The sequence below is a fragment of the Bos taurus genome, chromosome 3 (genome assembly GCF_002263795.3).
Source record: "Bos taurus isolate L1 Dominette 01449 registration number 42190680 breed Hereford chromosome 3, ARS-UCD2.0, whole genome shotgun sequence".
NCBI classification, from domain to species: domain Eukaryota; kingdom Metazoa; phylum Chordata; class Mammalia; order Artiodactyla; family Bovidae; genus Bos; species Bos taurus.
In genome coordinates this window covers 32,997,074-33,141,252 of record NC_037330.1, presented here as the reverse complement: position 1 = coordinate 33,141,252, position 144,179 = coordinate 32,997,074, and the positions used below count along the sequence as shown (strand labels likewise).

The 144,179-nt window shown below is 43.0% G+C and overlaps 3 protein-coding genes and 1 long non-coding RNA gene across 12 annotated transcripts; 1 reads left to right on the top strand and 3 right to left on the bottom strand.

The window, feature by feature from the left end:
• Positions 1–34,280: 34,280 nt before the first annotated feature.
• LOC132344862 (uncharacterized) lies at positions 34,281–44,809 on the bottom strand. Its single transcript, XR_009493901.1, has 3 exons — positions 44,722–44,809; positions 35,849–35,922; positions 34,281–34,388 (listed from the first exon to the last, which is right to left on the bottom strand). It is a non-coding gene; the product is annotated as an uncharacterized lncRNA (long non-coding RNA).
• Positions 44,810–45,150: 341 nt separating this feature from the next.
• RBM15 (RNA binding motif protein 15) lies at positions 45,151–73,936 on the top strand. 5 transcript variants are annotated; one of them, XM_024990028.2, is made up of 4 exons: positions 45,151–48,670; positions 52,708–54,265; positions 61,087–61,246; positions 73,079–73,936. In XM_024990028.2, the coding sequence occupies exons 1-2, from the start codon at positions 45,805–45,807 to the stop codon at positions 52,728–52,730; spliced, it is 2,889 nt and encodes a 962-aa protein (XP_024845796.1). In that variant the 5' UTR covers positions 45,151–45,804; the 3' UTR covers positions 52,731–54,265; positions 61,087–61,246; positions 73,079–73,936. The 5 variants fall into 5 exon arrangements, with proteins under 5 accessions (XP_024845796.1, XP_010801558.1, XP_059741028.1 ...); XM_010803256.4 differs by having other exon boundaries at positions 61,714–73,936; XM_059885045.1 differs by having other exon boundaries at positions 61,087–61,806.
• SLC16A4 (solute carrier family 16 member 4) lies at positions 66,316–96,948 on the bottom strand. 5 transcript variants are annotated; one of them, XM_010803171.4, is made up of 9 exons: positions 96,701–96,932; positions 94,560–94,672; positions 82,730–82,970; positions 82,060–82,203; positions 81,719–81,880; positions 80,244–80,465; positions 76,967–77,178; positions 75,526–75,619; positions 66,316–66,762 (listed from the first exon to the last, which is right to left on the bottom strand). In XM_010803171.4, the coding sequence occupies exons 2-9, from the start codon at positions 94,638–94,640 to the stop codon at positions 66,602–66,604; spliced, it is 1,317 nt and encodes a 438-aa protein (XP_010801473.1). In that variant the 5' UTR covers positions 94,641–94,672; positions 96,701–96,932; the 3' UTR covers positions 66,316–66,601. The 5 variants fall into 5 exon arrangements, with proteins under 5 accessions (XP_010801473.1, XP_010801471.1, XP_010801474.1 ...); XM_010803169.4 differs by having other exon boundaries at positions 79,950–80,465; positions 96,701–96,928; NM_001101123.2 differs by having other exon boundaries at positions 66,349–66,762; positions 79,950–80,465; positions 82,838–82,970; positions 96,701–96,858.
• Positions 96,949–110,126: 13,178 nt separating this feature from the next.
• On the bottom strand, positions 110,127–114,453 carry LAMTOR5 (late endosomal/lysosomal adaptor, MAPK and MTOR activator 5). The gene is made up of 4 exons (NM_001034517.2): positions 114,345–114,453; positions 113,429–113,490; positions 111,117–111,234; positions 110,127–110,451 (listed from the first exon to the last, which is right to left on the bottom strand). The coding sequence occupies exons 1-4, from the start codon at positions 114,377–114,379 to the stop codon at positions 110,391–110,393; spliced, it is 276 nt and encodes a 91-aa protein (NP_001029689.1). The 5' UTR covers positions 114,380–114,453; the 3' UTR covers positions 110,127–110,390.
• Positions 114,454–144,179: the final 29,726 nt, after the last annotated feature.

Sequence of the window (144,179 nt, the reverse complement as noted above, 5' to 3'; positions counted from 1 at the left end):
CAGACCAGAACTCAGAAGACAGACCCTAGGTCTATGCAAAGGGAATTCCCCCATCTGGACACTGGGGCGGTAGGGGTAAGGGTGGGCTCCAGGAAGGTAGGTGTGAAGATGGCATCCACCATTTTGAAGTATCTGAGAACTAGGAAATGGGGTAGTGAACCCGGAAAACTTACTATCTACCTTAATACAATTTTAGACCTTCAAAGCTAGTAGTAAGGAGGCCAGACCTCACTGCATCTGACCCCAGGGTTGTTCAAATAATTACTGCTACTTCTACTTTTGAGATTTCCCTGGTGGCTTGCCTGCCAATACAGGAGATGTGGGTTCAATCCCTGGCTCAGGAAGATCCCCTGAAGAAGGAAATGGCAAACTACTCCAGTATTCTTGCCTGGGAAATTTATGGACAGAGGAGTCTGGCAGGCTACAGCCCATGGGGTCACAAAGATTTGGACATGACTTAGTGACTGAGCACACTTCTACTTTTACCTTTGGGCTTTTACTTCCAAAGGTCCAGCTAGAGAGAAGACACAAAGCCCTGTCTTTGAACGCCATCCCCGAGTGGGCAGGGTATCCTAAAGTCATTTTCCATGGTCCTGTTTCGCTTCATTTATTTTTCATTTGTTATTCCTTGAGATCAAATTGCCAACATCTGTTGAATCATAGAAAAAGCAAGAGAATACCAGAAAAACATCTGCTTCATCGACTATGCTAAAGCCTTTGATTGTGTGGACCACAACAACTGTGGAAAATTTATAAAGAGATGGGAATATCAGACTACCTTACCAGCCTCCTGAGAAACCTGTATGAGGTCAAGAAGAAACAGTTGGAACCGGACATGAAACAACAGACTCATGCAAAATTGGAAAAGGAGTACATCAAGGCTCTATATTGTCACTCTGCTTATTTAACTTATATGCAGAATACATCATGAGAAACGCTGGGCTGGAAGAAGCACAAGCTGGAATCATGATTGCTGGGAAAAATATCAATAACCTCAGATATGCAGATGATACCACCCTTATGGCCGAAAGCAAAGAGGAACTAAAGAGCTTCTTGATGAAGGTGAAAGAGGAGAGTGAAAAGGCTGGCTTAAAACTCAACATTCAAAAGACTAAAATCATGGCATCTGGTCCCATCACTTCATGGCAAATAGATGGGGAAACAATGGAAACAGTCACAGACTTTATTTTTTTGGTCTCCAAAATCACTGCAAATGGTGATTGCAGCCATGAAATTAAAAAAAAAAAAAAACAAAAAAACTTGCTCCTTGGAAAAAAGCTATGACAAACCTAGACAGCATATTAAAAAGCAGAGACATTATATTGCTGACAAATGTCCATATAGTCAAAGCTATGGTTTTTCCAGTAGTCATGTATGGATGTGAGAGTTGGACCATCAAGAAGGCTGAATGCTGAAGAATCGATGCTTTTGAACTATGGTGTTGGAGAAGACTCTCGAGAGGAGACCAAGGAGACCAAACCAGTCAATCCTAAAGGAAATCCTGAATGTTTGTTGGAAGGACTGATGCTGAAGCTGAAACTCCAATACTTTGGCCACCTGATGCAAAGAACTGACTGATTGGAAAAGACCCTGATGCTGGGAAAGACTGAAGGCAGAAGAAGGGGATGACAGAAGACGAGATGGTTGGATGGCATCACTGACTCAATGGACATAAGTTTGAGCAAGCTTCTGGGTGTTGGTGAAGGACAAGAAGCCTGATGTGCTGCAGTCCATGGGGTCGCAAAGAGTCAGACACAAATGAGCAGCTGAACAACAAAAAAATCCAAAACTGTATTCTCTTTCTAGTCCAACCCCTATTCTCAGGATTAAGGAGTATCAAAGAAAAGGAGGGATTGAAACTGAGCAGGATCCTGTGGGGCCTTCCTGGGTACAAGGCCCTCCATTTCTGTCCCCTGTTTCTTGCTTGACCTTCCCCAAGTTCCAAAGAGCAGACTCAAGTAGCTAATGATTGGAGCAATAGAGTCACAGGACTCCTAGTTCCTCCTCAACAAATATATATAATAACCTGCTGGTGGCCCTAGGGGTACAGAATCCACCTGCCAATGCAGGAGATGCAGGAGACAGGTTCAGTCCCTCGGTCAGAAAGATGCCCTGGAGGAGGGCATGGCAACTCACTCCAATATTCTTGCCTGGAAATCCCATGGACAGAGGAACCTGGTAGACTGCAGTCCATAGGGTCATACAGATTCAGACATGACTGAAGCGACTTAGCATGCAAGCACACCTATCTTCTGGATTTTCTGCAGAAACTAAGACTCCCACCTGGAGGACCATGGTGACTACATGCTGACCACCAGCACGGAGACCTCACACTAGTTGGAACCAGAAAGTTGACGATTAAGATTCCCAAAGCATCACCCTGTTACCTCACCACCAACCAATCAGAACAGTGTTCATGAGCTGATCATACACCCTATAATCCTCACACTTAAGTGTAAGTCGCTCAGTCGTGTCCTACTCTTTGCGACCCCATGGACTATACAGTCCATGGAATTCTCCAGGCCAGAATACTGGAGTGGGTAGCCTTTCCCTTCTCCAGGGGATCTTCCCAACCCAGGGATCGAACCCAGGTCTCCCGCATTGCAGGTGGATTCTTTACCAGCTGAGCCACAGGGAAGCCCAAGAATACTGCTGTGGGTAGCCTATCCCTTCTCCAGGGGATCTTCCTGACCCAGGATTCAAACCAGGATCTCCTGCATTGCAGGTGGATTCTTTACCAACTGAGCTATCAGGGAAGCCTCACACCTAATATTGCCTTTAAAAACTCTTGCCTGAAACTCATCTGGGAGTTCAGGTCTTTGAGCACCAGCTGCCTGTTCTCCTTGCTCAGTTCAGTTCAGTTCAGTTCAGTCGCTCAGTCATGTCCAGCTATTTGGGACCCCATGAATCGCAGCACGCCAGGCCTCCCTGTCCATCATCAACTCCCAGAGTTCACTCAAACTCATGTCCATTGAGTCAGTGATGTCATCCAGCCATCTCATCCTCTGTCGTCCCCTTCTCCTCCTGCCCTCAATCCCTCCCAGCATCGGGGTCTTTTCCAATGAGTCAACTCGTCGCATGAGGTGGCCAAAGTACTGGAGTTTCAGCTTTAGCATCATTCCTTCCAATGAACACCCAGGACTGATCTCCTTTAGAATGGACTGGTTGGATCTCCTTGCAGTCCAAGGGACTCTCAAGAGTCTTCTCCAACACCACAGTTCAAAAGCATCAATTCTTCGGTGCTCAGCTTTCTTTACAGTCCAACTCTCACATCCATACATGACCACAGGAAAAACCATAGCCTTGACTAGATGGATCTTTGTTGGCAAAGTAATGTCTCTGCTTTAGAATGTGCTATCTAGGTTGGTCATAACTTTCCTTCCAAGGAGTAAGCGTCTTTTAATTTCATGGCTGCAGTCACCATCTGCAGTAATTTTGGAGCCCCAAAAAATGAAGTCAGCCACTGTTTCCATTGTTTCCCCATCTATTTCCCATGAAGAGATGGGACCAGATGCCATGATCTTAGTTTTCTGAATGTTGAGCTTTAAGCCAACTTTTTCACTCTCCTCTTTCACTTTCATCAAGAGGCTTTTTAGTTCCTCTTCACTTTCTGCCATAAGGGTGGTGTCATCTGCATATCTGAGGTTATTGATATTTCTCCTGGCAATCTTGATTCCAGCTTGTGCTTCTTCCAGTCCAGTGTTTCTCATGATGTACTCTGAATGTAAGTTAAATAAGCAGGGTGACAATATACAGCCTTGACGTACTCCTTTTCCTATTTGGAACCAGTGTGTTGTTCCATGTCCAGTTCTAACTGTTGCTTCCTGACCTGCATGTAGGTTTCTCAAGAGGCAGGTCAGGTGGTCTGGTATTCCCATCTCCTTGCTCAGGGTCCAGTAATAAGTAAACACTGCACTTTCCTTCCCCACAGCTGTGGGGTAAATAGATTGGCTTTGCTGTGTGGCCAGTGAGTGGGTTTGCATCCGACTTGGTAATAAAAAAGGAAGGAGCCACTGAGCACTAAACTCTCAAGGATGAGAGTAGGTGGTGGAACCTTTAAAAAGAAAATCCCAGGACTTCCCTGGTGGGTCCAGTGGTTAAGACTCTGCCTGCCAATGCAGGGAACATGGGTTTGATCCCTGGTCTGAGAAGATTTCACGTGCCACGGGGCACCTGGGCCTGTTCAGTACAATTATTCAGCCCTCATGCCCTAGAGCCCATGCTTTGCACCAAAAGAAGCCACTGCAATGAGAAGCCCATGCGCCATAATGAAGAGTAGCCCCACCCCCACTCACTGCAACTAGAGAAAGCCCATGCACATCAGTGAAGACCCAGCACAGCCCAAAATAAATAAATCTTTAAAAAAAAATTATGTTATTTTGTAAAAAAAGATGCAATCCCATTGGTGGAGGGTCACTGGGCCTGAGGCAATGATTGGGGGGTGTCTGGATGAGATGTGATCCTGAGGCATAAAAGCAGGCCTGGGCTGGTCCCCAGAACTCCTTTGTCAGAAGAGAGAAATGGCCAAACTTCGGGGACGCTCCTTGGCCAGGGTGGAGACAGCAAGAGTGGCCTGGGTGAGTGTCTTTCCCAGGTCCTCAGCTTGGGGCAGGGTGGGCACCTAGTGGTTCTAGGTGCTCAGATGGCCCAATGGTCCCCTGCTCTTGGGGGCCTTGAAAGGGGTCCTATAGGACCCACAGAGCTGGGTGAGAACAACATGCTTTAGTTTCAAAGGCAGGACTCTCCTGGAGAAGACTAACCACAGGTTGTTATTCGTGAATAATGCTAACAACTTCACAAACCACATAATATTTTGGACATTTCAAAGCTGCCTTAAGGCAGCCTGATGTAGTAGTGGAAAGAGACGAAAACTGAAGTCTGTAAAAAAAAAAAAAAGGCAAGAAAAAAACAGGGAAAACTAAAAGCCAAATGACTTTGCCCTTCTTGAGCTTCAGTTTTTGTTTTTTCACCTGAAGATGGGGAGAATAATAACCAAGGAGACCCCTGCTCACTGGTTTAGGGGGGATTAAATGGTACCTAGGTATGAAAGATGAAGGGCTTTGCTATGGAAATGAAAAGCTGTTTTCTCTGAGCATTTTTATCTCCTGTGTTAGTTCCCTAGGTCTGGGGTAACAAAATGCAATAAACAGAGTCGCTTGAAGAACAGAATTTTTTTAGACAATAGAAATGTATCTTCTCACAGTTCTGGAGGCTAGACGTCCCAGATCAGGGCCACCTCTGTGTTGGTTCCTTCTGAAGCTGGGAGGAGAGTCTCTTCCATGCCCCTGACTGAGCTCCTGGCAGTTTTCCAGCAGTCTTTGGTGTGGCATGGCATGAACAAGCTTCACATTGATCTCTGCCTTCAACTTCGCAAGGCATCCCCCCCGCCCCATCCCATGTGTGCATTTGTGTCCAGATGTTTCCCTTTTGTAGAGTCTCCTGTTGTCTGGGATTAGGGACACACCCTGCTCCAGAATGACCTCATCTTAACTAATTACATCTTCAAAGATTCTATTTCTAAATAAAGTCATATTCTAGCTACCAAGAGTCCTTCAATGTACGAATTTGGAGGGAGCACAATTCAACTCCTAACACATGTGAGCCTCCATGGCAGTGGGCAGCCCAGGAGAATGCACAGTGGGGTCAGGTGCAGGGGATGGGGTGAGGCGGGTGAGGTTCTAACTCTTTTAGGTAGGTTCAGTGCTCAGCTGAATTGAGATTTCCACCATCTCTTTTATGAAAAACTTAAACATTTATTAAAATATATTCTGGATACAGAGGATATAAAAATGGATATAGAAATGAATAGATAAAAATGAGTGAATGTAGTCCTTGACTACAAGGGAAAAGAGAAACAGACATGTAAACAAATCATTGAAAGGCAATATAATTCATGCAGTAAGAATTCTATATGACAAGAAAAAGGGGGTCTGGGACAGGATTGTCCTGGAAGTTTCCTGGGAGGCGGTAGCATTAGCATGGAATCTTTGAAGATGGCTAGTGTTCCAGGCAGACAGGAGGCAGGGGCATATCAGTCAGAGGACAAGCACCACAGCATACAAGTGTGTGCCCAGCTTGATCCGGCTAGATGTGTAAGCTAGGGAGACAGAGGTCAAAGGTAAGTTGGGTCACATTATTAAGGGGGTTATCCACAACCTAAGAAATTGCACTTTTTATCCTATAGCTAAGCCATGGGAAGCTCTTTCTCTACTATTAACCTCTGACCAGACAATGATTTCACTGGTGTAGAAAATGAGGCCAGAGGGGTGGCAGGAGCTAGTATAATGGCTGGCAGATATCAGGCGCTTGATAAATACGTGAATGAATGAATGGCTTTTAAGAAGCAGAGTGGAATGAGAGGAGAGACAAGAGTAGGATGAATGAGAAAGCAGAAAAACACAGTCGGGATAATTTACCATAGACCAGGTATAGAGTTGTGAAAGTCTGAATGAACCTCAAAGAAGAGGAGGAATATCTAGGGCCTTAAATGGGTTGAAGGAAGGTGGGAAAGGTGAAAGATGGCCCTAGGGCTGGAAGTCAAGGGAGTTCCTGCCCACTGAGCTCCACTGTCTCTCTGCAGTCTGGCTCCTGAGGGAAAGGAGAGACGAGGCTGTGGAAGCAAGCAGTGAGGTGTGGGAGGAGCTAAGAGCTGGGCATAGCAGCCTCAAGGTCAAAGGGAGATGCTGAGGTCATGAGCCAAGCATGGGGATTTGGAAGGCAGGTATAGAAGGAAAAGGGGGTCTGTAGTAGGTATAGTAGTGTCCTCCCCAAATTCATGTCCACCAAGAACCTAAGAATGTGAACTTGTTTGGATATAGGGTCTTTGTAGATGTAATTAGGTAAGGATTGAGATGAAGTCATACTAGATTGAAAAGTGAAAGGAGGTGTTCGTTGCTCAGTTGTGTCCTTCTCTTTGTGACCCCATGGATTGTAGCCCACCAGGATCTTCAGTCCATGGAATTCTCCAGGCAAAGAATACTGGATTAGGTAGCCATTCCCTTCTCCAGAGGATCTTATCAGCCCAGAGATCAAACCTGGGTCTCCTGCATTGCAGGCAGATTCTTTACTATCTGAGCCACCACAGAAGCCCATTCACTCTAATGGGCCTTAGATTCAATGACTGGTGTTGTAAGAGACAGAAATGGACCCACAGGGACAAAAGCCATGTGAAGATGAGGCAGAGATTGGAGTGATGCTGCCACAAGCCAAGAGATGCCAGGAACCACCAAGAGTTGGAAGAGGCAAGCATTTTCCCCTAGAGCTTTCAGAGGGAGCGCAGCACTGCCAACACTTGGATTTTGGACTTCTAGCCACTAGAACTGTGAGACAATAAATTTCCCATTCTTTTAAGACCCCATCCCCACCCCCAGCTCATGGTACTTTGTTACAGCAGCCATAGGACACTAACACAGAGCCAGATCACAAGAGGCTGGGCCAAACAGTCAACCAAGAAAAGGACACCTAGTCAGGGAAGGGGTGAGTTCAGGAGGGGCTGACACACTTAGCGGGGTTGAGAGCTGAAGGTCTCGAGGAAGAATGAGGGGTATGGGGAAAAGCTGAAAGGACAAGATTTGCAGCCAGAGGGTGGCATATTTGAAATTAAGGGTTCAGAGGAATGAAGCGGCTCCAGGTACTGTCAGATCAATCTCTCTCAGAGAATGAAAACTCCCTGGTAAACAAACTCACCCTAAACAGGCAAGGTGGTTTTATCCTACCTTGACTTGCATTTTATTTTATTTTTATTAGTGTTACTTTGAATTTCAATTTTATTTATTTTTGGCCGCGTTGGGTCTTAGTTGCTGCATGCAGGATGTTTTGTTGCAGGGCATGCGGGCACAAATGGTTGTGTTGCGAGAGTTGCCCTGCTGCATGTGTGATCTTAGTTCCCCAATTAGGGATCCAACCCATGTCCCCTGCATTGGAAGCTGAATTCTTAACCACTGGACCACTGGGGAAGTCCCTCAAGTCTGCATTTTTAAATCCAAGCCAAAAGAGGAGCCTACAATTTCTTCCGAAGAATTACTATCAGCCGTCTCCATTTTGTGACATTTCAGACACTGTCTGAGAGTCTGTGCTCTAGGAAGGAGGGTATGTGGATGGGGGAGGGGGCAAGGTACCCGAATCACAACCCATGCATGGGTGTCCCCAGACTTTCAGAGGGAGGCTCACCCTGGGACTTACAGAAAGGTGTGCAGCTCCTGGGGACTGCTGGGACACTAAGTTGCAGAGAAAACAAAACGCACTAAGATGGCAGTCAGGGTAAACCTAGACTATTTGGAGAAATTCAGAAGGAAAAACCCCAAGCAGAATCTGAAGGCAATTAAGTGACATCTCTAGTGCGTGCTAGAGAAGAGCTGTGTTGCTCTGGGGCCAGGAATCACTCAATTAAATAGCAAAAGCCCAAAGGGAAACAGAGGCCCAGTGCCTCCCCTTCTCAGAAATGAAGCGCAGCTCCCCCGCCTGTCCCCGCCGTGTGCCCTCTGCCCCCAGCTCTGGCACCACCAGCTGCCTGCAGTGCAGCCCTCCTCTCCCTCCTCACCCTAGGCCCCAACATGGATGGGTCCTCTCTCCTCTGCTGCTCTCTGGCCCTGCTCCAGGCTGCTCCCTGTCGCTCCCCTCCAGGACTTCCTAGCCAAGATGCAAGGGGCTCCCTTCTCCACCTCCTCCCGACATGACCCTAATGTGTGAACAACGGGAAGGAGCCTTTGTTGAGTGGGAAGTGCAGAGGCAGTGCTGGAGCATCAGTGTCTTTCGTGGACAGCAGCTGGGCTGAGAGGGCTCTGATCTTGGGCCCAGCTCCTAAGTCCCTGCTCAGTCCTGCGTGGGCCCTTCTATTTGCCCCCAGAAGTGCCAGGGACATAGCCCCACACCACCATGTCTTCACATGCTCTATCTCCAGCCCACCCTTCGTTCCCTGCCACATACTGGGCCCCCTTCCTCCTCAACCTCTCCCCAGCTCTTTCTCCAAATGCTCCATGTGGGAGGAATGAGTTGGGGCAGAAGTAATTTAGTTTTCATAGCCCAGTGCCAGAATCAGCCAAGCACTATTCCAAGGCCATGTTTTCCAGATGGGAATATACTAAATGGAGACATCTCTTGCTCAGGAGACAGCAGATCTCCTAGAGCATCACATTCATCTTCTCTTGGTACTCATAGCAGTGGGGAGAGAGCAGGCTTCTTCCCCTCTCACTGGGCTTCTCCCCTTTCGGATCTGGTTTTCAGCCAGCTCTCCCATGTGAGAAGAGCCAGAGGCTGGGGACCTGGTAGGGCAAAGTGGAAGAATACGTCAAAGAGCAGTGAATTTCTAGGTCATAAGCTGTCTGGATGGCATGGAGGGGTGATTATTTTGAGTCACCATTAGTGAAATATTTATTGAGCTGTGAAGGGAAATGCTGCAGAGTAAAGCAGAGAACTAACAACTGAATTAAAAGCCAGGAATTCTTGTCCTCACACCATTGCCTCGCTGTAAGGGATGGGTAAGTCCTTTGCCCTCCAGTTAAGACAGAACCTGTAGTTGAACCTCACATCCTGAAGAGGAGGAAGTGGAAAGTCTGCACTACCCCCCATCTGCAGTTCCAGACAGACTGAGGCAAGGATGACATCAGGGACCTGCCCAGGGCCTGCCCACTGTCTTGCCCAGCACTAATTGGTTTGGGAAACCTTGGACCTGTTGGCCCACAGAGAAGCCACTGGCTTTCCTTCCAAGTAGCCCTAAGAGGGGCAGCCTCAGGTGGACATTAGGAGACTTGGTCAACCCCGAGCAGGAAACAGAAAGACAGCTGAGATGATTAAGGGACCATCTGCAGGGGTGGGACAAGAAGTACTGAGGCAGCTAGAGCAACAGCAGAAAGCTGTTCCCACCACAGGCCTGAGAGGGTGTTCTCAGGACCCAGGGAGAGTGAGTGGAACAAATACCCCATACTCTCTCTGAAGGCTTCTGATCTCCTCCTGAAGCTTCCTGTTCATCCAACCCAAACTGAAAGGCAGAGGACAAGGAGCCTTGTGATAGAGGTGAGTCTCCTGAAGCACAGAGGGAGCCTTGGGTTGGGAACAAAGTGAAGTCACAAGCCAGCGGAGGGGGCATTGTGGACTGTACACTCCAGCAAAAAGAGCAAGCCCTCCAGAGCCAGTAGTGAAGATGGTTCCTTATTTTCTTGCTTATAGCTCTGTGATCTTGGGCAAGTCACTGCATTGTCTGGGCTTGATTTTCTCCTTGGGACTAAGTATACCTTCTTATTAGAGTGTTTGTGGGGATTAAATGAGGTGCTGATGTAAAAGCATCAGCAATATACTGGGTGTTTATTGTTTATCAAGGTCAGTTTCCCTTCTCAGAGTCCCCCTTCCAAGCTTTGATGAACAAGAGGCACTGGGGTAGAATGGGATGGAGAAAATATATAAACTTCAGATTTGGACACTGGCTCCACAGCTCTTAGCTGTATGACCTTGGGCAAATCATATATCCTCTCTAATTTGTTTTCTTAGTAGTTAAAAAGAAATATCCAGCTCATAAAGTTGTTGTGAGGATTAGAAATTATTTAAGGCATCTAGTAAGGTATTGGGTTCATCATGGTACATGGGCCCTTAAGTCAGATTAACTCAAATCCAAAGTTCCTACTTGTTAACTATGTGACCGTGCACAAGTTTTTGGATCTGTCTGAGCCTCAGTTTCTTTATCTATAAAACCGGGATAATAGAGCACCTTTCTCTTAGAGTCATAATAATGAAATGAAGTAACGGGCATACAATCTACCAGGCAAACAGTCCACCCTCAAAAGTTTGCTACTGTTATTGATTGTTATTGATATCACTTTTGCAATATTTCTTTCCCCAATCAACCATCCAACCTATCTGTCTGTTCAGATACCAGTGTCTTCACTGGAGAAAAGCAAGTAGGGCTTGGGAGGAGGTTAGACAGACAGCTCAGCTAGAGGTTTCAGGGCAGGAAATGGCTCAGTCTAATTGATAAATGCCTTGTCCAGCACACATATACAGACAAGAGGTTCGGTTCAGCCTGCAATTCTCCTTGACAGGTCACCCAGGCAACAGGAAGGACTGTCCTGCTATCCCATCCTCACCCCCCACCCCCGCCCCAGATTGCCTGATTCCTTGATGTGACTCTGATTGGCTTTAAGCTAGATGAAAACAGAGGGAAAGGGGTTGTATGGTACAATGAACCTGGAACTGTATTACCCCAATAAAAATTTGCTGAACAGTTATCTGGTACAAGGCACCATTGGAGACTTAACATAACTAGCCCTCATCAATTTCAACAATTTTATGAAATTAGTGTTGTTGGAATAGTAACATTAGTAATATTGGAAGTTGGAGCCCAGAGAGGTTAGGGAACTTGGCCAGCATCACACCAATGATAATTGATGAAGTCCTCCTTTGAAATCAGGTCTGATTGTTCCCAAAGCATGACCCATGTGTTGAACATCAGTGGAGGGGGATGGAAAGACAGGGGTAAGGAATAATCCTGAAACAGATGTGAGCAGTGTGGTCTGCCTACCCTGGTCATTTCCCTAGGAGGGCTGGATACAGAGGACCTCTGGGGTCCTTCCCCTCTGATACCTTGTGAACCAGACCCTCACTCCCTGGACTGTGGAGGGGAGAGAGAACCATCCTCTGTTTCCCAGGCTCCAGAAATTCACCTTCTTTCCTCTTCCCCTTCTCAGTCCCTTGAGCCCTTGATCGCTTTTCCTACCCTGAGTCTCAGAAAGCCTCATAGCTAATAATTTCATATGCTAATTATCTTCAAGCTGTGTCCCAGAGGATGCCTGGAGAGCAAGGGTGGGCTTTCAGACAGAACCGAGGGGAAACTTTCTTTCATCACGCACCCACATTCTTTGGGCACTTAATCTGCCAGCCTATCAGGCTGGTTTGTGGTCTCGGGTGCTGGCTGAAGGATAAAGTGTTGTGAGGAGGGGTAACCAGACCCCTACAACCCCAGTCAACCTCTTCAGAGCAAGGGTGCTCTTCTTGGAATCTCTGTAGCCAGGACAAAACCGGAGGAGCAGGGGGCCCCGCATGGAGTTGCATGGGAGGGGAAGTATATGGCCCTGTGCCCCTCAGAACTGGACCCCAAGGCTGTGTTCTAAGTTTTTTCACTGATTCCACAATCACCTATGGAGAACTTCTTCTGTGTAAGGGCCAAATCTGACAGCGTCCTGCCTTCAAATTGCTTCAGTCTAGTAGGAGTGATAAAACATGTATATGCCCCAAAATGCCGAGGCATGAAAGTTATCCAGACCTGTCTGTGGCATTCATGAGAGTTACAAAGGATCAGAGGAGGGAGAGATGGCTGGTTGGCAGTGGGAGGAGGGGGCTGCTCACGTAGTGCTCACCCTGGGCCAGCCAGTGTTCTCAGTGCTTTGCATACAGTCACTCTTTTAATCCGCACAACTGCGCTGCCATTTTACAGAAGAGAAAACAGGCAGGGAGAGGCTGATGACTTTCCCAAGGGCCCAAAACTGGTAAGTGGATTTGATCAGGTTGGGTGGTGCTCTTAACCCCTAGGTTATTCTGCCTGCTTCTGCCCTGTCCTCATGTTTCACTGCCTAATTGTCAACACGCAGTTATAGAAATGAGCACTAATGTCTTCACTGCCGCTCTTATATTCAGTGTTAAAAAAAAAACCACTGTATCTGCAGGCATGTTCCTATGTGTTATTGCTGGATTATAAGCTACAAAGAATCTCATTCAGCTACACTTATTGAGTGTCTGCCAAGAGCCAGACACTGTTGTAGCTGCTTTTGCATATTCTAGGTCAATTTACTTCTTGCAACAGCCGTGGGAAATAATGCCAATTTCCCCTATTTTTGAGAGGAGGAAAATGGAAGACAGACAGGAAAGAGACTTGCTACACCAATACTTGTGGAACTAAGCTTTGGACACCCTTCTTCTAACACCAACTTACTACTTTAAATTTTAAAGATTAACATTAATACTGTTGATCTTTACACTATGGAACCCCATTCAGCACAGCCTAGAATGAGTATCCTTTTCATCGGCTTTTGTTTGTTTGTTTTTGCATGTAAGACAGGCTTTTTTTTTTAGAACTAGCATCTTAACTCAATATTAAAGAGCATGGAACATGAGCATCTTAACTTAACATTAAAGAACATGAAACATTTGGCTCTGAGTTTAAGTTTTCTATTACTGTAGATATGTAAACTTGGGAGACTCTCCTCAAATCTTTGAACCTCAGTGTCCTCATCTAGTAAATGGAGATTATAATAACAGACCCCATAATGGTACTGTGAGGCTTACATTCAACAGCATACAGAAAGTGCCAAGAACTGTGCATGGCATCCAGCGAATGGTAGCTATTCTTTATGGAGAGCCGCAGAGCGTGGATGCAGTAAACACATATTGGGGTAAGGGCTTTTACACAGTAACCTAACACATATCATTTCATCCCATCAGTAAACCTGTGAGATAGATGTTCCCATTTAGGAGATAGATTGCTCACAAATAGTAACTGACACAGCAAACTTTCACATGCATGACTCAGGACTGTCCATCCTAGGGCCCTTCCATCACCTATACCAAGGGCCATGTTGGTCCTACCATCCAGGGAAAGGTTGGGAGATTCCTATGATGGGACAGATGCCTAGAGGTGCTTTATAAACAAAAGGACCACAAAACACCAGTGGTGATCGTGTGGAGCTTCCTGCCTGTTGTGAAGACAGAGTAATCCCTCTAAGACACACTTACCAAGGTGTTCCCAGACACATCAACCCCATGAGATGTTTTAGGAAAAAAAAAAGAGGGAGTCAGCTCTTGACCAAATTTATTTGGCTGTAGCCTGTCCAGCCTCATAGAAAGCCACTTGTTTTGCTTATAAGTTCTGGCTTAGAAAACTCCTAGATCTTCAGCTTCGGATAAGACAATGGCAACCCACTCCAGTACTCTTGCCTGGAAAATCCCAGGGACGGCGGAGCCTGGTGGGCTGCCGTCCATGGGGTTGCACAGAGTCAGACACGACTGAAACGACATAGCAGCAGCAGCAGCAGATCTTCAGCTTGGTTAGAAATTCTCTATCTGGAATCTAGCCATTGGGTTCAGGTGTATGGTGGTTTTGAGTGAGGGTTTATTGGTTAAGCTATTGATGACAGCCTACCCACCCCACCCGCCGGAGGGGCTGGGGGGAGATAAGACCATGAAGTGAGGAGGTTCCTGCTTCACCTAATGGGAGCTGTATCTGGCATTAACTGTGTGAGCCCTGTGGTCCAGAGTGCATCTTTGTGAGGTTGGCTTTACTTGCTGACCTTCTCCTAGTCAGTGCCCTTACCAGTTGCCTTCTATCCTTTACCTGGTATAGTAGATGTTCTCTGCCATCCTGAGTACCTGTCTTGGGGTCCTAGGTCCATGGGGATCCTCATGCATGGAGATCCTAGACTCCCACATCCTTTAACTTGGAGAATTACAATGTACATAATATTTTAGTTGATCATGCATCTCTTTATCCTATAATACCTATAAATATCCTAAAACTCACCTTGGGAAACATTGTCTTCGTGAAAGAAATCCCAAGTACCATTGTCTTAATGGAAGAGATCCCAAGTTTCAAAAACCTCTTAATGAGCCTCCATTTCTGAGTAATCAATAAAAAGGCATTAAGGCTTACCATGGGCAAGGTCCCATGGGAGAACGTGGAGCGTGTGGGAGGCTGCAGAGCTGTACTTAGCCCCAGAGCCTGCCCTCAAGGAATCCACAGCCTGATGGAGGGAGAGAACGCACCACTGAGGCTCAAGGAGGACAAGTGTGGTGTGGTGCCAAAGGTCAGGTCAGAAGGGCCCTGGCGGTGTTCTAGGAGATGTACCCAGGGGAAGGCCAGAAGAGAAAAGTAGTTGGGTGGCAGACTGGTGGTGAAGGTCCAGGCACCAAGGGTGTTCCTTCAAAGAAGAAGAGGAAAGGCAACCCAGTTTGGAACCAAAGAAAGCAATCCCAAGTGAGGCTGAGAACTCAGCCAGGTATGCCATCAGGTGTGGAGGAGGAAACTTGGCAGGGTCCTGCTGAGCGAGTGGCAGAGTGGTGGAAGAGCAGCCACCACCAAAGCCCCGCACAGAAGGAGCATCCATGAATAAGACGTCTTGGCTGCTCCCAGGGACGGGGGAGGCTGTGGGAAGCTGGTCCCAAGAGAGCAGTCTGGGGGAGAGCTGGCTAGGCCCAGCTCAGAAAGCTCTGACTCTAGAATCATAAAGCAGTGGGTAGGAAGAAGTGGCTTACATTGGTTGTCCCTAACACTGTCCTGTGCACTTCCCTGTGGACCAGAAAACAAAACAAAACAAAACTCAATCTGAACTTCGCTTCATTCTGAGAGTTAAACACTGGAGTTAGTCATCCAATAAATATTTATGAAGCACCTGCTCTGTGAAAGACAGTACACCGGCCTCCCCTGGGTCTCCATCCTTCAGAGGAGAGAAGGCTGGGGTCAAGGCCATGCATGGGTCACAACAGCTTTTAGTGCTGGTCAATGCTTGAGGAGCACTGGATGAACTGTATCAGCTACAGGGCCTGAATTCATCTTCTCATTTGTCCATTCCAAGCCAGGAGCTGCAATCTGACTTCAGGCAGGGAGAAAGTCTCTCTGGTGGTCAGGGTGGGCTTCATTCCATTCTGCCAGCTGATACGAAGGTGCATGATGGACAAGGAAATTAAAACTATAAAACCTCATGTATGTGCTTTTGACAGAACCGAGGACCACTGCCACCTGTCGGGTGTTAGGAGACAGAGAATACGTTACAGAGGTGGTGTGCGGAGCAGATGTGAATGGTGATGGAGAGGGAGGGTGTTTCTTGAGTAGAAGAGAAATGAGTGGGTTTAGCGCTAGCTCACAGAGCACTGTGAATAATCTTGGCTATATGCAGAGGTACAAGCCTTTCATAGGCCCATCACATGTCATATGTGAGCTAGAGGGAAAAAAGGTGAGTAGCCTGGGCTTGAGAAGCCTGGGCTGGAGAAGAGGAAGAGGTTGTAACACACCCAAGTCCTGCTAAGGAGTCTGGCCCTTACTGGGGAGTCATTGAGGGTCCACTAGAAGATGCTACCCAGAGCAGGATACCTGACCTTTGCCCTTTAGGAAGAGCTTGCTGGTGTCCATTCTAAGAAGGCCTGGGAGGCCTAGTGAGACCAGAGGCAGGGACTCAGGCTGGGCTCAAACCAAGACTTGAGGATGGCTTAGTTCAGGCCTATGGAGACTGGGGCATCCTTCAGGGGTGGAAGAAAAATTTGGTTTTGATGAAAAAGTGACTTTGTGTTTGGGGGCCAAAAATAGACCAGGCCCACCTGGACTCCAGTCTCTGGGACCCTAGCCACACAGTACTCCATCTCTTTCCTATAAACTCTCTCTCAGTACTTTCAAATACTATTTTGGGGAGCAGCCAATCTTGGATCCTGTAAAGAGGAGGAAAAGCAGCCCTTCCAGAGGGGAGGAGAATAAAGGAAAAGAGAGGAGAAAAAGCTGCTGAGAGAGGAGGAGGAGGAATCAGTGGAGTCTGCCCCTCCAGATTTGCTCCTGGGCCAAGAGCAGGGTGTGGCTCAGTATAAATTGTAGAACAGACTCTGGGACTGGAGCGTTGTCCAGAGCACTTTGCCAGTGCTCAGGCAGCCCTGAGCCTGGGGGTCCCTCGGGCTCAGAGACAGACAGTCACGTCTGTTGATCGTGTTTGGAGTGATGGGAGGATGGCAGACAGTGACAATAGCCTTGGAAGCAGAGCTAGTTCAGCTGGACTGGGAACCAGGGGAGGGATGTGCTAGAAAAGAATGAAGTACTGATGATTCAAAATGAAGTTAGGGGGATGGTTGGGGGAGTGAGCAGGGGTGGCGGGTGGATAGCTGGCTTCAAAGCACTTACCGCGCAGACAGTCTGGGCACGGACCAGATGAGTGGCAGATGCAATTACATTTCCCATCCTCGAGCTGTGAGCTTCCCCGCGGAGCGCCTTGCAGATGCATCACTGGGACTCAATGGGTCAGACCCTTCTGTTGACAAACAAGCTAGGATCAAAGCCCAGTGCTTTGAAATCGAGGGTGGAGAATGCAGGTTTCAAGCCCCTTCTGCTCAGGCACGAGGACCATGTAAATTCGGCAGTGCTTCCCAGCTGCTCAGCACTTAGACTGATCTCTCTTCCCAGACCCACAGGGATGAGAGCAAATGAGAATTTCAGAAGCCCCCAGTCCGCCCAGACCTGAGGGTAGAACTAGACCCACCATCTACCCAGAGCTCTTCATAAGCCAAAGCTGGGACGGATCGAGGGCCTGGGAGCAGTGACAGGCAGGGCTTGAGGAGCCTCAGCCACAGTTTCCCACGCCCTACTTGCCCTGGGCTGCAACTCTGCTCCTGCAGCCCAACTAGTAGCTGCTAGCTGCATGTGGTTATTTCCACTTAAATTAATTAAAATTGAATACTGCCATTCAAAATTTAGTTCCTCGGTCAGGCTAGCCATGTTTCAGGTGCCCAATAACCACATGGTTACCATGTTGGACAACCAGCTAGAGAACACTTTCACCATGGCAGAAAGTTCCATTGGATAAGCTGGTGACATCTAAAAGTAACGACATCAGCATAAGAATGAACGCCACATCTCTTATACCCTGCACAGAATGGCTCATGTGGTCCCCTTTCTCCAGTAGAACCCTTCCTCCTCACTCTGGGCCCCTTCTCCTCAGACTCTGGGCACCCTCCTTTCCCATTCTCGCCAATGGTTCCTGAGCAGTGATAAGATACCGCTTGCCTGCTGACCTCCAGGTGGCCCCCCGCCCCTCCTTGGCCCTGGCCCTGAGGCTCTTCTTCCATGAAAGTGGGGCACAGGAGAATTGTGTGTAACAATAATTGTAACAAGTATGGTTTCCCGGTGGCTCAGCTGTAAAGAACCCACCTGCCAATGCAGGAGACCCAGGTTTGAGCCCTAGGTCAGGAAGATCCTCTGGAGGAGGAAATGGCAACCCACTCCAGTATTCTTGCCTGGAGAATCCCATGAACAGAGGAGCCTGGTGGGCTACAGTCCATGAGGTCTCAAAAAAGTCAAACACGACTGAGCAACTAAACAACAAATCGCAATGTAGGGTGTATGTCCTGGGCGTCTGCCTTTGTTCTTACCCTGGTGACCTGGGCTGGACCTAAGGCTCCCTGTACCCACCTCATCTGAGCCCAGACCTTGTCCTGAGTGACCAGACCCTTGTCCTCTCCTCAGAGCATTCCCCAGGCCCCTGGAGCACCTCTCCCCTAGGCCAAGAGCTTCCACAGTTCTCCTAGCGCTCCAAGTCAGACCTTATTTGACTCCCCCTTCCAGATGTCTTCCCCACACAGCCCCCTGCTCCTAAGGCTAAGGAAGGGGCAGGTATGAAGGCTAAACCAAGGTGGGATGTTGTCCTAAGCCTTTCAGTTCTCATCAGTTGGTTTATTTCTCAGGTGGCTCTTTCCCATCCTCTATCAAATGTTCTGGGTGACTGGGGGCACATGGCCTAGATTGTTGATGGATCACCAAATCCATTTCACCTCCTTCCTAGACACACAGCTACGCTTCACTTTCCAGCTTCCCTTGCAGTTTAGCTCATCCTTGGGAATGAGTTCTGGACAATGGTATGTGAGGCAGTGTGCATCACCTCCAACCCTGACCACAGAGATGTCCCAGGTCGGTTTCTGTCTGTGTTCTCTCCCTACCAGCAGATGCTGGGACACAGGACAACCTTGTGCTGAACATGGCAAAGCCAGGGCCACCTGGACCCTTGAGTAACTGTGTAGAACAGAACCCCTCCCCCACAACCTGGGCCTGTGTTAGAGTGAGAGGGACGTTCACACATGCACACATTTGTCCACGGGGGTGCTTCACATCTGACTAGAGGTGTTCCTCTGGGCTCCCAGCTCCCTGTGCTATTTCCGGTTAACTGGCAGGGCATGTCTGCCTCGAGGCTCTGTGGATGAAGGAATTTTTCAGTCCCCAGCCATTTCCCTGCCCATGTCACCTTTCAAGTGCGCCTATAAATTGCTTTGGACAATCTCTGTCCGGTCCTCAGGCTAGAAAGACCATTTCTGCTCCTGCAGGCTGGTTAATGACTTGGCTCCTGCCAATTGGCAAGCTTCTTCCTCTCTCACTGTTGAAAAATGAGCTGAGTGATGGGCAGGGGAGGGAGCAAGGACCTCAGTTGAGAGCAGCCCCCTGTCTCTAAAGTATGGAAAGAGGTCCCTAAATTCCTCCCTCCCAGCAATCCTTGCAGGTAGAAGCCTCTGGGTCAGCGATCTTTGATTTAAATTGCAGATTAGATTTGAAGCTCAGAAGGACCCTGTTTGATTTGACAAAGAAGCCCAATGCACTGCCAACAGAAGGCCTTCCTCCTACTGTCTGGCAACTTTCAGCTGCCCCACCCCAGGGCTGACAGCTGGTGACAGTCTCCATAGACCGTGTCATGGGTCTGGGGTTTCCCCACTTCCACTGCTCTCTGCTTCCTCCTAGATGGGGTCTTCATCGAGGCATATGTTCCAACTAAAGACAGCTCAGTCCAAACGGCATTCAAAGGAGTTTCTTTAACTAAAAGGGCTTTAGTCAAGTGTTCATCAAGACATAAATGAACAGCTGCCTCCTGCCTTGAGCCTGATGCCTAGATTATTCATTCCTTTTGGCTTTCAGATCCTCCTTTTGGATCCAGTGGAAGCTGCTCCTTCCACAGCCACCTTAGACTGTAATGTCCTCCTAGCGGCATGCCCCCCAGCCTGGTCTCCCCAGTATTTTCCTTGTTTTGGCTGGGTAGGCGTGTCTCTCTCTTCTCCAGTCCCTTTCTTTCCTGTCTTCTGGACAGAGTCTCTGGAACATTACTTCAGGCTTCTCTCACTTCTAGTCAATTCCTTTCCCCTTCTTGTCCCAGCATCCTTAAACTCATTGTGTTGGCTCCTCTCCATTTTACTGAACTTTCCTTAAAATATCTCCTTCCTGTTTATCTCTCTCTATTCCACCATGCTCTAAAAAGTAAGCAGATTTTGTCTTTAGCAGCATCCCTGTTTCTGCGTGGCACCCAGGGCTACCTCTTTCTTTCCTTGCCACAGCATCCACCTTGTCCAGTCTCCAGCCCTCAGGAGTTATTGTACACATGATTTACTGACTGTGTAACACGTGCCAGGCACTGTGTTAATGCATCACCAGCATTTTTTCACTTCATCCTCACAACGCCTCATGATAGTAGCTACTTTTATCCCATTTTAGAGGTGAGGACACTGAGGGAGGCCCAGGGAGATTGAGTCACTCGCCTAGGGTCACACACTTTCAGTGGGAATAGGGATTCCGATTAAACTCTGTCATGCTCTCTACTCAACTCCTCCTAACACACATCTCAAATCAACAAACATTTAGCAAAAGCTAGGTTTGGAGAGGGTGCTTGGAGAGGAAACAAAGAGAAATATAACAAGATTTTGTCCATGCCCTACAAGGGGTCCACTTAATGCCAGAAACAGATGTGTAAATACATGTAATGCTTGGAACCTGAAATGGATAAACATAACTGCAGTGTCCTGAGAACACAGGAGAAGGAGTAATTATTGTCATGACCCATATGAAGCCCTTTCAGGAAGGTCTTGTTTATCTAAACAAAAATCTAAAGATAGATGAGAGTATATTTCAGGGAAGGATCCTTCAGTCACAGCAGGAAAGTGGGAATTGTTGCAGAGCATCTTAGATGTTTAACTCTTGGGTTCTGGGTCAGATTCTTGATTTTGACCTTGGGTAAGTAACCTAATGTCTTGGAGCCTCAGTTTCTTTATTTGCAAAGTGAGGAGATACTCCCTGCTTCATAGGAGTGTTGGAAGGCTTAATTGTTCAAGTGAAGTATTGAACACAGTATCTGGAATGTTTTAAGTGTTCAAGGATTATAATTTCCACAATCTTTCTTCTTGCCAAAAGTCCCCCAATTCTGTCTCTTGATGAATATTATTTATTGAATATCTTCTTAGAGTCAGGTGGCTTCACAAGGTTAACTCATTTGGTTCTCAGAACTAGGCTATACATTTTGTCTGGCATGGTTGGTTGTCATTGTCTTAACAGACGAGGGAGCCCAGGCTCAGAAGGTCTGAAATTTGCTCAAGGTCATCAGAGAGACCTTCACCAGGACTCCAATGGGCTCTGCCAGGCTCTGCAAAGACCTTGCTTTTTCCTTTGCATGAGTCACCAAGAAGTCCTGGAATGGAGTTGCTGAGTGGAAGTGGAGGCATCAAGATCCCGGGGGACCTTGGATGACATTGGGTGCCAAGCTGAGGTATCTGTGGAAGGTGAAGGCCACTAGGCATTCTACTGGTAGCCCCACAAATACTGAACTGTCTTGCTGCTTACAGTGGGGACAGGCAAGCAGAGCAGCTGATTTTCCTTGGAAATGTCTATGATTCTGGCAAAAACTGCCCTGCAGGTATTATCTATCCTTGCAATAAGGCAATGGGAAGGCAGTGGGAGTCAACATCTTATTGGAATGAATACAGAATTCAAAGATAGTCGGACACGCATTCAAATCCCAGCTCCAGGGACTCTCTTGGTGGCCCAGTGGCTAAGACTCTGCACTCCCAATGGAGGGGGCCTGGGTTCGACCCCTAGTCAGGGATCTAGAGCCCACATGCTACAACTAAGAGCTCTCATGCTTCAGTTAAAGATCCCACATGCCATAACTAAGACCTGGCGCAACCAAATGAAAAAAAAGAAAAGAAAAACCCCAGCTCCAAGTCTCAAGCTGGGTAGCCTGGGTAAAGTACTTCCCAGTGGCCCTTGGTTTCTTGTCTGAAGACAAGGATGATCATAATCACCCAGCCTCCGGTGACTCCAGAGAGTGGTCACTAGAGCCAGTCAGTCAATGCATGGGGCTCAATTCAGAGTCAGGTAGACTTGGCATTTGTAGTTGTTGAACTGAACAAGGGGGTATTTGGATGATTCACTGCCCAAAGGAGGAAAACCAACCTAACATCCGCCTAACAGAGGACAGCAGCCTGCTCTGGGCCACTACTGGGGAGTTCTTCAGCTCCCCATCCCCTTCCCCTTCATCACTTGTTTGTGGTCTACACCACATACAATTTTCATGGATCATAAAATCCTCCAAGCTGGCCCCACGTGAGCCCTTTGATGACATCCTCACAGCTGTCACCCAGCACCACACACAGAGAACACATTAAGTCCCTGCTTATTGACTGAGTCAGTGTTGGGGTACCTGCTTTAGTCCCTGCTTTCTGGCCTTTACAGAGCTTCCACCTACTAATACTTGTCTTCTCACATGGAATCCACTGCTTACCCAGGCCTTTTCAAACACGGAACTTCTCCTGGGCCCCTGGCCATTATTTCTTTTCAGGCCTTCATCACTTCCCAGGTGGTTCAGGTTGTGGATTTCAAAGCAAGGCCACAGAATGTGAGCTCTAGACTGTTTTTTTCATGGCTTCTGCCAGCGCTGCTCTTTCTCATCCATCCCTGAAAAGCTCTGGCTGGAACCAGATGCCAATAGGCCAAAGTCCCTGTTGCCTGGCCCTTCACAGCATCCAAACCAGGAAACCAGGGGCTTCCCTGGGCCTGAAGGACCTCCTCTGGGCAGGGGACCAGAGCCCAGCAAAGCGCTGCTTCTTTAGCTGCTGTGGCTGCGTGAGGCCTGGGCTGCATCCCAGAGAATGAGGGCTCAACTCTGCTGATGGGAATCTCAGGGGTGCAGGGCTACACAGACCTTAAGAGGTCACCAAGCTCAACCCTTCTGTTGTCCAGAGCAGGACAGTAAGTGCCGAAGAGGCACAGCAACCAGAATAGAGTCACTCTGCAATCTAGGGACAAAAGTATGCTGGGCCACAGCCCTGTTCCCCAGCCCTGGGTTATTTTCTCCCCAGAGTTCCCAGTAACTAGACTAGAAGATTCCAAAGTCTGGCTCCCACCTCTTTCTTTCAGGGTCCTGCTCTTTGGCTTTTTCAGGGGAAAAGAAAGCTATTTAGTTTGTTCTTGTTTCCAATTTCATATTAAGAGACTGGAAAGAATAGTATCTATAAGGAAAACACTATTATGGTGCCCATTTGATAGATGAGGAAACGGACGCTCCGAGATAGGAAGTGTCTTGCCCCAGGTCTCCCAGCTAGTGCTGGGATTCCAACTCAGGCAACTGCTTTATCACATCACATCCCTAAACCGCAGATGCACTGGCTGCTCCTTGGAGCCCCAGAAGCCAGGGTAGGGCTAGGAGAAGTCAGCCTGTCTCACACCTGAGATTGGGTAATATAAGCATGGCCAGAGGTGAAGCTGGGAGGATGTGGGCAAAGAGAAATCCCCAAGGAGGGGGGATACTCCTAGGTTTGGGCAGCTCACTGTAGGGATCCAATCACTGTCTTCAACAGTCATGGATGAAGATTCTAGAAGCAACTGAAAAGGACAGGAAACTTCCTTTCTCTGGTCCCACTGTTCTCTGAGCCTCAGTTTTTATGTTTTTGTTGTTTTTAATCAGTAAAACTGGGGGCTCAGATTAGTTCTCCAAGATTCCTCCCTTACTAACAGCCAACAAGGAAAACACGACAAGGAGCACTGTGCTAAATCCTCATGCAGAAGCATCAGTGACCACCATCCCTCTCCTGGAGATGAGGGCCTGCATGGTCCCGGCTTCAAGGGCTTAAATGAGTGGAGAAAACACACAGTCTGGAAGAATACATAAGCAGGTTCTTGACTTCCCATGCAGGTTAGAAGGGCCCTTCTAACCTTTATAGGGTCCATGGGAGGAACTGGAGTTTCAGGAGTGGCTTTTTCCCCATTCCATCCTCCAGATCCCCTCTCATTCCAGGTCTGTTCCACCTCCCTGATTTCTCAGCCCTCAAAGACTTCAAGGAACCACTGTTTGAAGGTGGAGAGACCCGCTTTCCCCAGATCCTGGTGCCAAGGGATGGAGAAGGGTGTGAGGAGACGCCCCCTCCCCCACCTTCCATGGCAGCGTCCCTGCGGGACCGGTTCACAGAGCCCAGACTAACAGCACAGTGGACCTCCCCTCCTCACTGCCATGTGCAGAAGGCCTCTCTTCCACTGCTGTGCCGGGAGGATGTGCCCACCAGGTTGGGAGGAGCTGAGAAGGGCAATGCTCTGACTCCCCTCATCCCTCCACTTCATCTGTATAACCGCACCACCAGTTTACAGAAAAGGAAGCCAAGAGGGAAAATGACTCACCCAAGATCTTATAAGATACAGGCAGCAAAACCAGGACACAAAAGCAAATCAGACTCCAGACTTGCCACCTCTCCACTGAGCGACCAGGTTTAGCATCTGCTGACTCGTGGCCAGCCACGGAGCCCTTCCCCCTCCCCGGAGGGAGGTTTCCACCGGCCCTGAGAGCCTCAGCCCCTACTGAGGTCACAGTTCTCTCTGAAACAAAGCACCGCACTAGGCCCTGCCGTGGCCAGCCTTCTTCTCTAATACACGGCCTGGGATGTGTCCAGCTGGAGGACACCTTTTGATGGAACGAGTTCCCTTCAGCTTTCCGCCAGCCCCAGCTATTATCCCGGGTTATCAATCTCATCCCTCCTTCTGCCAGTCCAGAAGATCTGGGGACTTCGATGACACTGCCAGGTAGCATCTGGAATCTCACAGCCCTTGCTGGGAGGCCCAAGGTGCCACTCCTCCCTTCCCCACCCCCAACCCCACCCCCCCGGAATGCTTGCGGCTTGAAAGGACCGAGTGACCCAGTTTACTCAGCAGCGAAGCTTTGCTAGCGAGCTGCGCAGTTCGGCATCTGTACGTCTCTCCTGCCCCCTGCCGGTCGTCGGGCAGGAGGTTAGCAAGCGCTGGCGATCCCACTTGGGGCCGTGGTGAGGACTGAGTCTCAGGCCTGCAAATGTTTGCTGAATTGACTGAGTGAGTGGATTGTTTACAGTTCCAGGCTCTGGGGTCTAAACTGACCAAAGAGACGGGGACTGCCCTTGGCAAACAGTGAACTCACGGAGCTGAGCCTGGGCTCCTTGGCGGTCCTTTTCTTCCTTTCTGCCTGCCCCTCCTGTCACCTCCCTCACCTCCAGGCTGCATTCCTAGGAAGAACTAGAATGCCCCAGGCTCAGGCCCACTGGATTCTCTCCTCCTACCTCATTACAATTTCCTCTACCCCTTTGAGGGGTCCCTGTTCTCTATTTGAATGCCTCCACTGCCAGCACACTCACTACGAGAGTACCCTTCCCCACATTCTGAGAGGAATAATCAAAAGAATTGTTTTCCTTTCTTCTAGACACTAAATCTGAGTCTTGTTACTTCCACTCAGAGACCCAGTTGTTATTGTTGCCTCTTGGGTGAGCCAATCCCAAGTCTGACCTGTCCAGCCTATGACAACCATTTGGCTTCTTGAAGACGGCAGTCACATCCCTGAGACTCTTCCTCTCTCCTTCCAAACACACTGGGTCTTCACTTCCTGAGACTTCTTAAAAAAGGGGAGTCTTGAAAATCAGAAAGCCTGGGACACTGACAGTGACTCTCCAGCAGTGGAAGTCTAGTTTTTTAGTCTAAAGACCTCGTGAAAGGTACCTATCTGCTGATCCTAGGAGAAGCCCTAAATAACAAAGTGGGATGATTCTTTAGTCACTACTTCACTGTGTTTTAGAGTCAGAATTCACAAAGCTCTTTTACAAGCATGCTATGTCAGTTGAGAGAAATTATTTTCATACCCATTTTGGGGATGAGAAAAGTGAGGACTCAGAGAGGAAAAATGTTGTACTCATGATCATACAGTAAACAGAACATAGCTGACACTCACACTTGATCTTCTGATTCCAAGTCTAACATTCTTTCTATAAAAGCATTTGTTGTAGCTTCTGCCTCCTGAGAATGTAAAAAGATCAAAAAAGGCAGAAAAAAAGGATTGAGTACTTACCGTTTGTCATATACTGTTCTAAGTGCTTGTGTGTGTGCATGCTTAGTCACGTCTAACTCTCTGCCTCCCCATGGACTGTAGCCCGCCAGGAGCCTCTGACCATGGAATTCTCTGGGCAAGAATACTAGAATGGGTTGCCAGTTCCTACTCCAGGGCATCTTCCCAATCCAGGGATCAAACTTGCGTCGCTTGAGTCTCCTGTGTTGGCAGGAGGATTCTTTACCACTGCACCACCTGGGAAGCCCTATTCTAAGTGTTTAATGTGTGTTAATGTTCAAAACAACTATATAAGACATGTATTATTGTTACTCCCATTTTACTTACCAGGGTTAGTAAATTGAAAACCAAGCATTCTAATCCACACAGTCCAGCTGTAGCGCTGGCTCTTTCAACCACCCCCCTCACAGCTCCACACTTGCCTGGGTTTCTGCTCATACCTTTGTTTCTCTCCATGCCTCTTAGCTGGTGAATGACACTGAGGAGAAAGTTTGAGGAGCATTCTCCAGGGGCAGGGTGGGGAGCCCTTCCTCCAGAGGCAGGGTAGTATTTGGGAATCCAGAGGCTCATTCAGACCCCAGCTCTGCACTCTCCAGCTGAGTGTCCTTGGGCAAGGCAGTCAACCTCTCCTCCCCTCAGTTTCATCATCTGTAAAATGGCAGTAACTCCAAGCACCTACCCCACTGGGTTTCTGTGGGTTGTAAGTTAACTTTTTTGTGAGGTGCTTAGAGCAGTGCATTTTTATTATTAAATTGGAAACTGGCTATTTGAGCTGACTGGGGCAAAGCCCGGAGGATGGGTTAAAGCAGGGGACAAACTGTGGGGGCATAGGGAGAAGGGTGAGGGAGAGGAGGAAGGAATGATGGAGGATTTTAATAACTTTTGGTGGGAGCTGACCTTTTCAGGAAATCACCAGTTCTTTGAATTAAGAGGATCTTTCTTCAGCATCTAACCCAACTAGGCAGTATAGCAGGCAGGAGTCTCAGCCAAAAACCTCAGAAGACCAGGAATTCCCCATTTCCTGAGACCACAGGACATCGGCAATAAAATGAATGACACTCACGGAGGCTGGGATTGGGAGAGGTTCCCTTTGCCCCCTTAGAGGATCTTGACAGCAGGGATATTGAGTCCAGATGCCTTTACACCTGGCTTTAATTTGGTTTCATATCCTGGGAATTCTTAGAAATGACTCAAATCTGCTGCAGAATTGTATGAGTTCTAGGCTGATAGCTATGTTGATAATAAGAGCCAACATTTATGGATTCCCATGTACCAGGCACAATTCCGAACACTTGCTTGAGAACTCTTTTAATCTGTACATCATTGCTCTGACACTGGTTTCGCCCCACCTCACCTAGGAGGAAATGGACACACTGAGAAGTTTAAAATATTGGGCCATCATCAAGCAATGAGTAGTGATCAGAGAATGAGAACCAGACCTTCTGACTTGAGAACCAGTATTCTCAACACAAGGGAAAGCCACTCATTTCAAAAATTATTGAAACTGTGTATTGAAAAATTCTTTATTCTGTCTGAAAATGGAAGTGGGTCTTGAAAGATTTTAGAGAAGCTGGTTCCTCTTACAGTTTGTGGCAGCATTTTTTCAGAACCAAATGGTGCCATGGATAACATCCCTTACTCCTCCAGCAGGATCTGGGTGCCTGTTTCACGCCAGGCATTGCACCAGACCCTGGGGATGTTGCATGGAGCAACACAGACTCAGCCACTGCCTCGTGGTGTTTACAGTCTGGTGAGGCAGAGACACTGGACACGTAGTTGTGCCAGCATATAATCCTGTACCATGATGGGTGTTCTGAAGGAAAAGTTCAGCATACCCTGAGAGTACATGACGGGCATGGGCACTGCCCTAGACTGCTGGGGAAAGGGCACACGGCAGGGAAAATTTTGCATCTACGTGTGTAAATGTAAACGTGTATCACATGGAAAAACATCTTTTTCTAAGATTATTTCTCAGTAAGCGTAAATAATGGACACGGACTCAAATTTCACTCAGAGAAAAGACGTTCAATATTTACTTCCAACCTCTTTTAAGAGGCTCAGAGTTCTAGACTCAAGAAGGCTTCTGAAACTGCATAGCCCCTGAATGGGTAAAGAGGGTGAGAAATGATTCTTGGGTGTCCAGTGAGCTCGCGTGGGAGTACCTTCATGATCCCAGGACCTTATAGTGTCCTGGTTTTCCTTTAGAAAATGACAGTTCATACACACTGACGATGTGCCTTAGCTTTTAGTAATGGAGTCATCTTGTTAGGAGCCCTAGCTTTGGTGTCAGACTGACATGGGATAAGTTACTTCTTTCCTGTAGGCCTTAGTTTCCACTCTATAAAGTGGATCAATAACAGCATCTACTCGCAGGGTTAATACGAGAAGTAAATGAGTTAACACCTAAGAAACACCTTAGAATCAAGCTGGACACATGGCAACGGTTCAACCAGTGTGAACTAGTATTTGCCTAAGACTTCAACTAGCAAGGTTAGGATATTGGGATGAACCTGTTTTTATCTCAAGACATGACATAATTGAATTTCTTTTCTTTTTTTGGCTACACTGTACGGCAGGTGGGATCTTAGTTCTCTGACCAGGGATCAAACCCAGGCCCCTTCTTTGGGAGAATGGAGTCTTAACCACTGGACTTCCAGGGAAGTCCCTTGAATTTCTTTAAATAAATACTTTCCTTAAGTTGTCTCCATATAGTCTTTTCTCTTTTCTTCCTTTCATATTTACCTTTTTATGTGCATTATCTAATTTTATGGACTTTCAGAGAGAAAGGTGACAAGAAAGAAACTTGCTTGGAGTTTCTTATGTGAAAAGAGAAGCAGATATGGAAATTCTCTCCAGCATTCCCTGGTTATTTATAAAATCTACCCAGAGGGAGAAACAGAACTCTATATATAAAAACCATGTGAAAAACTTCCATTTAGGGAGCTCCAAAGTGCTTTATTTTTAATTTATTGTTATGATTGTGGAAGCTATTGTTAGATTTCAGACACTGTGGGGTGATGGGAAATTCCCAAGTGAATTTTGCCTACGGCCTTTCTGGGTCCACGGGTGGAGGGGTTGCTGTGAGTGGCCTTCAGAGCCCAAGCCCACACAAAGCTGCTTGAGTGGGGCTTCCGGTGGTGCACTTGCCAGGGGTGGAGGAGTGGAGTGGGGAGGAGAATGTCCTTCCCACTGCCCAAAGCAGTAATGAATCTACAAACAGAAAGATGCTCCTCTGGGGGATTCCTGCCCAGGTGTGCCCTGGGTGTAAGAAAGCTATATCTGGGTTCCTGATCCTCTGAGGGCAGGAAAATAGCTCATGTTCCCACAGGATCTCAGAGGACACAGACATTTATCTCCCTCCCTTGACAGTGGCTGGAATGCTGCCTCTTCAGGCAAAAATAATTGCTCACTATAATTACACTTGGCATTTGGGCAACACTTGATGGCCACTCATTAGTTAAATGTACACAGCACCCCATGAGACCAAAGGATCTCTGGCTCTGCTTTGTGGGTGGGAAGAAAGGGATTAGGAGTAACTTCCAACTGTGTCTCAACTTGGAGTGAGCTCCTGCCCAGCGCCTGCTCCCACACAAGACCCAGCTCAGTAACTGCACAATCAGTAAGGGTTAGTTTTCGTATTCCCCAGAAGGACCAGGAGGTGGTGGTTTCCTACACCATTCATTCTGCTATGGTATTGGATATTGGAAACAGTACCCTCTGAGCAATCTCAGCAGTAACCAGGGGCTCTGGTTAATCTATCTGCAAGTGTTTCTTGAGCTCCAGCTGTATGTATGTGGAATACTTATCTCTGTGCTGAATTTAAGCCGTGCTGATGTCGTGGGGAAAAGGCACACCTCCTTTCCTCTCTCGAACAGTGCATACCCTAACCTGGGGGCATCTGTGCAAGCTCGATTGCTTCAGTCATTTTCGAAGGTTTGTGACCCTGTGGACTGTAGCTGGCCAGGCTCCTCTGTCCATGGGATTTTTCAGGAAAGAATACTGAAGTTGGTTGCCATGCCCTCCTCCAAGGGATCTTTCTGACCCAGGAATCTAACCTGCGTCTCTTTACTGCTGAGCCACCAGGGAAGCCCAACTCAGGTGGAATGAGGCAAAATAACCTACAGGAAATAATCAGCACGAAAGCCAAAGTAGAGAGAGTGATATGGAATGGAGCTTGCTGAAGATTAGATGGAAAAGGGACTTCAAGTTGAGCCTGGGAGCACCAAGGATAAGGTGAGCTGTGGTGAGCTATGTGATTGAAAGGACAGGGCACCGGGGAATGCGGAGAGTGTGGGGAACTCTGCTGCCCCAGCCCCTGGGAAGGGACACCGGGAGCTGTCAGCCACTTCAGGCTTTCTTCACCTGCAGAGGGCTGCCTTACCCAAGGTCATGATCCTTTCCACAGTGGCCATGACTGAACAATGCAGAAATATAAAAGGCCCTGCCATCTCAGCTCATTGTGGGACAACTCTGAAGGCCACAATTAGTGGAACTTTCTAACTCCACCACTCACCGTGGGGTCAGCTGGAGCTGTGGTTGGGTCTGACTACAAGTCCACTTTTTCTTCCTCCCAATCCAAGTTCTTTCCCTTTCCTTCCATGGGTGTCAGTCTCAAAGTCACTATTTAAGAAACACCCTGCATGCTAAACTCTTTTCCGGGAACCCACTATCAGAGTTTGGTAAATGGACCATTGGTAAACTTTCCATTAGGAGCCCACCCCAGAATGTTGATCAGGAAAATGGGAAGTGCGCTTTGGGGAAGACTAGCCAGGCTACAGCATGTAAAATGGTGACAGCAAGGGACAGGGTTGGAGGCGTGATCAGCTAGGGGACCAAAGGGTGAGGAGGAGCTGGCCTGACCAAAGGCAATGAGGAGAGTCCAAGAATCAGTAATGAAGAAGAAGAAGAAAGTTCAGGATTTGGTAGCAGATTATTTTTCAGAGAAAGAAAAGTCGGGACCTCCTGGTGGTCCAGTGGTTAAGAACTGCCTGCCAATGCAGGGAACACAGGTTCGATCCCTGGTCCAGGAAGATCCCATATGCTGTGGGACAACTAAGCACCACAACTACTGAAGCCCATGCACACTAGAGCCTGTGCTTTGCAACAAGAGAAGCCACCACAATGAGAAGCCCATGCACCGCGGGCTTAGAGAGTAGCTTCTAGAGAGCATCCCCTGCTCACCACAGCTAGACAAAGTCCACACGCAGCAATGAAGACCCAGCACAGCCATATATAAATAAATAATTGATTTTTTTAAAAAAGAGAGAGAAAAGTCAGAGAAAAAAGGGTTAGTCTATTTTTTTTTTAAGTTTTAAGTATTACCGAAATAATAAGATTATGGGATGAAGGATTGTTGTCATAAATTCTGTTTTAGACTTGAGTTTGAGTTGACAACAAGACTTCCCAATAAGATATCTTGTGGGCAATTGTGTATCTAAAACAGGAGAGTAGATAAGAGGTCAGGATTGGAAATCTTGATTTGAGAGCTATATAAGTCGATATCTTTCAAAGATGTCAGAACAATATCTCCCATTGCACAGGCTGTTCTACTTTGCGACCGGGCTACTGGCCCCATTGAGAAGTGGAGTCTAATTCCCTTGTCCTTGAACCTGGGCAGGCTAGTGGAAGCTTTGATTCATAGAGTAGAGTGGAAGTTCTGCTGGTCAGAAAAGGCCATGCAGCTTCTGCCTGGTTGTCTTGAAATGAAGCCAGATGCCTTGTGAAAAGTCTGACTACCCGAGACTACTCTGCCAAGGAGGTCGTGTGTAGCAGATGACGGCCAATGTCAACCGCCAACCAAGTGAATGACTCATCTTGGACATCCAGCCCAGATGAGATGACTAAAGCCCCAGCCAGCATCTGACTGCAACAACATGGGACATCTCAAGCTTGAACTGTGCAGTGGAGCCCTTCTCAAATTCCTGATCCAAGACTCTTTTTAGCTGCTAAATGAAGTGAAAGTCACTCAGGCGTGTTGGACACTTTGCAACCCCAGGGACCATACAGTCTGTGGAATTCTCCAGGCCAGAATACTGGAGTGGGTAGAGCTGTTCCCTTCTCCAGGGGATCCTCCCAACCCAGGGATCAAATCCAGGTCTCCCAAATTGCAGGTGGATTCATTACCAGCTGAGCCACAAGGTAAGCCCAAGCTATGGGTTAATTTGTTACATAGCAATGAAACAGGGGTCATTAGCATAGGGGAGAGCAGGACCTCATCACTGTGTCCTGTGTAATAAGCTCCCTATCTGTTACATGACACTGCATCCTGCCTCATCTTCCCTACCCCACAAGCATTCACCGTCCATGGAACTGCCAGGGTTCCTTCTTAAGTGGTTCCCAGATAATCTGATCAAATTGCCTCTCTTCTTGAAAACCTTCCACTGTTTCGAATGGCCTGCAAAGGTCCTCAAAATTCAGCATGCACTTAAAGTGGTAGGATGATCAACTGTAATGACCATGGGGGTGACAGACATTTGGTCAAATGTATTCTGGATGTGTCTGTGAGGGTGTTTCTGGATGAGATTAACATTTGAATTGGCAGACTGAATAAAGTCAATAGACTTTACTGGCCCCTCAATTGGGGGTCAGCCTCATCCAATCCAAGATCTAAACAGAATAAAAAGGCTGTGTAAAAAGCAACTCCTGCTGCCTGATTGAACTGGGACTATGGGCTTCCCTGGTTGCTCAGATGGTAAAGAATCCACCTGTAATGAGGGAGAACTGGGTTCGATCCCTGGGTTGGGAAGATCCCCTGGAGAAGGGCATGGCAACCCACTCCAGTATTCTTGCCTGGAGAATTCCATGGACAGAGGAGCCTGGCAAGCTACAGTCCATGGGGTTGCAAGAGTCAGACACAATTGAGCAACTTTCACTAAGGAGATGGTCTTTTCCTGCCTTTGGACTCAAAACTGAAAAATTCTCTTCTTGGGTCTTGAAAGCCTGTTGGCTTTTGGACTAGAACTTACACCATTGGCTCTCCCGGTTCTCAGACATTTGGATTCGAACTGAAATTTATACTGTCACCTCTTCTGGGTCCCCAGCTTGCCACCTGCAGGTCATAGGACATAGCTGTATCTATCTGTATTTATATCTATCTTTACATCCTCCTGGATCTGTTTCTCTGGAGCTGCTGCTGTTGCTGCTAAGTTGCTTCAGTCGTGTCCGACTCTGTGCAACCCCATAGACGGTAGCCCACCAGGCTCCCCCATCCCTGGGATTCTCTAGGCAAGAACACTGGAGTGTGTTGCCATTTCCTTCTCCAATGCATGAAAGTGAAAAGTGAAAGTGAAGTCACTCAGTCGTGTCCGACTCTTAGCGACCCCCATGGACTTCAGCCTACCAGGATCCTCCGCCCATGGGATTTTCCAGGCAAGAGTACTGGAGTGGGTTGCCATTGCCTTCTCCAGTTTCTCTGGAGAACCCTAATACAGGTGGAACCTGGAAATTTGCTTTATAAAAGGAGATCTCCCAGGTGATTTTGATTCTGACACCATTTGACAAACCCTCACTTACAGGATACAGTCCTTTCAGCCCAATATTCTGCTCCCACTTTTGTTAAATATCTCACCACTACCCTCAAGAAGACAATGGCTTTGCTGTAGAACCTCTGTATTCTCTATTTATATACCAGCTTTTATAGTTTGAGCTTTAATTTCTGTCATTTGTATTGTGAAAACAATAATTGTATTCTTATTCTTGGTATAAAATATATTAAAAATCTATAAATTAATAATTTATGTAATGTGCTTTTAATATGCATGTGCATAAAATTTATAAATTAAATAGCAACAGTAGGAAAAAACATTTCTTTCAGATCAACATCCCCATCACCACCCCTGCCATGCTTCCAGAGAAGCTGGTCCTCTGTCCCAGGCTGGGCTCCCTGAAGATGCCCTAATCATGCTAGTCTCTCTGCCTGGAAGGCTTTTTGTTCTTTTAACGTGTATTTATTGACGATTCAGCCTGTGCCAGGCACTGTGCTATGCAACGTATCCCTCCCTCCCAGAGAAAAGCAATTGATTCTTTCTCTGAGGGCCACAGCCCCTGAGTCTGTATTTGTATCATAGCCTCCTGCCATGATGTGCTAGTTGTCTACTTTCCTAGGCTGTGAAGCTTCTCAGATCCAGGATTGTATCTTGTTCATCTTTGTATCTCAATCACTGGCACAGTGCCTGATATCCAGTAGGAACTCAATGAATGTTGATGAATGAGTTCATAAATGAATGATGATAGTCCAGTGTCTGGTACATCACAGGTGATCAATAAATATTGGTTGAAATGCCATTGAATTGAAAGTGCAGGTCACAAAACAAGTGCAGGAAGAATTTCAAGAAGGGTTTCTTGAAAACAGTCAAAAAGATGCCAAATGATCAAGGAGGATGAACACTGAGGGGAAAAATAAAACATTGGATTTGACAAAAAAGGAAGTTAATGTTAAATCCCAGAAAAAAATAACAATTGACAAAATGTTTATCACAAAACCAAGAAGCAAAAATCAGTATTTACTTGCCTTCAGTGTCAGCGTTGCCTCTTTAAATCCTGTGACTGGGTAAGTTCCTGTGTTAAAGTAAGTACCAGTTAAAATGCCCGTACATTAACCATCATAGCTTCAAAAGCTTTCACAGCTTTTGAACCATCATAGTGGTTCAAAACCATCATAGTGGTTCAGTGGTGGAAGCTCACACTTGAACTTAACTATAGTTATCTTTCCTAAGATGGGACCACTCACTAGCTGCAGGATTATCACCACAGTTATTTTCTCTCTCCATTCATTCTTTGAACACATATTTATTCTGCTACAAACTGTGCTGAGGAGAGTCCATCCTTCAGCTCATGAAGCAGATTGTATTCATAGAGCTTGTTTGTACTTGTGGCTCCATTTTTCAAATTCTAAATCCTACATCTGCCTGGATTCCCAGAGCAATTTAACTACTGGGAAATTCCTCTCAGGAAACAAAACACTTCTTACCATTTGCTGAACCAAAAACATCAGCACGGGCAGCTAGGTTACCTCCCTTGAGTGGAAACACTAGGGAACTCTGGTTTACATTCTGTGGTCGAATTAAGATGAATCCTTCTTTACTGTAGGATTTGCTACAGTCTTTTTTTTTTTTTCTTGTTTGCTAGAGTATTTTATATGCAAAGATACATGGGGGCAGGGGTGGAGCCTTGGACGATACAGTATAAAGTGTTTTCTAAACTCATTTGACTCTTTATCTCGGGACCATTTTATAGGATATTGGGAAATACTGATATAGATTATGTTCATTCATTCATTCATCAAACAAAAACTTAGTCAATTGTGTGCCTGATGGTATGCTAACAACTGCGGATAAAATGGTAAGTAACCAGACACACACAGTGCTGTCCTTATGAAAACTTGGGGGAAGAAAGACATAAATCAAATGCACTAAATTGTAAATAAAATAATTACAACAAATGTAAAATTGCAACTGTGACAGGTGCAATGAAGGAGAGGCACGTCACATGGTAAATGAGAGCCTGTAATAGGGGACTTCAGTCTAGTCAGGGAAGGCTGCCCTGAGGAGGTAACCTGGAAATGATCCCTGAAGTATGAATAGTTCACATGGTGATGAGGGTAGAGAAGAGCATACGCCCTGGGAAGGGAGGGAGTTCAATGAGTGTGTGGGACAGAAAGAAGGCCAGGGGAAATGCAGAGCAAGAAGAGGCAAGAATGGTAGAAAGGCCAAACCATATAGGGCCTTGTAGGGCGTATTAAGAATTCTTATCTTTATCTGCGGAGCAATGGAAACTCTCAGATTTGTATTTTGGAAAGATCGTTCAGGAAATTCAGTAAGGAAATTTAGGGTCAGAACCGTTATAAAACATTGCTTGGACTTAGAATTCTACCCTGTGCATTCTTTATGGTCTGGAATCTACATAACTCCCCTGACTACCCCAGCCCACACTGAGTTCTCTTATCACTAAACTTCTCTACTTGACTTAATTAAATTTTTTTTTCATTTTAATAATTCAGTGACAAATTTTAAATGTACCTGATTTTTGTTCTCATCCAAGCAAATTCTTGGTAAGGTTCATGTCATACAATTTCTCTCTGTACTTTACTATGCTGGGTACATAGAACATAGTTTGAAAAAGATTGATTAGTTAAAGGCACTCATAATTTTTAAAATGTCACAGAAATACTGTCCATGGTCATGGACAAACATATGCAAACATTTGTAGAAGTCTTCTTTTGTTTCCAGTAGGCTGTGTCGAGGGGCTGGGTTTCCCCAAAGCTGGTTTCTTCTTGCTAATAGTGGGCTCACAGAGATGGCTCATGAGATCTCAGAACTTTATTGCATTTCTGTAAGAAAATTTATGTACTAAACACCCCAGGAAATATAGAATCTACAACTTTTTGTCCAATTGAAACACAGTTGGTGACAGAAGCACTCACACTCTATCAGCTTTATAACCTCAGTGTTTATAGGTGGATGGAATTTGACATGAAAGATATAGGAAGACACACAGGATACACCATCCAGAGCTCTTTAAACTGGAATCTCCACCTGACATAGGAGCAGCAAGAGGATTTTGCCTAATACTCAAAAAGGAGCAGCAAATAAAGCTTTTATTGCCTCTGACTTTAGAAGTTTCGTCCAATAACTGAGAATCTGTGAATTCCCATCTCCATTGCAAGACAGCTAATTTTCACCTCTAAACTGCCTACAATCAAATGAAATACTTTCTTCCTGTTGTTATAAACGACTGAGGTTAAAGTACCATTCTTCAAGTAGGCAGATACTAACACAGTTACTATATATATTCTATGTTAGTGACTAAAAGAATTGTTTATATCATTTGTTATAATTTTTTGTTATAAAATGTTCCCTGTCAGAGTATTGTATCTGTTCATAACACAGAAAGGGAGAATAGATATGGGGGGCAATCTGCAGTGTCACCCTTAATACATAAGAATGACTTCAAATCAAATGCTTTCACAGACTTGGGAAAAAAACCAAACCTACACATATTATTCTTCTTAAATATTTGTAAAATAAATTGGATCTCTAAGCCTCAGTTTCCTTTACCTGATAAAGAAGCTGGGGTGGGGGGGTGGGCGGTGTACTTCCCTGGTGGCCCAGTGGTTGAAAAGCCACCTGCCAGTGCAGGGGAAATGGGCTTAATCCCTGGTCCAGGAAGATCCCACATGCTGTGGGGCAACTAAACTTGTGGGCCACAGCTACTAAGCCTGTGCCCTAGAGCCTGTGATTCACAGCAAGAGAAGCCATTGCAATAAGTCCACTTGCCACCAAAAGTTGTTTAAAAAAGGCATTAAAATAAAAGGGAGGATTATAAGCCTGCCTATCTCCTTGGGTTGTTGTGAGAGTGAAGCAAGCCAATGGGAGAAAAGTTTGAGCAGAATACCTGGTATGTAGTATGTGCTCAAAAAAGTCTGGCTTTGATTTTTATTATCTATTTGTCAATTATGTAATCTGATTTGTTTGTTCAGGCTTCACCCTGCTGGAGAGCCATTTCATTTCCAACAACCTGGTTCATACGGGATTCAGTGGAAAGTGTCCCACAGAGGGGACTTAGTAGATTTAAGTTCCATCCCACACCTTGCAGATTTACATGCCAAGTTCAGTAAATCAGAGAACATAGAATTACAAGGTTTTTATGAAAGGTAGAGTTTTTCCAGAGAAGCCAGGACTCCAGAATTGGCCTATGGTTCCTTTCCCTTGGACTCTTTCTTTAAAATGAAATAAACAAACACTACCACCACCACCAGCAACTGCAATTAGCCTCTCGAACCTGTCTCCCAACCTGCAATTAAGATAATCACATTTACCCTAACTCATATAATTACTATGAGGATCAAATTGGATAATATAAGTGAAATCATGAAATGACAGTTTTCATTGAAGCTTGCTAAGTACCTTGAGCTTTCCATGCATTGTGTCATGTAATTCACCCAGTACATAGTTGTGGAAGAGACTGTTGGTGGCCCCAATGCCTGTTCTCCCTCTTTCTCCTTAGAAATAAGACCCCTGATTCTTATCTGGCCTAAAGTATACAGAGTATACTTCCCAGTCTTCTTTTCTAAGTGTGGCCAGAGGTTTATGTTTTGGCAGATGAGATAGAAGCAGAATTTTAGTGAGTTACTTCCAGGTGGTCTTAAGAGGAGGACATGCAGTTGTTCCTCCCATCATCTGCCCTTCTGGGTGCCTGCAATGCTTATTTGATGGCTGGAATTTGCAAAGCCATATTATTAATATAATACATCCTGTGGTAGCATAAGGATTGCAGGACATCAAAATAGAAGAAAATAATCCATTCCTCGAAAGTTTTCTGATAACATGGAAGAGTCATAGTAACATTATGAATGAAAAATGCAAGCCTCAGGAAGATTACAGATACAAATTAGTATAAAGTTACAAAACAAGGCAAACTAAAATAATATACTTTTAAGGTGATATATGTGCATGTGCATGAGTGCATGCACATGCACATATATTAATGAATTTTTAAAAATCCACTTTTATATATATTTTCCCCAAACTTCATGATAGGGACTTTAAAATTCCTTAAAAAATTTTTTTAAGTTCTCAAAACAAGTGGTAGCTAAATACCAGATTCAGGATAGTAGCTATCTATGAGGGTAGGCAATGGATAAGGGAGGAACATTTATATAAGGAGTATGCCTATATAAGGAGTATATAAGGAGTAGACATATGTCTACATAAGTAGTCTACATAAGTAGACTCCTTATGTCTATATAAAGAGTAGACATAAAATACTGGTAACTCTCTATTTCTTGGATTGAGTGATAGGTTCATGGGTATGTACTATGTTTTGATAAGTAAATTAAAAGTTTAAAGACCCATGAATGGACCATTAATGATTATGTCTCAGGAACTGAGGATTATGATAAATCCAATTCTATATACTAAAGTTCAAAGAGAAAATATACTAGTTAACAGCAATGCATGCTTACTGTGTGCCACGTACTCTTCTAAGCTCTTTATACAATCAGATGAGCCATGGTTGGTTGAATCCAAGGACACAGAACCCGTGGATACTGAGGGTCAAACTGTATGTTTTAACCCATTTAATCCTCCTGGTAAAGAGGTTTTATGATTATTCTCATCTTATAGATGAGAAAATAAAGGCCCAGAGAAATTAATAGTAATTCTTTTGAGACCTACAGCAAAGCTGGCATTTAATCCAGGCTGGCTGGTTCCAAAGTTCATGCTCTTAGCCAATGCCCTATAAAATGTCTAAATAAATGAAAGAGATAATTATATTAGGGCTTAGTCATGTAGAAAAAAATTATAGCAGAGTCTTTCTGTAACAGTGTTAAAGGGTGAACCACATGCATAGCTTATGTATGCTAAAACCCACTGAATTGTATGCTTTAAGTGGGTGAACTTTATGGTATGTAAATTATATCTTAATAAAGCTGTTTTTAAAAAACCATACAAACCACAAACAAGTGACTTTATAGTGCAAACTGTGTCCTAAACGATTATTTGCTATTTTAGGGATTTCATATATGTCTATGGGTAAAACACACACTTTTTCTGCAGAGCAAACAAAACAAATCTTACTGTCAGGCCACTCATTTCACAAAAGAAAATGAAACAGAGAAATTTAATTCACAACTGTGAGTGGGAAATTTTAAAAAAAATTTCCAGCTTCAGGCCTCTTTGCATCTGCCAGGAAATCAAAGGGCTCTCAGCTCCCAAGGTAAATTTCATATTGCAGTCATAATTGTCTCTGTGTGTATTTAGGATACACAAACAATAAAACCTAGGAAGGAAGAGGGTGGAAAGAACACATTTGACAGGAAACATACTGATATCTTTTAATTGCCCAGCTTTCTTCCTTGAATGTAACTTTCATTTTTGCTTTTCCTTTTTAATCCAAAACTGATTCTAAAGGAGATGGAGAAAGCACTTTATTTAGACAGCTAGGGGCTTTGAGTTGTACAGCTGCAAGGGGTCAACACTGAAGCCACAATGGGCAATGGCAGCTTTTCCTCAACACTATTTTTTGGTTTTTGACAAGGCACTAAAAGGAGAGATCATCCTGCTGCTATGATGCTCAGGGAATCTGTTGGTAGCTTAACTCTGTTTCCATGACCGCTGAAAGATCCTCCTCACCCAGGTCAGTTATCCTCACAAATCTGGCCATAGACCACAAGGAGAGCAGATGAAAGCCTGGACTGGACCTCAACAACTCCATCACCAACAGTAGAAAAAGTGTTCAAAGTCTTGCCCCTCTAAACCGTGGGTCACTTTTATCCTCTCAGCCCTCTCAAAAGCACATGTGTGAACACAGGCTGGTATAACTTCAATAAGCCACTTCATACTTTAAAGAACACAAAGGAAATGAAACCAGAATAAATCACTTAACTACAGCTTGGATCAACATGTCATGTCATTCATTATTCAGTTCTGTCATACACACACACATACACACACACACACACACACAGGTGGTATTTTGGCTCTGTTACTGATAATGGAATCCAGGCCTTTTCATACCTATCCATTAAACTTACCAGTCCTCTTTATATCAGACAGGCTATCACCTCCCCTCTGGTGCCCCCCACCCCCACCCCAGATGAGCCTTCCTACCATAGCCACCTGTAGGCAATATCTTACATCAAGTTCCTTGGTGTTTCAAACAGCAAGCCACTAAGCCTCACAGAACCTCAGGCACGGCAGTATCATTCTCCCTATTCTCTCCCTCAATTCTTGTGCTCCTTCAGACCCTACGAGATTTGGGATACTATACTTATTTGGTCATTATTTTTACTTTTTTTAAAAAAAATCAGTGAGTCACCTAAGCAGGTCAATTTAGGCCAAAAACAGTCGCCCTGGAGACCAATTTATTTAGGTTAGCTATTGCTGTTGTTGTTCAGTCAGTTGCTCAGTCGTGTCCCACATGTGAACCCATGGACTGCAGCACACCAGTCTTCCCTGTCCTTCACCAACTCCCGGAGTTTGCTCAAACTCATGTCCATTGAGTCGATGATGCCCTTCAACTATCTCATCCTGTGGTCCCCTTCCCCTCCTGCCTTTAATCTTTTCTAGGTTAGCTGTAACAGATAATGCTTAATCAGGTAATGGCTTAACTTCAATTTTGTGTTGTGTTCTATGAAAATCCCCTATGTAAAGTCGTTTTTCTTTTGAATAATTTTTTTTTTAATTGGCCTAAATTAAAAAAAAAAAAATTCTATCTTTAAGGATCATTTCCCACTAAAGGAACCAGAATTACTTGGAGAAATGGTTTATTTTATTTCCGGAGCCAATAAGCTTGGAACAAAATAATCAAGAGGGGGAAGAATAAGAGGACAATGTAGATGAAACAAGACTGACATGATCTGAAAATGGCTGAAATGTTGGGTACAAGAGAGTTCTTTAAAGCTTTGTACTTTTGTACATTTTTTAGTTTTTCCATAAAAAGTTTTTTAAGGAAAGCTAAAAATAATTGCTATTTTGAAAAACACAAATAACAATATCATGCACATGGTAAAACAAGTATTAATAACGCATAAAGCTATATAATGAAAATTTGAGTCGTTCTCCCACCCAGACCCTCAGCTCCCCTCTCCTCAGCATCTCAATAACCTAAGTAGTCTCAACTGTTTCTATGAATATATATATATATATATATACACACACAAAATGTACAAACACATAAACAGGCATATCATTTTTTAAGACTACAAATGGTAGCATATTATACATACCATACTATGCCTTATGAAGTTATTTTAACAGTTTTAATACAATGACTATGTCCACACATTACAGTATCATAGAAATGCTTTTGCATATTTGGTTTCTTTTAAGCTTTTATAGTCTACTCCAGATAAAAGGCTTACATCTTCACCTCCAAATTTCTTAAAAAGCCAGGGCTAAACAGTTTTCTGGAGAAGGCAATGGCAACCCACCCCAGTACTCTTGCCTGGAGAATCCCATGGACGGAGGAGCCTGTAGGCTACAGACCATAGGGTCGCTAAGAGTTGGACACGACTGAGCGACTTCACTTTCACTTTTCACTTTCATGCATTGGAGAAGGAAATGGCAACCCACTCCAGTATTCTTGTCTGGAGAATCCCAGGGATAGAGGAGCCTGTTGGGCTGCCATCTATGGGGTCACACAGAGTCGGACACGACTGACGCGACTTAGCAGCAGCAGCAAACAGTTTTGAGTTTCTAAAAGTTTCAAAGTTTAGGTTTCAGTTTGGGGGACATAGTTACCTCAAAAGTTGTCATGTTTAAAAACATCTCACATTGTCTCCTACAGATAGAATCTTGAGAGATGTAGTTGAAGAGAGTATCAATACAAGAATTCCCTTTCCTCTGCCCAGAGGACATGAGGAGGAATGTATAAAAGCTTAGCCCTACAAATTGTGAAATTATTTGTTCTAGCTCTGTGAAGAATACTGTTGGTAGCTTGATAGGGATTGCATTGAATCTATAAATTGCTTTGGGTAGTATACTCATTTTCACTATACTGATTCTTCCAATCCATGAACATGGTATATTCCTCCATCTATTAGCGTCCTCTTTGATTTCTTTCACCAGTGTTTTATAGTTTTCTATATATAGGTCTTTAGTTTCTTTAGGTAGATATATTCCTAAGTATTTTATTCTTTCCATTGCAATGGTGAATGGAATTGTTTCCTTAATTTCTCTGTTTTCTCATTATTCGTGTATAGGAATGCAAGGGATTTCTGTGTGTTGATTTTATATCCTGCAACTTTACTATAGTCATTGATTAGTTCTAGTAATTTTCTGGTGGAGTCTCTAGGGTTTTCTATGTAGAGGATCATGTCATCTGCAAATAGTGAGAGTTTTACTTCTTCTTTTCCAATTTGGATTCCTTTTATTTCTTTTTCTGCTCTGATTGCTGTGGCCAAAACTTCCAAAACTGTGTTGAATAGTAATGGTGAAAGTGGGCACCCTTGTCTTGTTCCTGACTTTAGAGGAAATGCTTTCAATTTTTCACCATTGAGGATAATGTTTGCTGTGGGTTTGTCATATATGGCTTTTATTATGTTGAGGTATGTTCCTTCTATTCCTGCTTTCTGGAGAGTTTTTATCATAAATGGGTGTTGAATTTTGTCAAAGGCTTTCTCTGCATCTATTGAGATAATCATATGGTTTTTATTTTTATGACCCACCTCCCAGAATATTGGAAATAAAAGCAAAAATAAACAAATGGGACCTAATTAACCTTAAAAGCTTCTGCACATCAAAGGAAACTATTAGCAAGGTGAAAAGACAGCCTTCAGAATGGGAGAAAATAATAGCAAATGAAGCAACTGACAAACAACTAATCTCAAAAATATACAAGCAATTCCTACAGCTCAACTCCAGAAAAATAAATGACCCAATCAAAAAATGGGCCCAAGAACTAAATAGACATTTCTCCAAAGAAGACATACAGATGGCTAACAAACACATGAAAAGATGCTCAACATCACTCATTATCAGAGAAATGCAAATCAAAACCACTATGAGGTACCATCTCACACCAGTCAGAATGGCTGCCATCCAAAAGTCTACAAATAATAAATGCTGGAGAGGGTGTGGAGAAAAGGGAACCCTCTTACACTGTTGCTGGGAATGCAAACTAGTACAGCCACTATGGAGAACAGTGTGGAGACTCCTTAAAAAACTGGGAATAGAACTGCCTTATGATCCAGCAATCCCACTGCTGGGCATACACACTGAGGAAACCAGAAGGGAAAGAGACACGTGTACCCCAATGTTCATCGCAGCACTGTTTATAATAGCCAGGACATGGAAGCAACCTAGATGTCCATCAGCAGATGAATGGGTAAGAAAGCTATGGTACATATACACAATGGAGTATTACTCAGCCATTAAAAAGAAAACATTTGCATCCGTTCTAATGAGGTGGATGAAACTGGAGCCTATTATACAGAGTGAAGTAAGCCAGAAGGAAAAACACCAATACAGTATACTAACGCATATATATGGAATTTAGAAAGATGGTAACAATAACCCTGTGTACTAGACAGCAAAAGAGACACTGATGTATAGAACAGTCTTATGGACTCTGTGGGAGAGGGAGAGGGTGGGAAGATTTGGGAGAATGGCATTGAAACATGTAAAATATCATGTATGAAACGAGATGCCAGTCCAGGTTCGATGCACGATACTGGATGCTTGGGGCTAGTGCACTGGGACGACCCAGAGGGATGGTATGGGGAGGGAGGAGGGAGGAGGGTTCAGGATGGGGAACACATGTATACCTGCGGTGGATTCATTTTGATATATGGCAAAACTAATACAATTATGTAAAGTTTAAAAATAAAATAAAATTAAAAAAAAAAAGAAAAGAAAAAAAAAAAGCTTAGCCCTGTGATGAACTCAGCACTAGCTCCCTTCATCGGATAGAAACTGTACCTGTTTTCACCTCGGTATCACCAGCACCCCACACAAGTGCTTTACTGTCTGACACAATGAAGGTCTATGGAAAGAAAGTTGGGTTTTAAAGCGGCGAATAATTGTAAGAGTCAAAAGAGATGGACTTAGATGGCAAGGTGGCTGTTCTACCCGGTTCTAGCATAAACTAACTGAAGGTGGGGGCACGTACAAGAAGCCACAGGAAAAAACGCGACACATCTGCAGGGAGCAAAGTACATTCATTTCACTCGATTATTTACCAGAGAAGGTTATTAACATATAAAAATCAAACGCAGCTATATTATCGGACGACAAAACCCCAAATCTACGTGAATTTGCAACATAAATCATGAAGCCTAGACTCGTCCGCCGTGGCCCGAGAGTCCCCACCCCGACTACAAGAGTCGAAACTGGAAGCTTCAGTCTCTCTGTCCTAGGTTACCCCAGGACACTCGGGCGAGAATGAAACGCACCGAGCAGTGCCGGCTTCCAGCCCGGGCTAAGCACCGACTCCAGCGCTGCGGGGCCCCAAGGGCCTGCGGTCGGCTTACGACCCGCCCGGACCCGGGAGTTAGTGTGACCCCGCGCTTCGTGAACTGTGAACCCGGCCCCGCCTGCTCCGCGGGCCCCAGAGCGCTTTCTTGCGTACGGTGGGTGGGGCTTTTAAAGGCCTTTCACGCAAAGGCCAACGGGGCTAAGATGGTGTCGGCTGGGCGCCCCTGGACGGTTTCCTGAGGGATTCGTGGGCCCAACAGTGAGAGGGGAGAGACAGAAGCCCAGCTCCTTGTCCCACACAGGTAGGAGGTAGGGCGCCTAGAAGTTCTGAGGTCCGAGGGCCAAACCCCAACCAAGTACGCCGTGGGAGCGAACAAATGTTGGAAAGGAAAACGCCGAACGCGGGGAGGAGGAACTATTTTATGGTCACCATTTCGCGACGTCTAAGTGACGTCGCACAGCAAGCACGTATTCTACTCTTTCACCTTCAGGCAGCCTCCTCATTGTAAGAGCCTACGCCTTTAAGCGAGTGATGGACAGTTATTTCGGCCTATCAACTTCATCGTTAACATCCAATCAGATTTAAACTTCTTTCAGCCGCCGGAGGAGTTGGAAGAAAGGCGTTGAAAGAGAGAGCTTTCTCTCTCTCGCGAGATCGCTGTGAGCCGCCCTCTCAGAAAAAAAAAAAAAAATGCTAGAACATATGGCCTGACTTCCCAAATAGTAGGTTAAAGGACGGGGTCATAAGCCAATGAAAGTTATGAGGAGGCGGGATCACTGCTTTCGCCCCGCAAGAAGTACCGTTAGAGGGCAGACTTTTTGTCCAATCAACGCCTCAAGACTTTGGGTCAGGTGACCGTCGAGTACGCGGGGCGGAGCTACAGTCTGGCGCGAGGAACCGTTAAGATGGACAACGAATATAACCAATGAGGTACTCTGACTAGGGCGTTGGGAGCCCAATAACAGTGGTTGGGCGGGCGCCTTCCCGGAGCGCGGGGAGATGTAAAGACAGACAAATAGTTTTCCCAATGAGACTGTAGAAGAGCGGAACTAATTGACCAATGAAGACTGCGGGGCGGGACCCTCTGCCGCGGCAGAGTCCAAGATGGCGGCGTGCGGTTCCGCTGTGTGAAACGAGCGCGGGGCGGCGGGTTAGTCAGTTCCGCGGAGAAGATCTCCGACGCCCCGCTACCATGAAGGGAAAAGAGCGCTCTCCGGTCAAGCCGAAACGCTCCCGTGGTGGTGAGGATTCGACTTCCCGCGGGGAGCGGAGCAAGAAGTTAGGGGGCTCTGGTGGCAGCAATGGGAGCAGCAGCGGAAAGACAGACGGTGGCGGCGGGTCGCGGCGCAGCCTTCATCTGGACAAGTCTAGCAGCCGAGGTGGTAGCCGCGAGTACGACACCGGAGGGGGCAGCTCCAGTAGCCGCTTGCATAGTTACAGCTCCCCAAGCACCAAAAATTCCTCGGGCGGGGGCGAGTCGCGCAGCAGCTCCCGGGGTGGAGGCGGGGAGTCACGTTCCTCTGGGGCCGCCTCTTCAGCTCCTGGCGGCGGAGATGGCGGGGAATACAAGACACTGAAGATAAGCGAGTTGGGGTCCCAGCTGAGTGACGAAGCAGTGGAGGACGGATTGTTTCACGAGTTTAAACGCTTCGGTGATGTAAGTGTCAAAATCAGTCATCTCTCGGGTTCTGGCAGCGGGGATGAGCGAGTAGCCTTTGTGAACTTCCGGCGGCCAGAGGACGCGCGGGCGGCCAAGCATGCCAGAGGCCGCCTAGTGCTCTATGACCGGCCTCTGAAGATAGAAGCCGTGTATGTGAGCCGGCGCCGCAGCCGCTCCCCTTTAGACAAAGATTCCTATCCTCCTTCAGCCAGTGTGGTCGGGTCCTCTGTAAGTGGTCACCGGCACCCCCCTGGAGGAGGTGGTGGAGGCCAGAGATCACTTTCCCCTGGTGGTGCAGCCTTGGGATACAGAGACTACCGCTTGCAGCAGTTGGCCCTCGGCCGCCTGCCCCCTCCACCTCCGCCGCCACTGCCCCGAGACCTGGAGAGAGAGCGAGACTACTCGTTCTATGAGAGAGTGCGCCCAGCCTACAGTCTTGAGCCAAGGGTGGGAACTGGAGCAGGTGCTGCTCCTTTCAGAGAAGTAGATGAGATCTCACCCGAGGATGATCAGCGAGCTAACCGGACGCTTTTCTTGGGCAACCTAGACATCACTGTGACAGAGAGTGATCTAAGAAGGGCTTTTGACCGTTTCGGAGTCATCACAGAGGTAGACATCAAGAGGCCTTCTCGGGGCCAGACCAGTACCTATGGCTTTCTCAAATTTGAAAACCTAGATATGTCTCACCGGGCCAAACTAGCGATGTCTGGCAAAATTATCATTCGGAATCCTATCAAAATTGGCTATGGCAAAGCTACACCCACCACCCGCCTTTGGGTAGGTGGCCTGGGTCCTTGGGTGCCTCTTGCTGCCCTGGCACGGGAGTTTGACCGATTTGGCACCATACGCACCATTGACTACCGCAAAGGTGATAGTTGGGCGTATATCCAGTACGAAAGCCTGGATGCAGCTCATGCTGCTTGGACCCATATGAGGGGCTTCCCACTTGGTGGCCCAGATCGTCGCCTTAGAGTAGACTTTGCAGACACAGAACATCGTTACCAGCAGCAATATCTGCAGCCTCTGCCGTTAACTCATTATGAACTGGTGACAGATGCTTTTGGACACCGGGCACCCGACCCTTTGAGGGGTGCTCGGGATAGGACACCACCCATACTGTACAGAGATCGTGATAGGGACCTTTATCCTGACTCTGATTGGGTTCCGCCCCCACCCCCAGTCCGTGAACGCAGCACTCGGACTGCAGCTACTGCTGTGCCTGCTTATGAGCCACTGGATAGCCTGGATCGTAGGCGGGATGGCTGGTCGTTGGACCGGGACAGAGGTGATCGAGATCTGCCCAGCAGCAGAGACCAACCTAGGAAGCGAAGGCTGCCTGAGGAGAGTGGGGGTCGGCATCTGGATAGGTCCCCAGAGAGTGACCGTCCACGAAAACGTCATTGCGCGCCTTCTCCTGACCGCAGTCCAGAATTGGGCAGTAGCCGGGATCGCTACAACAGCGACAACGATCGATCTTCCCGTCTTCTCTTGGAAAGGCCCTCTCCAATCAGAGACCGACGAGGTAGTTTGGAGAAGAGCCAGGGTGACAAGCGAGACCGTAAAAACTCTGCATCAGCTGAACGGGATAAGAAGCACCGGACAACTGCTTCCACGGAGGGTAAAAGCCCTCTGAAAAAAGAAGATCGGCCTGATGGGAGTGCATCCAGCACCAGCACTGCTTCATCAAAGCTGAAGTCCCCTTCCCAGAAACAGGATGGGGGGACCGCCCCTGCAGCAGCAGCATCTCCCAAACTCTGTTTGGCCTGGCAGGGCATGCTTCTGTTGAAGAACAGCAACTTTCCTTCCAACATGCATCTGTTGCAGGGTGACCTCCAGGTGGCTAGTAGTCTTCTTGTGGAGGGCTCAACTGGGGGCAAAGTGGCCCAGCTCAAGATCACTCAGCGTCTTCGTTTGGACCAGCCCAAGTTGGATGAAGTAACGCGACGCATCAAAGTGGCAGGGCCCAATGGTTATGCTATTCTTCTGGCTGTGCCTGGAAGTTCTGATAGCAGGTCCTCTTCTTCTTCAGCCACATCAGACACTGCCACCTCTACTCAGAGGCCACTTAGGAACCTTGTGTCCTACTTAAAGCAAAAGCAGGCCGCTGGGGTGATCAGCCTCCCTGTGGGGGGCAACAAAGACAAGGAAAACACCGGAGTCCTTCATGCCTTTCCACCCTGTGAGTTCTCCCAGCAGTTCCTGGATTCCCCTGCCAAGGCACTGGCCAAATCTGAAGAAGATTACCTGGTCATGATCATTGTCCGTGGTGCGTCTTAAAGTCCATGTGTAACTTGTATTTAGTACTTTGACATGGTTTCTGTTTTGTGATGTGTAATGGGATACAGCGTCAGATGAAATTTTCTTTTTAATTAGTTGTTTAGTTTTAGGTATTTTCTTTTTTATATTTTTATAAACCTCTTTAAAATAGAAGTCAGGAGAGTTTAGCTATTATTTTAAGTGAAAGGACTCCCCCAAAGGTAGCAGGCAAGTGGATTTACTTTAATCAGGAGTTTCCACTCTTATGTATAACTGTTTTCCTCTTTTTCTGCGGATTTTTTTTTCTTTTTTAATCTTGAACTTAAAAAAATCCTCAAAGTTACAAAACCAGAAATTTGAAAAGTTAAAATTTGAAAAACAAAGAGCCCACTAGCTGTAAAAAGATAATACACCCCTAAAAATGGCTTTGATTGGTATGTAGGTAAATAATTCCTGTACCAGAAATGTTATTTGTGTGGCTGAAATTTGAGCAGGGATCTCAGGAGTATAAGCTGGTAAAGCATACATAAAACGTTGGCAATTACTTTAATCAGGTATTTGAGTATTTTTCTTAAAATACGTGGTGTGTTCCCAAGAGCTTGCTTTAACATATATGCTTTTACCATTAGTTTTTGAGTTCTGTATCCCATATATGCACTTTTGGTTTGTAGCTGTAGCTGTTCAGTAAAAATAGAGGAGTGTGTTACAAACCACGTTGTCTTTTGCTTACACTAGTATGCAGGAAGTGAGTAGGTGCTTTTAAAATCAGAGTTCTTTGGTCAGTTATTGGTGTGTGGTGGTGTTTTCACTGACTTTCTGAGGGGTATAGCAGGTACAGTTCTAATTGTTGAAAATTTCAAAACTTGTGTTTTTCATCAGAGGTGAGTTTTTATATTGTATTCACCCAAATTTCTGACTTCAGTAATAGAAAGAAGAGTTGTCTGCAGGCTCATAAGTCATCCTTTTATTTCAGTGGGCATTAATCACCCATATCTGGATTGCAGAATTTTTTTTAAGTCATTTTGAAATACTTTTGACATACTCTCAAAATATTGCTTGGATTTTTATTTTCATATTTAAACAGCGATGACTTCACATTATTGAAAGTATTTTGAGTATCTTTGAAATTTTGTGTTTATATTTTCATTGGTGTACAGCCACAGAGAATTGAAATAATCAGTTTAGGAAAACCGTTTTTTAGTGGTTTATTTTCTCAGACACCTGGAATTAGTATAAAATAATTTAGTCCACCTCCACAGTTTTTTCCCAAACTGAAGATTATCAATTTCTGGTTCTTAACAAGAGCTTTTGCTGCTTAACAACAATTCATGGTTTCCTTGTCTTTTATTTTCCTCCTCCACCCCCAATCCCTAGTTTCTCAGGTCATTTGTAAGTGTATTTTCCCCTGTGGTTTAAATGTTGAGGACTTTAGCTAAAGCCCTTGATATTTAATTATGATTAGAAACTTGAGGACCTTTGGATCATGGTCATGTTTCTATGCTATGTAAGTGACTTACTGAAAGCCTGGCAGAACTCAACTGTTTTCTTTCTGTTATCAAAGCTGATAGTTTTGAAATAGCACCAATAATAACCCAGGGAAACGTCATGTAATTTTTAATTGTCCATTATGACAGGTGTCTAATGCATGTTAGCATGAAAGCCTCATCACTGCTGTGTCATCCTTTTTAGTTTTCACTATGCATTTATAAGTTTTCTTTGTAAGTTTGGAGACTTTTGTGTTTTTTTTTGTTTTTAAACTGGAAAAACTAGCCATTTTGAGAGAAGAAAGATAATAGGGTATGAGCACAGAGGTCCTTGGTGTGCCTGTAGGGAAAACACCTGGAAGTCCTACAATGAACACTTTTGGTCCTTTTGCTTTTAAAAAACTGCTTGACATGCTAATATGGAATAGACACCTGTTCAGAAACTTATGTCAGTGTGCAGTCTATGCATAAATAAATGGGGTCAAAGTACAATTTGTGGCTAGATACATTTTTTTCCAGTTTAAATAGTCTCACTAACCATTAACTTTTGAATACCTTTTGATAAGATGGCTGAACAAATGATTTTACTCTTTTAGAGAGTAAAGTCCTTGATATCTAATTTTACTCTAATCCAAAGTGTGTGTGGCTTTTTTTTTTTTTTAAGTTGATATGCCAGCTTATCGAAGAGTAGAGTACTATGGGTTTGCTCCATGTTTGTTTGGTTCTTTATCTGACATCGTGGCTTTTGTTAGATCTGGGCAATTTGCACTTCAGTGCTTTTGAAACAATGGCTTGATACCATTTCTAAATGTATGTATTATAACAAAATTATGTTTAGTTTGGTGCTTACCTACAGAGTGCCATCATTCAGATGAATCTCTTATTTGTATTGTTCATTCTGTTGTTCAGGTTTATAACATTGGTAAACTATCTACCTAAACTTAAGAGTAGAATGAAAGCATTTGTCTAAAACAATCTGGTTCTAATTCTCACTAGCCAGAATTTGTAATCTCAACATTGGATGTTCTTTGTGACAGCCAGTTGTTTCTTTTGCTTTTATTTTTTTAAAAATGTATTTGTTTGATTGATTTTTCTGGAACTCAAGTTCAAATGAATGGAATTTCTTAAGTATATCATTAAATGACTCATTAAGTGTTACTGGTGAAAAAAAGAAGCATCAAGCTAATTTAGATTTTTAATCACAATTTCAAAGTTTATGAAAAATTAATCATTCAGCTCCTAGTCAATTTATTTTTAGTGTTATTTTGTTGGTTGTTACTGGGATTTCTATAAAGAGTTTTCCACGAAAAAATGTAAATTCCTGGTTTGAGATGTCTGTTTTGACTCTCACTCAAGAGTAAGCAGAGTTTTCCCTTTAAGGATTACGTCTTAAAACGTCCGTCCTTTGGCTGATATAAGCTTTTGTCACATTTTGAAGGTAATATGTTCTGGCCCTTAGCTCAGTTAGACCACTTGAGGTACAACAGTAAAAGTAAGGGGTGTGTTGCTTTCAGAGTCTAACACTTGTTTAGTTTATTTAAAAACTATTTCATGAGCAGATTTTCACTGACAGTTTTTGTTGTTGTTGTTTTGTCTTTTTAATTTCTTTTAATAGTTTCTTCAGACAGTGAAATTGCTCATTACGCAGGTACAACTTAAACTGCAGTTTGGGTCCATATAGGAACCATTCACCAAAAACTCTGTGGTAACAGAACTAGGAAATCCTCTTGAGAAGAGGGCCTTAATGACCTTTTTGTGAAAAAGTTTTTGGAGAGAATTTCTGGACTTTTTTTTCTGTCTCTGCCACAATATTTGCTTTGGAGATAGGAGTTAGGTATGAGAACAGGAAGAGAAATGGAGCTGACCCTGTTAACATTCTGGTTATAGTGATATGCCTAAAGGGAGAAAATGATTTCAGGTGACCACGGTGAACTGTCTAGCTTAATGAGGAGTTTTATATGTATGATTTAAACAGTTGGAAATTTAAAGTCCCACAGTGTTCTTTGGCTGTTTAGCAATTGTTTGTATGAGTGTTTTAAAGAAAATAACAGCTGCTGTCTTTGGTAACACAAATGAAGGTGGATTTTTAAAAGGTTTTGTATCTTGACCCCTTTCTACAATGATGGAGTAGGTCTGTATTGCTCCATATAAATTACAGAATGAAAATAGAGGGGGTATAAGTTTGACTAAATTCTACCTTTTTATAGTTTCATTTTTTTTAACTTATATAGAATATATTGATTATAAATTTGATTTTTTCTGAATTTTTTTGACATGTTTTACTCAGTTACATGAGTACAAAGGATATTTTCAGTCCTATAATCGTTAATTGCAGTCTTTAAAAAAAAAAATTCACCCTATTGTTCTACTTGTTGTCTGTTCACAGTAAGTTCATTTCAAGGTTTGTGCCAGTGGGTATTATTGGTGCTTTTTGAAGTCAAGGTGGATTGTCCAGGAAGGTCTTGTTAATGTTATGTTCATCTATAATGGCATAGGGGAAATATATATATTTTTAATATTGTAAACATTTGTACTGAATAACCTTTTTTTCCCCCCCTGCAAGCAAAACTGGTGAACAACGGATGAAGACATGGAATTCAAAGCTCTAATGGACCTTTTTGAAGAGAAGTTGTGGCTTATGTGAAGTTTACATGGGCCTCTTGATGGAAGAAAGCTAATCTGTTTAGTATTTGTGCATTTTACTAAAATGGCAGCTTAAAGTTGTGTATCTGCTATTGTGATGCCAATGCCGGTGTTTTAAGTGGAAAAAAAATGACCTTGCTTTGTGCTGTGTACACAAGATTTCTGGAAAAGAAAAACCCTTTTTATGGCTCACACAGCTTAAAAGTAGCTGTCACTCAAACGTGCGCTCACAGTTGAGCTGCTTTTGTTTTATTCTAAATAAATTGTTTCTTTTGAGGAAAATGTTTTTCTGCCTGGAAGTGAATTGACGGCAAACCTTTGACCCCTTTGTTTGCAGCTGAGGAGGTACTTGCTGCTGCTCAGATCTTGTATGTCTTGAGCAAGAAGCAGGGAGACCATCATTTTGACTATCACAGTGTGTCAATTCTGAAGGATCACTAGTGTTACTGTGACCCCCTTTGTTTGCAGTGAAGGGGATCATTTGCTTCTCAGTCCTCAACTTGATGAGGAAATGGTGCTGTTTGCTGGCACGCAAGAAGCCGGGGCAAGCACCGTAAGCCTCACCACAGTGCACAAGTCGGGGGCTTTGCTGGTTTGAAGAGCCGGAGTTGCTGAATTTTAAGTTTTGATTTATTTTGTCCACCCATCACGTTTGGCCTTAGTTTCATTTTTAATTTGAAGAAAAGTTTGAAATTGCTTTATCTTGCACTTAACATTTGCACCAAATTGCCAAAAGAAGGAGAAATGCTCCGCTTGCTTTTTAAATGTTAATGATGATGTTAATAAAGCCTTTCCTGACACACTTGAGGAGCTCCTCCATCTTCAGGGGCTTCTTACCAGAGTTATGCAGTGATGGGTTTAGTTCTGAATGGATGAAGAGTTCCTGAGAGCTAGCGTTTGTAATTAGAACCATTACTTGGTATCTGTGCCTTATTTGACCTGTGGTTCCACATGCCTTGGATGTGCATGCACCGTGACGGTTTCATAGGTACGAACGCACACTCAGGCCCAGTCACTTCGGTTGGTAGTACAGATTGTGAGGAAAAAATGGAGGCATCCTTAAGGAGGAAAAAGTGTTTGCCTTTAGTTCCTGCATTATCCTGTACAGGGGCTCCTGATGTTTGGAAGCTGTTTCCAGTACAGGAGAACAACTCCCCTGTTGGCCGCAGGAGACTTCGGTGCACAGTGACAACGCTGGAGTTCAAGAGGAAGCCAGCAGTGCTGCACCATTGGCTTCAGACACCACTGTTGTTTGCCAGTTTTAAACTTAATAGTTGCAGACGAAGACCACCTTGAAATGCAGGCTTGTTGGGCTTGTTTTGAATTTTAACCTCGGATGGAAGAGCCCTAGTGCTGTCTGTCTCCATGCGGGATGATGATTACTTAGGCAACAGGTGATTATCAACAAAGGATGCCACGCTTATACTCTGCAAGGTGGTGTTCCAGTGGCAAACAGCTGTATAAACTCTTATAAACAGGTAAGAGGGTTTTTAGAGGTCAAAAGCATTATAATTAACAGGGTGAGGGCTTTTAATGTTTGGGGATATATTTCTCTGATTTAGGCACTCTGCTGCTGTTACTAGCTTCTTCCCCTCACCAAAGAGTTATATATTAACAAAGTTGCAGACCAGAACTTTTGTTCTTGGTGTTTTGATGTTTTTAAGTTTTAAAGTTTATCTTAACATTTGAAAAAAGTCTTTTAAATGTGGGAGCCAAAGTGTTAAAATTCTGGTGATGAATTTGGACCTGTAAAAATTTGATGTTTTCTCTTAACTGTAGCATTCACTGTTATTGGTGATTCAGTGGTGCTGGAAGAACTCAACTGGTGTAAAAATGTTGCTTATTATAAACACTGATCTCTAAACCTCCAGGTTAAGAATATTTTACTATATGTAGCAAGAAGGTGTATTACTGGACTTTGAGTGATAGATAATTTAGCCAAAATGGTTAATTTTTTTCTTTTTCCTCAGGGAGATTTAATTGTAACATTAGGTAGCTGCAATAATCTTAGGGAAGTGAATGGGCAGTGTTGAGTAAAATCTCTTAACCATTTTCATTGTCCATTTAGTGCTGCTAGCCTTCTGAGTTCTTCCAGCCCCTTCCTCTGTTATTAATCAGATGTGAGGCTTTGGCAGCTGAATACAAGTACAGCTTTTTAAATGCATAATACAATTTAGGTTTTCTTTGCTGTATTTTAAATGGGATCAAAAATTTTGAAGAGGATTTTTCTTTTTCATTAGATTTTTGTTTTTCATCTCTTTCCAAATGGGGAAAGTGAAGTACAGCAGTTTTCAGGTTCTCAGTATGTTGTTTTCAAGAATTTGTAAAACATCTGCTTATGAATTGACTGCCATTTAAAGCTTTGCTAAATGATCTGTCATGTACATTTCTTTAAGCTGTTTATTCCTGTTGGAAATGTTAATTTCCGGTGTATTTTCTGTCTCTGACTAGTCCATACTGAAAGCTCATTAAGTAGTTTTCTAATTAGTTAAAAAAAAAGAAAATCCCTGGCAATTTGAGGAAAATTTTATTATACTCTCAACATATTTCTACATGTTTGGTATCTCTTAAGATCTCAGGCTTTATCTCAAGAAGAAAAAATATTGCAGACAGGGCATTTGTTTGGCATTTGTTTATTGAATATGTCATACAAAATGGAAAAGTACACTGTTTTTTGAAACCACTCAATGAAATCATTTTATTTCTACTTACACCATGAAGAAAAAAATATTAATTGGGTTGAGTGTTAAATCTAGAGTCCTGGTTTTATAAATTGGAAACTGCCCTTTTGAATTATATGTGTGGTTTCCCAGTGTCTTTTGTAGGATCTTGATTTAGGGTTCTGCTGTAAAGGAAATAGTTCCAAGAACATCTCTGAGTTCATTTTGAAAGATCTAGTTGTATTAAAATTGAAAATGGGGATTACTCTGACTAGTAAAACAGCCACTTCAGTAGCTTAAGTCACATTATTGTTTACAAGTTGTTTATCTGAGGCAATAAATTTAATACTTATGGTTTGTACAGCATTTATTTTTCTTGCAGTAGGATATATGATAATGGCTTATCTGACCATCACGTCTGTCTCCCATTTCACTTTGCTGTTTTTAAGCTTTCCTGGTTAAAAGAGCCTTTTACTTAAAAACTTCAATTATAACCTAGTTACAAGTTTTAAACAGAGTTGATTAATTTTATAAATTTAAGAAGAGTAAACAAAATTTCTTCAAACCTCAGACAAGCTTGTTGCTGAGAAGCAACCAAGATTTTAATCTTGAGGTAAAATTATTTAACATGCCTCTGTTCCCAAATACTATGTTATTAAGCATTCAGGTAGGATTCCTGTATAAATTAAATTCTGGCTGTACATTAAGTAAGATTGAGCATAAAGAAGAATGTATCCAATAGTCTCTACTCCTATCAGCAACTTGGACTCTGATTGGAGAAACTAGATAGAAACAGGGAAATAGTTAAATACTGGGGCAAGTTCATTGTTCAAGACAACCATGGGAAAAATGTCACAGGCCAATATTTGATTAATTGACTTCTTACTGGCGATATGGGTATATGATTATGTGAACTTTAAGCTGAGCTGATTATGAAAGGGTTTAAAAAATAATTTGTTAGAACCTAGAATGGTGGAGGGAGGTTGGAATTGAGATGTCAGTCCATCAAGCATGATTAATAATAATAGAGCAGCTTGTTGATACATGGGAAAGATGCAGGCTAAGTCTAGAAAACTAGTAATATGGTTGGGTCAGCAACAATAGGGAGTCCTGAAAGGCTAATTTTAGGCAGGTGGGGAGTGAGGATGGATAGTTAGTTGAGGGATATGGATGTAAAGCAACAGTACTAATAGCAGTCATTTTTATTAGATACTTGAGGCCAAGCATTCTGCCAAGTCCTCAACAAACGTTATCTGATCTACTTTTCAGCATAGACCATACTCTGACAGTAAGTGATACAGCCAGGGTTCTAGCCAGGCTTTTGTTCTTGCTAGGGCTTGTGGTCACTGTCATAACTCACTGTTTTCAGGAGGCTGGGATGGGATTAAAGCTGCAAACCTGAGAAAATGTCTGGGTGGTAGATTTTAAACTATAGTGTGTCAGCATTTGAAGTTCTTGGGAAACATACAGGCCCTTGGCTCCAACCCCAGAAATTGTGGGATTTGTTAGGACCAGCATGCGTGGCCCAGGAGTTTTTGTTCTTTTACAAGCTCTCCAGGTAATTCTGATGTAGTAGTCTGTGTTCAGTGGTCGTGGGTTGAGCAGCATTGGTTAGAGAGTAAGAGTGTTGAAGTGTAAACTTGGGGTAGTATCATATTAAGGCATGGGAAGAGAAGATGATGCCAGAAAAGAGTCTCAGGTTGGAGAACCAGAATGGTATTCAGATTGTGAAGCTGAGAGGAGCTTCCAGAAGATAAATTCAGAGCTATTGAAAGGACAAGCAGAATGAAGCGGTAAATGCCATGGAATTTAGCACTTAACATTGTCAAAGTAGTAGTCATGTAATTATTTCCCCCAGAAATTCAGTCTAACTTAGTGTTTAATTTTACCTTATAACTGTCTGTGAAGAAGGGCTGCTGTTTAGTTTATGAAATGCTAAAGGGATACCAGAAAAATTTTATGGCTTAGCTAAGGGGTATGTTGTCAGGAATTGATTGAGATATCCTTGAGTTTTCAGTTATCTAAAAAATAATGTAATTGTAGTCTGTCTTAAAATTGAAAGTGATTTTGGGATTGAGTGTGTATGTATACATGTAAGTAATTTCTGTGAATGAACCATTTATTACTTCTGTCTACTAACTTCTAACTAGGTTACTAATAGGCTTGAGTGGGGTACAATGGAGTAATAGGTAAAATTGAGTGTATCTTTGGCTTGTAAATTGTTGAAAGATTTCCCATTTGGAATTGTTACTGGGTTTATCTTCGATTGGTGTAGCTAATTATTTAATACTTCAAATATTTAGGTACTTCTTATGTATCAAGCAGTATTCTAGGTCTTAAGATTATATTGGTGAGGAAAACAGACAAGTTCCTTATATCTCATGGAGCTTATAATCAAAGAAAGTGAAGTGAAAGTCACTCAGTCCTGTTAGACTCTTTGTGACCCCATGGACTGTACAGTTCGTGGAATTCTCCAGGCCAGAATACTGGAGTGTGTAGCCTTTCCCTTCTCCAAGGGATCTTCCCAACCCAGGGATCCAACCCAGGTCTCCCGCATTACAGGCAGATTCTTTACCAGCTGAGCCACAAGGGAAGCCCAAGAATATAGGAGTGGGTACCCTATTCCTTCTCCAGCTGATCTTCCTGACCCAGGAATCCAACCGGGGTCTCCTGCGTTGCAGGCGGATTCTTTACCAACTGAGCTATCAAGGAAGGGAGGTCATAAACTAAGTGAGCCTTGTTGCCAAGGACCAAGGGTTTAGATTGTGTTCTAAAGCTGAATGCAGAGGTTTTAAGCAAGGGGGTCAAGTGATTTGATCAAGATTTGGCTACGTATCTCAGGAAAGGAACAAATGTCTTTCAGATTTCTTTGTTATTCCCAAGATCTAGAACAGTGCCTGGTATATAGTAGATACCAAAATATTCGAAGAATTAGTTAATTAGCTATACAAATTGAAGACAAAGGCAGTATAAGTAGTTCAAAATGGGAAATCTTTCAACCATTAACACATCAAAGATAATATTTCCTTCAAAGATAGATTAGCATTTCAAATTCTCTGCAAGACTGTGAATATGTTCTTGCTTAGAGATAAGTGTTGTCCTTTTATTTAAATATTATAATAGAGATTTTATTTCTTCTTCATTCTCACAATTGTTGGCCATCCTGAGGTCTTGCTCATATAGCCTCATTTTCTCAGCATGTCAGTTTTCTCTGCTTTCAGCAAGTTGTCACAACAGTTTACACTGTAGTCACATATAGTTTCTGCTGTAACTCCAAACAAGAGGCTAAATGAAAAACTTCCATACATATCCTTTTATTGCATTAATGTTCAGAGTAGAACTATTATTACAGGTAAAATGAACACTTTGAGGCACATATACATATATATTTTATTTCATGTTTTTAAGGAATTTGGGGGAAATTGTTTCATAAAATTTTTATTTTAGCATATAGAAACTGACTCAGTTTTGCCTTGCTCCCAAGATAAGTGTATAGTTTATGTATATTCTCTTATAGAGAAACACTTCAATAAACTGCATTCTTTAGAATTCTTTTGTACCAGAGGTCTCAAACCTGGCTATGCATTAAAATCATGTGAGGAATTTTAATACCAGTAGCCGGGAGACTCATCTAGGTCCAGTGGGGTTCTGCCAAGGTGCTAGTGTTAAGTGCTCACCTGATTCTAGTGTGTAGCCAAGGTTGAGAATCACTGCTTGAGAGTCAAATCGTAAACATACTGACCAACACATGCACAATCAGCCTCTTAAAAATTGTTCAGACATCAAAACCAAAAACTTTCAGAGTGAATTTGGATTCACTGCAGTGTGTATATTGTTTAGCCTTGTAGAATTTCTGCTGTTGAAAGCACAATCCTCAGACCAGCAGTAATAGCATCACATAGAAGCTTGTTAAGAAATGTAGAACTGGAAGCCCTCACACAAACCTATTGAATGAACTCAGATAAACCAAGTTATTCCTCTACTGGAAAGTTTGATAAGTACTTACTAATATGTAGATATATAAATGTTTAGGGTAGTAAAATTTTGTGATTGGCATCTTTTTTTGTTTTGTTTTGTTTTAATTTTATTTTATTTTTAAACTTTACAATATTGTATTAGTCCCTCATGCATAAGATTCTCATTTTTGTGCATTAGTCAAGGACATTTACTTTAAGGATTAAAAAAATACATATTTTCATTAAGAAAAGTTGGTACAAGAGTTCACAGGTAGTGAACTCTAGTGACCAGAAAATTACCAGAGGTCTCTGCCACCAAGACAGGGGAGGGCTATCTGTTGTCTGTCCTAGTTGGTTTACTTGCTGAGTCACTTCAGTTGTGTCCGACTCTCTGTGACCCTTTGGACTGCTGCCTGCCAGGCTCCTCTGTCCCTGGGATTCTCCAGGCAAGAATACTGGGGTGGATTGCCCTGCCCTCCTCCAGGCAAGAATACTGGAGTGGATTGCCCTGCCCTCCTCCAGGGGATCTTCCTGACCCAGGAATCGAACCCATGTCTCTTGCATTGGCAGGTGGGGTTCTTTACCAGTAGTACCACCTGGGAAGCCCATCCTACTTAGTTGGGTCTTGCTTATTTTGTTACATTTAAATATATTTTTTCTCTCCCTCCTATTCTGTTCTAGTCCACTCTTTTCATTGTAAGAGCATGTTCTTTTTTTATAGATACAGGTGAGGATATTTGAGACTGTACTGATAGGTGCCCCATAATTTAGAAAATTTGGTAGAGATGGATTCAGAGCTTTCTATGGAGAGCATAGGTATGGACAGGATTGAGGAGTGGTTCCTGATTGCTTTTGTTGTTTAATCATAGTACATAAGTAACTTCATTAAGAAACTGATTTTCCTCACATAGCAATAAGAATCTAATTATGTTAAAGCTCACAGTGACAAGTAGTAAAGATTTATATATATCGAAGAGAATGGACTAATGTGAATAAAAATACTGTGACTTGCATGGTATCAATTTATTAAAGAAATGCTCTTTTTTAATGCCTAAGTTTTTTAAGGTAAAAGATTCTAAAGTACATTAACCAAGCAGCCTTGTTGATACCAAATGAGAAATTGCAGCCAGATTATTCTCATGTCTCACGGTTTTTCAATTGGCATGTATGTTTTAGAGGGATTTTTCATCAAGCACAGCAATGTCAGCATCTTTAGAAAACTTCTTTAGGGTTCATTTATGATTTATAGATGCCTCCTGAGACATGAGAAGTGTTTTTTTATTTTTCAGTGGAAATTTACCTGTATCATTTATTTCTCCCAACAAATTTTACTTATGAAGTTTACCCTCTGCAGTGTTAAAAATCTTACTGCAAATTCCACAAAAAGGATGAAATTCATCTGAACTTTAAGGTTTGGTGGTTGAAAAAACTTTGTCTGTGATACACGAGTGTGCTTTAATACATTGGCTTAGAGGTATTGTGAACCTTCAAAGACCCCTTTTCTTCTATTTGCTGCTTTTTAAGTGTAGAAGTGTCTGAAGCCCTAATTTAAAAAAAAATTTAACACATGGTGTTAGATCTACCCTCTTCTATTTTCTTTTAATAGCCAAGTTTAAAGGAGGGAGCATTTCTAAGTATAGTAATTGGTTAAATGTCTTTTTTTCCTCCTGGGTTTCTTTTTAGGAACTACTGACAATCAAAAACCTATAGCCGACTTTGGGATATGGCTTTATTATTCAGCAACTAAAAGATGAGTTCTAATTGGCAGACTTCTGGCATTGGCACTTGTCCTTCTGTTTCTATAGAAACTGGGTTGGAAGTCAGAGCTGCACAAAGGGAAAGGGTAAGTTTCTTTTAAACTCCATATTTATAAACCCATATCTTATTAACTGTGGCATGGTATCAGTTTTCACATAAGGATATATATATGTTCGTGAACTAGAACTCAAATATGAACTACTGATTTTTACTTGAGTGGAAACTGACATCAAGTCATTAAATGTAATAGGAGGGTTTAAATATGGATTTAATATTCTCATGACTCTGACTTCGCATATCTTGAAGCAATGAACTCAGTATGATAATTCTCACTTTTCAGCTATATTTAATTTCGGGGTGATAAAGTTGGTTTTTATCCTCTTAGATCACTCTTGTACTTTTCTGGTAAGTGAAAATTGGGGTATAATGCATACAGAGGACATTTTAAAAGTCTGCATGAATTACAAGTCTCTGGGACAAAGTCTGATTCTTTCCATTATAAAGCAGGTGCTGTACTACTGACCAGTTTTTTTAGCCTCTCTCTTCTCTTAGCCAAACAGGATGAGATCGTCTGTTGGGCACATACATATGTTCTCATCCAGGCAGACACCCATTAATCGTAGAACCTAAGACACCTGCCACTTGGTGAGTCATCTTATTACTGTGGCTTCAGAGGACTGTGCTGCATAGCTGGGCATTTAGGCTTGAAATAGCTTAATCAAGTGTGGTAAAGTCCTCTGTTCTAGAGGTTGGTATATGTAAATAATTTATACTGAACTCTGACTAGCTTTGAGATATTGAAGGAAGGTTATGTTAGCTCTAACTCTTTAAAACTTATCTGTCATTTCCGTGGTCCTGAAATACTACTCTTAAAGGATGGATTTCTCTTTTCCTTGCTAAAAGAATGTTGATGTGTTAACACCAACCAAAGAAAGGGACATCTTGGCTTTCTTTTGGCTCAGTTTGTCAGTTTTGTAAAAAGAGTGTAAAAGTGAAAATTGGAACTTGTTTGGGTGTGTGTGTTTGTTTAAGTCATGTCTGATTCTTGCGACCCCATGGACTATAGCCTGCCGGGCTTCTCTGTCCATGGGATTCTCCAAGCAAGAATACTGGGGTGGGTTGCCATTCACTACTCCAGGAGATCTTCCCAACCTAGGGATTGAACCCAGGTCTCCTGCATTGCAGGCAGACGCTTTACCATCTGAGCCACCAGGAAAGTTAATTCAGTTTTTGAAATTTCACTTCACAAGTCATTGATCAGTTAATGCCTGAAAGTGGATTTTCATTAAGAAGTGTATGCCTCTATTCCTTAAGTATTGCCGTGTATCCTATTTGTTTCCCTTGAATGGTATAAAAGAAATTGAATTTGTGATTCTTGGTAAATGTGGCTAGAAGTATCCAGACATCCACATGTGTTATTTATTACTCCTTGGTAAGAGTGGCCAACTTGTCCTAGTTTTAAAACAGAGTCCTAGGTCCCAGGAACTCCCTGATTTCCAGGCAAGCCAGACAGTTGGCTCTGTCTGGAGCCCCGTCTTATCCTCTGCATCTCTGAAGCAGCCTCACTAGGTTGTTACTGATCATTGTTTTGGATGAAAGTAGATTTTTATGATGTGTTAGTCAGAATGTACAAGAGAGTAAGTTCTTTTTAGGAAATGATTGTTTTTATTTGTCTCAGTGATCCTAGGTAATGCCAGCTTCCCTCTCATAGAAATAAAACATGAATTTTAAACTGATTTATTTAAAAGATGATTTCAAGGCCTTTTTTTTGTTTGTTTTTCATTTGTTTGTATATATGAAGACTATGGGTAATAAATTTGAGACATTTAGGTAGATGCTTGTGGTGCATGAGTAGCCAAATGAGGCAAATATATGGACATAAAGCCTCATACAAGCTTTTTCTATCTTAATGACTCAAGGCTTTTAAAAAGTATTGGGCTTTGGTTTTAAATTTGGGTCCTCAGGTTTGGATTCTCTTTCTTTTAAAAATTACATCTAAATTCAAATATTAATACACTGCTTTTTTTTTTTTTTTTTTTTACTCTCATGGAAAAAGCTAATTTTACAACTAGGCAAGTTTATGTACTAAAGGAGCTGATTTTTTGCAGATAAACAGATAGCATCACATATGTTAATGTCCCTAGATTATTTGAAAAATATCACAGATTATTTCAGTCCATTTAAATATAATTGTTGCTTTTATTAAATTTTAAACTCATCATCAAAGAAGAAAAGCCAGGGACTATGATCTAATCAGCATTGTTAATTAGTATTCACAATTAGCTCCCTTAGGATTAGCTTTGTAACTTTAGACAAATAACTTGGTCTTAATTTGCTTTTGTTCCTAGGTATAAGATAGGAATATTAATAATTATCCATCTTCCTCACAGGATTGACATGATGCTGAGGAAGTAATAGGTGGGAAAGAATGTTTAAAACTTAAAAGTACTATAAGGTAGAGTTTTAGTACCAGAAACAGTATTTCATGAACAGCATATATAGAAATTCCTTTTACATTAATGGTATGGCATTTCTTAGAGTTAGAACCGCTGGAAATGGTTATCTTAATAATTTTAAATAACTCAGTAAGTGTGAAGAAAGTATTGTTTTGTGATCATTGTTTGATCATTGTTTCATCCAAAACAATGATCAAACTTTTGTGTTGAAAAGTTCCAACTGAACTTTTATGTTCAGATTATCATGGCTCTACTAAATATATATCTATTTATAGGTAATTCTTATACTTTATAAACATTTCAACTAACATTTTGTATTAAGGAATTATAAGTGGCCCATACTTAAGCATTACCTTCTGTGGTCAGGGTTGGTGAATATTGGAAGACTTTAAAATGTTCATTATTTTTTAATAACTACATTCTTACTGTATTATAACATGTTTTGTAACTTTATTGGAAGACTTTAAAATGTTCATTATTTTTTAATAACTACATTCTTACTGTATTATAACATGTTTTGTGACTTTGTTTGTTTTGATTCTTAGGTATTTTGCATCCTCTTTTTCATTTCAACCTAGATAGTAAAATGATGCCAATTTGAGTTAGAACAAATTTATTATAAGATGACTGCTTGCAGTTAAATTAACTCCATAATCTTGTATACTGCCAAGAAGCCAGGATTGTCTAAAGGGGAAAGTGTAGGGTTTTCTGTTAGTTTGTGTTTGAGTTAGGACTCCTCTACATACTGGATGTTTAATATCTTTGACCTTAGTTTTATTTATTTGTAAAATGGTCATCATAGTAGTTTCTTCTAAGGGTTCTGAAGATTAAATATAAAATATGTCTGCCTCAGTGACTGGTATGTATTAGATGTTGATACAAGGTTATTCACCAGCCTACTTCTGCACACACATGTGAAGTCTACTGTTTGTTTCCTCTTTGTCCCATGGGATATCTTTTTTTTGTGGCTGTACCCCATAGCATGTGGGATCTTAGTTCCCAGATCAGAGATCAAATCTGTGCCTACTGCATTGGAAGGCAGAGTTGTAACCATTGGACCACTAGGGACCCTACCCCCACCCCTCCTCCCACTTGGGATATCTTGAGAAAGGTGTACTCTTTTGCTTTTCTTGAAACCCTATATGTGTCTGAGATAATATTTCTAGATTATGGTTACTTAAAAATGTGTTGACATCGTATAATATTGTGTTCAAGGGCAGAAGTAAATAGGAACATTTTAAGTTAATTGTCAGTACAATGAGTACATTAGTTATGAAGTCTTTAGCTTCCTGTGGTCTGGGGATTCACCCTTTCTTGATCCACACCACCCAGGGGCCTATTACCACTGAGTAGCATGAAGAACTACTCAGTTGTGTATGAGTCACGAAGCCTGGGTAAATTAGAGTTCAACTTGGAGTTCATTAGTTGGTTCTACTTTTACTGTTTTGTTATGTTTTTTGTTTTTGGCTGCACGGTGTGCAGGATCTCAGTTCTCCAACCTGGGATTAAACCCAGGCCATGGTGATGAAAGCCCAGAATCCTAACCACTAGTCCACCAGGGAACTCTGTTTAGTTGGTTCTACTTACAATGTATAGTTTGCTTTCATTGGAGAAAAGAATCTAGTTGTCCTAGGCAGTCAGTCTTTTGAGAACTATTATTGCTCAATAGGGAAGCTGGGACAGATTAGAGTGGTTCCTAGTAAGTCACTGATTTTTTAAATCTTGTGTTTTGATGTAGACAGAAAGGAAATTAGTGGCTACTCTCTCTGAAGAGTTTTTTGCTTGGTACAAGTATATTTTTATTTAATCCTCATAGTGAAGTAGGTTGGTGGTATCCTCATATTACAGAGGAGGAAATTGGGACTCAAGAGCAGTTGAGTAACTTTCATGAAGTTACATAGTAACAAGTAGCAGAGCTTGAATTTATTATTATTGCTGTTTGTGTGAGGGGGTACTGTTGCTGACTATTCATATTGTCTTACATCTAAAATGTAAAAAGAATATTAGACATTAACGTCTGTGTGTAAAACCTATACATTTTAAACATGACCAACTGCAGTTTTTAAGATAACCTAGACTTGAACTCAGATAAATTTGGTTCCAAAATTGGTGCTGGGCCTGTTGATCTTGTAGATTGATGCCAAAGATTGACATATCAGCTCATATAGTGCTCTGTTAAAAGTCAGATGAGATTCCAGAGGAGAGAATGACTTCATGCTGCGAGAGGTTTTCCAGAAGCCTTTGGTGAGTCAGATTGTGAAGGATAAGCGAGACTGTCTGGTGGACAATGGCAAACCATTGGGATTTAACTGGTGGCACAAAGGTACATGTAGAGAGTGAGAGAATGCCACATTTTGGAGCTAAAACCAGGCTTTCATTTTGGGATTTTTCTCTGTAGGGAATTAATAGATATTTTAAAGCAGAGAGGAATGGAAAGATGGAATAATAATAGTAATAACAGAAGCCAAAGGAGATTCTAGAGAGACTGGTATTGCAGAGAACACTAGGATGGTTTTTAAGAAAACATCTTAGTTTGTCTCCCATTAAGAGCCACCTATTCAACTTTCATATAAAACTTGTTCTAAAGTTATGTCTACATAATGAGCTTGACCATTTCAGATAATTAAATATAGTGAAAAAATAACATTGGATGGATAGAAATAGTATTCAGAAATGATCTTGAAATAAAGGTTTCTTGTTTGGGTTTTTAGCAGTTCTTATTTATGTTTTATTGCACAGCAAAACATGTTTATTATAGAAAATTTAAGAAACAAAATAATGAAAAGAAAACAAAGATTATCTCTAGTTAAGAAGCAAACTGTTCAGTTGCTATTACTCTTTACTTAACACCAGTTAGACATTCTTCAGAATGCTAAGGCAAAAAAGAACCTTAAAAAACTATGTGATTCACCTTCTCATTTTATAAATGAGGGTACTTCTCTTCCATGCTTTTTCTTCCAGTGACTTTTAGTTTAGATTTTCTTTTAAGCTCTCACTTGACTGCAGTCTTCTCTCTTTGTTCTCAGACTGTTTTTCCATCTTTCAGCTAATGGTATGAAGAAAAGGGAAACCGAAGAGAGGAGATAGCATGTGCCCGAGAAGTAGTAGGAGCCGGTGTATGTCTGGGTATAATCGTATAACCAGCCTATAAGGAAGGAAAGATTTCTATTAATGATGTAAATCGTGCCATTAGTAGTTCTCAGCCATGAACCATTGAAGGAAGGAGCCTCCTGTAATTAGTCTGTATTGTGACCCATTAGAAAGTTAGTCAAGCTGCTTACCTGTCTTATTTTCTGTTGAAGCTGAGTCAATTCCATCTGAGTTAGTGGTTTAAACCTTGGCAAAAAAGTAATTTTGGACCCAGAGCCCATCTCCAGTGTTATAATGGAAGTTGGAGAAAATTGGGAACACATACCATTTCATTTTACAATTATTCTTACAAAGAAAAAAAAAACAACTATTTTCCAAGGAAAAGGAAAAAAGTGAAAACTGATTATTATCTTTTTTCCTTCACTGAACAAACATTTGAGTTCTTACTATGTTCCCAGCGATGTGCTAGGTGTTGATACCATAATGAGCCAAACTAGACATGGCCCCTGCACTCATAGTTTAGCGGGGCTTTAGGTATTACACCTGTAATAAGGGCTATGCAGGGATGGTTTAGGTGAGAACAAGTGAAAAGGAACTGACTTGGCCAAATGGGTTAAACAATGACAGTATTTCTCCCTGAAATCAAAGTGTTCTTTTAAAACAAGAATTGAAAGGTTCTCAGAATCATTTGGTTGATGGCACATACTTGAATCACCGTGGTAGCTCAGATGATAAAGAATCCACCTGCAATGCAGGAGACCCAGGTTTGATCCTTGGGTTAGGAAGATCTGGAGAAGGGCATGGCAACCCACTCCAGTATTCTTGCCAGGAGAATTCCATGGACAGAGAGGTCTGGCAGGCTACAGTCCATTGGATCACAGAGTCAGAAACGACTGAGCGAAACAGACTTTGACATACTAGAACTTCTTAAGTGAAATGCCTTTTTTTTTTTAAGTGAGTTTGGTGGCAAGGAATATTAGTACAAGGCACCAACATTTATACATTACTGCAAAAGTCATTCCTATGAAAAAGGCAAAAGTATCAAAATTATTGAAAGGGCTTCCCAGATGGTGCTAGTGGTAAAGTCCCTGCCTGCCAGTGCTAGAGACACAAGAGATGCAGGTTCAATCCCTGAGGATCAGGAAGATCCCCTGGAGAAGACAGTGGCAACACATTCCAGTATTCTTGCCTGGAGAATCCCATGGACAGAGGATCCTGGTGGGCTACAGTCCATAGGGTTGCAAAGAGTCGGACATGACTGAAGTGACTTAGCACATTGTTAGGAAAATAATTTTGACCTGAGATTCCCTAAAAAGGGCTCAGGACCTCTAGGGGTTCACAGTCTTTTCTAGACTATTGTATGCATATTATGTTTGTAGATGCAAACTTATAATAATATGAGTTTTATAAGTGTTTATATTTAAAATCCTAAAAAAACCTTAAGACAAGGCTATTATTCTGATCATTTATTCAAAAAATTTTGGTACCGTATACAAGCACAGTTCTGGGTACTAAGACTATATCTGTGGATAAAAATGGATGAAAAAACCTGGCTGCATGAAGCTGACGTCATGTCTTTTGATTTTCACTTATGTCTTGGAACATGATTTCTCACTGGATGGGTCTGATTAAAATAAAATTTTTATCTGATTGTGTATGTCTTTATCTCCTATCCTGTTCTCTATTCTCTTAGTTGGCTCTGATAAATACTTTTAATTTTTGTTTCTTTGCTTTATTAGCTTTTTGTTTCCTTTTCTTAATGTAATGAATAAATGGAATGTTTTATTTAAATTCAGCTAACTTTAAGTTGCTTTTACTTACTAACTCCTTGCTTGATCAGTGACCTCAATTAAATGTTTCTTGGAGATAAGCATAATAGTGAAACCTACTCACACGTTTTTGTATTATGTTGGTTGACCTTTAGATATCTAAGAAACAGGTGACCATTCTATTAAGTTTTCTAGAAATTTCTATAAAGGAGAAGCTGGATATCAGCAGCACCCTCTTTTATCCTTTGTCACTCCTCCCTTAGTCCTTTAGTAGAGCAATTGCTCTACTAGAGTATATGTACATAACAGGGGTATTAGAAGTTATACTCTGGGAAAACACTAGAAGTTCTTGGACAAGGAGGTAGCTAGTGCTGCTGAAGGGTCAGGAGGATAAAGCTAAAAACAGTGAAAATGAGTTGTTTTATAAATCCTAGAGGGACTTAAACAGTTTGAGAGAAAACTGCTTATAAGGCCATTCATTTCACACACATTTAAAGTCAGAATCTTGCTTCTGAAACATTAAAGATTAAGATATATTTAGTATATTTTCTTAGCAGGGCAGGGAATTATTTAGCATCCTATAGAACTGCTTCCATGCAAAAGTTGTATTTCCATTCAAAGATTTTTTTTTAAATTATTATTACTGTTTTTTTGCTGTATTATGTGGCTTATAGGATCTCAGTTCCCCAACCAAGGATTGAACCCAGGTCCTTGGCAGTGAGAGCATCAAGTCCTAACCACTGGACTGCCTGGGAATTCCCAGTGCAGTTTAATGAAACAGATTGTTTTAAATCTATTTCTCCCGTTCATGCTTGAGAATTGAGAGATTTGCATATTTTAAAATTCTTTCTCTAAGATCTAATTGCCATTCACTAGGATATTAATGTGCAGTTGAGTAGTTAGTTTTATGATGCTGTTTATAATAGCAAATAGGTGAAAAGTGAGATAGACGACTAAATGGTATTATTATTAATTAATTGTCCTGTGAAAGTATTAGCTTCATAATCAAGCTAAATGTGGGGCTTCCCTGCTGACTTGGGGGTAAAAAATCTGCCTGCCAACACAGGAGATGCAGGTTTGATCCCCTGGAGAAGGAAATGGCAACCCACTTCAGTATTCTTGCTTGGGTGATTCCATGGACAGGAGGGCCTGGTGGGCTGTCATCCATGGGTTTGCAGAGTCAGATGTGAGTTAGCGGCTAAACAACAACTAGCTGAGTTAAATTTATAGCTTCATTGTTCTAACCAACATCTATCTTTTGTTGGAATGATTAGCTTTTCCCCACCACTGAAAGTAAAAAAAGACTGTATAGGGAATTCCCTGGTAGTTCAGTGGTTGGATTCCGTGCTTCCCCTATAAAGTGCAAGGGAAATAAGATCTTGCATGCTGGCAGGCACAGCTAAAAACAAACAAAAAGATGGTATATTTGGTTTGATTTTATTAGATCTTTGTACTTTTTTAATAATAGCATGAAATAGCTATATACAAATGTACTTTCAACCCTAATGAGTTTCAAGATTACTGTTGGTAGTTTGGAAACCTCTGCGCTCTAATCATTTTTAAAAGGAAATACACACATAAATTGACATTTAAGACTGGGTTCCTCTGTGGTCATAGCAAAAACATTGTGAATGGCAGAGAATATCAGCTACAGTCTAGGAAAGCATGCATGGATCTGAGCCTCCACTCCACACTAGGGAATACTCTATGTAGTCAACATTCTGAGAAGTACACTGGCTACTGGTGCAGATTTCCTAAGCTGAAGTGCCCTCTAAGCATTTCCTTAATGTCTCCAGACTACCTGCGCCAGATACACTTAAGATGCATGTTAATTGTGCAAATTCATTGGCTCCTAAGCATCTTCCTCCTAGGTGGCACCCAATTGATTCTTACGTACAATGACGTTGGGGTCCAAATTACTTCCTTTTATCTATAACTGTGTAACCTTTGTTCTGGATAGAAATGTCAAATAATGTTTCCTGTGATAATTTAAAACAACTGGGGAGATAGGACTCAGCTTCCTTAAACAGTTTTGAAAACCAGTTTTCTTATAGGCAAAAAGGATTAGAGTCTTTGAAGTTTGGTGTTTAATATAGTATTCTAAATTCATTTTTTAAAATGTCATCATTTTAAAACTACTCTGTATCATTTTATGGGTTAAACCATACACGTTTAAAAATGACTATGACATCTTGCCTAAAAAGTATTCATGTCTGTGATAGCTCAGAAGGTGATTTTTTTAGCTGGGTTTATAAATCCTGTATAGTAGGATTACTACTGTAAGTTTATTATTGGTCATTTTGTTAAGATTTAAAATACTCCTAAAAGGCCCTTAATTCCAAAGTTTCTTGATAGTAGTTCAAACTAGTTGAGAATTCTGTAAGTGATTTGCTGTTGTTGAACTAGAGCTCCTACTTAGCTATTGGGCTGTAGCATAGTGCCAGACTTCTGAGGTACAGAGATAATGATCTTTTCACATTCCTGGGGTCCTGGCTATTAGCAGCCTTGTCAGTTTACTTTGGGTGTGCTGTACAAATATTTCCTATATATGCCATGAGGGTAGACAGTCTTGGGAAACATGGTTTAGCAGATATAAACCTTAGTGTCTTTTAAGATAGGAACTCCCTAAAGACCCTGTGATAGAAGTTTGCTGAAAGATTTACTGGTAGTGCTTTAATTATTGGTTCTGTGTTGTAAATTTTATTAAGAGGATTTTGGTCTGTGTTGGGATGTTGAAACTTGATTTCTTGGCCTTGCAAGGGAAGGACTACCTCCTCTTTTTTTAAACCACAGTAGAGAGCTGTTTGGAATTTGTTTTTAATGTTTTTGTAGGGATTCATTAATCTTAGGGATACTTAATCAAAGTAAAATTCTGTGAGGTGTGTTGTTTATGGGGAAAATAACCACTGGATAAATAAATGATTTAAATCATAAATCATAAATAAATGATTTGTTTTCTTTTGCCTCTTCAGAGTATAATATATTCTTCAGGATTTAAGGGACAAGGAGCTTTGTTCTGCCTTCTTACTTGTTCCCCATACCCCTAATATCCAAAAGGGATTTATAGCAGACCAAAAGGTTGTTTGTGTGTTTGTTTTCCAAATAAAATTTTAGGCCATAGAGAAATTCTCAATTGATAGGCTAAGATGACTGGTAAAACTGTAGAGGCATGGTTGATAAAAGTTTGAGTGAGGACTGGGTAGAATATTTGTTTAACATTGTATCTGAAATAAGGATGGAATAGAGGTAGGAAATGATCTCTCATTTCATGAAGAGATGCACTTTTTTGCATTAATAGGAGAGAGACAGGCTTAGCTGGATGAATTTCCATTTTAGTCATTGTCTTCTCTTGTAAAACACAGATAAAATGTTAATACAAAATTAACCAGTTTTGCTCCATGGTATTTCTGATGAATTTTGAGGTTGAAAAATGATGGCAAGAGAGAGAGAGACATTCTAGACTAAGTCCTAGTGTTAAGTCCTAGCTGTGATTTATGAAACAAACAAAAATAAATGAACAAACCAAACAAACATGTAGATGCAGAGATCAGAGTAGTGGTTATCATAGGGGAAGGTGCAAGAGGGGAGGGCTAAATGGATAAGAGAGATCTCAACTGTATGGATGGAAAATAAATTGTTGGTGGTGAAAACAAAAAACAGTTATCTATGACATTTTAAGTGAGTTTTCAGACATTTATTATTGATTCAATTATATATTAAAATATATTTTAGCTTAATATATGCATTTATCATTTGGGAAATGGAGGGATATGTGGAAGAAGGGAACTATACTCAGTTTGTCTTATAGGCAGCTAATATGGGCTATTGGTGTTTTTATTTTTAAATGAAACTGAACAGTCCATAGCATTTTAAGCTCACATGTCAAATGCGTAGGGTACAAGATTAGTAATTTCACATAAGTAATGTATATCTGTCTTGTATTGATATATTGGAGAATATGATTATATACTTGCTTTTTGCCAAAGCACTATTTTTCTACTTATATCACTAACAGGGGTCGATTAGAAATGTATATTATGTTTTAAAAATATTAATATTTTTAATTTTTTCACAACCTTTCAAACTTCTGTCTTGGTGTTAGTGTATAGTTCTGGATGCCATCTACCAGCAAAAAAATAGAATTTGGGTTTGGATGAACAGTGACATTTGACCTACACTTGGGTCAGCTGGCCCATTCTGAAGCTGGTCATGTTGTTAACTAAAATTGAATTTGTTGCTGAGTAGTGACAAGAATAGGGAGGGCTGTGAGGTGGAGAGGGCAGAGTGGTCCCTTGTGGGGAATGTGTTTGTGTGTGTGTGAGGGGATTAATTTTTGAACTAATTTATTTCAATCCCTGTCAGTTTTAGCCAAGATCTGATAAAGAATTTTGTTGCTACCGTAGTTCTTAACAATTACCTGTTACAAAAAGTGTATATATAATTTTCTTACTTCTTTAAACATCCTTTTTTCTTAAAACATTTTTTTAGAGAAAATAGGTTCCTTGGGTATCCTATGCTTTCCTCCCCCCCCACCCCCTTCCCTTGAGTTATTAAAATATGCTGTATAGGACTAACTTGTTTTTCTTTTTCATTTCCATACAGGAAGGAGAAAATTATTGTTCATGTACCATTTTTAACTAGTCTTTTGACTGAGGATTATTGTGAAACATTTTACTCTTTGCTCGATTGCTCGTTTGTAATACCTGTAATTTTTATAGGAATTTCAACTTTCTAATTTGATAGTAACAAATCTAGGTAAGTATAAAATGAGGATCTCATACATTTCAGAAGATCTGAGTTTGGTTTAGAAAAATATTTTGTAACCAGTAAGCCTTTCAATTTATTTAAAGCTAAAGACAAAAATGTAACTGTCCATACCAGTTGAGAGATAAGTGGATCTGCAGATCACTATTTCTGATGTTCTTAAGTAGTTGCTGCTGGAAGTTAGGGACAAATATAACAGCCTTTGTAAAATCCTCTTTGTCATTTCACAGAACAGTGACTTACAGGAGCAAGGACTATCCTGAAATCTCCCTTCAACAGGATGCGTAGAGCAACATTGTAGTCAATGAGAGATCATTATACAGAGAAGGAAACTTAACTGAATTATATATCAATTATCATAGTCTTGTTTAAGAAACTCTAAGAAACTCCCATACTAAGAATCTATACTTAAGCTTTTAGCAACAGCCTTATCACTTCCTTTAACTTTTTTTGTAGAACTTATAAAATTTATGATTGCCTACATAGTATTCTGAGAGTTAGCAGGTAAAAATTCTACCATGAGCTCTATCTTTATCCTTACATATGGTGCTAGGATATTGTGGATATTGGGTAACAAAAGGCTTGTAACTTTTCTTTTGACTCACAATAAGAAATGTATTTATATCATATATATATATTTTCTATTACATAGGTGTAAATAAATTTCACAATAAAGTGATGCACTCTGTTTTCTGATCTGCTCTGTGGTCCTTTTTTATTAAAAAAAAATTTTTTTTTAAAGACCAACAAATTAGTTTTGAAACCCACACGTACATCTATAGCTTTTTCCTTTTAAGTAATACTCCTCACAAAGCTTGTGTTGTCTTCCTATACATTGAACTGTTTAAACATTTTAAGTGTATACAAAAACGTGTATCTCTAAACATGTAGTTTTATTACTTGCTTTTATCATTTGAATAATATATTCTGTGCCCTGGTATTTGTTACCTCTGATGTTTTTGGCTTAACAGGCTTAGAAAGTTCCAAAGTGTCTTTGGCACAGTGAGTGAAGAAAGGTTAAGATTGAAAAAATTCATCAGCAAACTGTATTTGAACTCTGTTTTCCTCTATTTCACTGACCTGGATACAAGACATAGAATAACTCTGCTTGGAGCCTCTAGTGTTTGGTCTTTTTTTACCACTCCCTGTTATATAATTCTGGGCTATAAAATTCTCGCCTGTTTTCCAGTTATGAAGTATTGGCCAAGTTAGACCTCATGGAAAGAGGTGTGTTCATAAATTCAAATCAGGATTTAGTTGTATATTTGTGTACATTTTTTCTTTAGATAGATATACTGAAATTGAACCTCAGATTAGTGGTACTTTTTTTTTTTTTACCTTCAGTAATAATTTCTTAAGTTTTTATATTTTTTCTTTTGATATTTGCCTTTCTCAGTCTCAAGTTTATAGAGGTGCAAATCTTATTATAAAACTTAGTTTAAAAAAATGTGGGGCAAAATCAGACCCTTTTTCTGTCTTACTTCAGGACTGAGGGAAGCAAAAGTAATTTTTAGATTAGATTCCTTATTGTGGATGATTAGAAATGCTGTAGTAATTTGTAATTCTGCATACTATAATTTTTACTAATGTCTTACATAGTATATTCTATATACTGTAATTCTTATAGACTCTCAGTAGTTGTACATAAGATACTCAGTAGTCATAGTATATGATACTAAGGCTTAAGTCTGTTTCCTAAAAATATTTGTGTGTAGTGGTTAGTCTTTTAATAGTCTTATGTTCCAGTAGGTAAAAAGTGAATGTAAAACAATGCTTCGGTCTTAAAGTTTATTTAAAAACAGAACTTCCAAAGTTTTACTATACTTATACTTAATGAGTCTTTAGTGGCCCCACATGTCCTCTGCACAGATTCTGGCATTTAGTCTTACAGCACCAGCACGTCTGAAGAGCAAAGGGATCAGGCCTGCGGTTTTCAAGCTCTGTAATGACTGCTGTTTGGATAAAAGGTGTTGGTGGTTTTTATTTTTTTGTTTTTAAGCATCATATATCTTTGGGCATCTGATAAAACTCTAGATTTTCTCTCCAGAGAAATAGATAGATACACAGCCCCTGCTACAATACTCAAATCTGCTTAGTGCACATCTGGTGAATTAACCCTCAGATTCTCCTGGTTTCGTACTGGAGTTGTGCGAGTTGGTACAGGAACAGCAGAGACGATCATCAGTTTCTTGTAACTATCTAATATTGTCATTCCATGTTACCATTCATCATGGATCAACATTTTGGTTCATTGTGATTGAAGTTTACTAAGGCTAAGCTGTTACCTGCTAAAGGTGGTCCAGAAAGGACAGCCATCCCAGCAAAGAAACTTGCAAGTCCCAGAAAGCTTTGAACTGTAGAATTCCCAGACAGATCAACCTGTAGGGATTAGAATCCAGTGTTAACCATACTGAGGGTGGTATTCTACAGAGACTTTTACCTACAGAGGGATAAAATACTGTGTATGTTGTCTCAAGCTATGAACAGTTGGCTTCTGAGGTGGTTTGGATGGCATTCTACCTGATATGAACCATTGGTTTTTATTTCTTTTGAAAAATCTTTTAGTCAGTTGGTTCGGGGATATTTTTCCACCTGAGTCTCACTACTCTTTTCTGTTAGGAAATGATAAACAGTTGGAGCTGATAGTAGTATTCTTCAGTCCACCTATGGTTGAGTACCAACTGGTTTATAAGAAATCAGATATCACAGGAAATTGATTTAAGTGTTAGAAACTTTTAATTTTTGCTTAAGCCTCGTAATACTCTTCACCACTTATGCTAATATTGATACCAGGCCCAAAGATTCCTGGGGATTATGTTCCAGCGCACTGGGGACCTAGTTCTAAGGACCCATGGGGTTCCAAGACAAACTCAGTATTTCTACAACTCCATTCCATTCAGCTCTAGGATTTTATGTCAGTTTGGGATAAAGATGGAGAGGAGTTAAAAGCACAATATCCCTGTTAAAGGTGTTGGTGGTTTTTATTTTTTTGTTTTTAAGCATCATATATCTTTGGGCATCTGATAAAACTCTAGATTTTCTCTCCAGAGAAATAGATAGATACACAGCCCCTGCTACAATACTCAAATCTGCGTCATCACTTGTCAGGAAGCTCCTCTTTCTTTTAAGGAACTCTTCCCAGATGTATCCTAGAACCAAAGAAATTTCTGGAGCTGAAGTAAAGAATAGAAGCCTAACCTGGGAGACTGATAAAGTAGAATCCTTCTGTTCCCTACTTTGCTTTTCCTTCTTTCCTGTTCCACATGGCTAGTCCTTGGCACCCCACTCCAGTACTCTTGCCTGGAAAATCCCATGGGCAGAGGAGGCTGGTAGGCTGCAGTCCATGGGGTCGCTAAGAGTTGGACACGACTGAGCGACTTCCCTCTCACTTTTCACTTTCATGCATTGGAGAAGGAAATGGCAACCCACTCCAGTGTTCTTGCCTGGAGAATCCCAGGGACGGGGGAGCCTGGTGGGCTGCTGTCTATGGGGTCGCACAGAGTCGGACACGACTGAAGTGACTTAGCAATAGCAGTCCTCTCATCATCCCTCCTTACAAGATAAGATGAATAGCTGGATAGGATGTAGCTACAAGGTTTCTGAGGCCTTGGGTATGTTGTTTTTGTTATTGTAAAAGTAATACAAAGTATGTTTTTTCTTTGGGGGCGATGATGATTCATACTTTTACTAAATGGTGTAAGAACATTAACCAGTGTGTCTACTCACCAGTACAGGAAGTATCAATGCCAGGTAACCACCGGAAAAGACAGCAAAGGAGATGGTATAGGTCATAAGTAATGGAAATGTGGTGGCTAAAGGAGCAAGCAGGTTAGTGATGCCACAGAGGATGAGGTAAGACTTGTGGTAATGATACTTCTTGATCCAGTTTTGATCAGCAACCCATCCAGAGATAATCTGACTGACTGTTTCAATGATACCTGGAACAGTATTGAAAAGGTCTTATGAAATCCCAATTGCATTTTTCTAGCCCTTTTGAAAAATGTAAATGGATAAGGCATCTTTTCCTATGTCATAAGACTTCATTCACCCTGTGGCTAGGACATATGAGGGAAAAAATGGTTTAATTTGTATCAGTTCAGTTCTGTTGCTCAGCTCAGTCATGTCTGACTCTTTGCGACCCCATGTACTGCAGCAGGCCAGGCCTCCCTGTCCATCACCAACTCCTAGAGTTTACTCAAACTCATGTCCATTGAGTCGGTGATGCCATCCAACCATCTCCTCCTCTGTTGTCCCCTTCTCCTGCCTTCAGTCTTTCCCAGCATCAGGGTCTTTTCCATGAGTCAGTTCTTTATATCAGGCGGCCAAAGTACTGGAGTTTCAGCCTCAGTCCTTCCAGTGAATATTCAGGGCTGATTTCCTTTGTATCAGTAGATTGTATTATTTTTGTACCTATTCTAAACATTTAATGAAATACTGAAAAAACTCCTCCAGATTTGGGTTGGAGTCATCATCAAGTGTTTATTCTGATTGTGTTTGGAAACCTTATACCACCAAACTGGGAATACCAGGTTATAGAAGACCCTGGGCTCAGTAGGCCTCCCTTGAAGAGGTCCTACGGGTGAGGAAGTGAGATTTCTTGAGGATTAGTAGACCCACAGGTTAGTGTCTTAGGGAAGTCAAATGGTGAATGACTGGAGTATAAATAATAAAGTCTTAAACTGGAAAAAACAATAGATGTTGAGACACTTTCTTAAAATTGCATATGAGGTATTGCATATGAGGTTTTGGTAGTTAAGTCCTCCAAAGGTTATTATGGTTAACTTGAAAATATGTAGGAAGTCTGGAAATGGGAAATCATGTTTTGAATGGTGACGCTGTGGTGTAATTTGAATAAAATTTAAGATTAACATTTTTTACTGAGTTTCATGGTAGTAGAACCTTCTTATCCTTTATCCTATTATATGTAATGTACCAGTTAAATCCTGAAAGAGATTTTCACGAAGAGAAGCTTGAACTGTGGTTGTTTTTTACTTAAAATTCTTCCTATGGTTCAAATGCAGATTGCTCCACAAAAAGGTATTTAAAATGCATACTGCCATCTCCATATCTGTTTTTACAGTTTTTTTCCTAGAATGCATATTGAAACTATTATATTCTGGCCTTGTTGTAAAACCCTGTGTGTGTGTGTGTGTGTGTGTGTGTGTGTGTGTAAGTTTCTTCAGTCTTGTCCAGCTCTTTGTGACCCTGTGCACCATACCCTGCCACACTCAGCTGTCCATGGGTTTCTCCAGGCAAGAATATTGGACTGGGTTGCCATGCCTTCCTCCAGGGGATCTTCCCAACCCAAGGATCAAACCTGAGTCTTCTATGTCTCCTGCATTTGCAGACAGGTTCTTTACTACCATTAGCACCACCTGGGAAGCCCTCTAAGACCCTGCTGCTGCTGCTGCTAAGTCGATTCAGTCATGTCCGACTCTGTGCAACCCCGGAGACCGTAGCCCACCAGGCTCCCCCGTCCCTGGGATTCTCCAGGCAAGAACACTGGAGTGGGTTGCCATTTCCTTCTCCAATGCATGAAAGTGAAAATGAAGTCACTCAGTCGTGTCCGACTCTTCGAGACCCCATGGACTGCAGCCCACCAGGCTCCTTCATCCATAGGATTTTCCAGGCAAGAGTACTGGAGTGGGGTGCCATCGCCTTCTCCGCTGTAAGGCCCTAATCTGATCTAAATTGATACCACCAGACATTTCAGTAGAAAACATCAATTTAGCTATGTATCTTTTTCTTGGGCACACAAGTTTTATGACCGAAGCAGTTGGAAATGGGGTGCTGTAAGTTTTGCAAGGACTTAGTAAAAGTCTTTTCCAGAAATTGGCGAAAGAGAAGTTAATGTTGTGCTACTGAGAATTTCCAGGTAGCGCAAAGCAATTCTGTTTCCTTCATTTTCACTTTTTTAGATTCCCTGTTTTGTCAGCTGACAGAATCCATATTTTCTGGATCAAGCATTCTGTTTCCATTTATTTTTATAAATACTCAACTAAAATGATTGGTTTTATTTTTTATTCTAGTTCAATTTAAATGTTAGCCAATCCATTAATGACTAGCCTAAGTACACATATTTATCTTATCCCTTTACTATGAGTTAAAAGGGGAAATTTGTTAGCTACAAATATTACTAAAACATTATTGAATGCTAACGATAGTTCAGGTACTATTTTAAACTCTACATGCATTACCTGTTTAATCCTAATAACCTTACGAGAGTAGATACTATTATTCATATATTGCAGATAAGGAAATCAAGACACAGAGGTGGCAAGTGACTTGCCCAAGGTCATAATGGTCATACCCTGCAAAAACTTGAACCTGGAAAATCTAGCTCTAGAATCAGTTCTTTCAACCACTGCACAGTCCTGTCTACATCAGATTTTTTTTGCTTCCTAAAATGACTGTTTCCACTACGATCCAGTAAGGTTCAGTATCTAGCAAATACATAGCTACTGATAGAAAATAAGACTTGGTTTGGGGTCCACTGTCTTGTAGGGAGAGCCTGTGTGCAAGATGCAGTGACAGATCTGTGAAAGGGAAGGCTTGCTGCTCCCATCAGCTTCAAAAAACTTGCTTTTCTGGCCCTCCCAAAACTCCTTTTTAAAAATATTATTTTTCTTCAACTTTTTAATAAAATGTAACCAATTTTTGTAGAATATATTTTTCCTTTTGAGGGTGAGGTAGAAGTAGGCTTTCTTACCAGCTACAGAAACAAGGTAGGAGGCATCCATGATGTTTATCCCCAATGTTTTGGCTCTGGCTACCAGGTGAAAGGTAGGGATGAAATATGCCAGCTGACTGAGAACAAAAGACCACGTAAATATGTAGAAAAAAGGATTCTTAAAGAGAGAAAAGTCAAAGAGTTTTTGTTTACAGCTCCGTGAAGTAGTTTTTTTCCAATAAGTTTCTTCATTAGTTTTTCGGAAAAGTCCATTTCTGTTATATTCATTGTTGAACTCTTTGCTTTGATTTTGTGAGACAGTTAAACTTATACCTGGTCGTCGTTCCTTCTGCATAATACTGTCCTCAATGGCCGACTCTTGTATCTCATTGCAGCATGATGTTTCTGTTCCACATGCTGCCTCTGGACCAGTTGGAGACAAACTACTTTCATCTTTAATATCAGAATCGCTCGTGCTTTTGATATGAATGGGTCGCAAGAGCATACTAGAAGGAACCAGATGCAATATGATAGCTCCAAGTAATATAAGAGCACCTAAACAGAGAAAAATTGAGAAGTTAAACTCAAATTACCTCTTTGATTTCACAATACTCTGTATCCTTAGACTCAGAAGAGGCCCCACCACGAAATATTCAGTCATAGTACAATAATTTCTGAAAGCACTGCTTTGTCTTTGAATTTAGCTGAAAGTATTTAAATCCATTGACTTAACTGTTAGCTGTATACACTGCTGTATCCTTGTGAAAACAGGGAGACCTTTGGAGATAGCCAGAAAGCCATACCAAAGGTGGCATGGGAGGAGTTATTTGTACTAAAGGAAAAAAATGTTTTGGTGTGTGGGGGTAGAGAGGGGGAGTCATATTTCAAATGATAGAAAATTACAATGTGTTTTAAATCCTGATTTGAGGCTTTAGATTTAGGTACAGAAAATACAGAATTGGGCAATGGGAATTATTTGGAAACTGCTTTAGAAGAGGAGATAGCCATTTCATCTCATGATGTTTTAAATTCCTTGAAAGAAGACAGATGCCATTGTTGCCCTTGAAACTGAGTAGTTGCTTGACTTCAGCATGTCCTGACCAAAGCTGTGACTCGTGTGTATTGCTTCTAGAGATAGAATTGGCTGTAGGTTCTACCATCTGGCTATCTTGTCTTAGGGATTTGTCAACTGGTCTTGTTCACCATATTAGTGATTTTTTAAATCAGGAATGGAAAAGGGAAAGTTCAACAAAACTGCTCTGTAGGTAGGAATAGTCATGTATATTTACATATACATAGTTTTTTTCGCCAATAACTTGAGGTTATTTTAAACCAATTGTTTCATCTCAGGTATGAGAAAAAGTATAGAGTGAATGATTTTTATTCATGAAAATTTTATATATGACAGTATATAAATATTATTAAGGAACATAATCCTCTTTTTGCCTAATTCCATCCTTTTTAGTGAATCTAATGGAGGAGTCTTTTATTTTTATCTTTTTTAATGCAGATGTTTTTCTTAAAGAAAAAATGTGAAAAGAGAAGGCTTTGAGGAAGGGATTCTTGCTTCCCAGGAGTACTGCTATCCCTGCAAAGGTGTGCTCCCTCAGCCATACAAATTGCTTTCCATCCCCTCAGACTTGAATTCTGAGTTGCCTGTGTAGGCTGGCAAGGCCTTGAAGGAATTCAGAGTCTCTTTTGCTATCTGTTCTCCAGGGAAGAATCATGATCACCTCCTCTCTAGTCATCAAAGGGAGAGGGCTCAACATTAAATCTTGCAGAATTGATTGTGCAGGTTCAGGACTCACCTGTCCAGTCATACAGATCTATTAGGACTTTGGTAAAGGGTGCTAACAGAAATGTCAGTCCCATCCCTGAACGGGCAATAGCTGTAGAAAGAGCTAATCGTTTTTTGAAGTATTTGGTAGTGACCACAGCAGCAACTTGGTACAAGAAAGCAGAGCCCAAACCTAAAAGAAAAATATAATGTTAATAGCTAGGAGTCACTTTCACATTAAGTGGCTTGGTACTGGATGAGATATTCTCCCAAACCTGAGATAATATAAGTAGGCCTTTGAACTCACAGTAAAAGGAAAGTTTCCTGGTTCCTTTTTTTTTTTTTTAAGTCTTATTTTCACAGTGGACTCACCAGGTAAAAATCCCATAGTCACACAAAGAAAGGGAATGCTTGTAGCCCAGCTGCTGATCAGATATCCACCAGCAACAAGGAAAGCCCCAAGACTGGAGGCAGTTTTCTCTCCAGTTATGTCACAAATAACAGCAACTAGGGGACCTTGGGAAAAGAAACAAATACAAGTTACATATGCCCCGGCATCCCTTCTCTTCTGGTGTACAGTTTAAATGGGCAACTGAAGAAAAATAAAAGGACTTTACTTTTGTGTATCCTTCAAAAGGGTGTCTGTATTGGGTTTCTTAATATTCCTAGTTCCACACTATTTTGCTTTTTTAGAAGAAGAGTTTTTGTTGTTTTTTGTTTGTTTTGAAGAAAAGATGATATAAATAAGATTTGGAATGGAAGCTTACTGAAAAGGTATTATAAAACTTCTGCAAGAAAAGGTTGTGTCTAGTGACCTATAACTAGAACAAAGCTCAGTTATTTATCTACACTGTGATGAGTATACTTAGATGATCAGGTCAGAGCTTTATGGTCTGACTTCCCAGTTGAGAGACTGACTCACTGAACCTATGATGTTAAATAGATTCTTCAACGTCATTTGTTTGAACCCTAATTTTTCCAGTTTTGCCAAATCAAGTGGAGGTAAAGTCCTTTTCTCAGCTTTACATATTGATAAATGAACCTGAGTTTTCGTAATGCTTCTGTCTTGAATGACTGACAGATGAGTCTTCTTGAAATTGCCCTTTGTGTTCCTTCTCCTTGGACAACAAGCTTATTGTCGACTTTATACCTGCAAAAAAACGAAGTGATGACATGATAGATCCAATCCAACCGGTTTGCTCTGAGGTGCCTTCAAACTCTTCTTGAAAAACCACAAAGAAAATTGCAAAAGTCTTGGTCATCCCCATCACAAATACATTTACCTAAATCAAAGCAGAACAGAGTCCAAGTCAGGTGGTGAGTAAGCCATTATAGGGGAGGTTAGAACTGCTGGCAGCTGTGATTCTCTGGCTCACCTGTATTTTACCAGTTTGTTTGTCAGTTCCTTTTTGTACCATGTTATATTTTATGGGGCGGTTGTCCCATTAGAGTGTCTAATCACATTACATGAAAGCATCTCATTTAATCCTCATTACGGAGCATGGAATAGGTATGTCAATATTGTATTAGAAATTCAGGGAACTTCCTTCCACGCTCCCAGTGCAGGGGGGTCCAGATTTGATCCCTGGTCAGAAAACTAGATTTCACATGCCACAGTTAAGAGTTAGCATGCTGCAACTAAAGATTCTCTGTGCTGCAATGAAGATCCTATGTGTCGCAAGAAAGATCCAGCACAGCCTGATAGATAGGAAGAAATACAGGAAGTTAAGGTTTAGAGAGCTTAAAGGTCATATATTGACCAACCACTGTACCATTCTGTTAACAACAGCATCTGTTCAAAATAGCTAATTCTAGGTACCTCTGTGAGAGAGATGTGTTGGTCCAAAAGAATTGTTCTGGGAGACTTTAGGTTAGCTAGACTAACCTAAGAGTTTGCTTTAACTCTGCTTTTCAGCTGAATATGCCTGGACAGCAAGGGTAATGAGGATGTATGGTCACCTTATGTTTGGGTCATGTGCCCCAACTCTTTGGTCCCACCTTACCCTCCTTGCCCGCACCATCCTTCTCCTCTCCACTAGGGGGAGCACCCTCTTTGAGGTCAGGTTTTCTTTCAGTGCAGTACTCACATTTTGGAATTCTGATTAGAAGGGGGGCAGTGAGGAGCAAGGTTCTGAGGGGAACTGGAAGGGAGACTTAGCCAGTCTCTGTAGTCAAAAAGCCCAGAAACCACTCCTACTCACTCTGTCTCCAGGGGCTTCCTAGTGGCCCCTTTCTTTTCCTTTGTTCAGTGACCTTGTTTGAAGGCTACTTTCTCTGCTTTGAAGTTGGCCATGGTGGAGAGATTCCCTGGTGGCTCAGACGGTAAAGTGTCTGCCTACAATGTGGGAGACCCGGGTTCAATCCCTGGGTCAGGAAGATCTGGAGTAGGAAATGGCAACCCATTCTAGTATACTTGCCTGGAAAATCACATGGATGGAGGAAACTGGTAGGCTACAGTCCATGGGGTCGCGAAGAGTCAGGCACAACTGAGCGACTTCACTTCCTATGCTTTGTGGAAGGACCACAGGTCCTGGGTTCCTTATCACTGATTCTTTCTCTCTGGTTCTGCACTCATCTCAATTTATAGTGAGATAGACATAGACAGTCATTCACTATAATTGGCTGTCCATGGGATTTTCCAGGCAAGAATACTGGAGTGGGTTGCTATTTCTTTCTCCAGGGGATCTTCGGACCCAGGAATCAAAACTTGGTGTTCTGCATTGCAGGCAGATTCCTGCATTGAAGGTGGATCCTTTACTGACTGAGCTATGAGGGAACTCACGGTGTAGTTGTGAATACTGTGTTCTGCCTGCAGTCAGCCTGCCTCTGCTGGAATCTTGGCTCTGCTTTGTACTAGGGGTGTGAACTTGGGTGAACTACAAAAGTTACACTTCCTCTTTTGTAAAGTGGAGATAAAGGACTAGTTCATAGTTCATAGTTCCACCTAGTTCATGGGACTGTGAAGACAAAATTCTGGTAAATAATAACCTATTAACTATGTTTTTATCATTTTGTATAACCATTCTGCTTTCCTAAGAGCTCGAGACTCATATTACTGTCTGCGATATCTTTCTAACTCAGGTTAACTTATCCAGAACTAAATTCATCTTTCTCTTACCCCATGCCTGTGTTTCCTTTTCATTTCTCTTGATTGGTATCATCTACTGACTCATCCAAATCAGAGACCTGCCTCCATTTAGAAACTTCCTTTCCTCAGCTTCTACCTGCTAAATAAAGTAATCAAGACGTTCTGCTCCATCCTCACCAATAGACTCTTCAGATAAGTATTATTTCTTGCCTGGAGTGAGGGACTAGGAATCAGTGGTGGCTCAAAGGCTTCAAAAGATGGGATAGGGAGGAGGAAGTCCTTTAATGTATTCTTCCCATTCTGACTTGATAGAAACTATAAGACTTTACTTATTTAGAGTGAACAATGCTATGGGTACCAGGGCTATATATTAAAAAATGAAAAGTCATTTTATTTTATCAAGCACTTTGTAATCATAATGTTCCTCAAAGGTGCCTTTATCAGGAAATGAGGTTAGAGAATATACACGAACTTTAAATGACACAGACTTGTTTCTTCTGGTTCAGAATACAAAGTGGTGATTGCGTCCTCTAATGAGCAAGGAGCAATACAATGGGTCCTCATTCTATAAAATTACCCTTCCTCCTCTTCTGTGGTCATGGACTCCGTGCTGGCATCTGCAGGATGCTGGCTTCTAGGTTCTTAGCCACCTGAATTTGGCGAACTACTGGTCCCCAAAAAAGAACCTTTTGTCTCTGGTCTTTCCTTGATGTCTGGGCATAGCAGCAGTAAGTAGATGTGACTTGTCTCTACTAACTGGGACTGTACCTTCCACTGTGTATATCAAAAAGACCAAGGACACAGCCTTTGTATCTACTCTGCCTCCCTCCCTTAACTTGTAACCTTCCAACTTTGTTCCTATTTGACTTAGATAGTAAAAGTCTATCTAGATTTTTAGTCTAGATCCCAAGGTCTAGATATTCCATTAGTTAACTGAAGTCTGTAGTCTACTATTTCATCTCATGTTTTGGACTAAGGTTGATGAGTTTCAGTCCTGTTCCAGAGTCCACATCAGACATTATAAATGGTCTTCCCCCAAAATAAAAGCCCTTAGAAATTCTGCAGCCCTCTCATTTCCTTTTTATCTTTAAGAGCATGCCTTCCTCCTACCAGCTTCCTCCCATAGTAAGAACTCCCTCACCAGACCATTCTAAGAATTGTCTTGGGAAAGGAGGCTGGATCACAGTGGCTCCTTTTTAACGCAGAACATAAGGCTTTGTCAGAGATTGTTGTTTAATAACAATAGAGTTTTGCCCAGAGAACGCACTGGTCATAGCAAACACCCTCTGCCAGCAACACAAGAGAAGACTCTACACATGGACATCACCAGATGGTCAATACTGAAATCATTTTGATATATTCTTGGCAGCCAATGATGGAGAAGCTCTGTACAATCAGCAAAAACAAGACCGAGAGCTGACTGTGGTTCAGATCATGAACTCCTTACTGCCAAATTTGGACTTAAATTGAAGAAAGTAGGGAAAATCACTAGACCATTCAGGTGTGACCTAAATCAAATCCCTTACGATTATACAGTAGAAGTGAGAAATAGACTCAAGGGATTAGATCTGATAGAGTGCCTGAAGAACTATGGACAGAGGTTCGTGACATTGTACAAGAGAGAGTAATCGAGACCATCCCCAAGAAGAAGAAACAAAAAGGCAAAACGGCTGTCTGAGGAGGCCTTAAAAATAGCTCAGAAGAGAAGCTAAAGGCAAAGGAGAAAAGGAAAGATATACCTATTTGAATGCAGAGTTCCAAAGACTAGCAAGGAGAGATAAGAAAGCCTTCCTCAGTGATCAGTGCAAAGAAATAGAGGAAAACAATAGAATGGGAAAGACCAGAGATCGCTTCAAGAAAATTAGAGATACCAAGGGGGAACATTTCATGCAAAGAAATGTTTCATGGGCACAATAAAGGACAGAAATGGTATGGACCAAACATAAATAGAAGAAATTAAGACGAGGTGGCAAGAATACACAGAAGAACTATATAAAAAGGATCTTCATGACCCAGATAAACACAGTGGTGTGATCACTCACCTAGAGCCAGACATCCTGGAATGCAAAGTCAAGTGGACTTTAGGAAGCATCACTACGAACAAAGCTATTGGAGGTGATGGAATTCCTCCAAGTGAGCTATTTCAAATCCAAAAGATGATGCTGTGAAAGTGTTGTACTCAATATGCCAGCAAATCTGGAAAACTCAGCAATGGCCACAGGACTGGAAAAGGTCAGTTTTCATTCCAGTCCCAAGGAAAGGCAATGCCAAAGAATGTTCAAACTACCACACAATTGCACTCATTTCACAGGCTAGCAAAGCAATACTCAAAATTCTCCAAGTCAAGCTTCAATAGTACATGAACCATGAACTTTCAGATGTTCAAGCTGGATTTAGGAAAGGAACCAGAGATCAAATTGCCAACATCTGCTGGCATCTAAAAACCAAGAGTTCCAGAAAACCATCTACTCCTACTTTATTGACTACGCCAAAGCCTTTGTGTGGATCACAACAATCTGGAAAATTCTTCACGAGATGGGAATACCAGACCACCTGACCTGCCTCCTGAGAAATCTGTATGCAGTTCAAGAAGCAACAGTTAGAAATGGATGTGGAACATCAGACTGGTTACAAATTGGGGAAGGAGTGTGTCAAGGCTGTATATTGTCACCATGCTTATTTAGCTTATATGCAGGGTGCATCATGAGATACGCTGGGCTGGATGAAGCACAGGCTGGAATCAAGATTGCCAGGAGAAATATCATTAACCTCAGATATGCAGATGGCACCACCCATTTATGGCAGAAAGTGAAGAAAAACTAAAGAGCCTCTTGATGAAAGTAAAAGCATAAAAGCTGCCTTAAAACTCAACATTCAGAAAACCAAGATCTGGTCCCATCACTTCATGGCAAACAGATGGGGAAACAATGGAAACAGTGAGAGACTTTATTTTGGGGGGCTCAAAAATAACTGCAGATGGTGACTGCAGCCATGAAATTAAAAGACATTTGCTCCTTGGAAGAAAGACTATGACTAACGTAGACAGCATATTAAAAGCAGAGACATTGCTTTGCCAACAAAGGTCCGACTAGTCAAAGCTGTGGTTTTTCCAGTAGTCATGTATGGATGTGAGAGTTGGATTATAAAGAAAGCTGAGCACCAAAGAATTGATAGGCTTTTGAACTATGGTGTTGGAAAAGACTCTTTAGAGGCCTTTGGACTGCAAGAAGATGGAACCAGTCAATCCTAAAGGAAATCAGTCCTGAATATTCATTGAAAGGACTGATGTTGAAGCTGAAGCTCCAGTACTTTGGCCACCTGATGCGAAGAACTGACTCATGTGAAAAGACCCTGATGCTGGGAAAGATTGAGGGCGAGAGGAGGAGATGACAGAGGATGAGATGATTGATGGCATCACCGACTCGATGGACATGAGTTTGAGTAAGCTCTGGGAGTTGGTGATGGACAGGAAAGTCTTGCGTGGTGCAGTCCATGGGGTCTCAAAGAGTTGGACACAACTGAACTGAACAAAACTATGTTATTCTACTCCAGGTTCCTCTCTAGTATCACCCTAGCTCTTGACCTTCACAAACTTCTTTCATCAATGAGTAGTCTGTTAGGTTATCTCTGCTTCCTCTCATCTCACTCCAATGCATGCCTCTTATCAACGTTATTAGAGACTTCATTGTTGCTAAACCAATAGCTCATATCATTTTCATCATATCTGGTCTCTGCACCATCTGCTTCTGCACATTTCTGCCTTAGCTTTTGTGATGCTAACCGCTAACTGCTTCTCAGTTTCCTCTGAGCCACCCTCCGCCCATCCCCTAGGCATCACTTTCCTCAAGGTTCTTTCCCAGCTGCGCAGGCGCAGGAGGGCCAGGAGCTACTCCACGTTCAAGGTCAGGAGGGGCGGCCATGAGGAGATAGCCCTTGTCCAAGGTAAAGAGCAGCAGCTGCGCTTTGCTGGAGCAGCCGTGAAAAGATACCCCATGTCCAAGGTAAGAGAAACCCAAGTAAGACGGTAGGTGTTGCGAGAGGGCATCAGAGGGCAGACACACTGAAACCATAATCACAGAAAACTAGTCAATCTAATCACATGGACCACAGCCTTGTCTAACTCAATGAAACTAAGCCATGCCATGTGGGGCCACCCAAGACGGGCGGGTCATGGTGGAGAGGTCTGACAGAATGTGGTCCACTGGAGAAGGGAATGGCAAACCACTTCAGTATTCTTGCCTTGAGAACCCCATGAACAGTATGAAACTGCAAAATGATAGGATACTGAACGAGGGACTCCCCAGGTCAGTAAATGCCCAATATGCTACTGGAGATCAGTGGAGAAATAACTTCAGAAAGAATGAAGGGATGGAGCCAAAGCAAAAATAATACCCAGTTGTGGATGTGACTGGTGATAGAAGCAAGGTCCGATGCTGTAAAGAGCAATATTGCATAGGAACTTGGAATGTTAGGTCCATGAATCCAGGCAAATTGGAATTGGTCAAACAGGAGATGGCAAGAGTGAATGTCGACATTCTAGGAATCAGCGAACTAAAATGGACTGGAATGGGTGAATTTAACTCAGATGACCATTATATCTACTACTGTGGGCAGGAATCCCTTAGAAGAAATGGAGTAGCCATCATAGTCAACAAAAGAGTCTGAAATGCAGTACTTGGATGCAGTCTCAAAAACGACAGAATGATCAAGGCAAACCATTCAATATCACAGTAATCCAAGTCTATGCCCCAACCAGTAACGCTGAAGAAGCTGAAGTTGAAGGGTTCTATGAAGACCTACAAGACGTTTTAGAACTAGTACCCCCCCAAAAATGTCTTTTTCATTATAGGGGACTGAAATGCAAAAGTAGGAAGTCAATTAACACCTGGAGTAACAGGCAAATTTGGCCTTGGAATATGGAATGAAGCAGGGCAAAGGCTAATAGAGTTCTGCCAAGAGAACGCACTGGTCATAGCAAACACCCTCTTCCAACAACACAAGAGAAGACTACACATGGACATCACCAGATGGTCGACACCGAAATCAGATTGATTATATTCTCTGCAGCCAAAGATGGAGAAGCTCTATACAGTCAGCAAATACAAGACCGGGAGCTGACTGTGGCTCAGATCATGAACTCCTTATTGCCAAATTCAGACTGAAATTGAAGAAAGTAGGGAAAACCACTATACCATTCAGGTATGACCTAAATCAAATCCCTTATGATTATACAGTGGAAGTGAGAAATTGATTTAAGGGACTAGATCTGATAGATAGAATGCCTGATGAACTATGGACGGAGGTTCGTGACATTGTACAGGAGACCGGGACCAAGACCATCCCCATGGAAAAGAAACACGAAAAAACAAAATGGCTGTCTGGGAGGCCTTACAAATAGCTGTGAAAAGAAGAGAAGTGAAAAGCAAAAGAGAAAAGGAAAGATATAAGCATCTGAATACAGAGTTCCAAAGAATAGCAAGGAGACATAAGAAAGCCTTCCTCAGAGATCAATGCAAGAATAGAGGAAAACAACAGAATGGGAAAGACTAGAGATCTCTTCAAGAAAATTAGAGATACCAAGGGAACATTTCATGCAAAGATGGGCTCGATAAGGGACAGAAATGGTATGAGAAGATATTAAGAAGAGGTGGTAAGAATACACAGAACAACTGTACAGAAAATATCTTCATGACCCAGATAATCACGATGGTGTGATCACTCATCTAGAGCCAGACATCCTGGAATGTGAAGTCAAGTGGGCTTTAGAAAACATCACTACAAAGCTAGTGGAGGTGGTTGAATTCCAGTGGAGCTGTTTCAAATCCTGAAAGATGATGCTGTTGAAGTGCTGCACTCAATATGTCAGCAAATTTGGAAAACTCAGCAGTGGCCACAGGACTGGAAAAGGTCAGTTTTCATTCCAGTCCCAAAGAAAGGCAATGCCAAAGAATGCTCAAACTACCGCACAATTGCACTCATCTCACATGCTAGTAAAGTAATGCTCAAAATTCTCCAAGCCAGGCTTCAGCAATATGTGAACCGTGAACTTCCAGCTGTTCAAGCTGGTTTTAGAAAAGGCAGAGGAACCAGAGATCAAATTGCCAACATCCACTGGATCATCGAAAAAGCAAGAGAGTTCCAGAAAAACATCTATTTTTGCTTTATTGACTATGCCAAAGCTTTTGACTGTGTGGGTCACAATAAACTGTGGAAAATTCTGCAAGAAATGGGAATACCAGACCACCTGACCTGCCTCTTGAGAAACCTATGTGCAGGTCAGGAAGCAACAGTTAGAACTGGACATGGAACAACAGACTGGTTCCAAATAGGAAAAGAAGTACGTCAAGGCTGTATATTGTCACCCTGCTCATTTAACTTCTATGCAGAGTACATCATGAGAAACGCTGGGCTGGAAGAAGCACAAGCTGGAATCAAGATTCCCGGGAGACATATCAATAACCTCAGATATGCAGATGACACCACTCTTACGGCAGAAAGTGAAAAACTAAAAAGCTTCTTGATGAAAGTGAAAGAGTGAAAAAGTTGGCTTAAAGCTCAACATTCAGAAAACTAAGATCATGGCATCTGATCTCATCACTTCATGGCAAATAGATGGGGAAACAGTGGAAATAGCGTCAGACTTTTATTTTGGGGGGCTCCAAAACCACTGCAGATTGTGATTGCAGCCATGAAGTTAAAAGATGCTTACTCCTTGGAAGGAAAGTTTTGACCAACCTATATAGCATATTCAAAAGCAGAGACATTACTTTTGCCAACAAAGGTCTGTCTAGTCAAGGCTATGGTTTTTCCAGTGGTCATGTATGGATGTGAGAGTTGGAGTGTGAAGAAAGCTGAGTGCTGAAGAATTGATGCTTTTGAACTGGGGGGTATTGGAGAAGACTGTTGAGAGTCCCTTGGACTGCAAGGAGATCCAACCAGTCCATTCTAAAGGAGATCAGTCCTGCATGTTCTTTGGAAGGGCTGATGCTAAAGCTCAAACTTCAATACTTTGGCCACCTGATGCAAAGAGTTGACTCATTGGAAAAGACTCTGATGCTGGGAAGGATTGGGGGCAGAAGGAAAAGGGCATGACAGAGGATGAGATGGCTGGATGGTATCACCAACTCGATGGACGTGAGTTTGAGTGAACTCTGGGAGTTGGTGATGGACAGGGAGGCCTGGCGTGCTGCAGTTCATGGGGTCACAATGAGTCGGACACGACTGAGCGACTGAACTGAACTGAACTCCCTGGTGACTTGAATACACTGACTTATGGTTCAAGCCCCTTTGTGTGCTGCTAACTCACAATTCTCAGTATGCAGATCCTGGGCTCCAGGTACATGTAGACTTTACTGAACACATACATGACTGGTTATGTCACAAGTCCCCCAGACTCAGTGCCCAAAGATAAGCCCTTCAAGCCTTCTTTAGGTTTTGTCCCCTTCTCATGTTGTCCAACTCAGTGAAGGGCATATATTATCCTCCATGTTGTCCAAGCCAGCATCCTAGGACCCCATGATTCCCTGTCTCCCTGACATTCAATTACTCTACAGTCTTAACAATATGTCTTCAGTATTGCTCAGATTTGTATTTCTTCTCCACCCCGTTTGCTACTGTCATATTGTTTTCTCACCTGGATTACTGCAGCATCCTTCCAGTGGACCTCCCTGCTTCCAGGCCTATCCATCAGCAGCCCACTACCTGAGCTACTGTCCTGAAATACAAAACTGATTCCATTACTCCCCTGCTTTTTTTTTTTTTTTTTTAAGTCCTCCAAAGTCCCTGCCCATCTCTCCAACTTCATATTTATCACCTTGTTTATTCATAAATGTATCCATCAGTCCATCCATCCTCCCATCTGCCAGCAGGTATTTATTGAGTGTGTTCTGTGTTTTGGTTGCTGACTAGGGGACTTGGCTTATAGTGGTGAGCAAACAGACCCAGCAAATGGCCCTGTGCTCGTAGAACGTTCAGTCCAGAGAGACAGGCTGAATACAGAAAACAGTCATGCAGATGATGCAGTTATAAAGTATGGTAAGTTAGAATGAGACCTTTTTAAAAAAAAAAAAAAGTAAGGAGCTCCTGAAGGATATGTTGTTACCTGGGTTTTTCACTCACCTTTTCAGGAGATCATCTATTCTAGAAAAGCAGACTTATACAGACATGAAATCATCATCATCCAGGTACCCACATTACTACTGAGGCTGATTGGCCTGAGTTAATTATTAACATTTTGAGGACCCAAAATGTTTTATGTGTGTGCTTAAGAGTAGCACCACACCCCCAAAAGTGTGCATGCTCAGTCACTTCAGTCATGTCCAACTCTTTGTGACCCTATGGACTGTAGCCTGCCACGCTCTGTCTCTGGGATTCTTCAGGCAAGAACACTGGAATGGATTGTCATGCCCTCCTCCGGGGATCTTCCCAACCCAGCGATCAAACCCACGTCTCCTGTGTCTCCTGCATTGCAGGAAGATTCTTTATACACTGAGCCACCTGAGAAGCCCATAAAAAGTGAGAGATTGTTTACTAATCTCATTATTAGACAACTGTTCTTAGCGGCCACTAAATTAGATAACTTCCTGTCCTCAGAGCGTAATGCAGGAAAAAGTGGGAGAACTCAAGATCCTCGCCAATAATGCCGGTTCTGCAAAGCCTGTGATGTGAGGAGGTGGCCCAGCCACAGGAAGGCTCTCAGACTTAGTGTGTCCTTGTTGTCCTTTTTAGTAACACTTCTGGGAGGAAGGAAAAGAGAGTCCATGTTCTTTAGTAATGAAGCTAATGTTTAACAAATAGTCCTCAGGTTGTGAGTTTTGTATTATGTAAATCCTGGCTGAGGGCCTCTGCCTCCCTCCTTTCCCATTCTCTGTCATGATGGAGGAGGTGTGGTCCTTCTATACTATGGGCTGCAGGTTAGTTAGAAGTCACCAGGACCTGCACTCCCCTCCTTGGAAGCTTCTTACTGTAGGACTGGGCTGAGGAGGAGGATCAGGAGGGAAGGATATCTCTGTTGAGGACATCTTAAAGTTGACTTACTTGGGAACACTTAAGAGGAATCGTGGAACTGGTGCCACACTCAGGGTTTAAGGTACAGCAGTGATGGGATTCATCAATCCCATCAGGATGACCATGCCGATTCAGATCACCACAGTCTCACGTAACAACCCCCAGAGCTTCTGGGAGGATGAGGGCAAGAAGTTAATTAAAAAATGGAGTTGGGTTTGCTAATGAATGAAGGGAAAAAATCAGGCTCCAGTTTCAGGATTCACAACCCTGTCTTCCTTTCCAGACATGTCAGAAATACACATTGGGCCTAACTCTGGCATAAGTTATGGTTGGTGGGGATGGGTGGGGAAGTGGACACCAGGCAGAACAGAAGAAAAGTCCCAGCCTCCTAGGAGAGAAGGAAGTTGCTTGCAGCAGTTACATGTTTGCTTGACTGAGTTGGGGAATCCCCTCCCTGCGCTATTTCTCGGATGGCTAAATGTGATTGTCCCCAAATCCTAACTGCCATGCAGCCAGGGCAGAGCTGCTAATGGTGGCTGGAGCATTCTGTAGGTTTAAGGAATGCTGAGGAGAAGTAGGAGACAGGATGGCAGTCTTTCTGGTTTCACTCAAGGAGAACATTTCCAACTTGAAGGTTCATTGGCAGTTCCTGGCTTTACTTGGATCCCCTTTCCATTCAAATGTCAAGGGTTTCATGTATGATCTTCTTGTTAGGCTGCTCTGAGCCTTTCCCCAGAAAACTTTCTTTCAGGCAGTGGGGAAGGAGAAAGTAAATTACCAGGAAGAAATGAAATATGACCATCCATCCCCAACCTCCATCCAGGGTTTTCTTGTAAGGTTGAACCTTCCTCTTCAGCATGATGATTCGTTTGTTTTAAATGCAGAAGATCCCTGTGACAAATCCAAGACGGACGTTGGCTTAGTTGACAAACTGATCTGAACTTTAAACTTTATTTATTTCTGTGGTATAAAACTACTTGTGCCGGGCTTCCCTGGTGGCTCAGTGGTAATGAATCTGCCTGCCAATGCTGGAGACATGGGTTTGGTTCCTGGTTCGGGAGGATCCCACATGCCATGGAGCAACCAAGTCCGTGCACCACAACTACTGAGCTGGTGCTCTAGAGCTGGAACCTGCAACTACTGAAGCCTGTCCACCCTAGAGCCCATGCTCCACAACAGGAGAAGCCACTGCAAAGAGAAGCTTATGTGCCGCAACTAGAGCGTAACGCCCCACTTGGAGCAATTAGAGAAAGCCCGTATGCAGCAATGAAGACCCAGCACACAAAAAATAAATAAAAAAAATTTTAAAACCACTTGTAATTTTTTTCAGCCCACCCCTTTAAGAAGAGATGATTTCTTGTCAGCAAATTGGCACTTGCCTGTAAACTAGAAATTGGCATTTTCCAAGAGCCTTTGCCAGCGACTGAACAGCAACAAGGGCATTTGCCATCTGCCTCTGGAGCTTGAACCCTGTGCTACTGCAGCTGTTAGCATTCAAGGTGGAATGAGGCCTCTGTGCTCCAGAGAATCTGGTGGAGCAGGTCTTTAGATAGATATTTTTAGGAACTGATTTCATGATCCCAATCCTTAACATCTCTTCAGATCTAGAAAATCACTGAATCCCATCTTGGTGACTTCAGCCTCTTGTGACTAGCAGAAAACTTTTTATAAAGTAATCACTTGATTGCATTGAACTCCCGTCTTCACCAAAATCATATATTGACCTTCACTGACTGCCTCTTTGGAGCAGTCTCTCAGAGCTAGCTGAGGTGCTGTCTCCCAGGCTGCTGTCCTCATTTTGCCCCAGATAAAACTTGCAACTCTCAAGTTGTACATCTTTTTAGTTGACACTTCTCATGTCTAAAGTTGTTTATAGGCTCTCTGATCTCAACCTCAAAAATACAGCAAGGCTTTGTACCATTTGAGGAATATTTGTGGAGGTCTGCTGCCTGACTTCCCCTGGAATTCCACAGTGCTGACTTCTCCTGGAGTATGTCCTTACTTAACATAAGTCTGCCCAACTAGACTCCCCTTAATCCTTGTTTATTCCATAATCACGATCCAGGCAGAACCATGGGAGAAAATAGAAAAAGGTAACAAAAGGCTGTGATATGAGGGACATCAAACGCCACCACAGAAATCTCTCTTACACCAGTGTGAATGGCCTCTAAAAGATGACCAGTTCACTTCAGGCAGGAATTGCAAAGCAGTTGACTGCAAAGCCTGACCTCATTGATTGCTGGGTGGTCACTCCTCACACTGTCCTCCCCCCACGTCTGAAGTCAAATCCTAGGGCAAATTGTGTACCACCCTCTGGTCCTCTGGGTAATAAGCTCTTAAAATTAGAGAAATTTTAAAAGGAATGGGGAACTTCAGGTTTGGATATTCCCTTTTACAGCAGTTGCTGAAATGAAAATATTCTTAGGGACTGAATAGACATGACAACAAAGGGCAATGACTTCCCTGAGTGGATTCTAGGCCTGAAAAACGTTGGAAAGGACTTTGGGAACTGAGTTGGGGAAATTTGAATGAGGACTGTATAGTAGACCAGGTTAGATCTCTTGGTGGTGATTGTGGTCTCGTGGTTCTATCGGAGAATGTGCTTATTCTTAGGAGATGTGTGCTAAAACGCTCAGGAGTGAAATGTCTTCTACCTTCACACAAGTGGTTCAATAAAATAAATACATAAAAAGAGAAATAGCAAAAGGAAAATGTAAATAGTCTGAGAGAAGGGGTAGCAGTCTTTATTTGCCACTGGCAGATAGGCAGGCAGTCTGTTTCTTCCTGGAAAGGAGAATCTGCCGGCAGGGTGTGGGGCATGACAGTCTGTCTGGTGAGCAGGCTGTGCAGGGAGAGATGCTGGTCATTCAAAACATTATAAAGAACAAACCCCAACACACAACCCCATTTTCATCCTACCTTTGATGTGGCGTTCAGCAAGGGAATCCTCCACAGACTTGAAGCAATCTGGGAAGAAAAGTTATACGGTTTTCCAGAATGTTGTGCTTTTTCTAAAGCATTTCATTCGGCTGCCCTGTGAAAACAAGCAAGCATTGTAAGAGCTCAGGGCTAGAGCCAACTTAGGCACTCCTGCTGATGGACTTTACTTCCTGAGGGGAGGAGGGGAGACTGGGATTTGACATTATACTAGGCCCTTTCCTCCCCCGACCCTGACCCAGAAGATAGATTTGTACACCATGATCTCAAAAACAAGCACCAGAGTAAACCAAGTAGAAAATCCTTTGGATAACTATTGTTAAACTAGGAGGCCACCACACTGAGGTGGTACTAATGCCAAGCCAGCCTATGGAAACAAACCAGAAATTGAAACAGGGCTACAAAATAGAAACCTAAAGATGACCAGTCACAATCAGCGAGGAATTAAGCTGCTGCTACTGCTGCTAAGTCACTTCAGTCATGTCTGACTCTGTGTGACCCCATAGATGTCAGCCCACCAGGCTCTCCTGCCCCTGGGATTCTCCAGGCAAGAACACTGGAGTGGGTTGCCATTTCCTTCTCCAATACATGAAAGTGAAAAAGTAAAAGTGAAGTCGCTCAGTCGTGTCCGACTCTTAGTGACCCCATGGACTGCAGCCTACCAGGCTCCTCCATCCATGGGATTTTCCAGGCAAGAGTACTAGAGTGGGGTGCCATTGCCTTCTCCAGAATTAAGCTATGACCCATCAATAACTTCCTTACTTTGCTTCTGCCTTCTCTCTGTAAAAACCTCTCCCTGAGCTCCAGTCAGTGCACTCCTAACATCTAGTTTGTTACTGCCCAGTTTGAACCAATTTTTGTTCAAATAAATAGTTCTGGTATCAGAAGAGGGAGCAAAGGAAGGAGACCCTGAGGAGCCCAAGGTCGATACCAGTGAGCCCATTAGGCTCACTGCTTTCTCATTGCCTCTGGAGGTGGGGGTTGGCCCTTCGTCCATCCAAGCTCTGCAGCTTTTGCATTATGAACCATCAGACCTTATTTGAGCATTTCTTTTTCCAGATGGCATTCAGAAACTGGCTGGAGTTGCCCTGGGTCCAGGGTCGGGTTGGACTGAAATTGGGCTGGTCCTGTGTGAGGCCTCAGGTGAATAAAATTTTGTTTTAAGGGTGAACAAATAGGCTAAACTTACCAAAGATAATCTTGTATTACAGTGGCCACAGTGGAAAGCTTTTAACCTGGATAAGTTTATCCACTTATGAGGTGCTCTAGAGAAAAAGGGGTCTCAGCCAAGCACTTTAAGAGTAGAAGGAAAATTATTTTTTCTCCCCTACAATTTTGTTGCTGGAAGTGTACCCCTTCCAGGGCCCAAGAGTGGACTCTTGTCTAACACTTAGAAATTAATTGTCTAAGGAGACACACATGCTGACAAAGCAAGAGACTTTATTGGGAAGGAGCACTTGGGCAGAGAGCTGCAGGTTAAGGAAACCCAGGAGAGTTGCTTTGCCACATGGCTTACAGTCTCAGGTTTTATGGTGATGGGGTTAGTTCCTGGGTTGTCTCTGGCTAACACCTCTGACTCAAGATCCTTCCTGGTGGCACTCGAATTGTTCAGCCAAGCTGGATTCCAGCCAGAAGGATTCTGGGAGGTTGGTAGGACATATGGACTGGGGTCTCCTCTCACCTTTTGACCTTTCTCAAATATTTCTGGTTGTTGGTAGCTGTTCTACATTCCTTACCCAGATTTCCTATTTAAGCTAACTCATGCAAGTGATTACTATGGTGCCAGGACAGGGCAGGCGGTTTCAGTCAGTGGTTCCCCAAGTTTCTAGTGGCCAGGATGAGACCTGCTGGGACACCCCACTTGCTTGAGAACCTGCTGATGAGATCCTGGGAAAACTGGCAGAAGCCCCAAAAGGGTGAGAATTCTTACGAAAGTCAGTTCTGGACTGCCACCTATGGTGCAGTTTTACAGAGTTCCTTCCATTCTAGATTCAGAGTGGCAGGAGAAAAAAAATTAGATCTTTGAATGGTGGCTTGTGAATGTTCATTTACATCCACATTGATGATTAGATTCTTCCTCTCCCCAGTGTGAGAAACACGCTCACCAACCCAAACTCAAAGACTTGGAGACAGAAGATGAGTGGGAAGCAAAGCTTTAATGATGGTCTTGCAAGATTGAGTGTCTGGTGGGTAGGCACATCCAGAGTCGTTACAATGAGCAATTTATCCCTAGCACATAAGTCCCTCCCCCAGTTCCTCATTAGCTAAGTACTATGGAGTAAACAATCTTCCCAGACATCACCTAGCTTTATCTCCTTCCACTTTATGGGCTGCCCCTCCTTGACATCTTGTTTCCTCCTTTCTTGAGCACCTATTCCTTCTCACATGTGAGAGCAGAACAATAAGGAAAGCCGAGCACCAAAGAATTGACACTTTTGAACTGTGGTGTTGGAGAAGACTCTTCAGAGTTCCTTGGACTGCAAGGAGAACAAACCAGTCAATCCTAAAGGAAATCAGTCCTGAATGGTTATTGGAAGGACTGATGCTCTTGTCTATTATATCAGCAAGCTGTCACTCAAAGCTAGCTATTCTTGAAAATGGTCCATTTTTAAGTTTTTATTAACTTAAAAGTTTTATTAGTTTTATTAAGTTTTTATTTCTTATACCCACAGACTGCTATTTCTTTCTCATTTATCTTTTGTGTTAAGACCTTGGCTTGGCTTTCTGTCCATCGGAGCATGCAGGTTGGCAGTTCTGTATCTGTGCAGGCAGCTCAGCTGTCATGTTGGGGGCCCCCAAAATATGGCTGGAGAGAAATGTGGGTGGCACCCTGTTTATAGCTAGTATCCACTGTCACCCACTCTCAGGGATATTGTCTAAGTCTTTCTTTGGCCATCTTAGGGGGTGGCTCTGGATATTGTGGATGGGGGAGTAATATCTTTTTCATCTTCTTTGGGAATGCCTCTTGCATCCATGATTAAGCCATGGTTTTGGTTTTGATTCATTTGATATGGATACCTTTGGTTTAAAAGTAAAAGAAAGTTTTGTTTGGTATTTACTGTTTGCCCCACCTAAAATGTGTTAGTAAGATATTTCAAAGGATTTTTTAGTGAGCTCTGTGGTTAGAAGTTGGCCACTTTGGAAGCTGATATTCAGAGTCTGATAGGAACATTTTTTAGGCCTTCTTCCCTAAGCTAAAGGGAAACTGTGTACCCAGAGAAAAAGAAAAACATTATGAAGCCACTCTGGAAGGATTTACTAAACCATTCAAAAGAGGCACAGCCCTAAATCTGGAACAGAGGAATCTTTTAATTTCTATTTTAGTTGGGAATCTCCCTGACATGAAGAAGCAAATTGAAGATAATATAGTTGGATGGGTGGGTCCTTTAGGCCTCTTCATATCATTCAGCTTGCAACCCAGTTCTTTGAGGAATTAAGAATGACTACAAATCGTTCTTACAAACCAAGTCTTGACAAATCAAGTCTTGACAAGAACAGAAATGTAGCTCTAGAAATAATGAAAAGCCCACCTATCCTTTTTACCAATCTCGAAAGCTCCCCATTCAGTTCAAAAGGCTTGCAGATGTTATAAAACATCTGATTTTAGGGAATCAGGGTCCTTCTTGGTGGAACTTAATATCTTTTTTCTGTGCCTTAGAGCTTGGAGATGTAAGTATTCTAGATCTCAAGAGACATTTGTTTGAAATGTAGATCTCAGGAAGGTGATTTTTATTAGAAGGACAAAAACAAGTGTGTGTAGGGCAATTTGGAAACTAGTAAAAAGTTATACTAAGTTAAATTTTGGATATTTGTTGACTAGATCATTTCCAAATAAGATAAAATACTGAAACCTTAATTATTGAACACAGTTTTACCTACTTTTGATTTTTTATCTACTTTGGCTTCTTATCACAGAGGAACTAAAGATTACCAGTGTCTCCTGCATTGGTAGGTGGATTCTTTACCACTGAGCCCCAGACCCTTATTTCAAAGATATTTGGGTTTATTGGTAAACATGTTTTATGCCATATTGAAAATTTTACTATGAGGAAAAATATATTTCTTGAAATTATGAAATGTATTTATAAATGTGCCAATCCACGGAATGCTAGTGTAACAGTCAGTCTACAATTGCTTACTTCTTTTTAATTTCTACTAGAAAGTAAGGATTCTAAGGGTTATAAATGCTAATTATTATATGTAATTAAAAACCACTTAGAAATACAAGGGTGAAAGGAAACAACTGTGTGTATAAAGTAAGAAGGAAGGTAAAATGTGTCTGGAGGGTAAGGAAAGGTATGGAAGGACTTTATTAAAAAGTCTTTTTGTCATTTACAGAGACTTATTGACTGATGCTTTCACAGAAGTCCCTCTTTGTCTTGAGAGATTCATGGAAAGATCTAGAATACAGGTTTCTGATAAGTTTAAGATCATAAAAGTGAACTGGGTAAGAATTTTCAAAGCTAAGGAAAAAAACAGGATTCAAGATCAATAAGAATTAATAACACATGATTAAATGAACTGATGAAAATTTTTTAACAACTTTTTCTTTGAAACACTGCTAATTCCTTAATGTTTTGTTTTCCAGATTTAACAAAACCTTGTTCTCTCTTAAACTACTTATGACTTCAGGCAATTTAGTAAAGTGTACCTTGGTAAACAAAAGTGAAACATTCACTTTTTTTCCCTATCTGATCCCTCCAGAATTTGGAAATTTGTTACATAGTCTTATTTTCATGGCAATACTGTGATTTACATAAGCCCAATAAGAATATGCAGAGAAGGCAATGGCACCCCACTCCAGTACTCTTGCCTGGAAAATCCCATGGACAGAGGAGCCTGGTAGGCTGCAGTCCACGGGGTCGCTAATCGTCAGACACGACTGAGCGACTTCACTTTTGCTTTTTACTTTCATGAATTGGAGAAGGAAATGGCATCCCACTCCAGTACTCTTGCCTGGAGAATCCCAGGGATGGGGGAGCCTGATGAGCTGCTGTCTATGGGGTCACACAGAGTCGTACACGACTGAAGTGACTTAGCAGTAATAAGAATATGTTCTTATAACAGGATACAGTTGAAAGCATTGTATATTACCAAGGCTTTGATTAGAATGTCATATTTGAGAATATACATAAAATCAGATATGACCAGGCAGTTTTAAGGAACTAAGGTTGACTTTATGGATGCAATAAAGTTCCTAAAGAAAAACTGACCTGGCATCTTGTTTACAGGGTTCCTAGAAACTTTACCAGGTAAGTAAGAATGGTCACTTCCTGGCAGGCCCAGGAACCTCAGGACATCTTGGGAACCTCAAGAAGAGAGGATTTCACACAAATCTATAGGTATTCCAGATACAGTCTGAAATGACAAACTCTTGATTTGGCTTCTTAATCTGGAGAGCCTTTAAAAGTTCAATGTAAGATTCCTTATTAAAAGTTCTAGCAAAAAAAAAAAAGTTCTAGAATAAAAGATTTTTAATAGAAACTGTATGGTCAATTACTGTTCTTACTGCATCTCTGTAAATAATCAGGCCAAGTTTAATGAGACTAGAATTATTTTGCAAACAAGTTAGTCTTACTATGATGGGGGTGATTACAAAAAAATTAAATTTCAATGGAAAAGTATAATAGAATCTTGTGGGTATCACATTCTAGTCCTATTTATTGTTTTTGAGCTTTTGTTAAATACCTGTAAACTAGGCTGAATCCTGAATTGTTCTAGTTTTCTCAAATATCTAGTTATTCTCCAGACTAAGATTTCCAATTTTCTCCCGCCCTTCTGATTTGAAATCACTAAGAACAAAGATTGCCCTTGAACCTCCTTAGAAGGGACCACACCAAGTCAGCAGTAAAACTTCAGAGCCTTAAACCTTGGGTCCATATCTCCCAATTAAAAAGGGCTCCTCCAGACTCCAAGAACTGTGCACTAAGTGGAGACTAAAATTAAAATTGGCTTACGGAAGTTCCTCCCCACAGGCAGATAGCATCTTGAGGTAGACAGTTCTCCCAAGATCATGGATCAAGATCTTCATCACCTATTTGAAACCATTATTCATTTTGCCTTTTCACTACTTTCTTTCTCTCTGTTAATGCATGGGAAGACAATGCTCCTCTGGCAACTATCACTGAATCTTGCTAAAGCCATACCTATACAACAAAAGTCCCTAGGCTTTTGGTAAGATGATTTGAGACAGTAGAATTGCTTTAAATTACATGTTGGCTAAACCAGGAAGAGTCTGTGCCATGGCAAACACCTCCTGCTATACCTGGATCAACACCTCTGATACTGTAGCGAATACAAGAAGTTGATAAGTCACTTGGCTAAAGCAGAAGGAGGCCACTAGGAACAAGGTGGCTTTAGTGCTGTGTGGCCTACATAAACAAACCCAAACCTAAGCTTGTAAATGCTTAAAGATTCTTAAACTAAAACCTAGAGACAAGCAATCACACACAGCTGAAACTCCAATACTTTGGCCACCTGATGCAAAGAACTGACTCATTAGAAAAGACCCTGATGCTGGGAAAGATTGAAAGCAGGAGGAGAAGGGAACAACAGAGGATGAGATGGTTGGATGGCATCACCGATTCGATGGACATTAGTTTGAGCAAACTCTGGGAATTGATAATGGACCGGGAAGCCTGGTATGCTGCAGTCCATGGGGTCACAAACAGTTGGACATGACTAAGTGACTGAACTGAACTAGGCTTTACGCTGTAGCCAATCAGTAATTGCCTTGCTTTGCTTCTGCATTTTCTCTATAAAAGCCTCTCCCTAAACTCCTGATGATAGACTGCTCCTAACCTCTTCAGGTTTGTCAGTGCCTGCTTCAAATATTTTTTTTGCTCAAAAAAACTATCATTTTAAATATGCCTTGATTTATCGTTTAACTCTATGCTCAAGGCAGGGGGTGGGGCCCCAGAGTTGGGAAATAGTTTGTTCTTTTTTTTACAAAGATAATTATCAGAGTTATTTGGCAAGAACTTAAGAGCAACACATAGAGTATAAGAGTTTGTTATTGTTCAGTCGCTCAGTTGTGCCCGACTCTTTGTGACCCCATGGACTGCAGCACGCCAGTATTCCCTTCCCATCACCATCTCCTGGAGTTTGCTCAAACTCATGTCCATTGTGTCGGTGATGCAATCCAACCATCTCATCCTCTGTTGTCCCCTTCTCCCCCTACCTTCAACCTTTCCCAGCATCAGGATATTTTCCAATGAGTCGGTTCTTCACATCAGGTGGCCAAAGTATTGGAGCCTCAGCTTCAGCATCAGTCCTTCTAATGAATATTCAGGGTTGATTTCCTGTAATTGACTGATTTGATGTTGCAGTCCAAGGGACTCTCAAGAGTATGACCGTGCTTCCTGAGAATTGTTAACGACAAGAAAAATGGTACTTAAGTGACAAAGCAAAACAAGATATAGCAAGCATACATTTGTTCCCAAGCATGTAAGCTGTTGTTTTTTGAAATACAAGTAATACAGTAAAATAATATAAACTATCACTTGCTGGTGGGATGAATGACTACCTTTCTTGTATATTCGCATTGTCTAAAGAATACCTTAAAAAATTCCTAAAGAATGTCTAAAGAAAATACTGCCTCTATAAATAATACATTTAAACCTGGAAATTAAGTCAACATGGTATTTTTTGAAGAAAATCAAGCAGGAGAATGAACAAGGCCCATTAATTCTTTAAGAGAAGGATTTTGAAGACTGCTAGGACGCAGGGAATGAGAAGTCTAGGATAATTCCAAGGTCCCAAGCTGGGACAGATAACAAAACAAAGAAACAGGTTTGGGGAGAGTTGAGTTCTGTAGGAGTTTGAGAAACCTGTAAAGTCCAGGAGAGGTGTATGCTGAGTTACTCAGTTGTGTCTGACTCTTTGTAACTCTATAGACTGTAACCCACTAGGTCCTCTGTCCATGGAATTTCCCAGGCAAGAATACTGGAGTGCACTGACATTTCTTTCTCCAGAGAGATATAGTTTCTGGGCTACAAATGGCAATCTGCAGCCTATTTGTGTGTGCTTCTGTGTATAACTGAAGATTCTGGTTAGTACTTTGAAGTTCGAAGCCCTGTTTTAATTACTTTTCTATACTTGATTAACTCCACACACCTCCTATGAAAGGTATATTCTTGTAATTTTAATGCAACTTGTTTTTTTCCCATTTCATTTTGGAAGTGGTGAAGGCTAAGTCTCCTAGAAAATAACTGGGATAATTCAGTTTTCTTATCCCATTTCCTTCCTCTGCTCCACCTTCCACATAAAAAAAAAAAAGTAAATAGGAAATTGCCTTTCATCTCCCCAGCACCAACATTCCAGGTTTTAAACCAGAGCGTGTTTTAGGCCAATGTGTGTTTTTCTTATCTGAAAAATCTGCACATATTTATGCATGTTCCTTTTTAAAAAGTAAGGGGCTTCTCAGGCTTTTAAAACCAACTCTATAATACTTTTTGATTAAAGTGCTACCAGAAGCAGAGCTTTTGTGGTTTGAGAAGATGCCCTCTAAGTGGGCAGTTATGTGTGGTTGGTAATACTTTTTTTTTTTTTTTGGTAATACTGATCATACTCTACAAATAACTTTTTAGTAAACATCTGTAAGTTTTTTTGGGGGGAAGGGTAGGAACTTGTTACTCTTTAAAGCAGGGCTGATTCTGAAAATACGATGACAAGAGGCTAGCTTTGTATTGATAGACAGGTCTGATACTGAGGGCGGGGTCCGATTTAAAATGCAGCAGAACAGTGAGTCATTCACTGAGGCTAGGAAAGCTGCAAATATGCTGTAAGAGATGAACCCCTTGAAACATATCTTTCATACAGAAAACTCTGAGGTACAGTAGGAAATGCAAACTTGGGTAGAATCTCCACCTTACCGTTATTTAAGTCTGCAGACTCCGGGCAAGTTACCCTTTCTGAATCTGTTTCCAGCCCTGTAAATTGTGGCTAATATTATTTGAAAGTTTGTTGTGAGGACTCTGTATGTATAGTAACTGCACTTAAATGACCTGCTATTGGTATACTTAGTTCATTAAAAATGGTTCTTATTAATCATGTGGGGCTTAATATCAAGAGCAGAATTCTTTTTTTTTTAAATTTTATTTTATTTTCAACTTTACATAATTGTATTAGTTTTGCCATATATCAAAATGAATCCACCACAGGTATACATGTGTTCCCCACCCTGAACCCTCCTCCCTCCTCCCTCCCCATACCATCCCTCTGGGTCGTCCCAGTGCACTAGCCCCAAGCATCCAGTATCGTGCATCGAACCTGGACTGGCATCTCGTTTCATACATGATATTTTACATGTTTCAATGCCATTCTCCCAAATCTTCCCACCCTCTCCCTCTCCCACAGAGTCCATAAGACTGTTCTATACATCAGTGTCTCTTTTGCTGTCTAGTACACAGGGTTATTGTTACCATCTTTCTAAATTCCATATATATGCGTTAGTATACTGTATTGGTGTTTTTCCTTCTGGCTTACTTCACTCTGTATAATAGGCTCCAGTTTCATCCACCTCATTAGAACGGATTCAAATGTTTTCTTTTTAATGGCTGAGTAATACTCCATTGTGTATATGTACCATAGCTTTCTTATCCATTCATCTGCTGATGGACATCTAGGTTGCTTCCATGTCCTGGCTATTATAAACAGTGCTGCGATGAACATTGGGGTACACGTGTCTCTTTCCCTTCTGGTTTCCTCAGTGTGTATGCCCAGCAGTGGGATTGCTGGATCATAAGGCAGTTCTATTCCCAGTTTTTTAAGGAATCTCCACACTGTTCTCCATAGTGGCTGTACTAGTTTGCATTCCCAGCAACAGTGTAAGAGGGTTCCCTTTTCTCCACACCCTCTCCAGCATTTATTATTTGTAGACTTTTGGATGGCAGCCATTCTGACTGGTGTGAGATGGTACCTCATAGTGGTTTTGATTTGCATTTCTCTGATAATGAGTGATGTTGAGCATCTTTTCATGTGTTTGTTAGCCATCTGTATGTCTTCTTTGGAGAAATGTCTATTTAGTTCTTGGGCCCATTTTTTGATTGGGTCATTTATTTTTCTGGAGTTGAGCTGTAGGAGTTGCTTGTATATTTTTGAGATTAGTTGTTTGTCAGTTGCTTCATTTGCTATTATTTTCTCCCATTCTGAAGACTGTCTTTTCACCTTGCTAATAGTTTCCTTTGATGTGCAAAAGCTTTTAAGGTTAATTAGGTCCCATTTCTTTATTTTTGCTTTTATTTCCAATATTCTGGGAGGTGGGTCATAGAGGATCCTGCTGTGATGTATGTCAGAGAGTGTTTTGCCTATGTTCTCCTCTAGGAGTTTTATAGTTTCTGGTCTTACGTTTAGATCTTTAATCCATTTTGAGTTTATTTTTGTGTATGATGTTAGTGTTCTAGTTTCATTCTTTTACAAGTGGTTGACCAAATTTCCCAGCACTACTTGTTAAAGAGATTGTCTTTAATCCATTGTATATTCTTGCCTCCTTTGTCAAAGATAAGGTGTCCATATGTGCGTGGATTTATCTCTGGGCTTTCTATTTTGTTCCATTGATCTATATTTCTGTCTTTGTGCCAGTACCATACTGTCTTGATAACTGTGGCTTTGTAGTAGAGCCTGAAGTCAGGTAGGTTGATTCCTCCAGTTCCATTCTTCTTTCTCAGGATCACTTTGGCTATTCAAGGTTTTTTGTATTTCCATACAAATTGTGAAATTATTTGTTCCAGCTCTGTGAAGAATACTGTTGGTAGCTTGATAGGGATTGCATTGAATCTATAAATTGCTTTGGGTAGTATACTCATTTGCACTATATTGACTCTTCCAATCCATGAACATGGTATATTTCTCCATCTATTAATGTCCTCTTTGATTTCTTTCACCAGTGTTTTATAGTTTTCTATATATAGGTCTTTAGTTTCTTTAGGTAGATATATTCCTAAGTATTTTATTCTTTCCGTTGCAATGGTGAATGGAATTGTTTCCTTAATTTCTCTTTCTGTTTTCTCATTATTAGTGTATAGGAATGCAAGGGATTTCTGTGTGTTGATTTTATATCCTGCAACTTTACTATAGTCATTGATTAGTTCTAGTAATTTTCTGGTGGAGTCTTTAGGGTTTTCTATGTAGAGGATCATGTCATCTGCAAATAGTGAGAGTTTTACTTCTTTTCCAATTTGGATTCCTTTTATTTCTTTTTCTGCTCTGATTGCTGTGGCCAAAACTTCCAAAACTATGTTGAATAGTAATGGTGAAAGTGGGCACCCTTGTCTTGTTCCTGACTTTAGAGGAAATGCTTTCAATTTTTTGGTTCAATTCTGACATCTGTACCCAATTGATTTCATAAAGCTTTTAGGATCTTCAACTAAGCATAAATAATTCCCTCAACCTCTGACTTTGTAACTCTTGGCCTTAAAGTTACTCAGCAAGAATGCAGCATGATTTTCCTGTCACCACTGTCAATCCACTGACAAACATAGCCCATGAATACTTTTTGGCACTTAGGGACTTAAGAGTGTTAATACAGAACTACCAAGATTTTATTTTTAGCTGAATTTTTCTGTCCTCACTCTTTGTGCACAAGAGTTAAGATTTGGGGAGAGTTCCCACCATTTCTTAAGTTATAGGAGTAGGCCACTGGGCTTACTTTAGCACTTTTTATTTGTAGGTGCTTGGTATTTTTGAATATTATTCTGGAGATTTCTTTTTATACTGTCAGATATTAAACTGCTAGAACGCAACAGAAGCTGCATTCAAATTCAACAAAATGGAGACTTTTTAATCTGCTTGTGCACCGTTCTGTTGTTGAGAATGATAAAGGCTGAAAAGAAGATAGCATGTATTTCGAACGGTAGATTTTCTTCTGGCCAATCATACCTATTTCTGCAGTGATTGGGCTGTTAAAAACAAGGCTCTGTTTAGGTCTTCTGTCCATTTCAACATGTACATGCTATTAGGTGTAAGATGGATAGCTGGTGAGTAGTTGCTGTATAGCACAAGGAGCCCCGTCTGGCTCTCTGTGATGACCTGGAGGGAGGGGGTGAGGGAAGGGGAGGGAGGCTTTGGAGGGAAGGAATTTATGTACAATTATGATTGATTTGCCTTGTTGTATGGGAGAAACCAAGACAAGTAAGATTCGGAGTTGGAATCTTAGGTACAAATGGTGACTGCTAATCTCTTAATTATACAAATGCAAAATGGGACAAATGAGTACCTACCATATGGGTTTTTTCTTTTTTTACAACTATTTATGAAAACTTTATTCTTCCATGAAATATTAGAAAAGTGTATCAAGTTTACAAAAAAATTTTCTACCACCATCTTTATTAGGACTATATTGAAAAATCAGGAAAACTATATTACTATTAGAAAAACTATATTCAGGAAAAATTCTTTGCAGATTTGATATTTTGTTACATTGTATAATTATTTAGTGCTGCTCATTTTTTAATCCTTGAGTAAAAATTTTTTCCCTATACAAGTTTTTTTCATCCTTTATTAAATTCCTAAATTCATTATTATTGTTATTGCAAATTTTTATTTTCTATTTTGAGATATAGAAAAATCCTTTTCACTTTTATAAGTTGATCTTCCTCTTGTAATTGTGCTGAATTATTTATTAGTTCATGTGGTATTTTTATTCATGTTTTTAAATTAAAATTTTTATTGTGGTAAAATACATAAAACATAAAATTTACTATTGTAATCATTTTTTTAATCGTAACCATCCTTAAGTGTACAGTTCAGTGGGATTAAATAATTTATATTGTTGCTGCCATCACCCCTTCCATCTCTAGAACTCTTTTCATCTTGTAAAACAAAAATTCTGTACCCCATTAAACAGTAACTCCCCATTTTTCCCCTCTCTCACCCTAGCAACCACCATTCTACTTCCTGTCTCTATGAATTCTTCTGCTCTTGGTAGCACCCCATATAGATGGAATCATACAGTATTTGTCTTTTTGTGATTGGCTTATTTCACTTATCATAATGTCCTCCAGAGTCCTCCATGCTATAGCATGTGTCCAAATTTCCTTCCTTTTTAAAGGTTGAATAATATTCCATGGTATGTATATACCATGTTTTGCTTATCCATTCACCCATCGGTAAGACATTTGAGTTGCTTCCACCTTTTTGCTAGGAAAACCCATATACGGTTGTTAATGAGAATTAAATGTGTTCCTGGCATATAGTAAATACTTATGATATCTGCTATTATGTTTTATTATGGGGTAACAGTAAGCTTGACTTGGTTTACATATCCATAGATGCTTCTGTGAGAATCTATGTATTTCAGGAGCTTCTGAAAGAAAACAATTTGTAGTAGTTACCCTTTTTAAGAAAAATTACAATTTGATAATTGAAAAAATGAACATTTGTTAAGAGTTTAAAGAATTCAGAAAAGATCCAAGCTTTCCTCCAACCAGGTTTATTAAACTTAACAAAATTCTATATACAAGGTGGCCTAAACCTGCTGCTTCAAAACATGATCCTTTCCTAACTAAATCCACAAAGTGTCAAAAAGCAACCTACTCTAAAATTAACAGAAAAGTGCCCAATGCATATTACATGAATGGTTTAATAGTTCTATGAGATAATTAACATAAGGTACAACTAAGTCCCTGTGACAGGCTGCGGAAGAACTGATATGCAGGAGAAGTGATACGAGATGTCAAGAGGCCATTTTGTGCACTGCCACTGTGATGCCATCGTGTTTCTGGATCATAATGTTCCTGAAAGGCAACGTGGAAGATATCAATACAGTGCTACAAGTGGGTGGCAATATAAGATTAAAGAGGCTGTTTGATTTAGGATACAACTAAAAAAGTAATACTTATTTTTCTATATATGAAAGCAATATCTAAACACAATAAAACATTTGGGAAATAAAGGAAAGTATAAAATATAAATGTGAAATTAATCTTATAATCCTATCCCTCAAAGACAACCACTATTAATATTTTCCTTTTTTTCATCTGCATGTATACTATATATACATTTTCTCTCATTTTATTGATACAAAACTGTGATCATAATGTGCATACCTTTGTATTCTGCTTTTTTCACTATTATTCGGAGGACTCTCACTTGAAATGTCTTTAGTGCTTCTGTTATTACAGACATTGTTTCTGTTGTTGAGTCTTCCTCTGTGTTATTTATTACTTTCTTTTATGATAGTTCATGACAACTCTTACTCTTCATTTAAATGTCATTGTGGTCTGAAAGCACATTAGCTTCAGAGACCAACCTATCTGGTCCTGTTGTCCAAAGGGTGGAAGCTCCCTCCAAGTACTTGGAGTGAGGAATCACTGATGAACACAGGGCAAGCCCTGGTCGCGTTTCTGAGGCATTTTCCTGAATAAATAGGAAAGGAAGGGATCTGTTGCCATTTACTCACCCATTATCTGATTCTAAACACACCACAGGAATATCAGTGGGGTCCGAGGTTAGCTTAGCTGCTTGCTGGGCTAGAACAGATATCACCCCAGCATGCTCATCTGACAGGGTTCCGCGGCCTGGAACACAGAGATGATATCATGTTGCCTGACTGTCCAAACATGAGTACAGAGGTACCACAGAACTGAATTGAATTATTCACAAAAAGAGGGTTCTCATGGTCTCTTAGGTTATGTGGTGACAAAATCATTCTGCCCTGATATTCAGCTGGTTACGTTAGCCAGAAAACCAACAACAGCTTTTAACTCAGTAAGGTCATAACTACTCAGTTTTCCAGATCATTCCCATCACCGTCTCTAAACACCTTCTCAAGCATATGAGTAAGCTATAATTCAAGTCAATCTGAAAGCAAACTGAAACCAAGAAGAAATTCAGAGGTGAGACTGACAAAAAGCAGCCGGTAAGGGCCAGAGACTCGTTGAAACTAATTCCTCATGGGAAATCTGATTTCCTTTTACTGAGCTCAACCTCAAAGGATATAAAGATTTTTACTCAGGAGTTCAGCTGTAAGATCACCTTGACAGCATATATAAATATTCTGCGAGCAGTTATTTCCACTAGAATAAGCTGATTGTTTTCAAAGAGCAACAGAATTGACTTTTTACTAATGTTTGTTTTAGCCTGTAAATAATAACTAAATCTTAGGTGCCAGGTCTAAAAAGTAATTACTAAGTTTACAATATCTTTCTGTATATAAAGGCAACACAAGCCCCTCTGCTTGAAACTAAGTCAGGTCACAGATATGCCACTATGGCAGGGATGATGGATTTATTATTATTATGTAAAACATTAATCGGACATACAGTGCAGTCGTTTGGGCCTTGAAGGTTTCTTGAAGGAATACATTTAGTTTTAGATTTCTGCACTTGAATTTCAGCCTTTCCATTTATGAACGTGGGAAGCACCTCAAAAAAATCTGCCCTTTTTCCTCCAACCAACCAGTCTGTGTGCAAAATCTAACTGGGTGACACAGACTACTGCTTTCAATTACTCTGCCAGCAACAATTCTGAGCTTTAAAAAGCCCCATAGTACAGAGGAGTAAAGAACAAGATGTCCTGGGTTTACTTGTTCTGACATGACTTAGCTGAAGCCTTCCATTGTTTACTTTTCTGGATTTATTTTCTCATGTGTAATTGTTACCATTTACTGAGCATTATGTCTGAACTCTGTGTTGAGTGTATTATATATATAATCTTATAGTACTGTGATTAAAAGACTTTGGAGCCAGATTCAAATCCTAGCTGAACCATTTACTAACTGTGTGACCTTAGGCAAATTTACTCAACTTCTGTGCCTCAGTTTCTTTACCTCATAGGGTTGTCATGAGGATTAAATGACTTAGTGTATGTAAAGCACTTAGAATAGTACCTGGTACACAGTAAGAGCTCATGGATGCAATTCCGTAATATTTATTATTAAAAAACAACTCAGTAAAGAAACTGAGCCTCTGAGATGTTCTTTTTGGTCCCAGTTCACACTACTAGTAAATAGAAGAGCAAGGGGTTGAACCTACGTGTGTCCAACCCTGCATCCCACATTTTTATTGCCTACTCACTTACCGTTAAGTGAAGTTGAACTGAAAAATAACACCATCACACATTTAGCAGGGTTACTGTGAAAATTAGAGATAATGTATACAGAGCTTAGCAGCCCCAACATCTATTCAATAAATAGTAACTACTGTCATTATCTTAAGTCCTTTCTAGACCCAATTTAAAATGATTCAAATACTACTTCAGTAGCAGCAACTGTGCAGTGCCAGAACTGCAAGGAACATTTCTACTTTTACAAATGTCAATTGAGAAGTTTCAGTTTTCTAATCTTGTTATTTGGAGATGATATCTACTCTCATAAAAGTCCCCAGAAAGGGTCCGGATAACAAGAAATAAAAACTAGAGAACAATAGCACACTAGGCTCTCAGTCCGGAGAACGCAATGCACCCCACTCCAGTACTCTTGCCTGGAAAATCCCATGGACAGAGGAGCCTGGTAGACTGCAGTCCATGGGGTCGCTAAGAGACGGACACGACTGAGTGACTTCCCTTTCACTTTTCACTTTCACACATTGGAGAAGGAAATGGAAACCCACTCCAGTGTTCTTGCCTGGAGAATCCCAGGGACGGGGGAGCATGGTGGGCTTCCGTCTATGGGGTCGCACAGAGTCGGACACGACTGTAGTGACTTAGCAGCAGGCTCTCAGTCAACATCAAGTGCTATGCAGTCCACCAAAAGGGATGATGTGAGATACTTACAACCTAGATTGAGTCCTTGTGAATCTGTGCACAGGACTCCAACAATGGATGGATTCTTCATTCTAATTCCAGGAACACAGGAAAAAGGAAGAAAATGATGTGGGAAAATGACATTAATTATAACACAAAGAGGCTTTCTATGTACCAGACATTAAATTCGTGTTACTCAATCTTTTTTCACTTATCATCCACTCCTACCCCAAGAAAACTTCAATTACAACTATTTTGAATGAAGTTAAACCAATTTCTCTCTCATAAGAGAAAAGACTGGCACGGTACTGTTGAGCTCTGGAGTGCCAGGAACGCTGCAATAGCTGGGATTTTGTTGCCTTTGTTAAAAACGCATACTTTAGCATACCTACTCACTTGAAAGAACTGCTGAGAAACTCTTAGGTAACAATGGGTTGCCTCATGCAGAGGAAGTGGGAAGCTCAGCGGTACTGATGGGAAGGAGGCGTTCCCCTGTACGCTGTCTTATATTTTTCCAATTTTGGATTTTATGTATATATCACTCATTCGAAAAATTTAAGGGATGCCTTTCATTTCCTTAGGCGACAAGTAACTGGTTACACCCGGAAGGAAATAAGCATGTGTGTTTACGTTTATAAAGGCAGGGCTCGGCACAGGTGGTACATCTTTCCCTCAAAAGAACCAGGTTCCTGAAACTGTCGAAGAACGACCCTGTCCAGACAATTTCAGCACAACAGAGGGGTTGGGGCTCGGACCGCGGAGACCGGCTCGGGAGGGAGTGTGCGGAGCCCCGGCGCGATTTAATTCCGGGTCACCTCGCACCCCCACCGGAGGCTCCGGGACAGAGCGTCTCCTAGACGCCCAGCCGGCGCTCGCAGCTCGCAGTCTGTCCCGTTCAACTTCTCCACCCGCGACCCCAGGACGGGCCGACAAGGATACTACTCACGTGTCCTCCAAGTGCTGCTCTAAGGTAGCCTCCATCTCGTCGCGGGTCGCCTCCTTCTTCTTCGCCACTGGTGTCAGGTGCTTCTCGGGCGGTCACATGACGTGAGCGGGCCGTGAGCAAGGACGGCGCCTCCAAAGGGACAAACTTCGCGGCGCGTTATGTTCAGGATGACATCATTACGCGCCCGCCGCCGCGTATTGGCAGGGGTTCTGTTTCCCGCGCGGCGACGGGCGACGGGCGACTGGATGGCGTGGAATGTTCCCTGCGGAGGGAGATCTGCAGTCCCACCGACTCCGAGAAGTCGGGCCAGATCTAATTGAAGTTTTACAATAAATAACCTGCCCTGTTCCGCGGGATCTCATCCAGGCGGTGGGGCAGGGACAGACAAGAGCGACACAGGACCCCAGTGAAGGATCCCCAGGCTTGTAGGGGAAACGACTGAACACAGACTAGAGGACGAGATGGAACAAGGCTAATGGAGGTTTGGGGAAACTGTCGGGATTTTAAGGAAAATGTTGGTTCTCCCCCTTTGGCAAGGGAAAAAACCTGGCCCTTGTGATAAAGACTAGGTAGGACTACTTTCGGAGAAGGCAATGGCACCCCACTCCAGTACTCTTGCCTGGAAAATCCCATGGATGGAGGAGCCTGGTGGGCTACAGTCCACGGGGTCGCTAAAAGTCGGACACGACTGAGCGACTTCCCTTTCACTTTTCACTTTCATGCATTGGAGAAGGAAATGGCAACCCACTCCTGTGTTCTTGTCTGGAGAATCCCAGGGACGGGGAAGCCTGGTGGGCTGCCGTCTATTGGGTCGCAGAGTCGGACACGACTGAAGCGACTTAGCAGCAGCAGGACTACTTTAGAATAACCTTTTAAAAAAGTTAATTAGCCCACCCATAGTCTCTGTCCAAAGATGAATATTAATCCCTTGGAGACTATTCTTCAACCAATTATCTTTGCAAGTAAATGCTTTTATGTTGTTGTTGTATCTATTTAAAGCAAAATTGACACACATACTGGGTATACAATTCTGCTGCTGATCTTTTTCACAGTATTTAGCATAAATGTTTTTCCCTGTCAGTAAGTGGCTTCCCAGGTAGCTCAGGGGTAAAGAATCTGTCTTCTAGTGTAGGACACGTGAGTTCGATCCCTGGGTTGGGAAGATCCTCTGTGAAGGAGTGTTTTGGGCCTAGAAAAGAAAACAACAGTCTCAAAGGCCCTTGCTGAATCATCTAACTTCAGAGAAAACAAAACAGAACTTTAGGTCCTGCCCTGATGCTCCAGGCCAGTTGCATCTATCTGGGACTTATCACCCCCTGTCCAGAAACCTTCCACCCCCTACACCTGCGCAGAAGATTTATCACTTCCTGTCCGGAAACCTTCCACCCCCTACACCTGCCCAGAAGACTTATCACCCCCTGCCCAACTACAAATGCCATCTCAACTAAAGAATACCCAAAACATCCTGCCTGACTCGTGTTTTCCTTATGGCTTCCACAAACCTCCCTATAAATATGGAGCCTCCCTGATCCCTCTCAGCGCTCAGCCTGGTCGTTAGGCCAACTGTCGCCCCCTCCTTACTTGAATAAAGGTAACCTACTTCTGTTAAGGTGGTCTTTCCTCTTTCTGCCTCGGACTGAACTATACGTTACATTCTTGGTGCCGAAACTGGGAAGGGGCGAGGCACTCGTCTCACCCTCTTTCACTCTCCCTTCCTCTCGTTGCTTTCCATTTTCTCGGAGCCTGGGAGGGTGAACATCCGCTGAGCTCACTTTTCTCCCGGGGCTCAAGTTCCCCTCGGGGACACCTAGTGTCTTCGTGAGTGGTGCAAGCCTTGGGCTAAGGCTTTATTGATGCTTTGCGTACCCCCCAGGCCTCGGCTGTACCCGCGCCCCCTCTCTCTCTCTCTCTGACGACCTCCAGAATAGGGAACTCCTGCCATTCTACTGATCTACACGCAACACTCCACTCAAGCCAGCCCCTAGATTAAGGTAAGATCCAGATGGTGTTCTAGAGGCGCCCTAGAACTCAGGCTTCTCCGGGTCCCGGGGACCCCCGGCCCAGGGCCGCTCCGAGGGCGACGGTGGGGGATGCTCCACCTCGACACAGAGCTCTCTTCTCATAACTCCTATTGCGACTATGGGTGACGACTCCAGCTCTCAACAGGAGCCTCCGCTTGCCTTTCAATTATGGGGTCTGACCAATCTGTCCCAAAAGATTCCCCTCTGACCTGTGTTCCCAAAAATCTCAAACCACTCTCACTCACTGAACTCAAAGATAACCGTTTAAAACAACTCTGTACACAGATTTGGCCTCAATACCAATTAGACAATCAAGACCGCTGGCCTGAGGTCGGCACATTTGACTTTAACATTCTTCAAAATCTCACTGACTTCCTTAAACAGAATGGCAAGTGGTCGGAGGTCCCATATGCCCAAGCCTTTTGGGCCCTTCGGAGCAGGCCCTTCCTATACAAGGCCTGCTCCACCCATGAGGTCCTTCTATGCACCTTGCCTCCCAAGCAAAAGGGCTCTTCTTCCTCAACTAACTGCAGACCTCGACCTTCGCACCCTCGGAGTTCGACCCCGTGGACAAGCCTGTCCCTACCCGCCACCCCGCCAACACTCTCCTTCCCCTTCATCCAACTCTCCTACTGGCCTAGAAACCTCTCCTGAATCCGCCTCGACCCTGCTACCCCATCTCCCCGACTCCCCCCCGCCCCACCCCCACGGTCATGTACCCAACACGTTTCCCCTGAGAGAGGTGGCAGGACCAGAAGTTCCACCCAAGTCCACGTGCCATTTTCATTGTCAGATATGAGCCAGATAGAAGAAAAGTTAGGGTCATTTTCTGAAAATCCTACCAGATACAGAAAAAAAATTCCTGAGACTCTCCCAGGCCTATAACCTCACGTGGAGTGACATATATTATATCCTAAATGCCACTCTCACCCCTGACAAAAAAGACTGTATCTGGCAAGTGGCAAAAGCCCATGCTGATCATTTACACAACCAAGACTGAGATAGCCCAGTTGCTGATGAGGTGGTGCCTCAGTTAGATCCCCACTGGACTTACCAGCTCAGTGACCCAGGTATCAAAAAACTCAATCATATGATTACCTGCATTCTCAAAGGAATGCAAAAAAATACTCATATCCATGTCAATTATGATAAAGTCAGAGAAATCGCCCAAAGGACAGGAAAAAATCCAGCCTTATTCTTAGCATGCCTCACAGACACAGTGCAGAAGTATACCAACCTAGGTATCACCACCCCTGCTGGGTTACTCTACCTTCACGTTAATTCATCAGCCAGTCCGCCTCTGACATTAGACGCAAGCTTCGACAACTAGAAAAGGGCCCTGAGACCCCCAAAGAGACCTTCTAGAAGTAGCCTTCAAGGTGTTCAATAATAAAGAGGAGGCTAAGAGAAAAAAAGAACATGAGAGAAAAGCTAAATATGCCTTTTTGGTGGCAGCAATTAAAAAAAGAGATCAGCCTGGCCCAAGTCATCCCAGAATGGGGCTTAAGACCACCACCCCCCCCCCCACTGGACACTGTTTCCAATGCAACTGGTCAGGACACTGGGCAAAGGCATGCCCAAACCCACAGCCCCCCACAAAAGCATGTCCAACCTGTGGCCAATGGGGACACTGGAAGATGGACTGTCCCCAGGGGTGCCCTGATGCCCCTGGAGAGGTCCCCACCTCCCAGACCTGGAGAGTGGAGTGCCCACAGGGATGCCCTGGCGCTTCTGGGGAAACCCCCACTTCTCCCCAGAACCCCAGCCCAGCACTACGAGAGTTGTTCCAATGATGGGGCCTGGGTTCCAGCCCCCAGCCCATGTCCCGAACACGAGCTTGGAACTTAGGGTAGACGGGGTAGTGGCCAGAAAAAAAGACCTCTTATATAGTAGACACTGGAGCCACTTTCTCTCTCTTAACTTCCTACTCTGGCCCAACTTAAGACTCAGAACTCACAATCAAGGGGGTCTCTGGAGTTCCTCTAAGGCCAAAAATCAGCCCTCCATTACTCTGTCAATTTGGAAGATTGACCCTTATACACTAATTCCTCAACGCCTCAGTGCCCGATGGCACTCCTAGGGAGACATTTGTTATCCAAATTGGGGGTCTTTATTACCATACCCCACCTCGATACAGTCTCTATATTCTGCATGCAGATGGCAGCTGGACAGTCCCTATCCCTCACCCCTGACCTTCCCTTGGATCTACCCTTAGACTCCCAAGTCTGGGACACTGATCACCCCTCCATAGCCAAACAGCATCCCCCAGTCCACATTACCCTAAAAGACCCCTCGACTATAATCACCCAACAACAGTACTCTCTCTCACTCCGGATGCCCACAAGGAACTTAAACCTATCAGAGACCGTCTTCTTCAAGCCTCTATCCTAATTCCTACCCATTCACCACACATCACCCCTATTCTGGCAGTAAGGAAGGGACCAAACTCTTGAAGACTGGTCCAGGATCTGCAAAAAGTCAATGAGGCCATCACATCGACATTCCCAGTAGTCCCTAACCCTTACACCCTTCTGTCTACCATACCCCCGACTGCAACCCACTTCACCGTATTAGATCTCAAAGATGCCTTTTTCACCATCCCCCTCCACTCCCTCTCCCAACCCCTTTTCGCCTTCACCTGGCAAGACCCCAGGACTCACGTTTCCCAACAACTAACATGGACAGTTCTCCCCCAGGGGTTCAGAGACAGTCCCCACTTTTTTGGACAGGCTTTACAAAAGGACCTACAGACATTTGACCTAGCCCCGAGTCATCTCCTCCAATACATAGATGACCTCCTCCTTTGTAGCCCAACCGGAAAACTCTGCCTTCAACATACTGCCAAACTCCTTGGGGCCCTGGGATCCTGTGGTTATCGGGTATCCCAATCTAAGGCCCAAATAGCCTAGACAAACGTCACCTACCTGGGGCTCTCCATATCCCATCAACAAAGAACTATCCCCCCAGATAGAATCCAGACCTTGATTAACTGTCCACTTTCAAAAACAAAAAGGGAACTCCTGTCTATGCTCGATCTCCTAAACTTTTTCTGTATCTGGATTCCTAACTTTCCCCTCATTGCAAAGCCGCTCTATGAGGCAACTAAAGGATGTCTGGATGAGCTCTTCTTTAATCCCTCCTCGCTGGCCAATCCTCTTCGCCAGCTCACCCAGAGCCTCCTCCGAGTGCCAACTCTCCACCTGCCAGATCACACCAGACCATTCTTTCTCTTTGCCCATTCCAACCAAGGACAGGCCCTGGGACTTCTGTGTCAGCAGGCTGGAGACACCTGGGCTCCCATAGCCTATCTATCAAAACAGCTTGACATGGTGACCAAGGGGTGGCCTCCCTGCATACAGGCCATGGCTGCTATTGCAGCCCTCGTACCTGAAGCAAATAAACTCTCTAGGCATGCCCCTTTAACAGTCTGTTCTCCACACACCTTCTGAGACTTACTATCACTTTGGACTATCCTCTGTCTTCCCCCTTCCAGGGTACAGGTCCTATATGGCTTTCTCCTCGACCTTCAGCTCTCATTCTCTCCCTGCTCTCCCCTTAACCCTGCCAGCTTAATACCCACATCCTCTACAACAGACCCTCTCCTACATAGCTTCAGCCTAACAGTAGATCTTACCCAAAACCCCTTCCAACATTTAACAGATCAGCCCATCCTAGACCCAGACACCCCACACTGGTTCATTGATGGCAGCTCTCAAAAATCCCCACCCTTCACAGAAGGATATACCATCATCCAGGGGGACCTTTGCCACAATTACAAGACCCAGACAATTGAAGCTTCACCTCTGCCACCTCACACCACCTCCCACCAGGCAGAACTGATAGCTCTCACCAGAGCTTTGACTCTGGCTAAAAATCTAAGGGTTAACATCCACACAGACTCCAAATATGCCTATAACATACTTCACTCAAACATCCTAATATGGAGAGAGAGAGGTTTTCTAACCCAAAAGGGATCCCCCATTATTAATTCAGACCTGATCCACAAACTTCTAGAAGCAGCACTCTTACCAAATAAAGCCGCCATCCTCCATTGTAGCGGACATCAAAAGAGAAGTCTCATATCAGCCTACAATAATGCTGCAGACCAGAAGGAAAGGAGATAGCCCTGTCCCATCCTTCCCTCCAGTCTCCTGTCATCTTAGCTCTGACTCCACCCGACCCTCCCACCACCAGAGAAATCCTCTCTTGTCTACACTCACTTTTTCATCCCTAATCCAAGACACTCCAACAGTTCCTCAACTGTTGCATAACCACTTCCCCATATCCAATGCTGACCAACAATATTTAGATAACCTTACCCACTCCTGTCAAACATGTCAACGTACTAACCCCAATTCCAACCTTAAACCGACATCCTTTCCAACCCATCAAATGCGAGGCAGCCTTCCAGCACAGGATTGGCAGATAGACTTTACTCATATGCGCCCAGTCTGGAGAGTCAGATACCTCCTGGTCCTTGTGGACACCTTTTCGGGATGGGTAGAAGCATTTCCCACTACAAACAAAAGAGCCCACACCGTGGCCCAAATCCTCACAGAAATTATCCCCAAGTTTGGCCTGCCTTCATCCGTACAGTCTGATAATGGCCCGGAATTTACATCCAAGGTCACCCAACAACTTGTCCAATTCTTACAGATACCCTGGAAATTTCACATTCCATACCATCCCCAGTCCTCAGGAAAGGTAGAAAGGATGAAAAGAATAAAAAAAAACCCTTACTAAACTAACCCTCAAAGTATATCTGGATTGGACTAAACTTTTGCCAACTGTTCTCCTCAGAATATGGGCTTTGCCCAGAAAGCCCCTGGGGCTGAGCCCCTTTGAGGTGATGTATGGAAGGCCCACGCTCCCTCCTGGACTCCCCCCTGAACCTCCTCCCACACCAAGCTTCCTACACTCCCCTCTGCTGGCGGAATTCCACAATGCCCTCTGGAAATACGTCAACCACAACGTGCCTGCCCCTGACCCCCAAGCCTCCCTGCCCCCTTTACAAATTGGGGACATGGTCTATCTGTCTGATAATCCCCAGGGTGACCTAAACCCAAAGTGGCAGGGACCATTCAAAATCACCCTCCTTACCCCAACTGCAGCTAAACTCGAGAAGGTCACCTCCTGGGTACACCTCTCTTGCCTAAAACGGGTCACCTCTGACCCTGCACTTCCCTCCTTAACTGACCCCTATCAGGTCTCCCTCACAGGACCCACCTCCTTAAAATCCACCAGGCAACAAGTTCTGTCAACCATCCAAGAAGACACTGAGTGACCTGGACTCTCCTTAACCTACAACCGATCCTGACCCAACTACTACAAGACCTCTGGACCAGCACCCTGACAGGAACTTCCTTCAAAGACCTGACACGCTGGTGTTTCAACTGTGGCTCCAGGGAACCTTCTACAACCTGACTTCAGACGAAACTGATTTCTTCACTCTCATTCTCTACATCATTCTACATCCTAATGAACACTGTTCCCCCTCAGATTCAAACAACCACCAACTTGGAGCCTTTTTCCCCTCGCCCTGACTGGCCTCTCCCTGTCTCTCTAACTATAATAGCACTCTTAATCTTAATCCTGCTATAGGCCTAGTAACTGTCTCCCCTCAGGACTGGCCACCTATCCTTCATCTTTCCGTGGGTATTGCCTGCATTGCTAGCTGTGTTCCACTCCTAGGGTTCTATTTCCTCTGCACTGCCTAACTAACAGCCCCATGACTCCTCTGTTCCTTATCCTTGCTGCACTCCACAGCCTTCTGGCTACTCCCTGCCCCTGCTCTGACATTCATTCCTATGTACATTCCTCATGTTATAATACAGCTCCAAAACCATGCACCATGAACCTCGGGGGCAGAAGTCCAAATCCCTACTCACTGTTAAAGTACAAAAGAGAGGGAGTTTTGTGAGTACCTGCCATAAGCCAAATGGAAGAAACATATGTTTCTATCCCATTACCCACTAGGGGAACTCAGACAGGGGCGGGGTACTAGATCAAAATTGGGAAAAGAAACAAGAACAAGTCATAAAGAACATAATTTCCCGGTTACAGGCAACCCCTGAGCCTTAAAAACGCTTAGACCTCCTTTCCCAATTACGGCCTCTCCTAAAACCTCCCTCTGGCAACCAACACCTTACCCGCCTTCTCAACTCTTCCTTCCAATTCTTTCAGTATACACAACACACATCCCAGTGTTGGATATGCATGTCACTGTCTCTCTCACCGCACATAGCAACTCCCTTACCTTCAACCCGGCTGTTACAGGGCAACTGTACTTCCCCTTCCCAACAAAAAAACTACACAACTCATTGGGCCAGTCTCTGACAATGTCCTACTCTCAGCCTCTTCAAACCTAACCTGTATCAACTACTCTACTCCCAACTACACTGGTCTTATAAACTCCGCTCCCTCCTTCTGTTCCACTTGGGTTCTCTGGAACAGCACAGATAATTGCACCAATCCGGGAATCTTCATCCTCTGCGGGACCTATGCATATTCATGTCTCCCCTTGGACCCCCCTGGACTTTGTATCTTGGTCTTCCTGACCCTGGGCCTAACATTCCTCAAAGAAGAAGAGGTAGAACAAATAGTCTACCCCCAAGGAGAACTTTCCCACAGGAAAAGACGAGCTGTCATAGCCCCCATCCTGATTGGTACCGGCATGGCAGCAGCCCTAGGCCCTGGGACTGGGGGCATCTCGACCTCGGCCCATTTTTACTACAAGCTGTCCCAAGAACTTAATGAAGACATGGAGCAGGTAGTGGAGTCCTTCGTTTCAATCCAAAGACAAATTAACTCATTAGCTTCTGTGGCCCTACAAAATAGGTGAGCCCTGGACCTTCTCACTGAAAAAAAGGGAGGGACCTGTCTTTTCCTAGGAGAGGACTATTGCTATTTTGTTAATGAAACAGGCATAGTCCAGGGCAGAGTCAAAGAACTTAGAGACAGAATTGAAGGCCGCAGAAAAGAGTTACAAAACCTTTACAGTCCCCAAAACCTGTTCCAACAGGTCCTCTCTTGGTTGCTCCCTTTCCTGGGACCACTGGTACTTATCATTCTATTCCTCTTATTTGGACCCTGTCTCTTCAATCTCTTTCAAAGGTTTCTCCAAGAATGGATTTGGGCCATCTCTCGAGATCAGGTCAAGACCATTCTTCTTCTCAAGAGCCTCACCCCAAGCTCAGAAAAAGGAGACCCTAGGCCCTAGGATGATCCTCCATTCCAGACCCAAAATCGTCACCCCTATCCAGCAGGAAGTAGTCAGAGAGATACGGCGCCCTTTTCCCCATTTTTTTATGATTTCAGGGTCTGGAATGAAGGAGTCTTTTGGGCCTAGAAAAGAAAACAACAGTCTCAAAGACCCTTGCTGAATCATCTAACTTCAGAGAAAACAAAACAGAACTTTAGGTCCCGCCCTGATGCTCCAGGTAGGTTGCATCTATCTGGGACTTATCACCCCCTGTCCAGAAATCTTCACCTGTAACCCCCTGCACCTGCCCAGAAGACTTATCACCCCCTGCCCAACTACAAATGCCATCTCAACTAAAGAATACCCAAAACATCCTGCCTGACTCGTGTTTTCCTTATGGCTTCCACAAACCTCCCTATAAATATGGAGCCTCCCTGATCCCTCTCAGCGCTCAGCCTGGTCGTTAGGCCGACTGTCTCCCCTCCTTGCCTGAATAAAGGTAACCTACTTCTGTTGAGGTTGTCTTTCCTCTTTCTGTCTCGGTCTGAACTATACCTTACACTCTGGAGAAGGAAATGGCAACCCACGCCAAAATTCTTGCCTGAAAAAGCCCATGGACAGAGGAGCCTGTGGCGCTACAGTCCATGGGGGCCCAAAGAGTGTGCACGATTGAGCACACATGCACGCACATGTAAGTTTTTATTTACACATCCTTTGTAATACTTACAAAATAGTCCTTAATTGATTTAAGCAACTCATATTAAAGTGAAGTTAGGTTGTTTATAGTTTTTTGTTATTTTGGGGGTTTTGGCTTTTACAAATGCTGGATATCCTTATAGCCAAATATTTGTGCAGTTAAAAATTTTCCTTATAAGTTACTAAGATGGAATTATTGGGTCAAAGGATATTGACATTTTTAAGACTTAATATGCACTTACATGTTGTACCCCAGAAAGGTGGTGCCAATTTACAGTAAGATTGGTAGCATTTTGATAAAAATGGGACTTATGTCCCGAGTTCACCCATCCTCCATAAGCCGATACTCACTCCCTGTGCTTAAGCCCTCCTTACATCACTCCTGGATCTACCTTTTCTCCAATCCTCTCACCTCGAGCTTTTACAGTACACCTTCTGTTCTGGGGCTCAGCTTCAAGGCTCTTCTCAAATTCAGAGTCTCTCTTCGTTCCCGAGCTGTGACCGTGAGAAACTTGCAGCTGCCTTAAAAATTACTTTTTTTCCCCCTTCTTAATTCCAGTCTTGAATGTTGTAATTCGGGAGTTTTAGATTTCTGCCCTAGAGAAATTATTTATATTAACTTAGGGGTCACGTGTTCTTGCCTGGAGAATCCCAGGGACGGGGGAGCCCAGTGGGCTGCCGTCTCTGGGGTCGCACAGAGTCGGACACGACTGAAGCGACTTAGCAGCAACAGCAGGGGTCACGTACTATGGGTCATTTAAATTTTAGAAAAAGCAGTTTAAAACAGTCTTTAAAAATTAGCATTAGAAAACGTAACGAGCTGGCGGGCTGGCGGTGGAAGTCCTGCCCCAGGCAGCTTGCCATTGCAGTACCGCCCCCTAGTGGTCCCTTGTGGTGTAAAACTTTGCTGGGCTGGAGCATCTTCAGTTCAGTCGCGCTCAGTTGTGTCCAACTCTGCGAACCCAGGGACTGCAGCACTCCAGGCTTCCCTGTCCATCACCAACTCCTGGAGCATGCTCAAACTCGTGTCCATCGAGTTGGTGATGCCATCCAACCATCTCATCCTCTGTCGTCCCCTTCTCCTCCTGCCTTCAACCTTTCCCAGCATCACGGTCTTTCCCAGTGAGTCGGCTCTTTGCCTCAGGTGGCCAAAGTATTGGAGCTTCAGCTTCAGCATCAGTCCTTCCAATGAATATTCAGTACTGATTTCCTTTAGGATGGACTGGTTGATCTCCTTGCAGTCCAAGGAACTCTCAAGAGTCTTCTCCAACACCACAGTTTGAAAGCATCAATTCTTTGGCACTCAGCTTTCTTTATAGTCCAACTCTCACATCCATCCACGACTACTGGAAAAACCATAGCTTTGACTAGACGGCCCTTTGTTGGCAAAGTAATGTCTCTGCTTTTTAATATGCTGTCTAGGTTTGTCATAGCTTTTCTTCCAAGGAGCAAGCATCTTTTAATTTCATGGCTGCCATCACCATCTGCGGTGATTTTGGAGCCCCCCAAAATAAAGTCTGCCACTGTTTCCATTGTTTCCCCATCTATTTGCCATGACGTGATGGGACCAGATGCCATGATCTTAGGTTTTTGAATGTTGAGTTTTAAGCCAACATTTTTCACTCTCTTTTACTTTCATCAAGAGGCTCTTTAGTTTTTCTTCACTTTCTGCCATAAGGGTGGTGTCATCTGCATATCTGAGGTTATTGATATTTCTCCTGGCAATCTTGATTCCAGCTTATGCTTCATCCAGCCTGGCATTTCACGTGATGTACTCTGCATGTAAGTTAAATCAGCAGGGTGACGGTTTACAGCCTTGACGTACTCCTTTCCCAATTTGGAACCAGTCTGTTGTTCCATGTCTAGTTCTGTTGCTTCTTGACCTGCATACAGGTTTCTCAGGAGGCAGGTAGGTGGTCTGATATTCCCATCTCTTTCAGAATTTTCCACAGTCATTATAGGAGTCTCAGAAAAGGTAGTGATCACTTTTTATTCTGTTAAGGAAGGTCTTTGGAGGGAAAATGAACAAATAGGAAGAGGATGACGGCTGGCTCAAACATCCTTGTCCCTCCAGAGATGGAAAGACGGGCTATTCCACACCACCCCCTCCTGCTGTGTCCTCCTGCTGTTTTTCCCCTGCCCAGGTAGGCAGAGGGAGCAAATGGCTTATATGAGTTACAGAAGTGCTGGGGGTTGGAGTGATGGTTAGCTGGAGGAGGTGTCTGAGCCCTCATTGTTTTCTACTTTCTTCAGTTTGTGATGAAACTATTCTCAGTGTTGAGTGCTGATAACCATTTTTTGTGTGATTGAAGTCCCAGGACGCCAATATCAGAGTACTTGTCTCACTGAATTGTAATTTTTTATATGTTTACTTTCAAGACAGAGTGTTTTCTGCATCCTGAGCACTGCAGCTGCGGAGCACAATAGGAATCCAGTAGTACTTATTGAAGAATCTTGATGGGTTGTTTGAGAAAAGGACTCTGTGTTACGTAAAGAAACTTTAAGCTCTTCACTTTAACCACCTTTATCCTTTTCTCCCTCCTCTGGTCCATAAACAAGCTCTTGGGAAATGGAAATCCCAGGCGGATTCTGCAGAGAGTGTCCACGCCCACGTGTCCTGACTGGGAAGGGGGAGATGAGAAGCTGGGTGGGGTGAACCAAACCCTGTGGGTCATCTCACAGCTGTTGGCCCCGGACCCTAAGCCCTCTTCTTTGGCTGTTAGGAGCAGAATCCTCCTGGTAGGGGGGTCCATTTAAAAAGTGACACTCTGCAAGAGGCTCTAGCCCTCCCATAGGTGCAGAGGGCTCTGCTGCACCAAGGCCAGCCCCGCTGCTAACTCTTGGAGGTGCTTAGGGTCTCAGGTCTGGAGTGGAATGAGCCTGAAGCTGGGAGGGGGAGCAGGCCTTCACAGGCCACCAGGGGGCAGCAAGCCCACGGAAAACCCCATCAGGCAGGAGGAGCCTAGGTGAGGGACAGGAGCGCTCATGATTCCGTAGCTGGTAGCTTGCTGAGGACAGCACTAGGCTAGGTTGGTGACCTCAGGGTCAGACAAATGTGGAATTGGACTTTGAGCTTGGTCACTGCCTACCCATGCGACCTCTGAGCCTCAGAGTCTCATCTGTGATGCAGGAGCACCATTACCTGCCTCATCGTGTCATCAGGAGGATATGAGATAGTTTATGTAAGAGGGCCAGTGCATTGTGGGAGTCAATCAATAAGCTTTGCTAAATATCACTAAGAAGACCCATTTGTTTTCTCAAGTTACTTTCAGTCTAGGTGGAGACACATATGAACAATTAACAGTTCAATTAAGGTGAGAGCTGAATGATTACTACAGACCCCAAGCAATCTAGTGTTCATGTGGGGGTGAGGTCACAGGGCTGCATTAAATGAGATAATTAAATAGATTTTATTAAACTTTTCTAGGGTGTATAAAATCGATAAAACAGTGAGAAAAAAAATCACCTGAAATCCTAGCCCTAACCCTAATGACATGAATGTGGATGTCAGAATGGGATGGGATTTGGATAAGGTGGAGGTGGGGAAAGTTGGGCTTCCCCAGGTGGCTCAAGCGGTAAAGAATCCGCCTGCAATGCAGGAGACCCGGGTTTGATCCCTGGGTCAGGAAGGTCCCTTGGAGAAGAGAATGGCTACAAAATTCACAGGAATCCTGCCAGCTGCAGCCTCTCACTCCACGTGAGCTATGGGATAGGACCCTGGGACACAGACCCCTGCCTTCCGATCATCGCGGACACCACCTGAGAGCTGAGTCCTAGGTCCAACGCCTGATTCCTGGTAGTAATAAGAGCAGTAATACCTTTAGAAGTTCATAACATAACGGTTGGTGTGACAACTGTATGTCAGGCAATTCACAGGCCTTATTAGTCCTCAGAACCTTTTGAAGTAGTTATTATCACTGTCCTCACTTTAGAGTATTAAAAACAAAAAAAATCCCCAAGGCTCACATCAGTCCTTGCTCAGGATCAGTCTTCTAGTGAGTGGGGGAGCCTCATCATTAACCTTCCTGCTGTGCTGCTTCAACTTCTTTCACTTTGTCAGCAACAGGATCCCGGGGGATGAGAGGGTTCTGGAGGCCCCGTCCAGCTCTCTTATTCTCTAGAGAAGAAATCCAAGACTCTGAGAGGGGAAGTGGCTAATTTAGAACTTGAACATGGAATTCTTAGCCCTCTATGCAGTGTTCTAGCTGTTTTGTGCTGCTACTGCTTATTTACAGCTATTTTATTTTAAATTAAAAAAAAATTTTTTTTTTCTAGTCACACCGGACAGCCAAAAGATCTTAGATCACTGACCAGGAATCAAACCTGGGCCCCTTACAGTGGGAGTGTGGAGTCCTAATCACTGGACCACCAGGGCATTTCCCAGTTAAACCAGTTTTAGAGACACTCATTACTATGTGTTGAATTGTGTGTCTCCAAAATTCATATGTTGAACTCCTAACCCCTAGTACTTCAGAATGTCAGCTTGTTTGGAGACAGGGTCTTTACATAGGTAATCAAGTTAAAATGAGGTCATTAGGGTGGGTCCTTCTCTGGTAGCTCAGCTTGTAAAGAATCCGCCTGCAATCCAGGAGCTCCTGGTTCAATCCCTGGGTTGGGAAGATCTGCTGGAGAAGGAATAGGCTACCCACTCCAGTATCTTGCCTGGAGAATTCCACGGACAGAGGAGCCTGGCAGGCTACAGTCCATGGGGTCGCAAAGAGTCAGACATGACTGAGTGACTTTCACTAATCCAATATGACTGACATCCTTATAAAAAGGAGAAATTTAGATACATTCATAGAGGGAAGACAACGTGAAGAGACAGAGAGAGAAGATGGCCATCTCCAAGCCAAAGAGTGAACCCTTTCTCACAGCTGTCAGAAGGAACCACCCCTGCTGACACCTTGATTTTGGACATCTAGACTCCAGAGCTGTGATGCAATATGCTTCTGTTGTTCAGGCCATTCAGCCTGTAGTACTTTGTTGTGACACCCCTGGGAAACCCAGTGTACTCACATATCCATAAAAGTTAATATCTGTGATCACAGGCAACAGTTATGGAGAAAAGAGTTAGGAGGCTCACTCTCAGAGGCAAAAGGATAGAGCAGCTAATCTTCCTAGCTTGCTCCCAACCTTGATGCTTGGTTAACTAAGATGTTTTTCTTACACTGGCCAATAGTGGTAACATGGCTCATTTGACTGTGGCCTTCTAGAGCCTGTTTTCTGTCCCTGAACCTGGCCTATGACAGGTTCTCAGTAAATGTGTGTAGAGGGGGTAGTGGGAAAATAGGCTGTGGCTACTCTGATCCAAGCCTCTCCAAGTGATGTGTTAAGTAGGGGGAGTAGGGTACAGGCTGTCAGTGGGTGCGAGCTGAAATTGAATACTGTCTCCTAAAGTTTATACAAAACCCAATTTTGGAAGACACAAGCAAAATTTATTTTAGATGACTCAGGGTGGGCTAAAAACATTTCAGTTCAGGAAGCTATTTTCCTGCTGCTTTATTAATTTCCCTATTGAGGAGAGATGAGATGCAGACTTCCATATCCAAGTCTTCATTAGATGCCCAGTTAACGCAGCTATGACGAATGGCAATGAAGCCCTTATGAATAAAAAAAAGATCAGCCCCGTATAAAAAATTGTATACTAGGGAAAAGGAAATTTCGAGGAGCTGATAAAATGCCCTATCCTTAATTAGACTGTCTGCATCACGCATCAAGCCAGCCTTAATGCCAAGATTTATTGGCCTTGGAATTGCATAAATGAAATAAGTGCTTGAAAATGAATGGAACAGAAATTACCTGTATTAGAATGTATTTGCAGTGCAGGCCTGAGCAAACTGATGCTTTTTAATTAAATGCAGGCTTTCAGCTTCTTTGGCTACTCCTCACTGTCTACCAGGCGTGGACTCCCTTAGCCCTCCCCTTGCAAGTTTCAGAAAACATGCTTGTGGGGTAACAATGTGATCCCTTGTTAATAATCTCTGCCACTGTCCTGGAAAAATCCTCCTCGGACAGTGAACCATCTTTGTGTCTTTACTTCACCCTCTGTGAACTTAATGAAGTGTTTCTGGTCCTTCCTTCAGAGTAGAGAATGTTGTGAAGACAGATGGTCCGCCTAGTTCTGCGCATCCTGCCATGCAGAGCAATTGACTGCCACCGTCTCTCCTGGAATCCGAGTGTAACTATGAGAGCTTACCTACTGCTGCAACATTGAATTACCCTCTTGTAAGACCTTGGACAAGTCCTCTAATGCCTTGATAGCTCAGATTTTTTTCACCTCTCACAGAAGATGAGAATAGTATCCACCTCACAGTGTAGGAACTCCTTGAGACATGCATACAAAGCCCCTAACCCAGTCGCTGGGACCACCACAGACAGCGAACATGTGAGTGCTGCTCTTGTTGCCGGGACCTCAGGAAATGATGGCTGAGGCGAAGTTGAACTAGACTGTCATTTGGGGCTCTTAGTTGCAAGCAACAGAAGCTGACCCTGGCTTATAGAGTAGGAAAGGAAATTTTAAAATGATACTGGGCTCGTGCCGCAACTAGGGAAGCCCCAGCACAGCCAAAAAACAAACAAACAAAAACTCAGAGCTTTAAAAAAAAAAAATCAGTAAACTGACACTGAGTAGTTCATGGTTACCCAATTGTTAGGCAGGCTGGAGAGCTCAGTCTAAGCTTCTGGTGATGAAGCTCTAATCCCACCATGCCACCCCTGCCACTGGTGTCACAGCAACACACACAACAGTTGTGGCACCAAGGCTGTTACTGTGGCAGGAACCCAATTCTGTAACCACTGTGCCCCTGAAGCCAGACCCCTCTGTTGCTGCCCTTGCTGGCAGGGTAGGATTTTCACAGAGCCTCTGAATTGAAGTCTCATGTGGGTAGGCTTAAGTGATGCAGCCTGGATCACACGCCTGGCTTTAGGTGCAAAGGAGGCTGAAGAGGAAACGCCTGCCTTTTCTATCTGTTCCCTTAGCAAAGCAAAGGCATTCACAGGGGGCTGGCAGCTGGAGAGTGTTTCCCGTGTCTCCTAGAGGGGGCTTCTTGCTTTGCATGAGGGAAGCTCTCAGGTGGGGCACCCACAGCTCCTTCCACAGCTCCAAGAGCAACTTTCCTGGGCAGCGTTCCGCCTCCTGGCAAGTGAAGCGGGGAGTTTTCTGCCCTTTCTTCTGTGTGAGTTGTTGCTCAGCTACTCCCCATGGACTTCAACAAGCCAGGCTTCCCTGTCCTTTACTATGTCCTGAAGTTTGCTCAAGCTCATGTCCATCTGAGTCAGTGATGCCAGCCAACCATCTCATGCTTTGTGTGAGTATGAGTTATATGTGGGGGGGGGGGGGGGGGCGGGCGGGGACGACTTCCCTGGTGGTCCCGCGGTTATGAGTCCACTTGCCAAATAAGGGGACCCAGGTTCTATCCCTGGTCTGGGAAGATTCCACATGCTTCGGAGCAACGAAGCTTATGTACCACAGCTACTGAGCCCACGCTCCAGAGCCAGGGAGCTGCAGCTACTGAGCCCACGTGCCGCAATTACTGAAAGCTGCACTCGAGAGCCCGTGCTCCAAACAAAGAAGCCACCTCGATTAGAAGCCCAAGCACTGCAACAGAGGACCTCCTGTCACTCCAGCTAGAGAAATCCCAAGTACAGCAACAAAAGCCAGCGCAGCCAAAAAACAAAAAAAGAAGTATGTAGAATTCAAGGGGCTGGTCATTTTGCTTTGTGCTTCTAAAGATAAGGGCCATAAAGATTCTGCATCTCAGAGTCTGTATGTCAGCCAGCTGCATGCTGTGCACCTCCCCCGCCCCACCCCGCTTCCTCGATAGATCTGTAGTTCCAGTTTTTAAAATCAATTTCTCACTCTTAGTTTGCCAAATTCAATGTGGATAGTAGTAGTAACTTAGGCAGAGCTTCCTCACTGGAGGAGTTTATGTTCTGTACACTAAATAAGCTAGAGGTAATGAAAGGAAAAAAAAAAAGACACCCAAGTTTTATTTTGGGTAAGAGAAACTTTCCAGACTAATGATTATTACCATTAACACCCCGAATGTCTGGCTCATTGTGAGGAAAGGACTCAGAGGGGCAGGCAGAGCTGCTTCTGGGAAGGAGAAGATGAGAGTGAGAGAGAGGGGGTGAAAAGAGAATCACCAAATCCTCAGGATCGAGGGCTTTTCAGAACTTGAATGTGTTGTCTTTACCCCCCTGGTCCCTCAGTTCAGTTCAGTCACTCAGTTGTGTCCTGAAGTTTGCTTAAGCTCATGTCCATTTGAGTCAGTGATGCCAGCCAACCATCTCATCCTTTGTGTGAGTAATATGGGGGGGACTTCCCTGGTGGTCTCATGGTTATGCGTTCACTTGCCTCATATGATTCTTTGCAACCCCATGGACTGCATGCAGCATGCCAGGCCTCCCTGTCCATCACCAGCTCCCTAGCTTGCTCAAACCCATGTCTGTCAAGTCGGTGATGCCATCCGACTACCTCATCCTCTGTCTCCCCCTTCTTCTGCCTTCAGTCTTTCCCAGCATCAGAGTCTTTTCCAATGAGTCGGGTCTTCGTTATCAGGTGGCCAGAGTATTGGAGCTTCAGCTTCAGGATCAGTCCTTCCAATGAATATTCAGGACTGATTTAGGAGTGACTGGTTTGATCTCCTTGCTGTCCAAGGGACTCTCAAGGAGAGTCTGCTTTCCATGGTCCCTAGGAAAGCATCTGACACACAGAAGGTGTCCAACAAATGTTCTATTCAAGAGGAAATCTCCTTTGAGAATCTCAAGAACGTGACCCTCTCAACCCTTCATCTGTCCATTATTCTTGCTCCCAAGGAACCGGTAGAAAGTGGGGAATGGGAGGCAATCCCAGTGTCAACAGCAGTGAAGGCGGTGGACAGTCTTCCTAACTTCCCTAAATGATATGGATTTCATCTCTCTAGGCCTCAGTTTTAATATCTGTAAACTTGGTCAGTTTCTCACTCAAGAACATTACATTTACATTTGTACTTAGATAAAAAATTAACATTTACAAAGCACATCTATTCATATTCCCCCAGTCATCATGGCAGGGATCTCCAGCCTCATTGTGTGGATGAAATAACTGAGGTCTGGAGAGGCCTACAGCTTGTTAAGGTTGTAGAACTTGAGAGGGTCCATGGCTTTGGGACTTCAAGACTAGGGCGGGCCAGTCTCCAGGCTGTAGAGCCCAGGTGAATCGGCCCCTTTGCCACTGTCTCCCCAACCAGTCTAGACAGTGCCGGCCTGTGAGCCAGACCCATAAAGTGGCCAGAGGCTGCTGTCTCCCCGTCTCCCCGCCCAGCAGTGGGAGGACTTGTCTTGTGCCTTTAGATACCACGGGTAAATCAATTGCCACATTAATTCTGGGCTGTCAGCATTTCCCCCAGGAAAAAGTAGGAGGCAAGGAGACTAATGTCTCATTGATCTTTCCGATGGCCAAAGGGGAAGGGAGATGGATGTAATTCCATCTGTCAAGGTGGAGCAGGGCCCAGCAGAAAACAGCCCAGATTACTTTAAGGAGATAACAGTTTATCACTCTCTGTACAAGCAGATATGAAAGTAGGATGACCTCCTTTATGAGTTCGCAGAAGCATTGATTAGCAAAGAGAGCGTCTAGGGATGTGAGTGGCAGGATCTCTGGCCTTTGTTCCCTTGTCCTTCTCCTAGGACTTCATGTTCTTTGTGTACACACAACTGTAACAGCACAAGCATGACAAAACCCACCCCCTGATCCCCAAGAAATTGTTAACATTTGTTGAGGATCGAGTACTGCCAGGTGCTATACTGTTTTATATTTACTGTTGAGCAACTTTGTGAAGTATTACTATGAGCACTGAGGCTCGGAGAGGTTGAGCGAGTTGCCTAAGGTTACTCAGCTAGCATAGGCTCAAATCAAGTGTGGGCTGGCTGAGCCCGAGCCTGCCCTCAACCACCCACAGTCTATACTGGTTACCCAACTGGGAAAGTTACCCAGCAGCCCTACTTTAAGATCCCTGCGTCTTCACCCGACTCACTCCTTCCTTGGTCGGCCCCATAGGGAGCCCTCCCAGCAGGGAGGCGTCTTTACTCTTAGTAGAGGCTGAACCAAGGCTGAAGGGTCCCGGTCAGAGAGTCGGGACAGCTGAGATTCTTGGAGGGTAGAGGACTGGGCCAGCGCAAGGCCATGGGTCACAGCAGCGTGTGGGGTGCAAGCTCTTCTGAGGCTCTTCTAGGTCACAGCTGTGTGTGGATTCCCATGGAGGAAAGGGAGGCCAGCGACAGCCTCTCAGCAAGACAGAAGCTGGGACATCCAGCATCCAGCCACGGGCGGGCTGCTGTGGCTGCTGAGCCTGAGGGAATGCCATGGGCGAGGAAGCTTAGGTGGGGAAGGCCTGGGGACCACAACAATGTCATCTCAAAAACCCAAGGAGGCATGTGCACACCTGAGATCCCAGGAAACCAAGCTCCAGCATTAAATTCCACCAGGGGCAGAAGCACCCTGCAGAGTAAAGGTCCCCAGAAAGAGGGGCTTCGCTGCCCGCCGTGGCTGCAGACACACTGCTGAGACAGGTCACTCGAGGGTGGCAGTTCTCATCCTCCAAGGCCAGAAGTTAAGTTTTCTAATTAATACCACTTTGGATCCGACAGAGATGACTGCTCTGTCCTGGGCTTGTTTGTGGTTTATCCGTGTGATTGATGCTGGTAACATTTAGATTCTGTCAGGGAGATATTTCATTGATGCCCCATGTGGTGGGAAGGAGACAGCCAGGAAATGCAGTTCCCTGGTTAAGGCATAATCAGAGACGAATCTAAAATGGGGAGAGAAAGGCCCAGGCCTTTCAAGTCTCTCATTGGGGTAGGAGAAGGGGGTGAGATAGGGGTGCAGGCTCAGGAGGAGGCACTGACCCGGCAGCGTGGCAGGATTCTGTTGCGAAGAAAATGCCATATGGAAGAGGCAAGGCGCTTTTTTTTCCCCCAAGGCTTTCTCATAAAAAGTATCAACACTTGTGTTGGCCAATAGCCTTTGCTGGCTAAGACACACAAGAAAGGAACAGCCAGCAAGGAAAACGGTCTTCCTGCTGTTTCTGGGGTCTTTAATGTTCACCCCAAACCACCATGTCTATCTTCCAAGCCTAGTCATTAATCATAAGGCTAATTTCAAAAGTGAAAAGGTTTTTGAATCCCTCAACTAGAAATGACCTTCACCCTGATAGCCACAGCACTTTGTATGTCACTGCCAAAGCATAACATTCAAATGTTTAAAAACATGCATTTCATAAAACATGGGATGGGCAAGCTTCAGAGATTTAGAAATTCATGGATGAGGGAACCAGGAAGATGGCAAAACCAGTTCAAAGGCATTTTGAGGAATTGGGTATTTATAAGCACTTAAGAGGAAATGTTGGAGAAGGCAATGGCACCCCACTCCAGTACTCTTGCCTGGAAAATCCCATGGATGGAGGAGCCTGGTGGGCTGCAGTCCATGGGGTCGCTAAGAGTCAGACACGACTGAGCGACTTCATTTTCACTTTCATGCATTGGAGAAGGAAATGGCAACCCACTCCAGTGTTCTTGCTGGAGAATCCCAGGGATGGGGGAGCCTGGTGGGCTGCCGTCCATGGGGTCGCACAGAGTCGGACACGACTGAAGTGACTTAGCAGTTAGCAAAAGGAGATGTTAGTAAAATTTCTAAGTTAAAAACAAAACCGGTTACCCTCACATACATAGTCAAATGATTTTTGGCAGGCATGCCAAGATCATTCAATGGAGAAAGGAAGTATTTTTCTTTTAAACAAATAGTGCTGGGAAAACTGAACATCCACATGCAAAAGAATGAAGTTGAATTCTTACCTTACACCATGTACAAAAATTAACTCAAAGCGGATCAAAGACCAAAATGGAAAAGCTAAAACTATAGAACTCTTAGAAAAAAGCATAAGGGAAAAGTTTCATGATATTGGATTTGGCAACGATTTCTTGGATATGACACCCAAAGCACAAGAAACAAAATAAAAAATAGATAAATTGGATTACACCAAAATTAAAAACTTTTGTGCATGGAAGCATGCAGTCAATGGAGTAAAAAGACAGCCCATGGACTGGGAGAAAACATTTCTAATCATGTATCTGATAAGGGGTTAATACTCAGAATATATAAAAAGAACTCCTACAACTCAACAACAAAAATCTAAAAACCTGATATTTTTAAAAGGGCAAAGCACATGAGTTGGAATTCTCTGAAAAAGACATACAAATGGCTAATAAGCACATGAAAAGATGCTCAATATCACTAACCATTCAGTTCAGTTCAGTAACTCAGTCGTGTCTGACTCTTTGCGACCCCATGAATCACAGCATGCCAGGCCTCCCTGTCCATCACCAACTCCCGGAGTTTACCCAAATTCACGTCCATCGAGTTGGTGATGCCATCCAGCCATCTCATCCTCTGTCGTCCCCCTCTTCTCCTGCCCCCAATCCCTCCCAGCATCAGGGTCTTTTCCAATGAGTCAACTCTTCGCATGAGGTGGCCAAAGTATTGGAGTTTCAGCTTCAGCATCAGTCCTTCCAATGAACTAACCATTAGGGAAATGGAAATCAAAACCATAATAAGATGCCTTATACCCATTAAAATAAAAAAACTCCAATAAATAGCAAGTGGGAAGGATCTGGAGAAATTGGAACCCTTGTGCACTGCTGGTAGAACTGTGAAACTGTATATTTGCTGTGGAAAACTATATGGAAGTTCCACAAAAAATTAGAGTTGTTATATGATCCATCAGTCCCACTTCTGGGTATATCAGTCCCACTTCTGGATATATATCCACAAGAACTGAAAGCAGAGTCTCAAGAGAGATTTGTACACCCAGGTTTAGAGTAGTAGTATTCACAATAGCCGAAAGGTGGAAGCAACCCAAGCATCCATGGACAGATGAATGAATAAGCGAAGAGTGGTGTATGTGTACAGTGAAATATTATTCAGCATTAAAAGGGAAAGAAACTGACACATGCTACAATGTGAATGAGACTTAAGAACAGTATGCTAAGTGAAATAAACCAGTCTCATGGACAAATACTGCATGACTCCGCTTATATAAAATATGTAGAGTAGTCAGATTCATGGAGGCAGAAGGTAGACTGTGGTTGTTAGATGCTGGCAGGAGGGGAGAGTAGGGAGTTATTGTTGAATGGGTACAGAGTGTCAGTGTTGCAGGATGAAAAGAGGTCGGGAGATGGATAGTGGTGATTGTTGCACAATAAGGCAAATGCAGTTAATGACCTTGAATTGTGCACTTGAAAATGGTTGAGATGGTAAAATTTTATGTTATGTGTATTTTACCACAATTAAAAAACAAAGCATAACTGGTTAATGTCCTACAGGGTAATTAAAAGGATCAATCTTTGATGTTACGTCTTCTATTGGTAGACATTATTTGTATCTTTACTGGGCATGGTCTTCAAGTTAGCATGTAACTTCAGAGTCTGAGCCCTTCATTAATAGTAAATAGACATTGAACAAAGATACGTTCCCCTAGATAATTAAATAATCCTTGGGTGGGCTTGAGAAACAATGACCAAATGACGTTGGAAGGACTTACTGTCCTCTCAGGGCCTGATTTCCAGGTTTTAAATTTTTAGTATTATTTTTTAACATCACAGTCACTTACATCCTTGCTTTTCCCACCAGTCCCTTGGGGGAGGGCAGGGGCTCTGTCTTATTCAGCTTTGCCTCCTCACTGTCTCTGGTTTCTTGAATGAGACTGAAGCAGGAATGTTGGGGTAGAGCCATTGGGAGCAGCAGACTTGTGGTTAGAACGTGTGACCATGACCTTAGTCTCACCCATCAAGTGAGGATATTGCACTTGAGTCCAGGATGCTGTGCTGGGGGCGGGGCGGGGTGGGGCGGGCTGCTGTCTAATCTCAGGGTTTCCTTCCAGCTCTAAAATGCTTGGATCCTACTTTGGTCATCATCCATACAAGAAAGGAGTTACTGAATGCAAAGACATAAATGAAACATATAATGAACAAACACAAGAGCCTTTTCCAGATGCACATAATACACAGAGGCTTTTTTTTTTTTTTTTTCATTTCCTTGCTTTTCTTAGAACCATCCTTGATGCCATGTGATATCTATGGCCCCAGCTCCTGGGTTGGCTTGGGAGGGGTACAAAGATGTGCTGTTTGTAGTTTTTCTAGAGAAGGAACAGCTACAGTTTGCTGGAGGCAGGATCACCTCCTCCCAGCAACCGGGGGGCCTTGGGTCAGCCATCCTCAGGGGAAATGTTCCTGACCCTCCAAGGCTGCCTCTGAGAAACGAGAAATTACTATCTTATTACATATTCATGAGACTCATTGCTGCTTTCAGATAATTTCTTGACAGATTTTGGCTGTCAATCTTGTTTTTCTTATGACAGGAGAAACTCCGGTGATCTATTAAGAAGGTGAAATTATGTGTCCAGCTGAGAACTCTGGACACTCTGGAGCTCATGCAGAAATTAACATGAGTGATTTGGAGCCAAATTTACACAGCAGAATGGCCCCAGGATGGCTCCTTTTGGCTGGAGCTGCTGGGTCACTGGATGATCTTGCACATGGTGTTCAGTATCCCCAAAGGCCTCTGGAGCCATGCTCAGCCCCATCCTGGCATCCTCTGTGTCCCTTGTGCCTCTGCCATGAGAGCCCAGCTGCTTTACTTGGATGTGGGGCTCATCAACTTGCAGGGGAATCCATCTGTCCCCTCTCCTAGCCTGACTTGGCCCCCAACTCGTAAGCACCTACACAGTGTTTCTCAAGGAAATGTCTGCTGGCTGTGTTTGGAGACGGCGTCCCAGTGAGTGAGTGTCCGCTCACATCAGTCATGGCTACAGATGGGCTGGAATCTTGCCGACTGAAGTTCCCAGGGTCCCCGGTGGTCAGCTCTCCCCATGCCTGGGTTGGAGACATTGCAGGGGGTTTGGGTGGTGAGTCTGGGCGCCTCCCAGATGTACCATTTCTTGGCATTCACCAGGATACTTCATGTCCACTCTAGACCCTCCGTCTCAGCAGAAGAAACCACAAATCTCTCCCGAGCACCACAACCATCTTTTACTGGCTGCTAAGCACCCCTGCTATGAAACCAATAACCAACCACCATAAAAAACAGTAAGTCTGCCTTCTCTGTCTAATCATGCACTGTGGTTTAGGGAGAGGAAACAGAGGCCGGGGGGAGATAATTTGTCCACGGACACCAGCTAAAAACGGACAGAATAAGGATTCCTATTAGTTCTAAATAATTCCAATACTCACTTTCTTTTTAATTTTCCCTTTCCCACCCTTTTATAATTATTTTAAAGTAAGATTTACTTCATTTCTATTACAAAAGGAATGTGTGCTCATATAAAAAACAGAAAATGTAGAAATAACATATGAAGACAAAAGAACCAACAAGACAAACCAAACCCAAGGTGATTAGTCATTCCTCCTTGCTGAGATGAAATGTGGACAGTTCAGTTCCCTTCTTTTCCACCTTGTTCTTTGTGTGTGTCCAGGCATTTGCATACTCTCGCATAAAATGGGGTTACATTGTACATTCCTTTTTTGTTTCCAGCTTTTCCCACTTAGCCGTATAATATTAGCATTTGCCCATCAATAAGCCATCTTCAGGCCCAACCTCATTAACTCATCCAAGGCATGTTCTGTCCAGCTTGGTTTTCTTCTGTGTTCAGTCACACACTTCTCTGGAAGGCGCTCCAGGGGACACTGAGCCCTTTTTAGGAGATCGAACTGGTTTGTACATGAAGGGCTTGCTTTGCAAGTGACACATCCTTCTTTTGCCTGTAAATCTATCGAACTCTATTCAAGAGGGACCTGTTATCTTGTTCAGACCCTTTGAGAGAGAGGGAGAGTCTTTACCACAAGCAAGCTCCAAGGCCATGCGCCCCGACTCCCACGCCTGCAGTGGATGTAGAAGCAGAAGGGTAAGTACAGAGGATGAAGCACGGCCCCATTAGGATGGCTGACCCCTTGCAGCCACGCCGGTGTCCGTTTCCTGAAGGGAATGAATTGTTGGCCTCTGGAAACAATTCTTAAAGGGATGTTGTACGGATGGACAAGGTAGGAGCCATTGGCCTTCAGACCTGAATGTGAGAAGGTCTTATTTTCAGCTCAGCCGAGGGGAAATAAACAGTACTTCACTTTGTGGCAAATGCTCTGAGCCTATAGAAATCATCTTGGCCCACGTGTGTGTGTGTCTCATAGCCTCTGTCCAGGAGGCCACCCTGGTCGGTGACCTCCCTAGGAGGTACTGGTAGCCCGGGGGTAAGGTTCCTAGGCAGGTTTTCCAAGGCTCAGCCCTGGCCTCTTTGCCAAGAGGTATTTGTTTGTTTTTAAAGCAGTTTGTTTCATTAACCACTAGATACAGGAAAGTAATCATCAGCCATAACTCCATTCCCAGCATCAACAACCCATAGCTCTCAAAGGAAGAACGGTGATTCTGACTTGTTGACCTGAATCAGGAGGACAAATACACTGTAGAATTCAATTCTGTGATGAGAGACAAAATCGCACTGGGATTTGAAACTTCCTTGATCCTGAGCCTTCAGTGGTTATCTCATTGACATTTTCCAGGATACTCCCAGCATAAATGAATTATTTCTGAATAGAGTCCCCTAATTAGAAAATACATGGAATGAGGGGCAACACTTTCCCATCCTGTTCTCATGGCAGACCTCACCACTCAGTGCTGGCAGTCTCTCTCACAGAGCCCAGATCTCAGTCTCAACACATTTCTCTAGGCAGCCACTATAATCAGTCAGCATTGGCCTATGGAATGAACTCCTTTGACTTTCCTGAATTAGTTTATAATCATAGGCAGGAGCTGTGTGTCAAGTTCTCATTGGAAGGATACTTAGAAGACCCTCAGGATGTCTTTTTTTGGTTTGTTTGTTTTTCCCAATGAGAATGAAGGCAGAATGTAGATGTTCCTTAAAAAACTAAAAGTAGAGTTGCCATGCGATCCATCAATCCCACTCCTGGGTATGTATCTGGAGAAAACTCAAATTCAAAAAATTCATGTACCCTAGTGTTCATCATGGCGCAGTTTATAATAACCAGGACATGGGAGCAACATAAATGCCCATCAACAGATGAATGGATAAAGAAGATGGAGATATATACATAACGAAGTATTACTCAGCTATAAAACAGAATGAAATAATGTCATCTGAGGCAACAAGAATGGACCTAGAGATTATCATACTAAGTGAAGTAGGTCGGAAAGAGAAAGACGAACATCAATGATATCACTTCTATGTGGGATCTAAAATATGGTACAAATGAACTCATTCACAAAACGGAAACCAATGCACAGACGTAGAAAACAAATTTATGGTTACTAAAAGGGAAAGAGGGGGGAGGGATAAGTCAGGAGTTTGGGGGTTAACAGAAACAAACTACTCGAAATGAGATAAACAACAAGGTCCTATGGTATAGTGAAAGTGAAGTCGCTCAGTCGTGTCCGACTCTTTGCGACCCCACGGACTGTAGCCCACCAGGCTCCTCTGTTCATGGGATTTTCCAGGCAAGAGTACTGGAGTGGGCTGCCATTTCCTTCTCCAGGGGATATTCCCAACCCAGGGATCAAACCCAGGTCTCCCACATTGTGGGCAGACGCTTTACCGTCTGAGCAAATAGCTCGAGCCTATGTAGTACTGTATACTACACTATACACTATACTATACATTATACTACAGTACTGGACTACTGTACAGTACAGGGAGCTATAGTCAATATCCTGTAGTAAGCCATAATGGGAAGGAATATGAAAAAGAATGTATATATGTGTATACACTTGTCTGTACTTCAGAAATTAATGCAATATTATAAACCAACTCTATTTCAATTAAAAAAAAGAATGTGGGCAGGAGATAGCTGGGAAGGGTGGAGGTAGATGAAGGAAGTTGGGTTAAAGAGAGCCACGGGTCTTTATCTGGTCCTACCATTTTCTGATTTAAGACTTGATCTGATTCTTCTTGCTTCCCAGGTGGCACTAATGGTAAAGACTTGCCTGTCAATACAGGAGACATAAGAGACACGGATTCCATCCCTAGGTCGGGAAGATTCCCTAGAGGAGGGTACGGCAACCCACTCTAGTTTTCTTGGTTGGAGAATCCAATGGACAGAGGAGCCAGGACGGCTACAGTCCATAGGGTCACACAGAGTCAGACACGACTGAAAAGACCGAGCATGCCTGCACGCACGATTCTTCTCACTTGCCACAAGCAACCTCTGTTCCTGTCTGTTCCTAAATGAAGCCCTGGGACTTCTCCTATCTCCGGGCGGGGCAGCTTGAAGTGGGGCCGGGGTTTCCTTCTTCCTGAGGGGCAGCAAGGGGCAGAGCTCTGTCCCTGGTGCCTTGTAGCTGGCCCATGCCCTCGGGTCACTGGCCAGCCATGCCTCCCAAGACCCCCTACCTTAAAGGAGTCAACTGTGCTCCATACCCTGCTGATCTCAGGATTTCCTAAAGAAACGTTGTGTTCAAGACTTCCCTGGTGGTCCAGTGGCTAAGACTCCTCCGCACTCCCAATGCAGGGAGCCCAGGTTTGATCCCTGGTCAAGGAACTAGATCCCTCATGCCACAGCTAAGCTAATAGTTCAACATGCCACAACTAAAGATCTCTCATGCTGCAACTAGGACCTGGCACAGCCAAATGAATAAATAAATATTTTTTTTAAAAAAGAAAGAAGAGTTAATGTTCGGTCACTAAATCGAACAAGAGAAAAAAAAAAATAGAGGGAAGAAGCATAGGTCCTTCAGCTGAAGAGAGTCCCCAATCTACCACCAAGAGAATTATTTGTAATTACTGCTTTTATTTATTTTAATGAAATATTTCACATGCATGAAAGATCGTGGGTTGAAGAATAATATTAAAAATGTCATCCACATATTTGCTGCAGCTTCAGAAATTGAAGGATTTTCTTTAATGAGAATAAAAGAGTGATTCAGGCCTGAACTGGGCCAGCCCCGCTGTCCCTTGCTTCCCCGGGGCTCTCCAGGAGGATACAGCTGAGCTATGTTAGTGGGAAATTGGCAAGCTCAGATCTATGACCTAATATATAGCAGCTTCCGTGTATCGCCTTCGTCAATCAGCACCGGCTGTAAATAATACCTGCTTCCTGTCGGCAAGCCCCCTGCCTCTGTGTCCTGACCGGTGGGGCAGGCACATGGCTCCTGCAACTGTCTGTTCTGATGTTCATTCAGACCATCCTGAGTTTTTATTTTCCACGTGTTTCCATGGCTCATCCTGGGTGAGGGATTGTGGAGTTCTCTCTTTTCCAGGGACTGGTAGACAGCCATTTGCTTCCTCACAGATCACAGCCTTTTGGGTTTGTAATAGCAGAACGCAGAGTGGGCAGGAGGGCTGTGTTGGGTTTTGAGCTTATATTATCTTTTCCAGGTGGATGGATTCCTAATATGAGATGAATTGTTGCATTTTTTCTTTTTCATGTTTTTGCCCTCACCAGGGACCTGGACTTTGTTCCCCAGAGTTGTTGGGAACTTGCTGGCATTTGTAAGTACAAAAGCTGCATTAAAAGAAGCTTTTCACAGTAATTTACTGTCTGGATGCTGCTTACTGAACATCCCTCTGCAACAGGCTACTCCCAAGCAGACTTGACTGTGTTCTTCTCCTGTCCCCACTGCTTCAAACTTGATTAAAAGTCCAAGTTTGGGCACTCAGGTCTTTCATGAATTCCTGCCTGCTTACCTACCCAATCTAGCCTCTCATTCCTTCACTAAATCGTTAACTAAATTAAAAAAAAATTAAACACTAAACTGAGTTCATCTCTGCACATTCTCCTGCATCCTACCCGCTCCCCCCAAATCAGGCTGTACTCATTCTGCACCTCCCAACCTGCCTAATCCCTGCCTCCGCCACCCCACCCCACTATCAACAGTCTGTG

Coding starts and splice junctions, on each gene's coding strand:
- RBM15 (XM_024990028.2), top strand. CDS start 45,805: ATGAAGACTGCGGGGCGGGACCCTCTGCCGCGGCAGAGTCCAAGATGG. Junction 48,671..52,707: donor GGTCATGATCATTGTCCGTG/GTGCGTCTTAAA, acceptor CCCCCCTGCAAG/CAAAACTGGTGAACAACGGA.
- SLC16A4 (XM_010803169.4), bottom strand. CDS start 94,640: ATGCTGAAGAGGAAGGTTCAACCTTACAAGAAAACCCTGGATGGAGGT. Junction 77,179..79,949: donor CTACCTTGTTTCTGTAGCTG/GTAAGAAAGCCT, acceptor ATACTGTTCCAG/GTATCATTGAAACAGTCAGT. Junction 66,763..75,525: donor TTCTGGACCACCTTTAGCAG/GTAACAGCTTAG, acceptor CCTTCCTTATAG/GCTGGTTATACGATTATACC.
- LAMTOR5 (NM_001034517.2), bottom strand. CDS start 114,379: ATGGAGGCTACCTTAGAGCAGCACTTGGAGGACAC. Junction 111,235..113,428: donor ACAAGGACTCAATCTAGGTT/GTAAGTATCTCA, acceptor TCTGTGTTCCAG/GCCGCGGAACCCTGTCAGAT. Junction 110,452..111,116: donor TGTTTAGAATCAGATAATGG/GTGAGTAAATGG, acceptor GTTGCCTTTCAG/GAACATTATGATCCAGAAAC.